At 41.4% G+C, this 101,515-nt stretch overlaps 2 protein-coding genes and 1 long non-coding RNA gene across 6 annotated transcripts; 2 read left to right on the top strand and 1 right to left on the bottom strand.

The window, feature by feature from the left end:
* The first annotated feature begins 11,784 nt into the window (after positions 1–11,784).
* TMEM150B (transmembrane protein 150B) lies at positions 11,785–24,590 on the top strand. The gene is made up of 6 exons (XM_087713873.1): positions 11,785–11,849; positions 14,092–14,151; positions 16,064–16,131; positions 18,453–18,580; positions 21,389–21,566; positions 24,021–24,590. Exons 1-6 carry the CDS (start codon positions 11,785–11,787, stop codon positions 24,218–24,220), a joined length of 699 nt encoding a protein of 232 aa, XP_087569999.1. The 3' UTR covers positions 24,221–24,590.
* BRSK1 (BR serine/threonine kinase 1) lies at positions 22,537–89,821 on the bottom strand. Of its 4 annotated transcripts, XR_015696483.1 has the most exons (20): positions 89,358–89,821; positions 66,544–66,638; positions 59,364–59,449; positions 55,405–55,545; positions 52,886–53,002; positions 51,250–51,283; positions 49,709–49,777; positions 46,599–46,745; positions 45,968–45,999; positions 44,831–44,995; positions 44,001–44,098; positions 41,822–41,972; positions 39,148–39,208; positions 34,776–35,199; positions 33,696–33,744; positions 33,241–33,364; positions 32,866–33,046; positions 31,446–31,535; positions 29,671–30,268; positions 22,537–24,277 (listed from the first exon to the last, which is right to left on the bottom strand). XR_015696483.1 is itself a non-coding variant. In XM_087713869.1 (19 exons), exons 1-19 carry the CDS (start codon positions 89,473–89,475, stop codon positions 30,084–30,086), a joined length of 2,367 nt encoding a protein of 788 aa, XP_087569995.1. In that variant the 5' UTR covers positions 89,476–89,821; the 3' UTR covers positions 25,104–30,083. The 4 variants fall into 4 exon arrangements, 3 of the variants coding, with proteins under 3 accessions (XP_087569995.1, XP_087569996.1, XP_087569997.1); XM_087713869.1 differs by lacking the exon at positions 22,537–24,277 and having other exon boundaries at positions 25,104–30,268; XM_087713870.1 differs by lacking the exon at positions 22,537–24,277 and having other exon boundaries at positions 25,104–30,268; positions 34,776–34,983.
* Positions 89,822–90,005: 184 nt separating this feature from the next.
* LOC148046307 (uncharacterized) lies at positions 90,006–94,599 on the top strand. The gene is made up of 4 exons (XR_015696271.1): positions 90,006–90,073; positions 91,166–91,246; positions 92,522–92,594; positions 94,349–94,599. It is a non-coding gene; the product is annotated as an uncharacterized LOC148046307 (long non-coding RNA).
* Positions 94,600–101,515: the final 6,916 nt, after the last annotated feature.

The raw sequence follows: 101,515 nt of genomic DNA, 5'->3' as shown, positions 1-101,515 counted from the left end.
GCTAACAATTTAGAGCAGGTAGCTTCTCTACGCAGGAAGGACAACTTAGAATAGCAACGGGTGGTCACCAAGGAGAATGATCCAATTTTCTTGTATGCTCTAAGCCACAGGAAGGTCATTTTTATATCCAAGGGGCAGGCACTAGATTTAGGAGTAGGCACTAAATTTAGATTATTACAGTCAAAACAGAGGAGGGGTCATGAGCCTCCAGGGTACTGCTTCCTAATTTCACTGATCAATTTTGGGGAGGAATTTCAAGTACTGGTTTGATTTTTCTGTATTCTTTTTCAAATTATGTCATTGATTACAGTATTATTATTTTTAACTTCAGAACACTGCAGAAAATGAATGTTCAATGTGGGTTGATCAGATAATCTCCAAGTGCTGCAAAAAACCTGGGAGGCATCATGGGCACAGAATCTCAGATCTCCAATCCTGCCCTACACAGTCAGAATACAATGGGAAGTGGACTTCTTGTTTGTCAGGCATACACGAACAATCAGATCTCCACCCAAAGAGTCCAATTAGCTTTTTTATAACACAGGAATCTTCTCAAACTGGCAGTTAGCACCTGGGCCAAACTAGATAAGGCTCAATGGCATTGGGAGGAGGGGGGGTTCAGAATTTGCTCTCTTGTGTCCACATAGAGATTACAGACTAAGTCCCTGCTTGACTCTTCCCCCTGGCTCCTCCCGATAGTTATGCAGGTTCGCAGATGAAGCAAACTTCCTCCTTACCTTTTTATATAGAGTTGTGGAGAAAATAGGACAAGATAGGAATGTTGAATATGTTTTCCACTTTGAGTTATTTGCAAAAATAATAAAGGTGGGATGCGGATAATTAAAAAACTAAATAACTAAAAGATAAAATAAAAATGGATGGGGATTCTGAACATAGCTATTGTAATACATCTAAAGGACAGGACATTTGGGAAGCAGGCTGCTTGTATCAAAATATTTCCAATGTCCCATATTTTGCAACATGATTTAAGCATCAGCTGGTTACAATGAGTAAGCCACTGATTTCAAATCAAAATTCAGTTCATGTATTAAAACATGCCATTGTAAATTTTGAAGCAAGATTTGAGTTAAAAAATGAAAAAAAAATATTACTAGAGGAGTCTTTAATTATTTTTCTCTTTTTAAATTTCAAGTACCGATCTAATTAGGATCAGAGAGCAGACTTTTAATGGGGGAAGTTCTTTTTTTTTTTTCATTAAGCGATGACTGAAAATTGAGAAGTTAATGGAAGCATTGAGGTTGCCATCTGGTGATAATAGGTGAAATCCCAATTTTTAAAAAAAGGAATAGTTTTATTTTGTTCAGCTTTTATTTCTGCATTTTTTTTGCAAAAGACCCTCAGGTGTTTTAGCTCCTGCTCTGCCAAACTACACCTATCTCTCCCAACCAGGCTGACCATGTAGCCCCCTAAAGGAGTCGTTAAAGTAAATGCATCAACTTCTTTCAGGCTTCCATAAAATCCTGAAATAACACAGCTGCTTGAATGAAAAGCAAAGAGGCACTGGTGTGCTCATGCAGACTCCAAAGCACCCTTTTGAATCATTTTGAAAGCGTACATGGGGCTATAGAAAATGCCAGAGAACTTGCTGCAAATGCATTCATGTTGTTCAAAGAGGCAGCTTTCTGGGACCGGATTTTTCCAACAGAAATGTGTAAGGGGGCAGAGGAATCCCCAGGAATCCTGCTTCAGCCCCATCCCCCATCACCACGATGGACAATGATGAGCACATTCAAAGGATTCTCCATTGAGCCCACTTCCCCATTCATTTTTTTTTTTATTTCTGCTTCCTAAAACCGCACCGGTTATATGGGGAAGTTTGGTAGGGCAGCCTACAGGCAGATGTTCCTCCACCCCAATAATGACTTTTAATCAATGGTAACATTTACCATCTCATATATTATGGAGGAAGAACTGGAGAGGTTTGTTAATGTAATTTAACTAGCTGAAAACAGAATTAAATCACGGTCCTTTTTTATTTCACCTTTATTATTTTTATAAATAACTCAAGGCAGAGAAAATATATAATACTCATATTTTCCACACAGCAGCAATAATCCTGTGAGATGTGTTGCACTGAGAGAGAATGGCTGGCCCAACGTCACCTAACTGGCTTTCAAACCTAAGGCGGGACTAGAACTCACAGACTTCTGGTGATTGGCCCAAAGTCTCCCAGCTGGATTTCAAATGTAAGGCGGGACTAGAACTCACAGACTTCTGGTGATTGGCCCAAAGTCTCCCAGCTGGATTTCAAACTTAAGGCGGGACTAGAATAAGGTGACCAGATTTTCAGATTGGAAAAGAGGGACGCCTTTGACCGGGAAGGGGGGGGGGGGGCTTGATTAAAAAAAAATTTTTTGTCCAAAGGTCACCCCAGGACACTGAAACCAGCATAAATGCAAATCTGTTGCCAAACAAAATTTTGATCACGTGACCATGAGGATGCTGCAACGGTCGCTAAGTGTGAAAAATGGTTGCAACGGTCGCTAAGTGTGAAAAATGGTCATCAGTCACTTTTTTCAATGCCATTGTAACTTTGGTCACTAAATGTTTTCCCCCTCCTCGAGACTCCTCACTTCTTCCTTCATTCCTCTTGCTTATCTACCTTCACCTTATCTGTCTTCTGCTCTTTCCCTCTCTTCCTTCCTTTCTCCTTCCATCCTCTCTTCTTTCCTCACTCACTCCGTTCCTCCTTTTTTCTCTTCCTTCCTCCTTCCATTCTTTCAGCTTCATTTCTTTTGCCTATCTACCTTCTCTGTCTTTCTGCTCTTTCCATTTCTCTCTTCCTCTTTGCTTCTGTTCCTTCCTCCTTCCCTCCTTTCCTATTTCTTCCTTCTTCCTTCTTTCTGCCTATCTACCTTCACCTTCTCTGTCTTTCTGCTCTTTCTCTGTCTTCCCCTTTCCTCCCTCCCTCCCTTCTTTCCTTTCTAGTTCCATCTTTTGTTCTTTCCTCTCTCCCTCTTTTTCTTTTTTCCTTCCTTCCTCCTTCCTCTTGCCTATCAACTTTTTTTTATTTTTTTTGTTACATAGACGACACATACCCACAACAATAAAAACAAAACAAAACAAAAAGAAAAAAACCCATCATCACATATAGCATGTCATTTGGTTGCAAGTGTTTTAACATTTATCATTCTTATACAGTTATTATTTCATTTAATAGGTTATAATATACAGTTTGGGTTGCTTTGTTTACCATCCCTTCCTCCTGTTATAACACCACCTTATTTTCCCTTTCTTTTCTCCCTTCCTCCCTTCTCTACTTTCTTCCTTCCTGCTCTCCTTTCCCTTCCTTCTTCCTGTACCTTTCTCCTACTCCTGCTCTTCCTCTTCCCCTTTCTACCCTCTCTCACCCTCTTTCTCTCCTTTCCATCCTCCTCTCCTTACCTCTTTCTTCTTTCCCCCATCTTCCTTTCATTCTCTCCTCCTTTCTCCCTTTCTCCCAACTCCCTTTCTGGGAGTTGAAGTCCACACACTTTCAAGTCTCCAAGGTGGAGAAAGACTGATCTATCTAATTAATATAATTATTTCTCCCTCTCTTTTTCACTCTCTCTCCAGCGCACACACGCAAATGCATAGGGCAGCCCACCTCACACAGGTAACTCCGGGCGGCTTACGGGAAGAGGACAGCCGACCACTCACCCACGCGGGGGGGGGGGCAGGATTTCGCCAAGAAAAGTTAATTTTCCTGCGAAAGGGGCCGGCAGCCTCTCAGCTGTTCCCGGCCGGGGAGACCTCCCCCCACTTCCACTCCTGCGACCCTCCTCCCGCCTCCTCGGAGCTTCAAGCAAGCTAACTGGGAAGGCCGGGGAAGAAGAAGAAGCGGTGGCACGAGTTCTAAACTGCCAGCATGACTTTGAAAGGGCTGGATTGCCTTCCGCGCGGGCCGACGTGGAAGGCAAGCAGCAAGCCAGCCCTTCAAACTCATGCCGGCACTTTAGCATGCCCCTCGGCCACCATTCAGCGAAAGATGTTTCGCTGAATGGCGGGCGAGTTCTAAACTGCCAGCATGACTTTGAAAGGGCTGGATTGCCTTCCGCGCGGGCCGACGTGGAAGGCAAGCGGCAAGCCAGCCCTTCAAACTCATGCCGGCACTTTAGCATGCCCCTCGGCCACCATTCAGCGAAAGATGTTTCGCTGAATGGCGGGCGAGTTCTAAACTGCCAGCATGACTTTGAAAGGGCTGTATTGCCTTCCGCGCAGGCCGATGTGGAAGGCAAGCGGCAAGCCAGCCCTTCAAACTCATGCCGGCACTAGCGTGCCCCTCGGCCGCCATTCAGCGAAAGATGTTTCGCTGAATGGCAGGCGAGTTCTAAACTGCCGGCATGACTTTGAAAGGGCTGGATTGCCTTCCGCGCGGGCCGACGTGGAAGGCAAGCGGCAAGCCAACACTTCAAAGTCGTGCCGGCAGGCAGGGCTGGAGCGAGCGAGCGAGCGTGCTCCGTCCCGGTGGGTGCATGAGCGGAGCACTTTTCCAGCGCTCCTGTGCCTGGAGAGCTCCCTCTGCATATGAGCCCAGGATCCGCCATTTGCGCTCCCTTGCTCTGCCTCGCCACCCGCCTTCCCTATCTAGGGACTCCTCCAGCAGAAATAGCAGAGTCGCGTTGAGCGCCGCTCTGCCTTTCTCTGCGCTCTTCCCGCCCGGACGCCCAGATCCTCCCAGCCCGCCCGGTCCGGGGTGAGTCAACTGCAGTGCAGCGGGCGGCGATCCTGCCATCCCCTCCCCGCTCACTCGCCCCGCCCGTCACTTACTCTGAGTTCGGAGAAGAAGTGGCGGCCCCAGGTGGCACTTTTCGCAGAGGTTTTCCCACAGCTTGTCCGGAAGTGGAGCTGGAAAGGCGAGCTCGCTCCCCGCTCACTCGCTACGCTACCCCGCCCATGCGAGCGGCAACGGATGGGCGGGGGACTCATGCGGCATGCTAAGCGGACTCCAGCCAATCAGTGAGCTGGCTGGGATGGAAAACTTTAAGCACGCCGCGTTTTCCATCCCAGCCAGCTCACTGATTGGCTGGAGTCCAGGCCAATCCAATCAGTGAGCGGCAGCCTGGGCTGGCTTAAATTTGTAGGTAGGTAGAATAGAGAACATAACGATGAGCCAGCCCAGCAAGCTAGCAGCTCATGGGCGGGAGCTGCGAGCGCCAAAAAATGTGTGCTTTTTAAAAAAGCGTGCGGGACGCAGGAAAATGCATTAAAAAGCGGGGGTGTCCTGCCAAAAGCGGGACGTCTGGTCACCTTAGACTAGAACTCACAGACATCTGGTGATTGGCCCAAAGTCACCCAGCTGGCTTTCATGTGTAAGGCAGGACTAGAATTCACTGTCTCCTGGTTTCTAAGCCAGCAACCTTAAACACTAGACCAAACTGTATATTACTTCAGTTTCTTAGCCACTCCCTATCATCCCTGTTGGCATCTCTCAGTGACTAACATAGGATATTTCTTCACTAAAAGAAAAACATTTATGGTCTTTCTCCATGAATGAATCAAAGTGCTCTTCAACCATCCAGGAGTTGGCAGAACCTGGACTGCCATCAAATTTGCTATTCCCAATGCTGCCCTCTTTCCAGCATCTGTTCCTACCCACCACCACTTCCCTCCCAAGATGATGGGCAGCAAAGCTTAATGAAATTTGTACACTTTGAAGCTGACCTTGGATTGTCACAATAAGGGGGAAATAGTGCTTTAACACAGTGGTGAAATTCTTTTTTTTTTTTACTGCCGGTTCTGTGGGCGTGGCTTGGTGGGCGTGGCAGGGGAAGGATTCTGCAAAATCCCCATTCCCTCCCCACTCCTGGGGGAAGGATATTGCAAAAACTCCATTCCCACCCCACTCTGGGGCCATCCAGAGGTGGTATTTACCGGTTCTCCGAACTACTCAAAATTTCCACTACCGGAACCTGCTGAATTTCAGAACCTGTTGAATTTCACCCCTGCTTTAACATCAATATAACTAAAAGTAGCAAGCTTCTTTCACTCACAGGCCTGGGATTAAAAAAGGTTGCCAAGCATGTATGGTCTATAATTTGGACCAAAAGGAGAAAAGCCTATATATATATATCCTTCAGGCACTATAAAGCCTGTCCCTGTTCTTGTTATGCGTAGCAGTGGTAGTTGTGTGATCGTAACAGCGCTTATCTTTCTCAGGCATTTTAAGATGGGTGGACTTCAACTCCCAGGATTCCCCAGTGAGCTTGAAGCTCTAAATCATAATTAGGGAGTACTATCCCAGAGACATTCAGCTCATCCCATAACTAAAGAGGACATAACTTTGTTGTCATTAGCATTTCTCCAGTCTTCTCCCTTTCTAATTGTTGCACTGGCAGAAAAGAAACAAAAAATACTGGATAATTTAAAAATGCCTGTTCTTTTTAAATCTCCAGTTCTGCTTTTGCAAACATAGTTCTTTATAAAGCACATGAAAGCTGGGCTTTTCTCTTATTTTTCCAAATTCTCCCCTTATATTTGCACAAGATACACCTGAGAACACTGACCTGGCTATATTCCTATGTATGAATTTTAATTTGTTTTCCCTCCAACAATATAATACCCTTACCCTAAATGTTCCCTTGACTTTGACACACAATAGGATTATTTATTTTATATATATAAAATGGACTCTTGTGACGAGCTGATTGACAGATGATGGAAGCAGTTAGCTTCCTCCCATAATTGGGACTTACCAGGGGTTGTAAAAATCTAATAGATACCTTTCACCCTGGCTTCGCTGATAACGAATAAGAGCCTGTGGCCTAATGGCTAAGAACTCTGCCTAGTATGCAATTTAGCCCAGGTTCAAATCACTTTCAGTGATTCCGGGTGGCTTATACAATCCTTGTGGGGGAAGAAATATACAAATAGTTCTTGACTTACAAGCACAATTGAGCCCAAAATTTCTGTTTGTAAGCGAGACAGTTGTTAAGTGAGTTTTCTCCATTTAATGGCCTTTCTTGCCCCCCTGTTGTTAAGTGAATCACTGCAGTTATCAAGTTAGTAGCATGGTTGTTAAGTGAATCTGACTTCCCTGTTGGCTTTGCTTTTCAGAAGGTCACAAAAGGTGATCGATCGCACAACCCCAGGACACTGAAACCATCCCAAATATGAGTGGGTTGTCAAGCTTCTGAAGTTTGATCACATGACCCTGCTGATGCTGCAACAGACATAAGTGTGAAAAAAGTCATAAGTCACTTTTTTCAGTACTGTTGTAATTTCAAATGGTTACTAAATGAATTGTTGTAAGTGGAGGACCAGCTGTACTTCCTACTTTTTTTCCAGTTGTTCCTTTTAACCATGCAGAACATTCTAAGGCAGACCTCAGAGCGTGACTGTTTTTTTTTGGGGGGGGGAAGGTGGGTATACCTTAACTGAGAAAGACTTTGCTGAGGTCATACATCAAAAAGTCTCAGGTGGTTTATGAAGGTCTCAACAAACCTATTGGGTTTTTAACATGACAATCATTAATTTCACATCAGTTTAGCCACTCTGAGTACCTAATGAAGTGAGTTGCAACTCATAAAAGCTTAGACCTTTTTATAAAATATGTTAGTTGGAAAAGGTGCTATCAGACTCCTAACATTTTGCCTGCTAAACATAGTGGATCTTATCCTTAGTGTACTGTTTTCTTGATTGCTATCCAGCAAAAGGGGGGGGGGGGCATTTTTATGCAGTATTTTTTTTTCCTTAACTCAGTTGCAGAAATATTGTGCGAAATTCTTGCTTCTCCAGAACTATTCCATCTAAGGACAGTCTTGCAATCTGCAAGCTAGAGAGTCTAGGCATTATCCAGCAGAATTAGCACATTCCAAAACAGTTTATTAAATGAAGCTGGTGGTAAGTCTCTCCTTGAAGGTTTGTTTGTTTTATTCAGATATGCAAATTGTTTTGCACACCTTCCCTTTGTTTAACTTCTCTGTCTGTACAACTTCTTTACTTTGATAACTGTAGTCTCATAACCAAAGTTAAATGACGATTCAAGTCCTCAGTTTGTTGGCTAACTAGAATAAGCCCCGATTTCCCACATTTAAGGAAATTTGGTTTAGCCAAACTCCCCAAAAACTCACATTCCCCCTCCTTGCTTCCCAAGTAATAGCAATAGCACTTAGACCTATATACCACTTCATAGTGCTTTTACAGCCTTCTCTAAACCGTTTACAGAGTCAGCATATATTGCCCCCAACAATCCGGGTCCTCATTTTACCCACCTCAGAAAGATGAGTCAATCTTGAGCCGGTGAGATTATTATAATTCCGAACTGCAGCTAGCAATCAGCTGAAGTAGCCTGCAGTACTGCACTCTAACCACTGCGCCACCTTGGCTCAATGGGGAAGACGAGCACATGAAACATTTGAGACTCATCAGTAAACATTGTATATCAACACCATCCCCTCACCATCAGTATTACAATATAAAACAGCATATTGGTGGTATAATTAGCCTAAACAATATAAGCCACAGAATAATGGTTGGCAATTTGGAGTGACTAGGTTTGAAACACACTGACCCAAATCATGCTAATCACATTACAGAATAATAACATCCAGCTCTCCATTCCTTCTTTATTGAAAAGGATAGCAGAGACAAGATTTGTACACCTCCCAATGTTGCTTTTGGGGAGATTGGCAAGTACACAAATGTAATTAATAAAGACCAATATGATTAGTTCTGGTGGTATTTAGTTAGTATTAGCCATGGCTTTTCATCTCTATGGCCAGATTTATAGAATAACCCACAATTGGCTGAGTTTATGCATATGTGTGTGTATGTATATGCATGCACACGCACACACACACACACAGAGTTGGGCTTCAAAAATTTCAGCAATGGGTTGTCTACTTGGTTGCTGGGTGGGTGTGGCCATGGTGGGCGTGGCCTAGTCGTCCTCCTGCACCGTGGTCGTTTTTGCCTTCCCCAGGCTTTGGAGCAGAGGTGCTGCCAGTTCAGCACAGATTGGGGGAACCAGTTTGGGAGGGGGGAGGGCTCCTCCCACCTGCCCAGATGCTTCTGCACGTGCGCATGAGCAAACCGGTAGTAAAAAAAATGGAAACACACCACTGCTCCAGAGGCTTTCCTCGAGTCTCTGTGAGGGCAAAAACTGCCTCCCCCAGGCTGTGGAGGCCTTCCGGGAGACCCGTTTTTCGCCTCCCCAAGCTGCCGCACAGGCCCTGTGGTGGGTGGGGCCAGCCAGGGGTAGGATTTGGAGGTTCTCCGAACTGGCCATAATATTAGCTACAGGTTCTCTTGAATCCAGGCAAACCCTTAGCAGCCCACCCATGTGTGTGTGTGTGTACGTACGTACGTACATACATACTGTATATAGTATTAATACTTGATTTCAGCTTAATATACTGTATAAATTCAGCTACTGATTTTTTCCCCCCAGAAAAATGCATTGCATGAATTTAGCTGCCATGACACATCCTAAAAATCAGATTATTTGGCTACCCAGACATTCACTTTTTGGGTCCTAAAGTCACTGTCTTTTGATTCGTAGGTGGCAAAATGTGTCCCACTATCTTTTTACCTGGATCAGCCTTCCATGTGTTGCTGCAAATCCAGTTTCTTACATTCAAGATTGCTACTGGCTTCACGTAAGCTGCAGATTACATTGGTGCCAGCACCAAGTAATTGTAACATCATATTGCACGAAGGACAGTGAGTGGCATTCCTTGAGCAAAATCCCTCAAACCCCCCCCCCCATAACTTTAACCTTAAACTGCCTACTGTTGACCTCACCCCATTCCTAAGAGGTCTGTAAGGGTCGTGCATAAGCGCACCAGCGTGCCTAACTCTCCTGTCCTACTGTCCCCATTTATTTGTACCCATTTCCTGTGTTCTTATTCATGTTTATTCTTATTCCTGTTAGCTTGTACATGAGTGACAAACATAAATAAATAAATAAATAATCAGTTAGCCCCCAGAACATAATTTTACCACTATGGAAAGGGAGTAGTGTGGCTAAGTCAAAGATCTCTTTGGGTATTGGTCAGAAGGGGTTGGACTAAAAGCAGCCTTCTCCGTTTTGGTGCATTCTTGCCTCCATTGATTTAAGTACTATGCCCATCATCTTCAATCCACAGGCTGTCCATTCTGCTACCAAGGACAATGAGAATTGTGATCCAAGGCACTTACTAAGAACCAGGTTAGGGAAGCTGTAGATGGAATTGGGATTCGGTGACTTAGAGACCAATCCTTCCCTTCCTGTTTATTTGAATGCATTTCACCTTTCACCTCTTCAAAATATAAATAATAGTCATTTGTCAGGAATAGTGGAAAAACCCAGAGTTTTAGCAATAGTGGAAAAACCCAGAGTTTTAGCAAACTTCCTCCCAAAGAGGCAGATTCCCAGGCTTTGGGAGGGCTACACAACGAAAAAGTAGATTACACACAGTGAAGTAAATGCAAATGAATCGTGGCTGGTTTTCATCTCTGCTGCCCTTTAAGGTTGCATTGTGGGACCATGATTGCTTAAGTCCTCTAGTATAGTTCCCAGATTCTAAACACCTGTGCTAGAAGCTCAACAGTTGCAAGGAATGAGGATGTTAAATCTATTAAGTTACACAACTTCTTCCCTGTGAAATTATGTAGGGCTTGTTTTTTAATCTATATTTTTACTTCATTTCTCTTGATTTTGTCTGGTTGACTGCTGAAATGCCTTCATGCAAAATTAATTTATTCTACAAGAATCTGGGAATTCCCCAAGCCCTGAGGGCCCATAGCCAATGACCGTATTGACTGAGGACTGTAGGGATTGCTCCATCTTATCTAGAATCTATCAGTACAGAGAAGGTCCCTCCTGAAAAAATAAATGAAGCTATTCTTAAAGGAGCCTCAGGGCTAGATATAGTATATATACATTTCGCTTTTGCTGTCAGTTACATACATAATGAAGTTTTCGCTGGGACAAAAGTCTCAGATTGATAGCACTTGTTAGTGCCCTTTGCCCCAACTGAGTAGCCCAGAGTTGGGTGTGTGATTAGAAAACACCCTAGCATACTTTCATTCCTTCTGTGAGATATTTGTGATCCTGAACAGGGAGAAAAAAAAAACTTTGAACACTACAGCAAGCAGATAATTCCAGGGTAAGGAAATTCTCCATACTCCTTAAGTCCAAAGTTTCAGACAAGAAATCAAGCCCAGAATCTCTTGATTCCTTCTGCATTTTTTGGCTAATCAAGTATAGTATCCAATTTTCCCATTATCTGTTCCAAAGCCCCTAATGGGACACCTTTGCATGTTGTCTAACAGCATAGTAAACAGAACTGTGCCAGTTCCCAGTTAGTATACCTAGATTTCAGCTCAATTTTTCATGGTCCCTAGCTATGAGTGGGGAAAAAAAAAATTGTTTTCATTCTTGGCAGGAGCCTGACCTTGCTGGTTGGCTGTTGAGCCAGAGGAATGGCCTTAAACCTTTACCCATATACTTGCAACCAGAGATTTAAACCTCCCTGCTTTCCCTCTTTAAATCTCGTGGTATCCACTTGCAAGTCAGAAGGCTTTTGCAGAGGGCTGAGGACGTGGAAGGCTCAGGAAACCATCTTCTCCATGAACTCAATTAGGAATCGGAGGAAAACTGGCTTGTAATTATTTTATCTAATGTTTATTATCCAGGTCCATAGAATTGAGGGATATGGTCTTCGGTCCCAGGCTCTCGTCTGGTTGATCCCATTTTGTTCCCCCCTCAAATCGTGATTCCTGGAACTTGAGGCCACAGTTAATGGTCTTCTCCTGTTTGTTTGTTTGTTTTTTGGTTTTTTTTATGCTTTCAGATACACCATGTTGCTTTGGCCTTTGCTTCCCGTGTTCCTGGCTGCAGTGGGCATTTGTGGCTTCTGGGTTGTGTGAGTAATAAATGCATGTTGGGGCAAATAGGTTGAGGCTCAGGCACCTACCTGGAAGGGAAGCACAAACTAGGTTTTGTGTTTGGGAGTGGGGATGGGAAGCTCAGAGGTAGCAGAAAAGTCCAGCTGACTTCCTGGACTCATGAGGGAAATTGTGGGGAGCTGCATGAAGACATGCTGCCAAGCATGGTTAGGAAGGAGACAGCATAGCCCACAGTTCAGAGGTGGGTTGCTCCCAGTTCAGCCCAGGTCGGGGGAACCGGTAGTAGCAATGGTGGGAGCCTCCGCCCAGGTGCTTCTGTGCGTGTGCAAAAGCATTGTGTGCGAGCGCAGGTGCCTGAATCGGTAGTAAAAAAAAATTGGCAACCCACCACTGCCACAGTTGAAGAGTAGGTGAGGCAAGAGCTGGAAAGAGACCCTCCCTAGTTTCTTGGGCTCTAATAAAGGGGAGAATTGTATTTTTAGACTTGCAAGATTCCGTCAAAGTCGCTGTAGAATAAAATGGGATTAGCTCACCTGGTTTGGTTTACCAAGACAGACACACTTCGGCAGAAAGGTTTTTATAACAATGGGTGGGAATCTTTGTTCTTTCTCTGGGCTCTAGGAAAATGGATTCTTATAAAAGATCTGACATATTATTACAGGAGAGACCTTTTGCCTCTCTGAAATAAGGTATATCTAACATATAATTAAATCTGCTACCTCCCGTTCTTTTGTAACTATTACAATAGTTTGATCCGCGGCCATTCTAAGTAGGTTTCCTGTTAATTTCCTTTGTTGAAGGAACAATATGATGCTTAATATGTTGCTTAATAAGATGTACGTGTTAACAAAGAAAAGCAAGCAGAGGCTCACCTTAGCCTATTCAGTTGTAATGTTTTAATGGTACAAAATAGGGCTTACCTTTAATCTTTAATTAGGCAGTTTGGTCATCTTTCCACAAAGAATCTTTCTGTTAAAATGCTCTATATAAGTGGAGTAAATTGGCTTACTTGTGCAATTCAGTGGGAATTGTTGCATTTGTTTGGCAGTACAGTTCCTCTAGTGCTTAAAAAATGGCAAAGTTTTAAATAGGGTGAATGGGCTTCAATTGTTAAGGAGTCACTGGAAGAACTACAGCTTGAACCCCAAATTGTGCTGCCTTTAATAATCAGGGATATTTGAAGTAACAAGATTTGCAAATCATGCTGAGTCAAAATGTCTTCCGTATAATGTTGGCTATGTGACAAGTTCTTGTCCTTCTCCTTGGTAGCTCATCTGGTAGATTAACATTAACATATGGACTCCAGATATTTATCTCCATTCTTAGAATTCCCATCAAACCTTGATTTTTGGAGGGCTTCAAATTAGAAAAAGCTGGTTTATATTAAAAATAAATATATTTGAGAAACCATTGCTGGGGGGAAATGCTGGATGATCTGTATTATATACAAGTAATATTTGACCACAATTGAGCCCAACATATCTGTTGCTAAGCAAGATAGTTTTAAAGTGAAATATACCCCGGTTGTTAATCACTGCAGTTGTTAAGTTAGTAATACAGTTGCCAAGTGAATTTGGCTTCTTCATGGACTTTGCTTGTCAGAAGGTCACAAAAGATTATCACATGACCCGGGGACACTGAAACCGTCATAAATATGAACCAGTTGCCAAAAGCGTCCAAATTTTGATCATGTGACCATGAGAATGCTGCAACAGTCGTAAGTGTGAAAAACTGTCATACGTCACTTTTTTCAGTGCTGTTATAAATTCAAACAGTCACTAAACAAATAGTTGGAAGTTGGGGACCAGCTGTAGCTGAAGAAAAGCTGAAGAAATGTATTTGGATTTCATTCAGATAGAACATTTCTCTACTACAGTATTCATCATTACCTGGGTTGTTTTTTTTCCCATGAGTGTGGAAAACATGGTAACTTTAATGATGGGGCAAAGCTCCATGTGGAACAAGCTGCTCTGTTCACACACAGTCCAAAACACACCACTAAGGTGTGCACAGCTGTAATGTGCATTATGAACCAGAAACATGTAGTGGGAAAAAGGACAGGAAGATGGCATCACAAAAAAAAACCTGCCTACTTTAATAAGTGCATGTTAAGGATAATGGGCCTTCCATGGGGATGTCACGCCCATCCCTTGCCTATTTTTACCCACCCAAATGTGCCTGCAATATATTGTCTAGGAATTACAAGATAGGTTTTGATAAGATTGTTCTAGTTGTCTCATCAAGTTTCCATTTCTTCAGATTTGCCATGGCAGTTACAAATGGCTCCGTCAACGTCACAGAAGTGTTTCCATATATCAGGTAAGGGGGAGGGGGAATCCATATTCAGGTATTTTTTATGGGGCAGGTGGGGGAGGTTATGTCACCAATCCACAATTTTCCAGAGAATCTTCTTCTGTTCTGATCCTGTTCTTCTCCAATTCATAAAGCCCAAGTTATCCCTGGTAGAGATGAAGGCTTTTTTGGGGGGGATAGTTGACCCTGTTTTATAGAACAGCCTCTCCAAGTTGTTCCCCTCTTATATTTTTGTCACTTATGATTTAAGATAGTGTTTCCCCGTGACCCGTCAAAACCGCGGAGGACAAAATCGCGCTCGACGAAAGCGCGCATTTGACGTCATCACAGCGCAACGAAAAAAATTAAAAATTGAAATAAAATTAAAATTAAAGCAAGCCGATTCACATAAAGGTAAGGGTTAGGGTTAGGGTTAGGGTTAGAGTTAGGGTTACGTTTAGCGTTAAGTTAAGGGTTAGCGTTAGGTTTAGCATTAGGTTAAGGGTTACGTTTAGGGTTAGATTTAGGGTTAGGTTAAGGGTTAGGTTTAGGGTTAGGTTTAGGGTTAGGTTTAGGGTTAGGTTTAGGGTTAGGTTTGGGGGGGTTAGGGTAAGGTTTTCGCTTTATTTTTACATTTTTCGATCACAGCGCGATGTTTTCGTCGCGCTGTGATGACGTCAAATGCGCGCTTTCGTCGAGCGCGATTTTGTCCTCCGCGGTTTTGTGGTGGAACCGTGTTTCCCAATCTTAGGAATTTCTGGTAGGAATTTCAGCTCCCAGAATTCTCCTTAGTGCCCATGCTTGGCTGTGGAATTCTGGGAGTTGAAGTCCACATACTTGGAAGTTGCCATGACTCGGGATGTAAAAATGTAAGCAAGCAAAAAACTGAGGATTTAAAATGGACAGATGGGTAAGAAAGGGTTTTGGGTAGGTGGAAGAAGGGTTTTGCCTCTAAATAGAAAACAATACAGATCGTCCTCAACTTATGGCCATGCTGGGGATCAAAATTTCCATCTGGCTTCCCCTATTGCATTGCTTGTCCAGATGTCTGACAAGGTGGCAAATGGTGATTACATGAGCCTAAGATTTTACAACCCTTATTGATGTATGGCAGTTGCCAAGTGCCTGAATTTTGATCACATGACCATGGGGATTCTGTGATGGTAATAAGTTGAGAACTTATAAATCCCTTTTTTTCAGTGCTGTTGTAACTTCAAACAGTCACTGAACAAATGTTTTTTTGGGAGGCTGAGGGCTACCTGTACTTTATTGGTAATGTGTGTCAATAAATCACATGCCAGTTGAGAGAAGGCATCTGTGTTAATCACCTTGCTCATCCAAGTTTGCTTAAGAATCTGGCAAAGCTAGTCTAAATGTAATTGACTTTTACGTTTGATCTTGGGAAAATTGCAAAGATGGAGTAGAAACTGTCTACCCTTCAAAAGATGCAGGAGAGAGGAAGGGCAAACAGGGCCATCAGATAAAAGAGGGCATTTATCTGCCTAGCCTAAGCCAGGGGCTCCAAAATTGCAATGTTAAGACTTGTGGACTTCAACTCTCAGAATTTCTTAGCCAGTGTGACTGGCTGGGGAATTCTGAGAGTTGAAGTCCACACGTCTTAAAGTTGCCAAGTTTTGAGATCCCTGACCCAAGCTATAGACTGTGTCAACTTTCTTTTGCACAGAAAACATTCCTTAAAACAAATATATATTAGAAAAATCAAGTATTGGGATTTTTTTTTAAATAAAGCTTTACCGCGGGAGTAAATAATAAAATTAATTAGAATTATAATCTAATACAACCTAAGCGCAAGCCTGGGGAAGACAATCTTTGGCCTCTTTGAATCTTGGGATGGGACTTCTGAAGCAACGAGGGAAACAGCCGCAGATTCTAAAATTGCACCTAGTTATGTGAAATTTCCTAATTTCTCGTTTCTCAGCACATGCGGTGCTTATCCACCCCAGAGTTGCGTGTTTGGACAAATTCTTAATCTAGGAGCCTTTTTAGGTAAGGTATTTTTCTTACCTTTAGGTAAGGTATTCTATTCCTCGTACTGTAAACTGCTACAAGACCATGTAGTTAATAGCTTAATACAACAATTAATTAAGCAGGCTTAATCTGCCCTCTCTTGCAATGGATACTCCTGAATATGGGAATCTTGATCACCTCTCTCACCTCTTTCGGAAAAAGCCGGGTGATTTGTTAAAACTGTTTTGTTTTTCTCCAGATCTATTTCTTCTGTAGAGCTCCTTTTTTAAAGAAACAATCAATGATTTTAGAATACCGGATTCTACACAATCCTCAAGCTTTACACAAAGTTAGGGCTTATGTTGGGTGAATCCAGAGCTATGGTTGATTAATGTGTTCTTTGGCTCAGTTAATTGTAGCATTTTAGTTGGGCCAATGTTTCCAGTGAAGTGTTAATACCAGTTAGAATGTACTGGTATGTCTTTAATGAAAGGCAGCAAATTCAAATGGCTCTTTCCTTATCTTTCCTCTTTCTGCAGTTAAGTACAAGGTCAACTTGTTAGAATAACAATCAGTCTTGGCATTTTTCTTATATCGAAGCTACATTATTGCATTTCGAAGAAAATTACTGTAGCCCCTTCACACTGTGACTAGTTCTCCAGTCTCTTTTCTTATCTTGCAATTGTAAAATAATTCTCCCCTAGAATCTCTGTAGATATAAAGATAAAGATTCTCCAAGGTAAAGATTCTCCTTGCACATATGTGCTGGTTGTTCCCGACTCTAGGGGACAGTGGTCATCTCTGTTTCAAAGCCAAAGAGCCAGCGCTGTCCAAAGATGTCTCCGTGATCATGTGGCCAGCATGACTAAACGCTGAAGGCACAGAGAATGCTGTTACCTTCCCACCAAAAGTGGTTCCTATTTTTTCTACGTGCATTTTCTACGTGCTTTCCAATTGCTAGGTTGGCAGAAGCTGGGGCAAGTAATGGGAGCTCACTCCGTTACGTGGCACTAGGGATTTGAAACGCTGAACTGCCGACCTTTCTGATCGACAAGCTCAGCGTCTAGGCCACTGAGCCATCACGTAGATGTAGGCATATGTAAATTGTCCTTGATGAACACTTTAGATAAGATCTACGTAACTTTGGGATTCTTGGTCTTGGATACAACCAGAGACTTAACATAACTTAATGGGTGGGAAGGTAACAGCGTTCCATACACTTTTGGCGTTTTAGTCATGCTGGCCACATGAGCACGGGGATGTCTTCAGACAGCTCTGGCTCTTCGGCTTTGAAATGGAGATGAGCACCGCCCCCTAGAGTCAGGAATGACTAGCACATATATGTGAGAGGAACTTTTACCTTTAATGAGTTGCCACAAAAAAGAGGGTGGGGTCAAATTATTCTACAAAACACCAGAGGGCAGGAAACTAATCAAAGAGAGAAGCAATCTGGAATTAAGGAGAAACTTCCTAACAGTGAGAACAATTTACTAGTGGAATAGCTTGCCTTCAGACAACGTGGGCGCTCCATCACTGGAGGTTTTTAAGAAGAGATAGACAGTCACTTATCTGAAATGGTATATGTTCTCCTGCTTGAATAGGGGGCTGGACTAGAAGACCTCCAAGGTCCCTCTATCTCCTGCTCCTGCTCCTGCTCTGCTCTGCTCTGCTCTGCTCTGCTCTGCTCTGCTCTACTCTACCTTACCTTACCTTACCTTACCTTACCTTACTAGCTTTGAAATAATAAAATGCTCAGCAAATTATTTCCATGTTAAAAAAAAATCAAAAGTTTGGCATCACCTTTTCTGAATAACAAATGTAATCAAAAGGCATTAGCTAAACTTCAGCTCTTGCAGGTTTATGCCTTTTAACACAAATTGTTACTCAGAAAAGATGCTCTCTGACTCCTGCATTTCTGCTATGATAAACTACGCACAGTTCTACTATATTGTCTACAAGAGGCACTATTTCCACTTGTTGGTGTTTCTTGAGTGAGTTTTTCACAATGCTTAAGTATTGAACAAACCAACCAAAGGTGATTTTTTTTTTCAATGAATGAAAGAAACTATGGCTTGGCATAATGTCTGAACCAATCAGCATGATCTGTTCGATCACCATTGCAATTACTTCTTCTCTGCTGTCTTTCAAGGAGTGTGGGTCATTCACCATTGTGGAAGGAAGGAAGGAAGGAAGGAAGGAAGGAAGGAAGGAAGGAAGGAAGGAAGGGGTTTATGCTGACCTATGTAAAGAGCAGCAGATTCTTTTGGGGATGTGTCTAACAACAGTGGATCAGAATATTAAGCTATAAATGTGTCTGACAAACAAAAATGATAGAAATCTTATCCCATTGTTATTTTCAGGTATGGTGATCTGCTTTCTAAAGTACAGACAAGTCCGCGATTATGGCTATCACTCCCGTCTGAATCTTCTTGGGCTTATTTTGGGCTTACTTTGTGTCTTTGGTGCTTCGTTAGTGGGGAATTTTCAGGTAAGCTGCCACTGAGATGTAAAAAGACCAGAGTAGAGTGAAGAGAAAGTCAAGGAATGTCCATAGATAGAAATCTAGGCAGATATCATAGACAGAATCTCCATATACAGAAAGTCAGGGTTCTTCAACACTATCGCATAAACCTAAAAAAATCCCTCCACCTTTTGAAGCTGATCTATATTGAATCTCAGTACCCCACAGCTTAATTCAAGGCCCTGGTGGTTAGAATGCAGTATTGCAGGCTGCCTCTGTCCACTGCCCGGAGTGCAATCTTGACCAGCTAAAGGTTGATTCAGCCTTTGAAGATTAGTAAAATGAGGACCCAAATTTGGGGGGGGGCAATATGCTAACTCGAAACCACTTAGAGAGGACTGTAAAGCACTGTGAAGCAGGATATAAGTCTAAGTTCTATTGCTATTGTTCTGGAAAATACCCAACTGGTTGCAGAGCATAACAAGTAGCATCAACTAGCATCCCTCCGCCATTCACATGGTTGTTTTCCACTTGGACTCACCACGATACTTGGGATAGGGGCTGACAAGCTATAGGCAGTCCTCAACTTACGACCACAGTTGTGACCAGAATTTCCATTGCTAAGCAAGTTAAGTGAGTTGTGGTTGATTTCATGATCTTTTTTTGCCATGGCTGTTAAGTGAATCACTGCAGTTGTTAAGTGAATCATAGGGATCCAGCTTGCCCCATTGATTTTGCATATCGGAAGCAATAGAGATTGTGTGACCAGGGGACACTGTAACTGTGGTAAATACACGCCAGTTGCCAAATGCCCAAAATTGTGATCACGTGACTGTGGAGATGCTGCAGTGGTTGTAAATTTGAAGATTAGTTGTAACTCACTTTTTGCAACAGTGCTGTTGTAATTTAAAACAGTCACTAAATGAATGGTTATAATTCACAGTTTATGGATTGTAATTTTAGTATAGTTAGATCATGTGTAATTGACAGACTGGATTTTATCATAGACTAGCTGATACTGCGTTGCCCAGGTATTTATTTATAGGGAGAAAATGTCCAGAACCAAACATAATTTCTGATGTTGGATTTTCCCACTTACCAGAGGGAGTCCCCTTGTGTAGTACTGTGAAGCCATTACCATGGCAACTCCACTGTGCTGTATAGTAGAAGCCATTTTACAGCAGTACAGTAGAAGCCATTTTAAGGCACAACAGTCTGTATCATAACAGAACACAGGGTATTAGGGTGTCTTACCCCCAGAGTATTTTTTCCAGAGAGTAAGTCATCTGTGTACCAAGTCTGGTTGAAATTGCTTGAGGTGTTCTAGAGGTATGCTGGATAATATATATATATATATATATATATATATATATATATATATATATATATATATATATATATATATATATATATATATATATATATATATATATATATATATATATATATATATATATATATATATATATATATATATATATATATTATCTGTTATTTTATTCTAGAATTTTTAATTGGATGTTCACTGAGTATTTTTACTTTTTCTGATTTCTGGTCTATGACAGTAAAAAAACCTGAATTGGTTGATTAATTGATTGGATGGTTGTAACTCAAGGAATGCCTGCACAAGAGCACCATTCTCCTGCCCAGTGCAACAGTCACTACTGAGAAGAGAATAAAATATTTTTATTTAAGAGATTAGATGAGATAAGATAACCTTATTGTCATTTTTTTCTCTGAACACACTGGCACACAAAAAAAAGGAAAGGATGTGTTCACCTTTTTATCCCACCTTTATTTTATCTACGTCAAGGTGGATTCCTTGTCCTATACTCCCCATGATCATTATGCCATGGGGGTGTGGCTTGGGCTGAGAGAGTGTGATTGGCCCAAAGTTACTCAGCCAACTTTCCTACCTAAGAAGGACTCACAATCTCCCCGTTTCTAACCCAGCTCTTTAACCACTGCACCAAATGGGTTCTCATTACTGAGATCATTTCATTTAAATTAGCACTAAAAGCTATTAAGAGTTTTTTCCCCCTCTGGGGCAATTCTAGCATCTGAAGCTGGGAAGCAGCACGATTCTAATGTATACTACAGGTAGTCCTCGAGTTACAACAGATCCCTTAGTGACTGTTCAAAGTTGCAACAGCACTGAAAAAAGTGACTCATGACCACTTTTCACACAACTGTGGCAGCATCCCCATGGTCGTGTGAACAAAATCCAGAATAGCAATAGCAATAGCAGTTAGACCTATATACCGCTTCATAGGGCTTTCAGCCCTCTCTAAGTGGTTTACAGAGTCAGCATATCGCCCCCACAGTCTGGGTCCTCATTTCACCCACCTCGGAAGGATGGAAGGCTGAGTTAACCTTGAGCCGGTGAGATTAGAACCACTGAACTGCAGATAACAGTCAGCTGTAGTGGCCTTCAGTACTGCACCCTAATCACTGCGTCACCTCGGCTCTAATGCTTAGAATGCTTAGCAACTGACTTATATTTAATACCGTTGCAGTGTCCCGGGGTCATGTGACCACATTTTGAGACATTTCTGCAAGCAAAGTCAGTGATGAAGCCAGATTCACTTAATAACCGTGTTACTAGCTTAACAACTGCAGCAATTCGGTTAACAACTGTGGGGAAAAAGTTCATAGAATGGGGCAAAATTCACTTAATAGATGTCTCACTTAATAAGAGAAGTTTTAAGCTCCATTGTAAGTCCTGGACTAGCTGTTATTTGTTTGCACAATCTATATAATTATGTTCTACCTATTATGTTATTTCTCACCATCTAAAGACACGATGTTACCCTTCTGTGTTTCCCTCTGTTGCAGCAGTATAACCAACTGGAAGTCCATGTGACAGGCGCCTTCTTGGCTTTTGTGATTGGCAACCTTTACTTCTGGATCCAGACCTTTCTGACCCACAAAGTGAAACCAAGACATGGAGGATCATGGATTCTACCACTCCGGTTCTTTCTTAGCTTATGTGGTTCCATCTTGTTTATTTCCAGTATCCTGAATAAGAGATCGGTACAGCTGGAGCAAAGCGGTGGGTCGGTGGGTGGGGGGGGGGAAGGAACTACAGTTCTGGAATAGGAGTGTCAGGGAAGAGATGGTGGAGCTGGAGCTAGCATTCTTCAGGGTTGAAGGATCAGGAGAGGTAAAATCCTTATTACTATTGCCCTAAGATTGGTTTGGATACAGGGGTGGGCTGCTAAAGGTTCGCCCGAGTTCAGGAGAACCCGTAGCTAACGTTATGGCCAGTTCAGAGAACCTCCAAATCCCACCCCTGGCTGGCCCTGCCCACCCTGCCCCTCCCCTCCCCAGAGTCTCCACGCGGCCTGTTTTGGATGCGAGGTAAGTGCAGGTCCCACACGGAGGATCAGGGGAGGGGGGCAAATGGGCTTCCCGGAAGTTCTGGAGCCTCTGGAGCCTGGGGGAGGCAGTTTTCACCCTCTCAGAGAAAACGCCCCCCTCCCCCACTGTGGTGCAGGATGCCGTCTAGGCCACGGCCACCCAGAAACCAGGCAGAAAACCCATTGCTGAAATTTTTGAAGCCCACCGCTGGTTTGGAAGAGAGGCCAGCCTCATGAGATTTTCTCCAAACATGTTTCAGGGAGAATTGCAAGATCAGAGAAGTCTTCAGATCCTTAGGGAACGACCCAAAGGTGCTTTTTTTTCAAAAGGGAGCTGGACTTCCTTTGTTTTTCCTTGAAGTCATTCTGCGTCTCGTCTGACAAGTTTCTTCAGATTGAAGAAGCTTCCCAGATGAGAAGCAAAATGAAACACTTTCCCCAGGGCTGGTGTAAGAAAGTAACCCTGTCAGGACCCTGATATGTCCCTTAAACCCATAGTCTTGTACATTTGTTTTCCCATTTAGCCAGATGACCTGTTCCTCCGGCCGCAAGAAGGCCGTGAGCAAAATCATTTCTGTTCTAGCTAGGAGAACGCAGGCGGACAAAACGGAGGCGAGCCACGACTTCAAAAGGCTAACAGTTTAATGCTAACAGGTTGCCAAACACGGCACTTCACAATTCGCGCGTCTCAGCTAACTGGCAACAGCTGAGCCCTGTTTGATAGCTCTTTATATATGCCGGCTGTCAAATAGGTAACCAATCAAGAGCGAGGACAGCGCCCCCTAGTCAAGGGACCAGAGGGAAAACTATAGAACATAGCAATTTCTGCCTTGAACAAGCAGATATATCCTTGGGAAGCTGGAAAAGGGCGAGTCTTGCTCATTTGACTAGACTACCTAAATGCAATTGAGTTTATTTATTTTTTTAAGGAATAGATAGGTTCTCACTGTAATCTGGCCTTGCTTTAGTACTAACCAATCCACATTATGCAGAGGTGGGTTGCTCCCGGTTCGGCCCAGATCGGGAGAACCAGGAGTTGCAGCAGTGGGAGGCTCCACCAACCCACCCAGATGCTTCTGCGCATGTGGGAGCGCGCCTGAACCGGTAGTAAAAAAATTGGCAACCCAACACTGACATTATGGTTTACTTTTTAATCATGAACTCCAGGTCTTGTAGATTGTAGTAGGGGTAGTTTACAGAAGTGTTAACTGAATCCAGCCATTTCTGGCTTGCTTAAGATAGTTTTCCACAGACACAAACAAACGTATAGCTGTGAAAAGAACACTTTAACATTTTGAAATTTTTTCACCTTGAAGGACCTTTGAGGATAGTGATGGTTGACATCTTTGTAAGGGCTGCGATCCAAATTTGGGGGCCCTGATTTTCAGAGAGGAGGAGGAGGATGAATCTGGTTAAAAATATTTTTACTCTTTTTTTTTTTAATGCGTGGACATTTCCTCAGAAAGTGCTAAGAACCGGGTTGCTGAAATTTGCTGTCGGTTTTGGTGGTACAGGTAGTCCTCGAGCTACAACATTTATTTAGTGACCGTTCAAAGTTACAACGGCACTGAAAAAAGGGACTTAAGAATGTTTTTCACAATTATGACCATTGTGCACCCCTAGGTTCACATGATCAACATTCAGTGCTTGGCAACTGATTCATATTTATGATGGTTGCAGTGTCCCGGGATCACGTGATCACCTTTTGCAACCTTCTGACGAGCAAAATCAATGGGAAAGCCAGATTCACTTAACAACCGTGTTACTAATTTAATTCAATTAACAACCATGGCAAGAAAGGTTTTAAAATGGAGCAAAACTTTCAAATTTCTCACTTGGCAACAGAAATTTTGGGCTCAGTTTTGGTCCTACGTCGAGGACTACCTGTATAATCTTGGAGCCCAAAAGAGGGCCTGAGGGTTATAGGCAACCTATGCGTTACCTATCCATGGCTTAGCTAGACAGTTGTGAAAACCGTTTGTGTTTTCCCCCAAAAGACCATCCTCCTCCATTTCCCATCAAGCTATTCCTGGAATATACCTCTCCGTCTCCAACTCTATGGTAAATTTAACTCTACTAGTTATGATGCCTTGACTCTTCAACTTCAGCTGTTGCTCTGTTTTTCCTGCAACTGCATTCTGAGGCGGCCTACTGCGAATGGGCCCTGGCCATGGACCTCTTCCTGCTGTTTGGACTTTTTGCGGTGGATTTCCAGCACATCGGCGGATGCTCGATCCATTTACAGCCCCGGTATCCAGAGGAGAATTTCCCGAGTGTGCAGATATCGGTACAAACTCTTTCGCTCTGATTCATCTCGTTCCTCAGAAGAAGGTGGCGTCTTGATGAAATTGTCTATGCACCAAGCCTGCTTTTTTTTGGTGGAAAAACACTGCATCAGGTCCTTAACATTTGGCTGTGAGGGAAAGAGAACCCAAAACATTGCCTGACCTATTATTATTTTTATTTGAAAAGTCTTCTTATCTGGCCATCCTTTGGATCCATATAATTCTGTGGTAGAGGAGATGTATCCTAGGTGTCCTTTATAAGGATTTAGCCTTTTTTTTTTCCTGACAGGGAAGTTAGCCCCAGTGCCTTTCATTGGAAGATCTATTTGTCATCTCCTGCATTTGTTCTTTTGTTTTTTAAATAGATTTTTTTTAAAAAAAAAATCTATTTAATTTTCTGCTAGTAAGTTCTCAACTGGCCAACTCAGCTGCCCAAACCAGCTTGATGGAAGAATTTGTTACAAACTGAAAAGTGAGGAAGCCTTGTTTTTTCCTTTCCTAGTAGGATTATTGATTCCTTAGTATAGATAAAAATGAATATTTTTCCTCCTCTTCCATCACTGCCAGCAGAGCCATGGATGAGAACAAATGAAGAAAGCAGCCACAATGCTGCACAACCATTTTGCAGAGTAGATCTTGTTACTAAACTAAATGCACTTATCTTCTAAAACCGGTTTAAATAGTTAAAACCTACAGGATAGTTATACCTACATATGCATGAATTGTTTCTTTCAGACATGCAAGATAATGATACTATCCAGTTTCTTAAAATATCCAACTTCTTAAAATGTGTATATCTACACTAGATTTATATTGGTCAGAGGAATCCAGTTTCTTTATATCTCCTAGAAGTTAACAACTTCCAGTGTCCTTCCTCTGATAAAAAAGGAACTTGCTTTCCTAATATTTAATGAAGTTGAATTATCCCATTAGAAGGGCAGATCTGAGAATCCAAAGCTTCCCTCTTCCTTTTTTTTTTTTTAAACTTTGCCTAAATTATACTTTACTACAAAGGGGGCAAACGTTTCTATCTTCCTCCCTGACAATTTTTATTTTAATTGCTGTATTTACAGCATAATAATCTTTCCTGGCCCAATTTCAGTTTTTTTGTGATGGAAAATTAATAAATGTAAAATTTTTGGTTCCTATTTTGTTCACAGAAGAATCTTTCCTCTTTTTTTTCTCTCTCAGATCATAGCAGGTCTGGTGCATTTGTATGCAGCGTTAATATTATATTGAGTATATTTAACTATGTAGAAAATAGAAAGGCTGTGTCTTCCAGAAAGATTTGGAGATAAAACCTCTAAAACCAACTGAAGATTGACAAATGTTTGAAGATAACAATACATTTTTAGTGAAGCGGGAAAGCATCCCAGACGGATTTCTCAAGTGTGAAAATGAATTCTGGCAATCAAAGGATATTAAATAGTTCCATGATTTTTTTGAGAGGGACAGTAAAAAGAATTAACCATTCCTAAATCAAAGCATGCTTGGTATCTTTTAAAAAAGATGGTGGACTCTAAATGGACTGTTTCCCAAACAATGTCATCTCTTCAGACATATTCTAACACAGAGGTGCACAACTCCTGTTATAGCAATCTTACAACCTATGGATTTCAATTCCCAGAATCCAGGAACCAGCCTTTCCTTGTTAATACTGGAAATTTTCTTGTTAATGGATTCATAAATATAATGAATTATTTTGCAGGTAAACTGTCTGTTTTGTCTCATTTTTTCATTGTATATGCCACTTTCTGCAGTCCCTTTCACGGCTGTAACCTTTGCACAAATCATTGTATTGTCCTTAACCCTGCTTATGCAGAAATTTATATACCATCTACTACTTTTCAACACAGATTCTAAGGGTGCCATCCTTCACAACACACCAATCTGGGCTCATAGTTCAATCATACAGCCTTGCTTTTCATTGCCCACTTTTATACCCTTACCCCATCTTTCCTCATTCCTGGCAAACACTTAAATCTATCCTTAAATTCCTAAAGATAAGGTCATTAATTTCATCCATACAGGTAGTCCTCCATTTACAATAATTCATTTAGTGACTGTTCAAAGTTACAATGGCACTGAAAAAAGTGTCTTAGGGTCTTTTTTCACACTTAGATTGTTGCAGGATCCCCATGCTCATGTGATCAGAATTTGGATGTTTGGCGACTGGCTCATATTTATGATGGTTGCAGTGTCCTGGGGGTGTGTGTGTGTGTCATGTGATCACTTTCTGTGACCTGACAAGCAAAGTCAATGGGGAAGCCAGATTCACTTTACAATCTTGTTACTATCTAGGCCAGTGATGGTTAACCCTTTTGGTGTCAAGGGCCAAAAGTGGCCGTGCACACCCATAATGCAATGCATGCATGCGCCCCCCATGCATGTGCACCCTGCCCCTGCACATGTGCGTGCAACACCCCCCCCGTGATCCACCCACCCCGTGCTTACGCACATGCATGCCCTCCGCACATGCGCGGCAGAGATCCAAAATCAAGTTGGCCGGTGGGAGGCGCACATGCGTGGCAGAACTGAGCTGGGGCGATGGCTCGTGTGCCCTCAGTGAGGGCTCCGTGAGCCACCTGTGGCACGCGTGCCATAAACTTGCCATCACGATTCTAGGCAATTGCAGGGATTCAGTTAACAACTGTGGCAAGACGGTTCATAACATTGGACAAAACTCACTTAATAATCATCTCACTTAACAACTGAAATGTTGGGCTCAATTGTGGTCATAAGTTGAGAACTACCTCCATAGGCAGTCCTCATTTTATGACAAGTCACTTAATGACCATTTGATGTTACAACGGACCACCCACAAAGTTACTTACAACCCATCCTTAAATTACAACTAATGTACATAGACCCGCCTCCCTATGGACATGTGATCACATTTCTTGGCAGCTTGGCAACTGATTCGCATTTATGACTGGTTGCAATGTCCCACAGTCATATGACCCCAATTTGCTAACTTTTTCCTACATCCTGGCAAAAAAAAAAAATTCACCTAGGATTTGCTTAATGACCACATAATTTGCTTGTAAAAACAGTCGTAAAAAATCCAGTCGCACAGTGACCCACTTAACAACTGCAACAACTTAAGTAGAAATTCTGGGCTCAGTTATGATCATTAAGCAAGGACTACCTGTACATTTAATATCCTGGCTTGGACTACGTGTCTAAAACTCAACTCAGATGCCTCTGATTTGGATAGCTCCATCTCCTGATGACCGTAGTCTGAAAACCTGAAATAATTGCAGGTTCTCTTACAACGATGGATGTGTGAGCTTTTCCTTAGCAAAATGATTACAGAATGTATCCGTATTTATAGCATAGAAATGGTATCACCGATTGTACCCCAAGGTAGCCAAAGTCACTTTTCTTGATAAGACCTTGTCGATGATTTTATCCATACTTAAGACACTACCACTCAGCTCTCGGCAGCAAAAGAATTTGAGTGATCATCTATACATGAGGAAAGAGATTACCAGGATTTATGCATGTGTGTGTGTGTGTGTGTGTGTGTGTGTGTGTGTATTTTTTTATGTGTATATTTACAAACAATAAGAACGGGTTCACAAAAGAGATGGGAAGACCCAGCTAGGAAACGGGGCAGAAGGGATGTGCATCACATCTAATTCTCTCTAGTTCGTGTGCACACTGGCATATGCCTCTCTTTACAACCTGTGCTTCCCCTCCCAGAGAAAGAATCTGCTGGAACAGGATGGGAAGGAAGAAAAAGAAACAGGATTGATTTTGGAGACTTCCCACAACTTACCCTACCTCAAGGCTCCAAGCTGTAGGATCAAGGATGAATATCTTGCTGCCCATTGAGTTATGAAAACTTAAGGTGTTTTTTTTTCTCTCCATCCCATTTACTAATATTTGTGAAGTTTATCTCTCATTCTAATGTTGAGGCAGCAAGTCCTAATGTCATTCAATGCCCCATTGTTCAAATGTTGACAATGTTGAGGCAGCAGGTTCTAACCCTGGTGTCCTCACACTCCTTTGCCTTCCAGGGACATCCTGGGCAAGGAGAGGGTTGCCCAAAAAAATATTAAAAAGTCAAGATGGCAATTGCAACCATATAATCCAAATTGTGTCTCTTTTATGAGACATCCCCCCACTTCCTGCTATCTTCAATCAATAACACAGTACGCTCTACTCATCATTATTTCCTTCTCAACCCTCCCCCCCCCTCTCTCTCTCACATACACACAAACACACGACAGCCTTGGTCGGGAGGGGACCAGGCCCTTTGCAAAAAGAACAGAGGCCATGGGAAAGGAGCTGGATTGTATATAGCCCATTTAGGAGTTAAAGTGTTCTGTCAGGACCGCTAAAATTACATGAGACAGAGCCAATGAGAAGCTGAGATCAGTGGATATATTCAATTGTTGAGATATTGTCAGCCAGCAGAAATGCTTTTTAAAAAAACCTAACTTTGGCAGTAAAAGGACACAGGCAAAAACGGAATAGGATGGGACGTTATGAAATATATTCATCTTTCTTTTATAAATTGAGAGACAGCTGGAAAAAAAAGAATTCCTCTCTTAAATAGCTATTTTGCCCTTAATACAGACACAATTTAAAATCTGCCAATGACCTCCTTAAGGAGCTGTGATATAAAGCAGGAGAAGTGCACAATAAAAACCAAATCTGAAAGTTCCCCAAATCCATTTAATTGGAATAAAGAGCATTCACATTAGTTCAGAACCTAAGTTGGAGTAAGAATGGAGAATATAACTACACTGTGCTACAATTGTTTTGCAAACTCAGATGGCTCGTTTTTAATGCTATTGACTATTCCTGGCCATGCACAGGTTATATTTGCTGATTTTCCAAAAATTGCGATTTGAAACTGTACTGTATTTATTATTGAAGCTTTAGGTAATTCTTGGCATTCGGCATTTTTATTTCTTTATTTACTTACTTTTCCCATTTCTCTTTTGAGCAAATGTCCAAAATGCCAGCTGCCAGTAAATAAACTATAGTATAAGCACAACGTAGTGTGGATTTCTGGATCCTGAATTTCTAATTTGATTCCACATTTCACATTTAGATTTGGCTCGTGTTTTTTTTTTTAAATACAGATTTAGGGGAGAATTTTTCAAAAGTTTGTCTTGTAACAAAATGTTTATTAGAATTCTGGTAAATATTTTCACCCCAACTCATGAAAATGTTTTTAAAACATTGACCGGTTACATAAAATGGGAAAAAAATCAAAAAGAAGAAAAAGAAACGGGAATGGAAACTTTTAATTTCTTTCCTACACAGGACATCTTCCTACTAGCTCTGTCTCATAATTTTAGCTTAATGCCACCATGATACTGTAAATACTACAGAAGAAAAAGCAGGGGGGGGGAGAAAAATAAGTCTCAAGGCAAGAAAGTGAGGAGGGGATCTGAAAGGATTTGAGAAAATAAAGACCCCCACCATCCCACTAAAGGAATCAGATTAAGTCGCTCACCCCCACCGGCTCCTGCCCGGTTACTCTCTTCATGTGTGTTTTCCTTTTTTCCCCCTTCAGTCCATTGTCTTTGTTTTCGGTTCCATGTTGTGTTTTCCCGCCCACCTCTTGTTCTTTTGTGGATTTGTTCTGTTTTCTGTTCTTCGTTAGCTATTTACAAGTTCACAGTATGGGCCTCTCCCAACATGGCCACTCTTTGCCCCAGGGTGAGTTGGGGTCATTAAATCTGGACCAATCTCCATCTTCCCACCCTGTCCCTTGCGTCCCTGGTGGGCCTTGACCCATCCATGGGGCTGGTTGGCTCCTCCTGTCCATTAGGGGTGGCTTTAGCTATTTCCAGGGGGCTGGAGGTGGCTTCTTTCAGCTGCTTTTTCCCCCCCAGCCACCCACGTGCTGCTCTCCTGCTCCATATGTCATGGCTGCTGTGGGGACGGAGTTTGTGGTTGCTGGACCTGAGTCCCGTTAGAGGAGACAAGCTTCTTGTCCTTGGAGCCATGTCGATGTTGTTCGGTTGGGATGTCTGATTCAGAGCGGCGAGATGGCTGGCAGCTGCGGGTTGGGGTGCCTGGGAAACGGAGCTGCTGCCCATTCTTTTCGTCTAAATGTTGGAAGAAGATCAAAGATTAGGTTAACTTCACCACCAAGCATCCCCTCCCCACACCAAATGTCCAGAAATGGGCCCCATCTTCTTTGTGTCCTCTACTGACATCCCAAGACATCTGATTTCAAAGTGATACCTAGGTCCATTTATTAAAGGAAACACACACTTGCAGAGTTCATATCCAACTCCTTTCTCAAGGCCTCTGTCCTTTTTCAAAAGGGCCTGGTCCCCTCCCCACACAAGGCTGTCGTGTGTGTGTGTGTGTGTGTGTGTGTGTGTGTGTGTGTGTGTGTGAGAGAGAGAGAGAGAGAGAGGGGGGGGGGTGGTGGTGGGGGGTGGTGTTGAGGATGAATCATTCCAGGACCTGAGAGTAGAGGGAGAAGATGCTGGATCAGAAAAAGATCAATTCAGCAACCCTGTAGCCAAAAAAATCAACTGAAAATCTCTTGTTCTTTCCACAGGCAGATTCTTAAGACAACCAGTCTTCCCTATTTTGCTTCGCCACCACGGGAATCCCAAAGTCCTTTGGTTCTGGAGGTTTCACTTAGCTATCATAAATACATTATGCTATGGTATATATTATGAAATATATATAACATCCACTGGTAAATTCTCACAGTATGTTCCTTTTAAAGATGGATGGATGGATGGATGGATGGGTGGGTGGATGGATGGATGATACCATCAATTTGGTGCTCTTAGTAACTACATAGACAGCTGTTCTTCAAGACGGTAAGTGATCCTGGATAATATATTTTAAGGCAAAGAATTCAAAAGGCATTTTGTAAACATCTTGAGAAAGTTGCATCTTTAAACTTCAATAATTTTCCCAGGTTGTCCCAAAGGCATGGAAATGCTCAGAGTCAACATGCCCAACACAATGCCATTGAAGTGAAGTGAAGCAATAATGTATGGACGCCCATGCACATACATACAAGTAAACACAAAGATAGCCAAGGAAAGCTATTAAAGCAGCTGCAGTGAGCTTTCCAGATAATGCAGTTGCCTCAACATCTCAGAGAGGAGTACTCCATTTGCTCCAACACGCTTTGCAAATTGTCCTTTTGAATCCTCTGCACGCAGCCTTAGAAATTCACCTAACTCTTGTCAAAAACAAGCAGGAACAGTCAGTTGTTTGTATGAATACAAAACAACGGCATACAGGAAAACCTACCTGCAAGGGCTTGCACAGAAGGCTGGTCATGTGTGCTGAGTAGTTGTGCCTGAATCGTTTCCACAACCCGCTTAAACCGACGGCTGGGACCTAGAGAGGCAGAAGTAGTTACAGAAATGGAACAGATTCCAGAGATCCCAGAAAACAGGCTCTAAAAGTAGGAGGCCACTCAAGTCCAATGGTCAGAAGAGACAGTTATCTCTGCTGCATGTAAGTGTGCAGTATGTATAGTCCCTTCGGGATTATGGGTTGCACTACTTTCAGGACAGGTAGGAAAAATGAGTCTTTTCAGAACATAACAGAACAGAATAACAGAGTTGGAAGGGGTCTTAGAGGTTTTCGAGTCCAACCCCTTGCTTAAGCAGGATACCCTACACCAGGGGTGTCAAACTTAAGGCCCAGGGGCCGGATTTGGCCTGCAGGGTGCTTAAATCTACCCCACGGGGCTGCCCTGGAAACAGCAAAGGACTGGCCTGTGGTGCCTCTACCAGCGAAAACGGAGCTCGAGAGGGCCACCCGAGCTCTGTTTTCATTGACAGCGGGTTGCAGGAGGCCATTGCAAGCAAAAAACGAGCTTGAGAACCCATTTTTGCTGGCAGAGCGCTTGGCGCTCCACTACAGGCGTCCCCGACATGAGTGACATTGAGCTGGCTATACCCACCCCAGCCACACCCACGCTGCCCCCCTGAGGTCAAACACAATCCTGATGTAGCCCTCAATGAAATCGAGTTTGACACCTGTGCCCTACACCATTCCAGATAAATGGCTGTCCAATCTCTCCTTAGAAACTTCCATTGATGGAGAACCCACAAGTTCTGGAGGAAAGCCATTTCCCCCAATTTCTCTTTAGTTCTAGCTTGGATCTTTCTTTGATAAGTTTGTCCACTTCTTGTCCTACCTTCAAGGGCTTTGGCGAATAAGTCAACCCTCAAATATTGAAAGACTGCTATCAAGTCAATCTTCGTCCTTATCTTTGTTAAACTAGACATACTCAGTTCCTCCAAACATTTGACGTAGATGTTGGCCTCCAATCCCTTAATCATCTTTGTTGCACTTCCTTGTACTCTTTCTAGACTTTCAACATAATTTTTGTATCATGATAATTAAAATCTGGACAAATGGTTCTTCTTAAAAACCTCTGGATGTTAGAGAAGATGCAATATTGCCTCTGGAGTTACTGCTCCCTTCACATTACTTAGTCTCTTCTGGAGTGGTTAGAAAACTGTGAACTTAAAGCCAAAAGGCACAATGTACATCACACACACACACACACACACACACACACACACACACCTGGAACATGCTTCTTTTGTATGCTTTTAATCAGAACTGCAAAATTTGAATGTTTGTAAATTTTCCAAAAATCATTATGACTCCTAAAGATGACTCAAAGAGGGAGGGAGGATTTCCAGCTACCCACCTGAGATGAGGGTGAAGGTGACTGAGTAGATCCCACTGTCCTTGTGTGCCTCTCCCCCCTCGGAGTAGCTGATGTCAACTTGGAACTTAACAGGTTTTTGGAAGACGGAGGGCCCCCCCGATGATTTATATTCGGCCCGAAAGCTTGTTTGGGATATAACGCTGTGACTCAGGCTGGGGATCTGTAGATTAAATGAAGACATGCGATGTCAAGCTATAGACATCAAATGGAAAACATCTTCCTTTTAGTGTCCCGTTCACTCTAGCCTTCACCCTTCTGCCCTCGGTGTCAACAGGACCTCATCCTACCAACCGCTCCATTTAATTTTTCAGAATCAATCCCAGCCCTCTCCTTTTCTCCCAGTTGAGTCCTTACTGAGAGGAAGGCGTGTACAATATCAGCCTTGATGGAACTCAGGGGTTTGTCTTTGATGACCACAAAAATTTGTTCTTCTTTGTCTAAGTTGATAAAATTTCCAAACCAGGATTTCTTGGCAAGCCTGCAAAGGAAGGAAAGCAGAACAAGGAAAGCAAGGCAGTTTGGAAATAAATCTTGGAAGGACGCTTTGCTTGACTCCATTGAAGGTGGTTCAAGGTATTTCTCCTACCATACATTGTAGAGTTCTAAGGACACGCATTCTTCTGATGTATTGTTGGTACTGTACGTTCATGAGAAAGAGGGAGAAATCTAAACTTCCCGTATTAGTGCACATTAAGCACATTAATTCTGGGATAATATAAACATTTGGAAAAGCATTTGGAAGAACCATGAATGGAAGGTGGGGGGAGGCTGAATTCTCCTTCCTTCTCTTGGTCTCTTCTAATACTCACTCTGGGGATGATTCTGGTGTAAGACTAGACATTTCTTCTGGTGTGGGAACTGCAAGGAGAAAAGGAGTAGATGTTAAATGGAAAGAAGCTGTTCTCATTTCCTACCAATTGCAACTTTTCAAAGCAATTCATTTGCTACCAGATGCCAAGTATAAAAACAGGAAATTGCTTTTAATTTTCCATTCTTTTTTGAGGAATGATCAACTGAATAACAGACTTGGAAGGGACCTTGGAGGTCTTCTAGTCCAACCCACTGCTCACGCCTGAAAGTCTATACCATTTCAGACAAATGATAGTCCAACCTCTTCTTAAAAATCTCCAGTATTGGAGCATTCAAAACTTCTGGAGGCAAGTCGTTCCATTGATTAATGGTTCTCTCCTTCATTAGTTTCCAAGCATCCAGACAATCCAGACATAAAAAGGTCTGAGGTTCTTTTAAAATCATTTATAGGTAGCCCTCGGAAGGCTCCCAGAATAATACAAAATTAGATATTGTTATATTACAATTCTCTGAAACCCATCCCGATAGCCAGGACATCTGAGAACTTAGTTCAGCAACATCTGGAGGCCACCAAAGTTTTTCATCTCTTCCTTAAATAGTACTTGAGCAGGATGGTACCTGAGCAAAATAAATTATTATCTATTTTGGCAAAAGACAGTATCAAGGTACCACTTCCTAACTTTAAAGATTGTGTTCCTTCATTTAACACATTCTATATATGAACATTTTATGCATTCCTCATTCAAATTCTATTTCTGTGTTCTTCCCCACACTTGTGGCTTTCTTCTTGACTATCTACAGCAGTGTTTCTAAACCTTGGGCATTTTAAGATATGTGGATGTCAGCTCCCAGAGTTCCCCAGCCAGCATGAAATCCACACATCTTAAAATGCCCAAGACTGAGAAACACTGGTCTTCAGTCATGTTCAATTCTGATGTGTCTCTTCCTCCTTATCCTCCAGCACCTTCCCAGATAGAATGCACCATTTGGGCGTGTCTTTTGCAAGTGGAGAAGTTGTGGTCCTACAATGAAAAATCCATCGCATGCCCATCATCTCAGGGAAAGTATAACACACTCACCTTGCAGTTTCCGACGATGGAAGCGTGGGGAACCAAGGAAGCTGTTCTTGATAGAGTTCAAGCGGGTTTTCCATGCCACGCCGGCCACACCAGGACTGCTCGGGGGCGTCCCGCACGGAGTGCCGCTGGGGCTCTCTTTAGGCGTGTGCACAGGAGTGCCGAGCGGAGTGGGGAGGGGGCTTCCCCGAGGGGAGGGGTGGGGAGTAACCTGCAGCACAGATTTGGGTGGGGGTTTAGTAGAAGGGAAAAAGCAATGGGGAGAGGAGGGTGGGTGAGGGGGTGGAGAGTTGGGAGGCAGAGGGAAGGGGGTGGAACATCGACTCTGGAGGGCCCCCTCCCTCGCTGGGCTGCCCTTGGCAGGAAGCGTCTGAGTCTTCACAGGGGCAGGGGGAGGTGATGGGAGAGAGAAGCTGAAGATGGGGCTCTGGGTGTGGGGAGAAATGGGAGGGGAGAAAGGTGAGGAGGGGAGAGCCGTGAGATGGGAGTGAGCAATGGCAGGTGACAATCTCATAGTCTACTCCCAAACAGGGTTTCACAACGTGGCCCAGATTTTTGAGTGGCTTGGACATGCCACTCATTTTTTAAGGAATTATCTTGCTTCAAGCTCTTAGGTGAATATCTTTGTTCACCTACCCCATCCTGTCTATATATCTTCATCCATGCTGTGGCAAAGACAACATCTCTGACTCTACCACAAAACTATATGTGGTTGTCCCCCTGATGTAGGTCCAGACTTTGCCACTTAATCTTTTCTGTATTACTTGTTTCACAAACTGAATTTGCCTTTCAACAAGACCAACATTTTTCAATCTCTCCCAATTGGCCATTTTTCATACAGAATGCCTACTGTCAGCTCTAAACCTTTTCCCAGATAAATCTCAAAAGTCAAACTGTTGTAAAGAGACACTACCAACCCTAGGAGTTTCTCTACTCCACCCTTTTCTGTGTGGTTTTGTTATGTGACACACAGAAATTTGCTGGTATCACAACTGCCAGAGGTATATTATGCTGGTAATAAAAATGCACCTTTCTAACATTTAAGCACAGGATGAATACTTGACATTTTATGGCACAATTGTCTGCTTTAAAAAAGCTGTGTTTCCTACTGCAGAGATAATCATGGTTCATTGCAGAATTTCAGCTAGTAATAAAACTAACACTTCAAGAACTACAAGAGATAACACAAACGCATGGTTGACTGCTGTACAGGTAGTCCTCGACTTATAGCCGTTTGTTTAGCCACTGTACAATGTTCCAATGGCACTGAAAAAAGTGACCTTCAACCAATACCCTTGCACTTACACTCAGCACCCCCAAGGTCATATGATCAAAATGGGCAACTAGCATGTATTTACAATAGTTGCAGCGTCCCAAGGTTCTAGAACCGCCATTTGTAACCTTCCCAGATGGCTTCCGACAAGCAAAGTCAATGGGGGCAACTGGATTCACTTAACAACTGCAATGATTCACTTAACAGTAATGGAAAGTCATAAGATTGGGTGCAACTCATGTAACAACCACCTTACTTAGCAACAGAAGTTTTGGTCCCAATTGTGGTTATAAGGTGAGGACTATCTGTATGCATGAACTTGGCTTCTGAATAGCAGATATCTGTATGTATAAAGAAAGTATTCTATATAAAGGAGAATATTTGTAGCTCAGGGTTGACATGAGGGGTCTTTGGTGCTCTCTGAGCTTGCTTGTTTTCTTGCAGACGTTTCATTAACCATGCGAGGTAATATCATCAGTGCTAGTAAGGAGTGCAGTTTGCTGTCAGCTTACATTCTATAGAATTATATCCTATAGCACTGATGGCTAACCTTTTTGGCACTCAGTGCCAAAACTGGAGCACCAGAACCCGCAAAAGAGCAGATGGCCAGTGCGCATGCGTAAGGCATCTAGCTGCTTTCCAGTTTTTGTTGCACGGATGCACGCCAGACAGCTGCTCTCTTCTGGGTTCCGTCGTGTGCCTGTGTGACGACCATCTGGCCATCGCAAATGCGTGCGAGGGAACCCTGAAGAGCAGCCCGTGACAGCGCATGCCCAGAGAAAGGGCCCTGTGTGCCACCTCTGGCAGGCATGCCATAGGTTCGCCATCATGGTTCTATAGAATTAGAATATAAACTGACAGCAAACTGCACTCCATACTAGCACTGATGATGTTACCTAGTTTGGGTAATGAAACATCTGCAAGAAAGCAAGCAAGCTCAGAGAGCACCAAGGGCCCCTTATATATAGAAGGAATTATCCCAGTTAAAACAACAGGAACATTGCCATTTGTACATCAGTAACAACAAGGGTGATCTGGATCAGGATATATAATAAATCTGAGTGGGAAAGAATCAGGTGAAGGTGAAGAGGTTTGGGATGTATAACGATCTCAGGAACAACTGTGGATAAGAAAAGAGATTCCAGCTCTGTCTGGAAAGGGCCTGGCTCAAAAGAGAAATAATCTGTGATACCTCTAAATCGACAACAGTGAAGACACAGGGACACAGAGAGTCAAACAGAGATTCAGAATCCATTGCAGGGCATGGGATGTGGGGGGGAAAGAGGAAAGATTCTGAACTTTTTGTAATGTGACTCCAGTGGAACAGAAGAGCGTCAGCATTAATTGACATTAAGCAACAAGTATTTCTGGGAGAATCAGATTGACTCGATGGTATAAATCATTGTTGATTTTCCCTTATAACATTCTGCTATTTGATTTCCTTGGTACATGGAATCTTGGGCTGATCTATGGCCAACAACCCTAATTTATGTCTTGGCAATGTTCATGACATTTACCAGTTTGAGTTCCATCAGTTTACAAATGGCTTGTCTGCTGATTCTGCTGACTCCGCTATGTGACTGCAACCTTTAGTTTAGAAGGACAATCTGCCTTCTGTAGTTTCTGCCAATGCTCCAGGTCTCATTGTTCAAACAGTGCCATCTGATAGGACCCAGGAAGCAGGGCCTTCGGGAACAGAGTCTTCCCAGAGAACCATAAATCCCCTACCTCAATCTCATCTAAGCAAACATTAGAAACCTCTGTTGCTTCCTCTAGGCCAGGGAGTTGAGTGTGTGGTGGGCCTTTTCTGGGGGAAGTTTTGTACCCAGTTCATGAGTTTTGTTGTTGTTGTTTCCAGACATGTATTGTTCTCGTGGCTTATATCATTCCAATATTCCTTTTATTATTGTACACCACCAGAGCTGTTATGGGAGGCCTTAGAAATTTGATGAATAAATGAAAAAATTATGGGCAGGAAAAAACTGTGATATGGAAGAAAAAGTGAATTCCCTTCTCCTTTACATGATAGTCTTCATCTGGATCTCCCAACACTGCAACTATTGCTAACAAGCCAAAAACAAGCATTCGGGGGAGCCAGCTATTTGTTCACAAAGTGTCTGCAGGCTATGGCTTTAAAAAGTCAAGATAGTACAATCGAAGCTCTACCTGCTTTTATATGTAATGCGCATTAAAACACAGGTGACGTTTGATCACACAATTATAGTCACTCACTACCATTTTTTGACTACATCCTGCAGACATCCTTGGTTGCTCAGATTTGAGTCTATTTTCCCCAGCCTAATCCTTTCCAACAGTGGTGGGTTGCTCCCAGTTTGGCTGAACCGGTAGTAGCAATGGCGGGAGGCCCTGCCCACCCACCTGGACACTTCTGAGCATGCACAGAAGCGTTGCGCACATGAGGGAGTGCGCCCAAACCGGTACTAAAAATATTTGTAACCCACTGCTTTCCAGGCATATGGAACTATAACTCCCAAGATCTAATTCTAGTGTAGTTCAATACCAGAAAGACTGTTATAATCTGTTCTCTTGCCAGCCAAACTAATTATATTCTTATCCACTGGCAAATCAACCATGTACTGATTGCTTAGATGAATAACTAAATCCAAATCTGTCAGCAATGTCCTGCCCTTTAATCCTACCCCCTGCTTAAATATGTATCTTCGACTTTCCCCATCAAAGATCTACATATACCTCATCTTTCCTTCCCTATTCTGTACCTTCCCCCTATACGAGCAGACAGGTGTGGCTTTTCCCTAACATGGAAATGTAGTCATGGAAATGGGGTGGGAAGTGAGTTGTTCCAGATGCATCTTCTGGCTATCATTCATGCACTTTACAGAACACGCCTGCCAGGAAAACTAATGCAACGTCCTCAGCACCTGAGCATTTGGCACTAAGTGCAGGATGGAATATCAACAAGACTGCTGAATCTAGGAATCATTTTTCCCACCTTCCACCCTCCCAAAATCTAATATTTACTTTGTTCACCATTGTCTTTATCATCTTCTGCTGCAAACGTTCTGCTGAATCCTTTAGCCAACATACCATTTTTAAAAAAAATTGCCTAGCTGATATACTCACCCTGGGGCTACTGAGGGGACTAGAAGATAAGCCAGTGGAAGCACCACTTACAGATCGAGACCTGTGAGGGGCAAAGACACAGGAAGATTAGTCCTATCTTGGAAAGGAAGAAGGTGGGGAAACACAGAGAAGAGGATAGGGTACATGTAAACATCACTATAAAACGCCTTCAGCCCCGCCCCCCCACTCCCAGTCAAAGGTACCCTAAAGAATCGTTCCTATCAACCATCTCCTACCACTTATAACTGCATGACTATAATTTTGTGCTTGTATCCTTACGATTTATATTGATTGTTTCCTAATATGATTTGATTGCATATTTGTATCCTATGACTATCATTAAGTGTTGTATCTTATGATTCTTTTATGTACTGAGAGCATATACACCAAAGACAAATTCATTGTGTGTCCAATCACACTTGGCCAATGAAGAGTTCTGTTCTGTTCTATTCTATTCTATTCTATTCTATTCTATTCTATTCAAGTGAATAAGCCTAAGAAGCTTTGGATATCACCTGCGAAGAACAGCAAAGAATTTGGGAATATATATTGTATATCCTGAAATTCTTTGCTGTTCTCTACTAGTAATCTTTGCTGTTCTGATAGTCCTTGATTTATGATCAAAATTGAGCCCAGCATTTATGTTGCTAAGTGAGACATTTGATAAGCGACCATTTTACAACCTTTCTTGCCATAGCTGTTAAGTGAATCACTGCAGTTATCAAGTTAGTAACACAGATACAAAGTGTACCTGGCTTCCACATTGACTTTGCCTATCAGAGGGTCGCAAAAGGGGGTCATATGAGCCGGGACACTGAAACCCTTATAATATAAGTCAGTTGCACAAGTGCCTGAATTTTGATCACGTGACCATGAGAGCTAAATAGCTTGAAATAGATCTATACTAGTCTCCCTTTATTTATTTATCAGCACAAATGCAACATATACACTTAACACACAAAATTTCATTTTATATAGTGTAGGTCTACATTTGGAAACATTATGCAAATATCTAGTTCTCTGAAGAAGCTGTTGATGCTAGGAAAGAAGGAAAAAAAGAGAAAAAAAGAAGACAACCAGCAGGAATGGACTCAGTAACAGTGGTGATGGGTGCACAATTGGAAGATTTGAAGGTTGGGACAGATTGTCCTGGAGAAAATCAGTCTCTGAGAGAGAAATATCTGCCTCTAACTGGGATCTGCCTCTACCTAGGATTGAACTCACAGCCTTCTGATTGTGAGGTGAAAGAACACACCCCACACATGCATGTACATGTCCTTCATGCACCACACACCCCTGCACATGTGCAGCTGAGACCCAAAAATCAGCTGGCTGCACGCCCCTGCGCAGTGGACCTGAGCTGGGGCGATGGCTCGCGTGCCCGCAGAGGTGGCTCTGTGTGCCATAGGTTCGCTATCATGGGTCTATGTGATTATTACATGTAAAAAAATGACTTGATGGGACGTAATCAAGCAATCAAAATCTGCACAGTAAGAGACTATCAAAATATGCCAGTGATTTAAACTAGATGAGGAATCAAAAAAGTATTGAAAGAAAGCAGTAACAAGCTACAGATAGTCCTCAACGTACGGTACATAGTTACCCAGCACTGAAAAAGGGGACTTATGACCGTTTTTCACATTTACCACCGTTGCAACATCGTTATGTGATCAAAATTCAGGCGCTTGGCAACCGACTCATATTTATGATGGTTGCAGTGGCCCTTTGCATCCTTCCGACAAGCAGAGTTAATGGGGAAGCCAGATTCACTTAACAACCGTGCCACTAACTTAACAACTGCAGCGTTTCACTTAACAGCTCTTGCAAGAAAGGTTGTAAAGTGGGACAGCGTTCACTTAATTAAAACGTTATCCACAGAAATCTGGGGCTGAACCGTGGAATCTTAAATGCTCTCTGAGGTTGATTGTTCGCAGATGTTTCATAACTTGACTAAGTGGCACCGTCAAGCAAACAACTATGCTTACAGGGCACCAAAGACTGCATACTTCCACATTGTTGCCATGGAAGCAACATAAATAAAACCAGGAAGCAACCAGGTATGGAACTTCATTATTTTTAAGAGATGCATGGGTGCAACTAAAGGCAGTATCCAGCAGGTACCTCAAAGCTAAGTAGAATCGAACCTGATTAGGACTTAGATGGAAGACACCAGAAAATCCTAAAGCTGCAAAGTAATCTGAAAAGCTGGAGAAGACGATGGTAGAAGGTTTCCATACTGTTGCCAAAAATGCTATATGGATGTGTCCCTATAGTTAGCAAGAACTGACTTTGGGTAATCTTTACCTTAAAGGTGCATTGCCATTCCCAGAACAGCCTTAGAGATTAGCCAACCCTTAAAATGTTTGCAAATTCCATTTCCAGTGGCCAGGAAGCACATTGGAAAGACAGCACAATATAGCAATAGCAATAGTAGTTAGACTTATATACCGCTTCATAGGGCTTTCAGCCCTCTCTAAGCGGTTTACAGAGTCAGCATATTGCCCCCAACAACAATCCGGGTCCTCATTTCACCCACCTCAGAAGGATGGAAGGCTGAGTCAACCCTGAGCCGGTGAGATTTGAACCACTGAACTGCTGATCTCCAAAGGCCAGCTTTGAAGGTCCTTCCCCATCTTTCACACACACACACACCCGTAGTTGGACACAAACTCACCTCTGACTGTGTTGTGCCATCTCTATGGCCCGTCGGGCTGGGACTGGAGACCCACCATCTGTGACACTCAAGACTTCCATGGACTTCCGCTCAGGTCGGCGTTTGCCATGTCGGTTCAGCATAGGGGAGTCAACTCGCTTTCGAGGAGGGTCTGAAATATGGAAAGGAGATGGATGCAACACAGCCTTCCCTTTTGGGTGAACTTTGGAGGCTGGTGTTTATATAAGAAACATTCCATACTCAGAATAATAAATCCTTCAAATCCAGCACCCATCCACCATTCATTCATCCATCCATCCTATGGGGGTGTAACGTTAGCCAGGAGAGTACAATGCTAATGTAGAGTAGTACAGGTAATCCTCAAGACAATTCATTTAGTGCCTGAAGTTATAACGGCACTGAAAAAAGTGACTTATGACCATTTTTCACACTCTTGACTGTTGGAGTATTACCACGGTCACATGATTTACATTCGGATGCTTGACAACTGACTCACATTTATGACAGTTGCAGTGTCCTGGGTTCATGGGATTATCTTTTGTGACCTTCTGACAAGCAACAACAATGGGGAAGCTAGATTCACTTAACAACTTCGTTACTAATTTAACAACTGCAGTATTTCACATAACAAAAGTGGCAAGAAAAGTCGTAAAATGGAGCAAAAAAAAAAAACAGACCAAAGTCCAGTTGCCTTTTGAAAAAAAAACATATTTGGGATATCAACACACTTAGGAACATAAATTCTGGGCTCAATTGCAGTCGTAAGTCAAGAACTATCTGTAGTTTGGCTGCCTGTTCACTATAGAAAACCCTATATGTGTTTTATTTTATGTTGTACGCCGCCCTCAGTCCTTGGGAGAAGGGCGGCATATAAATCCAATAAACCTAGTAAACCTAACCTAGTTCTGTTTGATCCACGCTTGTGCACTTCCCATGGTGTGCCATAGGAGAGGGGGCTACCTCCAAACGAACCACCCATTTATCCACCCATAGATGCTCTGCCATTGTTTTGAAAGAGCAAGAGAAGAGAATTTGGGAATGAAGATGAGATACTAGAACTCTGGAAATTTTGAGTTTGGAGACTGAGTTCAAGGTGGTTTTATCTGTAGATCAAATCAACTCCCTTGAACCCACCTAGGTTCTGTTGTACAGGCACAGAGTGACCTTCTCCTAATTGACTAAAAAAATCTAAGTTAAATCTACCCATTTTAAATATCCTAACTGGATCCATATTCACAAATGGTAACTGCCCAAGACACTGCTAACTGTTGGAAATGGACACAGGTTGCCAAGTGTCTGAATTTTGATCACATGACTGTGGGGATGTTGCAATGATTTTAAGTTGAAGGACAGATTATGAGTCACTTTTTTCAGTGCGGTTGTAGCTCCAGACAGTCACTAAACGAATGGTTGTAAATTGAAGACTACCTGTATATGGGCAGAAGATGTCTACAAACACTAGAGCTTTAAACCAAAGGTATGTTGACATGAATTTACCTGCTGGTATCATAATTCTTGTTTCCTCCATATCAGTCAGATGAAATATTTTTATTTTGTAAAAGGATTTTTTTTTATTTTGTAGTCTCATACACACATTTACAAGTATACATTCTCACAGTTATTATTCTTGTCACATTTTAACACTTTTAAGCATTCATTTTTCCATATAAAAAATTAAAATTTATGATAGGGATTGCTTTGCTTACCATCCCATACACCTATGTTATTTTGCAGCCACCCTACTTTCCTTTCCTTTCCTTTTCTCCCTCCCTCCCTTCTCTACTTTCTTTTTTCCTTCCTCTCCCCTACTCTTTTCTACCTCTTCCCCTTCATGCCCTTTCTCCTCCTCTTCCTATCTCTCCCAATCTTCCTCTCCTTTCCTCTTTCTTCTTTCCCTCTCCTTCCCTCTCGTCTCTCTTCATACAGATGAAATATTGAGGGAAGAATAAAACTTGGAAATGCTTATCATCCCTTGAGTCAGTGTTTCTCAACACTTGGTCACTTGAAGACAGGTAGACCTTAACGCCCAGAATTCTGGGAGTTGAAGTCCATCTAAGGCCCACCTGTCTTCAAGCCCACCTGCCTTCAAGTAGCCAAGGTGCCTTAAATCATAAGCACCATTGCTCTGTTTTTGTGGTCCTGATGAAGTGCTTAGAAAAAAATTCCCCCAAAATCTCACCAACATCATTGCGTGGAGGCAGGTCCTCATCCTCACAGCTGGGGTATCTCTCTTTGCGGTCAAGCAGAAGGTAATAAATCATTTTCTCCTGATTTTCTCTGACATGGAGAAAGGAAAAATGAGGGCTTACGCTTAGAATAAAAATGGGTTTATTGCCTGACTATAAAAAAGACAACAGTCCATTTTTTCTCTCCAACTATTTGCATATGTTTCCTAACTAGCCTCTTCTCCCATCTTTCCTGCCTTCTGTCTACATATCCATCACAAATGAAACAGCAGTTCTATTTCCTCCTTCATAAGACACCTTCTCTTATAATGCATCCATCCTAACTGCACTGCAAGTTTTTTTTTCAATCATGGGAACTAAAATGGTGAGACGATTATCCAGCTTCTCTACAGAATCACAGTTCCTTCAATATCCCAAACATGCTTTTTTTTCAAAAGGCAACTGGACTTTTTTTTAAAAAAAAACTGAACTGAACCAAAGAAGCTTCTTGGATGAGAAGCGAAACATCTTCAAGGAAAAACAACGGCCAGTTGTCCTTTGAAAAAAAAAAATCCTTGGGACAACCATGACCTGGATGATTGAGAATCCCCATAGACAGTTCCTCCAATAAGACTACAAATCATCTTTTTAAAATATCATGGAAAGGATTTGGAACACTGCATCTCCTCAGAAAACAGTAACAGAGTTGGAAGGGACTTTGGAGATCATCTAGTCCAACCCTCTGCTCACACAGGAGACCTGTACTCGGGATTCAAAGATATAAGAAGCAAAGCTTAAGGAAGTTTCTTATGGCCCCATTCAACCATGCACTCCAGTTCCTCACCCTTCATTTTGCAGTTCCTGCTTTAGCTTGTTCTTATCACGGAAACATCCCAACGAGTGCATGCTATCCAACACATCAGGGTCCAGCTCACTGACTGACTGAATCCGCCGGATTGCTACCTTCCGAGGGATTGGTTGTTCTGGTTCTGGTTCATTCTTTCCTCCCCTGGAAGAAGAAATAGTGTGTAAATCCGATTTTAAAAAAAAGACATCACCCTGTTAAAATCTTGAGGAGTGGGATAAAAGAGTCAAGACCACTGACAAAAACCATTAGAAAGAGAGAGTTGGAAGGGATCTTGGACTTGTTCTAGTCCAACCCCCTGCTTAGGCATGAAACCCTACACCACTTCAGACAAATGGTTGTCCAATCTCTTCTTAAAAACTTCCAGTGTTGGAGCATTCGCAACTTCTGGAGGTAAGTTGTTCCACTGATTAATTGTTCTAACATTGTCAAAAACGTTCCCTCATTTTCAGGGAAGTGAAAACAGTTGGTAGATTTCTCAACACCAAGTTCATAAAGATTTGGAAATAGGATATATCCTTCTTGCCATTTACCCAGTTTTACAACTATCCAGCCCACCAAAGGAGAAAGGCAGAACATGTTATGGATCCCAACTATTAAGGAATTACACCTGATAGGACTTAAGAAAAGGGCCTTCTCTGTGGTGGCTCCCTCCCTCTGGAACATTATTTCCCTAGAGATAGGATTGGCTCGCAACCTGTTTCATTTCTGCAAGGCCTTGAAGGCATAGTTCTGTCATTTGGAGGCAATCAAGTAACTTGTTTGATTCTAATTTTGCCACAGAGTGGGGGGGGTAGGGTTAAATAGTTTTTTTTTAAAAAAAAACTGTGGTTTTTAATGCTGAACAATGCCCAAATTCTCCATGTGTGAATGCTGGGAGCTGAAGTCCACAAGTCTTAAAGTTGCCAATGTTGGAGACCCCTGATCTAGACAACAATGGCAGTGGTAGAGTGGGATGTTGGGATTTCTGCTCGTATCTTTGTTTCTCTAAGAGACTTTCCATCACCTCTGGTAAGTGAAGGCCAAAAATACTGAGATCTTGTTCTATATTGAGATCTTGACAAACAAGGGAAAAGAGGATCAGCTGGAAATCAAAGACAGTCTGGAAATACTCACAAGAACCATGGGTGTTTCTGAATCTGTTCCAGCTGAAACCACCACATGGAGAAAAATAAACCAACATTAGACTCTTTTTGCAAAGATTAAATGTAAAGTTACAAACCACGACTGCTGTATCCATCACTATCACTCACCATTAAAACATGTGTTAATAATAAGATGCCCTTATCTCCAGATATTCAGTATATTAAAATAAACATAAAACATTAACTGAGTCTCAAAATAGAACAATACTACCTACGTTCAACTGTTTCAATCAGATCCTAATTAAATTTCCATCCAAATAGATCATATAAAAATCGACCATATCAGGGAAGAATTCTAACTCAAACCTTCTCAAATTCCTTGTGTGTCTAGTCACACTTGGCCAATAAAGAACTATTCTATTCTGTTGTATTCTGCTCTGCTCTATTCTATTCTATTCCCATTATTTCATAGAAATTTATGACAACTGCTATCCTATTTAAATATAAATTCAAGAGTAGCCTATCTCCGGGTGGTGGTGTTGGGGACTCCTGCTTGCAATCTGATCGGTGCTACCCAGAGCCCTCCATCCTGCTCCACTTCACCATCCAAGCCTGCTCCTCCCTCCATTCCTCCCAGTCTTGGGAACGACAGGATGACTCACACTGAGACGTTTCTCTGGCTCCACCTCAATCATGCCCCGCAGGAGATTCTGACAGTCTGGCGGAATGAAATGGGGCATGTGAAAAATCCCACGTTTCACTTTTTCCAAAAGCTGCCGTAGATTGTCATCATCAAAGGGTAGCGCCCCCTGCAAGAGAAAAGAGTGAAAGAAATTAAGACACCCCAGAAGGTCCTTCAGATTTCAGGTTTTGCAGGGATTACTTGGCTTAACGTTATAGGTAATCCTTGAGTTACAACTATTTGTTTGAAGTTACAACCATGGTCATGTAGTCAGAATTCAGGCATTTGGCAATCATCATGTATTTACATTGGATGCAGATCCCAAAGTCATGGGGTCACCATTTGTGACCTCCCCAGATGGTTTCTACAAGCAAAGAAGGAGCCGAGGTGGCACAGTGATTAGGGTGCAGTACTGCAGGCCACTTCAGCTGACTGTAATCTGCAGTTCAGAGGTTCAAATCTCACCGGCTCAAGGTTGACTCAGCCTTCCATCCTTCTGAGGTGGGTGAAATGAGGACCCAGACTGTGGGGGCAATTTGCTAAAAATCTGTAAACTGCTTAGAGAGGGCTGAAAGCTCTATGAAGCAGTATATAAGTCAAATGAATGAATGAATGAATGAATGAATGAATGAATGAATGAAGCCAATGGGGGAAGCTGAATTAGAATCAGAATCGAGCTAGAAGGGACCTTAGAGGTCTTCTAGTCCAGGTCCTCTAGTCCAGAAGACCTCCAAGGTCTCTTCCAGCTCAATTCCGATTCTGATTCAAATTCAGCTTCCTCATTGGCTTTTCTTGTAGAAGCCATCTGGATCTGCTCGAGCAGGAGCCTTTACAACCATGATGGGGAACCAATGGCACACGTGCCAGAGGTGACATGCAGAGTCCTCTCTGTGGGCACACATGCTGTCACTAGCTGCTCTTCTGGTTTCCGGTATACGCATGCACCAATGGTGGGTTCCAGATCCTGGTGCAACCTGTACGGTGCAACGGGTCCGGGCGCCCACCACGTGCATGCGCACAGCACCCACATGCGTACCCACTGCCCGTGACACTCCAGCTGCTTGGCATGCGCAAATGCCCCGATTGGCTGAAATAGCGGTAAGGAGAGTGGGTGGGCAGGTGGGCCCTCCGGAGCACCGTACAGGAATGATACATGGTGCTCCCAGCAGGCACCGGTATGCCTCTACTGGGGGGTTCTGGTTGTATCACACCACTGGCATGCACACTGGCCAGCTGGTCTTCGGGTTTAGGTGCTTCGGCGTGCATATGCACTCATGTGTGCGCTCGCACATTCCCATTTGGGCACTCAGTGCTGAAAAGGTTTGCCATCACTGCCCTATACTATATCAGACAAGTGACTGTCCAGTCCCTTCTTAAAAACCTCCAGCGACGAAGCATCCACAACTTCTGAAGGCAAGCCATTCTACAGGTTAATTGTCTTAACTGTTAGGAAGTTTCTTCTTAATTCCAGGTTGCCTCTCTCCTTGATTAGTTTCCACTCATTTTTTTCTTGTCCTGCCCTCAGGTGCTTTGGAAAATAGGTTGTCGTCCCCCCCTCCTCTTTATGGCAGCCTTTCAAATATTGAAATATTGCTATCATGTCACCCCTAAAAGTCCTTCTTTTCTCTACAGTTCAACAGTTCTTCATATGATTTTAGTCCCCATGCCTTTAATCATCTTAGTTACTCTTCTTTGCACTTTTTCCAAAGTCCCAACATCCTTTTTTGTAACGTGGTGACCAAAGTTAATGACCACATGATGCACTTAACTGCAGTGATTCACTTAACAACCATGGCCAAAAAAGGTCAATAAAATTAGGCACAGCTCACTTAACAAATGCCTTGCTAAGCAATGGAGATTCTGATCCCAATTGTAGTTGTAAGTCAAGGACTAGATGTAAATGTCAAAACACTGTTTAAATATGAAGGTCTGTAATATTGGTTCTTTTGCCCTCATCTCCTTTATTAATCTTCCTTTCATTTCCAGCCACCCCCCACCCCAGGTCAACATTATCAGGACAACAATTGGAATCACTGGGAATTGGCCAGTACAGGTAGTCCTTACTGTTGATTTACAACAGTTCATTTAGTGACATTCAAAGTTACAACAGCACTGAAAAAAAGTAAGTTATGACTGTTTTTAATACTTACAACTGCTGTAGCACCCCCATCAGGGGTGAAATGCTACCAGTTCGGACCATTTCACCCAAACTGGCAGTAAGAAATGCTACCGGTTTGGGCAAACCAGTATTTCCGACGATCAGCTGGGTGACGATCAGCTGTGACGCGCAATTTATGTTAGCTAGTCTAAATCACGTGGCACAGTGGATTACCCCACCCACCCGCTACTGACCTTTGCAGACTCTGATAGCTTCAAAATGTTCCTTTTTTAGCGCTGCAGGGGCATGCCTCAGGGGTGCATGCGCTCACTCAGTAGCGGACTCACTGAGCTGGTAGCAGACTTCAGATGATTTCATTGCTGATCCCCATGGTCATGTGATCAAAATGTGGATGCTTGGCAACTAACTCATATTTATGACCATTGCAGTCCCTGGGTCATGTGATCATCTTTTGCGATCTTCTGACAATCAAAGTCAGTGGGGGAAGCCAGATTCCTTTAACAACCATGTTGCTAACTTACTAACTGCAGCGATTCACTTCACAAATGTAGCAAGAAAGAACATAAAACAGGGCAAACTTTACTTAACAAACCTTTTCCTTAGCATAGAAATTTTGGGCTCAATTGTGGTAATAAATCAAGGACTACCTGTATATAAATTTAATAAATAATAATAAAAGTTGTAACAATTGCAAGTAGTCCTCGAATTACGAACACAATTGAGCCCCAAATTTCTGTTGGTTAGTGAGACATTTCTTAAGTTAATCTTGCCCCATTTTACACTCTTTCTTGCCATGATTGTTAAGTGAATCTGCAGTTGGTAAGTTGGTCATTCTTTGAGTTGATGTCCTCAAGTCATAAAAGGGCCGTAGTTCACCACCCCTGATTTAAATGGACAGAAGACAGTAGAACTAAATGAGGGATTAAATGCTCTCTGCCAGGAGTGATCAAACATTTTTGGGACAAACTTACCACCAGGAGGGCGAAGAGGATGACACCACAACTCCACATGTCCGCGCGACGTCCATCGTACTTCTCCCCCTAAGGAGCAAGAAGCAGAGATTGGGGGCTTGATGATTAGTTTCGGGAAGGGGGAGAGAAGATTTCAGGAATCAATGAAAAATATAAATTTGAAATGAGGGTGGGAGGCTTTTCCAAGCATTAAGAGCAACTGCAAAGGGGGAATAACCATTACTGACATATAATATGAAATAATCATTTTTAAAAACTCACTAAAATGGTAGCTGTTGTTCACTCTGTCCCATTTGGGAAGAGAGATAAGGGGAAGAGACCTGCAAATACTGAGGGGAAAGTTTACTTTTTGATTAAGGAGAGTTTGCAAAATCTTATCACCATATATTAGGTTGATATTTCTTGGAAATCCATGTGGACATGGAGATTTTTTTTCCCCTTTGTTTTCCTGTGATTGGCTTTTCCAGTATTTTTTTTTAAAATTAGAATAGTGCCCAGCAGAATCTAAGTTTCGGTGCACACATAGTCACACAAAAACAGAAAATTGAGATCCCCAGCAATGTTCTTGAGAATGCAGAGAGATTATTTCCTCTAACTTCAAAATATTCTTACTAGCTGGGAGAAGAAAATCAGTATAAACCTTCTGGATTAGATTTTTGATGATACTGGAATCGTATATATGGTGCATGAAAGTGCATATGGTGCATGAAAGTGCGTGCATATAGGTACAAGTTCATTATAATAACTAAAATAATTCAATCACAGGTAGTCCATGATTTATGACAGGTTAAATTTTTGATGGATATAAAGTTCTGACAGAAACACACAAACACACACACACACACACACCTTCCTGCAGTCATGTGGTTACATTGTGGGCACTTGGCAACTGGCCTCCGTTTACAGCCTTTGCAGTGTCCCACAGTCACATAACAGAAATTTACCAATGGTTTTTGACAGGAAGTGGTGTTTACTTCTGATCTGAACAAAAAAGGCCCATTGTGTGCCTTTAACAACCACTGCAAAAAAAAAGGCTGTAAAATCATGCCTGTCTACATGGTGACCTGCTTAATGACTGCTATGATTTATGACCATAATTCCAGACTCAATTATGGTCACAAGCCAAAGACTACCTGCATATGCTTTAAAAGATTTAGTTTCTACCTTCTATGTTTGTTCTGGAGTGCAATTTCGACTCAATCCAATATATGTTATTTAAATTATTAAAAATATATGTTTGAATTGTTTGAAATATTGTGTCATGCTGTGAAGCTTAGGTGTGTTCATCTTTACAATCTGGGATGACTCTCTGGATCTTTTTAACTTACAACTCCCAGCGGTCCTAATGGCGAAGGATGAATGCTGGAAGTTGTCATTCTAAATGGCCACAAGTATATAATATATAATTGTTCCAATTGAAGAGCCAATTGAAGCAGGATAAAGCATATTTTGTGGAGCTCCTGATCCTTATCTATTGGATGGGATGGGGGAAATCAGATACCAACAGAGATAAGGGGAGGGCACTAGGCCTGAATCCTTACCTTAATCACCTCTGGACATGCATAGTGAGGAGAACTGCAGCCCAGCATTGGGGGCAGAAAAGAAAGAGAAAGACAGAGAGATAGGAAGAGTGAAATGCCGAAGAAAGCTAACCCATAGGGCCATGGGTTCAACAAGCATGTGAGAAGCCTGTGAAATATACCACCCCTCCCCAGTCTAAGATGGTTGTGGAAACCCTTGCTTTTAGATGTTTGGTGGGTTTTGGGTGCCAGGACAAACCTTCTTTGGCATCCTTGAGTTAATTCTGGAGTGGCCAATTATCCCGCTAGAAGGGAATTGCTCAGAACACCATTCTAGGCCATTCCACATCTAACACATGTGGCTTCTTCAACAACTTCCAGGAGGAGGGGAATTCAGCAGGTTCTGAGTACCCAGTAGCGGAAATTTCGAGTAGTTCTGAGAACCAGCAAATATCTCTGACTGGCCCCAGAGAGGGGAGGGAATGGGGATTTTGCAGTATCCTTCCCCTGCCATGCCTACCAAGCCACACCCACAGAACTGGTAGTACAAAAGTTTGAATTTTACCACTGGCAACTTCCCCACATCTCTAGAAGTGGTAGAATCTTTTCTTCCTTCCCACTAGAGACAAATATGTCCCTTCTTTGAGGACAACCATCAAATGAAATCCTTATCTCCAAGCCTAGAAATCTGAAGCTAAACTTGACATTTACACAATTAGGAATTGTGGGGATGACTTTTTTTAAAAAGGAATTTATAGCTGTGAGGAAGGAAAAATCTTGGTAGGGATTCTGGCACTACGGAATCAATTTCCTTAACAGATGTCATTCATTTTAAGAAAAAAGCACCATCATTGCACAAAGGAGTCAAGGTTGGTGCGGTAACTTTGGTTGGCTACATCTGTTGGCTACATCTCATCCCATGTGTATGTTCTAAGACCATACATTTGGGGTTTAATGCAGGGGTGGGTTTCAGGCGGTTCGCGGCGGTCCCCGCGAACTGGTTGGTCGGCGAACCCGGAAGTAAGTAACTTCTGGGAACGCCGAAGGATCCACCCGCCCGCCCGCGTTTTGACGAGTTCTGCGCTTCCACGCATGCGCAAAACGCATACAGCACCTGCGCGATCCTCCAGGAGCAGCTGGAGCATCGCACAGGCGCTAGTACGCATGCGTGCACTGCGCACGTGCACGAGGACGCCGCCGGCCCCGTTCCAACCGAACCGGTTGGAATGGGGCAAGAAACCCATCCCTGGTTTAATGGGAGGATATTTCACAAAGAGTTTCCACTTCCAAGAATATATGATTTATATTTTCATTGATGGAAAACTTTTGCTGTCCTACATATGGCAAATCTTTGATCTGCTTGCAAGTAATTCACATTTCAAATGTTAAGTAAGAGCAGATATTTCTGATTCACTTATAGTTCAATGACTATAGTAATGTGTTACAGCATTTCCATCTAAAGACAAGGAACAGCTTACCTAGGTTCCCAAGCATATATTTCCTTCCCATTTCACTTTTTACATGTCCACTACATTGGACACATTGGTATTCCTGCAATAATGTGTGGATCCACCCATGCAAGGAGCCATGTGGCTGACTTCCTCCCACTTCCCTCAGCATCACAGGCCAGCAGGACTCCATTCTGAGGATGCCTCACCCACAACTTGTTTCCAGCAGGCTATCTCCGACCTGCAGGGAGGCCATGCCGAAATCTGCAATCCGAATGTTGTTCTTCTCATCCAGCAATAAATTCTCAGGTTTCAAGTCTCGGTGGCTGAAGGGGTCCAAAGAAAACCCATGGAGATTGATCAGCGGCAGAGCTCATGGGCATGCACATACACAAACATGTGTGAGCTTCTACCACTAAATCCCTTGAAGTTATTACATGAATGGCTCTCAACCCAGTGGGAGGTATTAGATCAGTATCAAGTACTTTCCCCCCTCCCCGCTTTAAGCAGTGCTGAAGTACAGATTAAGGGTTATTTTGTTTGCTTAAGTGATACGCGAGTGCTCTACTGAATATTGTATGACTTGCGGCTCCACAATTATGAAATCTATTGCGACTCAAGGACCCCAACCATTCTCAAGATTTTTAGCATTATTTGAGCCCAGAGGAATAAGACATTGTTTGCATAATAAGGCTGACAACTAATGAACTCAGTTTTTCCTAATGCATCTTGCGAATCTGTATTATAATTTATGTTAATGGTTTATTATGCTGCATGATCCAATAAAATGTGATAAATTTAGAAAACCATGCGGAAGAAAACCATGAGTTTGGGTTAGGCTACCAGATTTAGCCTATATTACAATATTAAACAATATTAAAATAGTAGAAGGTCTGGTTGTCAAGAGTTTTGCAACTCAGATTTGGTAGTCTTAAATTAGAATGTCATATGAACACAGTCAAAGGCTGTTAGCTTGACACCCGTGATACATCAGATATTTCACTAGTTTCCCTTACTTTTGGAGGGAGCATTAAAAGTCAACAGGTTTCTCTATGTGCTGTGTAGAACAAGCAGTGTAGCCTGATGTATTTGGATTAACAATTTCTGAAAGTATTAATCCCAAAAGTGCCAAGTTAGCACCTTTCAATCTTGTCTATTCTTCCTCCTCAATGAAGCTGCAAACTAGAACTGTGACTTTACAAAATTTATTGGTTTGGAAAATATTTTTTTCTCAGATGGGCTGTATGCTAATATTCCTTCCAACTATTTATTCATAAATTCAAAACAATAACCCATGGTTCAGAAATGTGCTTTTACAATGCGACAGGAGTCAACATAAATTATTAAAAAAAACAAGGTTAAACTATACATATCCTGAGTTAAATGAAGCCAGGAATAGAGGCGGCTTCAAAGTTTAAATAAAGGCCTACACCAAACAAGTACAGTAAGATCGAATTCAGTCAGGAGGGAATATAGAACCGTGGGACCATTAAGAAGACCAATTTCATGTTCTCCATGATTTGACTGATAGCCTAAGAACAACAAACAGCAAAAGAGGATGGGTGGCTGAACTTGAACGATATTACGGCAACCGAGGAGCTCCCATCAACTCTCCCTCAAAAGCAAAGTAATTGCAGAAGGGAGGAGTAAGGTTAGTGAACTTTTAAGATTACTTGTAAGGTAAGTGATCCCTGAGCGGCAGGATGGGAGGGGGAAGCAGTTGTAGGGAACGGGGAAGGGGGAATAGGGGGAATGTTGCAGACCTGCAGTCATTCATAAGGGCGAACAACTGTTGTGGCACTGCAACATTTATAATTTTGGGACTTGCTCATAAACACCAGGGGGCGCTTATCTCGTAACTTTGAATGGGTGCTAAATGAAAACTCGGAACCTAGAGATTAGCTGTATATCTACAGTGATGCAACTAGTTGCTTTAGTTTGGCAAGACTTCTGGCTATGGGTGAGGAACAATAAAGGAAAATACTCAGAAGTAACTCAATGTGTCTTTCTTGGTTCCCGGGAGCCTGGCAAGAAGTGATAAATGGGATGTAGGATAAGTTATTGAAATGTTAATGAAATCTTTAGAACTTTGACTGGATGGGATTTAGAAACCACTGCATTTATTAGATATTACATTTCGCCAGAAAAAGCACCTACTCCCAATATTTACATATCATGCTGGATCAAAAGATGAGGAAACCAGTGATCATCTAGCGACCTATCATGTTTCCCCAAAAATAAGACACGGTCTTATTTTCTTTTGACCCCCAAAATAAGGGCTTGGTCTTATTTTTGGGGAGGTATTATTTTTGAGGTGCAGGAGATGGCGAGCGTGGTCACCTCATGGCTGCTGCTGTGTTGCAATATTTTCAGGGAGGGCTTATTTTGGGGGGAGGGTTTTATTTTTGGGGAAACAGGGTAGGAAAACATGTACTTCAAAAAGAGTAAATTGGCATTTCAATCATCAATAGGATCCAAGGATGGGAGAAGGAACAATAATTACTATAATAAGTATTGATTTTCTTTATCAATGATAATTCAAAGTGGCCGGTAGCATAAAAACTAGAGACACAATAAAAAAAAATCAATAGAACACAAATAACAAAAGGGTGGGAACCACAAGACAATTGAGAAAAATAAACCCAAAAGAAAAATGTTTTTCTTTCTTTTCCTGCAGGAACAAAACAAGATATTGTAACAGCTCATAATAACACAACAGTCAGCTCACCATATAGAATAGCTGTGACAGAAATCCAAAGCTGAGACAATTTGTCGGAAAAACTTCCTGGCTTCCTTGGGGGTCAGACGGCCTTTCTTCACCAAGTAATCGAAAAGTTCACCTCCTGAGACATGTTCCAAGACGAGGTACCTAACACATTAGAAGTCCAGAGACAGCATGACCAAGAAGCAAGGACAAGAATTAAAAAGAAATTGAAAATCTATCAGACCACCATGGGAGCAAACTCAGAATCCATTCAAACCAAGGCAAAACCATTTTCTTTGCAAAGAAAATGGAAAAGAGAAAGAGAGATGTAACACTTTGATCCCGAGAGTTAAAAAGAGAAAGAAGAAGTGGGTGGAGAGAGAGAGATGAAGAATTCAAAATATTTTATATTGCTTCATCATTATTGAATCGCCAACTGCTACATAACCTCAAATGGAGAACGAGCAGAGCTCCTTCAAGCCAGGACTACCTTTTTTTTATATAGGAAAGACCTGTGTTTAATAAATATTGTGTACAGTTAGCTGGGTGGCGGCTGGTTGTGCTCTGATTGAAGGGGGATCTGCCTTGGCTGCCTAAAAGGTTTCTTGCATGGGCAGCCAAATACAGGTAGTCCTCGACTTATCGCTGTAATTGAGCCCACAATAATTTCAGTTGTAAGTCACAAGGGACATAAAGCAGATCAACACACGAGTGGACCTGATTTTGCAACCTCTTTTGCAGCAGTCGTTAAGCAAACACCACAGCCGTTAAGCAAACCCATTGTAAAGTATGTCTGTGAAGATTTTCAGTCATCCAGTTGCTCTTTCAAAAAGCACCTGCATTGTTTTTTTCCTTGAGGAAGAGGAACAAAATGTTTTGTTTCTCATTTATTTATTTGTTTGTTTGTCAAACATGTACAAGATAACAAGTATGGGTATGAACATAAGCATGAACAAAGGAAGAAAATACAGATAAATGGGGACAGTAAGACAGGGACGGTAGGCACCCTAGTGCGCTTATACACGCCCCCTTTACAGACCTCTTAAGAATGGGGTGAGGTCTACGGTGGACAGTTTGAGGTTGAAGCTGTGAGGGAAATGACATCCAAGAAATGGCATCAGTTGTGATTGGGCAGGGTGGGAGAGGCAGGATAGAATGGAATGAGAATAAGAAACCAAACATTTTGTTCTTCTTCCTCAAGAAAAAAACAGTCCAGTTGCTTTAAAAAAAACCCACCACATTTGAGATCACTATGAAACCAGAAGGCTTCTGGTAAAAAAAAAATGTCGTAAAACTCAGTCACGTGACCATAAGGTGGTGCAAACATTTCTAAACGCAGCCATTTTACTGTAGGGGAGGGGAGGAGGTGTGTGTGTGTGGACATCAGAACTTCAAAACAAGACCACACTTCCATTTTTGGAATCCGCTGTAACTCTGAATGGTTATTAAACGATTGAGCATAAGTCAAGGATTACCTGTGCATGGACACGACTCTCACACTTGACATACAGTTATATGCTGGTTTTGATAAGAAATAGCTTTCCATGGGGACAGTAGTCTGTTCCCTCAGGAGAAACACTGTAATTTTGGGCATGTTTAATTTTAAAGTTAATTTGAAATTCTGCAGGGTTGATGGGATTGAATTCCAGTGACTGACACACCAGTATACCAGTATCTACAAGGGAATCACTCCCATTAAACTCTTTTAATATTTTAAAACTGTTTTTATGTAAGCCGCCCGGAATCCTTCGGGATTGGGCGGCATACAAATCCATTAAAATTGAAATTTAAATTGAATTAAAGTCAATTAAACTTCCAGTGGAGTAAATAAGTAGGGAAGATTATGATTAAGAGAGAATTCTCAAGGATCAAAGTTAGAAACGTATCAAAGTTGAGCCTGAAATATGGCATTTTCAATGTCATTTGGCTGAATTTTTATGAATAAAACAAATAAATGTTTATTTCAATATTAATATATATATAAAAAAAGCTCTAACATAGCTTGGAAAACCATTGGCTGTGATAAACTGCACTTTATATTATCTCCAACCAGTGCACCCACCAGTCAGACTGGGCAAAGATAAGCTACATGACTGAAAATGAAAGCTAGTTGAATAATACCTCTCCCCAATTTTAGCCCTAATACATATACATATTTTTATTTCACGCACTCTCTTTATCCCATGGCTTTGTCTCTCTCTTTATATCTCCTCCCATCGACTCAGAAGAGAATGACAAAGAAAGCTTATAAGTAGAGAATGCCACTGGTCTGGCACCGCCTGGTATGTTGGACAGCTATCCTGCAATTTCTCTCCTTCCCTCCCTCCCTCCCCTCCTCCCTCCCCCCTCCCTCACACACAGTGGCTCTGCCATTCTGGCAGCATTCACACCCAAGAGAAATACAAGTATCTTCCACCTAGGAAACCGTTGCTTTGTGCCAGGAATTTCAGAAGCAGATGGGAACACAACTCCTTTCTTTTTATTGGTCCTGCACCTTTCCAGAAACCAAGCTTTTGAATTTCAATTACTTTAGCAAAATTGGAGGAAGTGGCTATTTCCTGTCTTCCGCTATCCTCCCTCCCTCCCCATTCAGAGAATGCCACATATAAATTCGAGCATGAGGGTGGAGGGTAGCCACAATCTGTTGGGAGTAAAGTGTGTAATTAGATTGGGATGAATTGGGGGGGGGGGGCGGCGCTTAAGAATCCACTTCAGAACAGCTCCATAAAGCCACATGTCTTTGGCTCTTGTTTATCACATTTTAACTTGGTCTGCCTTCAAGAAGAAGTATCAAAGCTGGCCCTATCTTTGGATAGATGAGGTCATTGCCTCAGACAACAGACGTTAAGCAGGTGGCCAGCTGTGATGGGAGCCTTCTGTCTGTTCTTTTTGAATGTCAAGCTGTTCCTTTTTGTTCGTAGTGCCATGGATGCTTCACCCTTTTCTTCTGAGCCAGCTAAACTATTCTGTCGCAAGTGTGGAAATGATACTATCCCATGGCAAATGTTGAAGCAATCCTCAATGGCCAATCCTGCTCTTCTTTATATGTCATAAGAACATCAAGAAAAAGGTTTTGGGAAGGTATAGAATAACACCTGAGTGGTATCTCATGTAGGTTTGTTGCAGACAACATGTGGTTAAGAACATGCAAGGGGCATTGAACCATGGTGATTGGGGAAGATGGGTGGTTTAATGACTTTACACATTGTGCTAATCCAGGGCTGTTTCATCACATTAATTAGTAGCCTTTGGCAATTATTTGCAATAATTTTAAACTCAACCTACAATTTTCACATTGCCCTTGCTACGTATCAGTAGATTTCAGTCTCTGTGTTATTGCATTTATGCACTTATGTATCAATTCATATTTTTATAAGTCTGGAGTTGTGATTCCTATAGCTATATGTATGACTGGAAAGAAGGCCCCGTATTTCTCCTGAATGTAGAATCCTTAGCAAGTAAATCCATGGAAAGAGATGATAATATTCCAGGTGGATATGTGCTAATTTGTAGAAAGAACTACAGGTAGTCTTTGACTTTGATCACAATTGAACCTAAAATATTTGTTGCTGAGTGGGAAAGTTGCTAAATGGGTTTTGCCCTATTTTACAACCTCTCTTGTCATAGTTGCTAAGTGAATAACTGCAGTTGTTAAGTTAGTATCAGGGTTGTTAAGTGAATCCGGCTTCCCCGTGGACTTTACTTGTCAGAAGGTTGCAAAAGATGATCACATGACCTCAGAACACTGCAACGGTCATAAATATGAGCCAGTGCTAAGTGTCTGATTTTGATCATACGAGCATGGGGATGCTGCAATGATCATGTGAAAAACAGTCAGATGCCCCTTTTTTCAGTGCCATTGGAACTTCGAATGGTCGCTAAATGCACTGTTGTAAGTCAAAGACTACCTGTATTTCCCTTTGGCAGGTATGTATCCAGGGCCCCATTTGCAAGTGGGAGGCCATCTGCCAATAAATACCTACAAGTATTTTTTGTTCTCGTAGACATCATGAAGTTTGAGTACGTGAGGGTGTTCAATCAGCTTCAGAATAGCAATTTCCCGTTCCACCTGCAATGGGGAAAAAGAGAGAGAAAGTATTTATGGGTCTATGACAATTTGCCGTGGCCAACTAGCCACGAACAACTAGCCACAGCCAGATCACCACGCCCAACTAGTCACAGCCAACTAGCCACGGCCAACTCACCATGACCAACTAGCCACATCCAGATCACCACCACCAACTAGTCACAGCCAATTAGCCATGGCCAGCTCACCACAACCAACCAGCTACGGCGAAGTAACCATGGTTAACTCACCACAACTAACCAGCCACAGCAAAGTAGCCATTGCCAGCTCATCATGACCAACTAGCCACAGCCAGTTCACCACCACCAACTAGTCACAGCCAATTAGCCATGGCCAACTCACCACTACCAACCAGCTACAGCGAAGTAGCCATTGCCAGCTCACCATGACCAACAGGCCACAGCCAACTAGTCGTGGCCAACTCAGCATGACCAACTAGCCACAGCCAACTAGCTACAGTCAGCTCTTCACGACCAACTAATCATGGCCAACTAGTCATGGCAAGCTCACCATGACCAATTAGCCACAGCCAACTAGCCACAGCCAGGTCACCACAACCAACTAGTCATGGCCAACTAATCATGGGACAATTTGCCATGACCAACTTGCCATGGGACAACTTGCCATGACCAACTTGCCATGGGACAACTCGCTGAAGGACAAGAGTTGCACTAATATCAAAGAAATGGTAGAATAGAATCATTAATGAAGGGATGCAAAATTAGGGACAAAATGAAATGTGAATGACAAACATTAAAAAGTTTTTTTTAATTTATTTTAAGTAATCAAATTGAATTGTTAAATTCCCCCACCATGGCAAGTTGTCCTGCAATGAATTGGCAATGGTGACAGAGATGGGTTGCTAATCTTTTTACTACCAGTTTCGGGGCGCTCCTGCACCCGCTTGCGAGCACATCTCCCACCACCGCTATTACTGGTTTGGCTGATCTGGGCCAAACCAGCAGCAACCCACCTCTTCATGATGAGTTGGCCACTGTGAATTGTCCCATTCTGAGTGTTTATATGTCACAGTGATATAGGTGGCATATAAATTTAATATATAAATCAATAAAATAAAATATTAATTCTGTTTGTGTCCTAGGATGCAGAGCTGGGGCAGATGGAGATAAGGGTTTTCCCATCAATTCATATTCATATCTCTTACTTCCTAGTACACTATTTTGCTATTTTGTTCATATACCGGTTCTTCTCCCCCCATCCCTTTTACTGGTCTTATGATAATTCTTTGACTCATGAGTGGCTGTGTTATCCCACCAGGTGATGCATTCATGAAATCTGTGAAATCACAATCCCTTGAAGGAATGGTTGCAGACACCTATCTCAGAAGATGTCCCCTAAAGTTTGTCATTGCATAAAGACACCCACCCACCGGTGAATTATGTTAACACTTACCGAGCACCAATTTCCCTTGACCATTAATAGACCAGATTCTTGTATATAGATGGCATGTAATGAACTGTTAGTACTTTGAACTCAAGTCCCGTTCCTAGTTACTTGTGCCTGATAGGCTATAAAGTTTGATGAAAGAAATAGAAATAAATAGGAATAGGGAAAGGGGTAGGGGTAGGGGTAGGGGTAGGGGTAGGGGTAGGGGTAGGGATAGGATAGGATAGGATAGGATAGGATAGGATAGAATAGAATAGAATAGAATAGTTGGAAGGGAACTTGGAGGTCTTCTAATCCAACTCCCTGCTCAGGTTAAAACAAAAACCTAGACCATTTCAGACAAATGATTGTCCGATCTCTACTTAAAAACCTCCAGTGTTGGAGCACTCACAACTTTTGGAGTCAAGCCATTTCACTGATTAATTGTTCTAACTGTCAACAACTGAGAAATTTCTTCTCAGTTCTAGGCTGCTTCCAGTGGTGTATTAGCCATTAAACAGACTAAGCATATGCTCAGTGCACCAGGTCCAAGGGGGCACCACAAAGTTGAGAAAAGGAAAAAAAAATTGAAGATTTGTACAGTATGTACAAAGAGGGGGGGCACCAAGATTTGTCAGTGCTTAGGGCACCAGTGAGCCTTAATCCACCACTGGTTGCTTCTCTTCTTGATTAGTTTCCATCCATTGCTTCTTGTCCTGCCTTCAGGTGCTTTGGAGAATAGGTTGACCCGCTCTTCTTTGTGGCAGCCCCTGAGATATTGGAACACAGTACTCCTTCTTTTCATAGAGAAGAGAAGATTCTTTATTGGCCAAGTGTGATTGGATACACAAGGAATTCGTCTCTGGTGCATAAACTCTCAATAAACATATAAGCAACAAATTGATAAATTATAAGATACAACCATAAATCATAAGATACAACCAACAAAGTGATAGTCATAAGATGCCAGTAGAAGTAGGTAATAGGAAATATGAGAAGGATTAATAGTAATGCGTTAGATACTACATGGTTAGATATTCTTAGGCATAAGACAGTGCTGTGGGCATTAGGTGTTTAGCAGAGTGATGGCCTGGGGGTGGGGGTGAAGTGTAGACTCTTTGTGTCTAGTTGTATTGGCATGCAATGCCCTATAGTGTCTTTCTGAGGAGAGAAGTTGAAACAGTTTATGTCCAGGATGTGATAGATCAGGGGTGTCAAACTTGATTTCACTGAGGGCCACATCAGGCTTGTGTTTGATCTGGGGGAGGAAAGGGCAAGGCGGGTAGGCATGGCTCAGGACGGCAACCCTCCCGAGTTCCGCTTTCACTGGCAAAGGGTTGCAGGAGGCCCTGGCAACTGAAAACGGAGCTTGAGAGCCCGTTTTCGCTGGCAGAAGCACCGTGGGTTGGTCCTTTGCTGGCAGGGCGACCCAGATCTAAGAACCCCATGGGTGCCCTCCAGGCCTTGAGTTTGACAATCCTGTGAGAGGTGATAGATAGATGATAGATAGATAATAAACAAATTCACTGTTTTTATATGTTCATATTTTTTTTAATTTTCCCGTGTCACCCAGAGTCATATTGGATAAGACGAGTAGCTGTATAAATTTGATAAATAAATAAATAATTTTGAGCTTTTTTGATGTTTTTAGTAATTTTTACAATGATGATAGTCTGATATTTCTTAATAAACTTTTTAGATTTGTTGTACACCAGAAGTGGGATTTGTTTACCTTCCCTACCAGTTTGCAAATGTGAGCGTGCTCGCTTCGCTTGCACGCACCTCATTTGTGCTTCTGCGCATGAACCCCTCACACCAGGGGTGGGTTTCAACTGGTTCGCGGCGGTCCTTGCGAACCGGTTGGTCGGCAAACCTGGAAGTAAGTAACTTCTGGGAATGGCGAAGGGCACGCCTGCCCGCCCGCGGTTCTTACCCGGTTTTGACGAGTTCTGCGCTTCTACGCATGCGCAGGATGCATACAGCACCTATGCGATCCTCCAGGAGCAGCTGGAGCATCGCACAGACGCTAATACACATGCGTGCACCGCGTGAACCGGTTGGAACGGGGCGAGAAACCCACCCCTGCCCCACACACATTATGTCGGGGTCAGTAGGCGGAGCCTTCCGCAGCCGTCACTACCAGTTCGCCCGAATCAGAGAGAACCGGCTGAATACCACTTCAGTTGTACACTCCTCAGAGTCACTTTTGTGGGAAGTGTGGCTGTATAAACTTGATAAATAAACAAACAGGAAAGAAAAGGAAGCAATTTATGCATGCAAATTGCCTATTCCCTTGAGGGGTCTTTTAATCAAGCAGGGATATTGTAGCGTGCTGGATTAGGTAGTGGTCTTGATTACATCATTTAGGATTAGAAAATCATCTGGAAGTCAATCTAAACCCCATCACCGGGAGGGGGAAATTCTAGTGTAATCAAGAGCAGGCTACTAACATTTTCTGTATGAATAGTGAATAGCTGTGACACAGGTAATCATGAATGTCTCACAAACAGTTACTCTAACAAAGAAACTGGGTGTTGAGTTATGTAGTCTTAGCGTATTTAATCTTATTCAAATGTATGAGATATTGAGATTTATCCATAGGCTCCAGAATAGAGCACCATGCCACAAACACACCATTGGAAAAGGGAAAGGGGAAGGGGAAGGGAATTGCACCCAATCATTTCAAAATATGAGGACCACACAGAAATATTTTATGTTTATTATTTTCAAGGATGCTAACCCTATACTCACCTATCATGTGATCTGATATCTTCGCCAGGTTGTGCACAAAACTTTTAATTAGCTACTGTATGTTGCTCTGTTGCCTTATTATTTTTCCCCTTTCCCAATAACAAATTGTTGTGCTAAACTACTTCTCTTTTTTACTGTACCTTTTTTAAAAAAATTGTAAAAGCTGGTTGAAGACTGAGTTGTACGAAGAGAAATATTTAGGGACTCCTATATTAAGGAGTCACTAAGAACACCTGGAATTTTTTTTAAAATTTATTTTTGGCAGTGGTTTGCTCTCCAAGCTTGTTTCCATTTAGTTTCTGAACGTTTCGTTACCAGGCTAGGTAACGTCATCAGCAGCAATGAGGAATAGGACAAGACAATCTTGCTGCTGATGTTACCTAGTCTGGTAACGAAACATTCAGAAACTAAATGGAAACAAGCTTGGAGAGCAAACCACTGCCAAAATCTAAAACCCGAGCTACAAATGTTTTCTTTTATTTATTTATATTTCATATTTGGTTTGGTTCTGCAACCCAACAGGACAGACACAGACTTCAGAGGATAATTAAAACTGCAGGGGAAAAAAACCTATTACTACCAACCTGCCTTCCATTAAAGACCTGTACACTGCACGAGTCAAAAAGAGGGCTCTGAAAATATTTACAGACCCCACACATCCTAGATATAAATTGTTTCAACTCCTACCCTCAAAACGACGCTATAGAGCACTGCACACCAGAACAACTAGAAACAAGGACAGTTTTTTTCCCCCAAATGCCATCACTCTTCTAAAGAAATAATTCCCTCACCACTGCCAAACTATTCATTAATGCTGCATTACTATTACTATAGTCTTCTCATCATCATTCCATTCACCCATCTCCTCCCACTTTGGACAGCATGACTATAACTTTGTTGCTTGTATACTTACAATTGATATTGATACTGATTGCTTATTTGTACCCTATGGCTATCACTGTGTTGTACCTTATGATTCTTGACGAATGTATCTTTTTATGTACACTGAGAGCATATGCACCAAAGACAAATTCCTTGTTGTTCAATCACACTTGGCCAATAAAGAATTCTATTCTACTCCATTATTTTTAAACCACCCATCTCTGAGTTGAAAAAAGTGACTTATGACTAAGATGAAGCTGGAAGGACATGCAAATCAGGGGTGGGTTGCTGCCGGTGTTACTGCTGGTTCGCAACCTGCGTGCAACCCATGTACTGTGTACAATGTACAATTTACACTGAACTGTGCGCAGTTCAGTGTAAATTGTTCTGCATGCTTGCACAGAATAATTAACAGTGAATTGCGCACATCACTAAAATCCAAAATGGCGACGGCCAAGCGTTAGCAAGGGAACGAGTTCCAGGGCGTGGGAGGCCTGGGTTGTTGCTGGTTCTGCGACCCAAGTCTGAATTCCACTACTGGTTCTGCCAAACCGGGCCGAACTGGCAGCAATCCACCACTGACGCAAATGCTCTACAGGTGAAAATAAAGATTCATTCCTTTGAGTCTATCACTATGCTACAGAGTGTGAGCATCTAGTCTTTGCTTGGGGCCTACAGGCAAGATCTTTATCTGTCACCCACTTGTGTTTTATCAGCTAGTCAGCTTGTCCTCAAAGTACTTGCCAGGACATTAACTGGCAAACACAAGGCACTCAATTTGATATAAACCCCTTATATATAAATATATTTCTATGGTTTGTTTTGCTTTCCTGTGCTGGCTATTTGATCAGGTCTTACCAAACGCTAACTAAAAGCATGCAAAGATTTAGTATGCTTCTCCTCTGCTACACGTGACAGTTTCAGGTGCTCTTTTCCTCCAAAAGACTTAAAAACGGATGCAGCTGCCCCAATTAAAACTAATAATAATAATAAATTACCATTTGCTTTATGTTATGGCTAAAGTTATCTGGTATTTGGAGGGTCTTTTCAATGGTTTTTTTTTCACATTAGCACAGACTTCAGAAAGGGGAAAACTGTACTACTGTACAGAAAAATACTTCAGCTGAACCAGTCACATGAAATTACTGCACTTTGCAAAACAAATCAAAGACAAGGAAAAAGATTTGCTCTGGTGATACAAACTGAGATGGTCTGGACAAACAGGCCAGGATAAGGATATTAGAGCCCCCAATAAGAGTGTTATCTAACCTTGATTCTGTTCTGGGTTGTGCCATTCTCACATAGAGATCATATATATTTTAAAGAATCTGCCTACGTTTTGCACATCCTTTGTTAGGCAGCAAAATTCCCACTGCTCCTTCTCCACTAACAACTTAACAAACTTAACAAACCCTTAAGGATTCCAAAAGGACGTAAGTGTCATGAGTTTTTGCACAAATGACATTAGTATGCGCTTGAGTCATAAGGTAGGATGCAAACACCTAAAAGTCATGGCTTCTGCATGATGCTTATATCATCATTAACTCCCAAATCCTATCAATTACTTAGAACGCTTTCTATAGTCATCCCTCCATTGCTGTGCCGAATTGATGGGATTGCAATAATGAGGATAGGATGAATATAACTTCAATGACAGCTAGGGGTTGCTATGAAGTTGCTCTAAGTACTTAGTGGAGGAGCCACCTCAGTAACATCACTCTGTGCTGCCTCTCTTACACTTGACAACCTGGTGAGAGATTGCATTAATTTTGCAAATTTCCCAGTGGCTAGAAATTGACTGGCAACTTCCTTCAGGGCTCTAATACAGACAATGAATCAATTAGATATCTCTGCTAAGGGTTCCACTTTTATCAGACTTTGACCTTCCCACGGGAAGGAAGGTGAGAGGCAGAGATGAGATGCGTAGAAAGCATAGTATGCCATTTATTTCTCTGTGGATTCAGTGCCTCGCTCTTTTGGTCTTCTCCATCCTCTCCAATCTCCCTCACCCACCCCTCAACCCCCTGCTGTAACACCTAGAAATACGACTTGCTTACCTTCATCAGTACAGACTCAGAAAGCTTTTCCCGGTTCACTATCTTAATGGCAACTTTCTGCCCTGTGATGCAGTGTACGCCCAGCTTCACCAGACCTATGGAAACAAAAAGGCACTAGAGTTCTACCGTAATGCAATGTACCAAAGCTTTGTGAAATCAATTCATTCTAATCTCTGCCACAGCACTTCCTTCAAATGTGCCTGTTTACTAGCACATGTTTGGTCGCCTTCAGAGATGAGGAGCTGCATGCATTGGCAGAGAAAGGATAGAGCAGAAGAAGGCTGTGGATGAACTGGAACTGCCAATTATAGGTAGTCCTCAGCTTACAACAGTTCAATTAGTGACCATTCAAAGTTGAATCTCTTTGAGCCTTTCTTTATTTCTGAGCTCTCCATCAATTCTTGAGTTGACAGCAAACTACCCTGATGTAGTTTCCCCCTCTGCCCCCTCTCTTTCCAGCCACAGACTTATCTCCAGAATTTAGGTATTCCTCGAATTATTTAGTGACTGTTCAAAATTACAACGGTTCTGAAAAAAAGTGACTTATGACCGTTCTTCATACTTATGACATTGCAACATCCCCATGGTCACATGATCAAAATTCAGATGTTTGGCATCTGATTCATATTTATGATAGTTGCAGTGTCCTGGGGTCACTTGATCACCTTTGCAACATTCTGACAAACAAAATCAATGGGGAAGCCAGATTCACTTAACAACCGTGTGACTAACTTAACGATTGCAGTGATTCACTTAATCACTTTGGCCAGAAAAGTTGGAAAATGAGGCAAAATTCACTTAATAACTAACTTAACAACATAAATTTTGGGCTCAACTGTGGTTGTAGGTCAAGGATTACCTGTAGTCTTCCTTTTTTTTTTCCTGTCCAAACTAGCATACATGGGATTGATTTCTATGACTGAAATAATCCTTGGGTATCTACATTTACTGATTCCCACAACTTCCCACAAAAACCCATGAATGGTCTCAGAGCATGTGAGAAATTGAAAGAAGTGCCATGCACAGCCACCTGGTGTCCTTGGGTCACTGCTTTGAAATTTGATAAGTCTAACCAAATCCTGCATTTTACTTAAGGTCCCTTCAAAGTTTAGTGCTTGGCAGAGAGGCTTGAGACATAGAAATAATGTCTATGGAAGAGAACGAAACAGAAGCAGAGTTAGCTGAGAAGTTAGAGGGATAATGCAGAAAATACAAGAATGGTGGAAGGATCGCTTCTCAAACCTTCTATTTAGACAGGTCCCAAAAGTGCTTTTCCAGGAGGGAGCTGGACTTTCTTGTTTTCACTTCTCATCCAAGAAGCTTCTTCAGCTCTGACTGGATGATGGGGAATGGAAGGATTTATATTCTTTGCAGACAGCTGGTCATTTGCATTCTTTTAGAGGGTCATTGAGCCACTTGGAGGTTTGTCTGTGTCCTCAGGGTCACCTGAGTAGTGCAAATGTGGTAAACCTCCAAACACAGATAAACCTCCAAGTGGCCTTAACTACTGTCTAAAAGAATGCTAATGACCATATCTGCAAATAATATAAATCCTTCCATTCCCCACCATCCAGTCAGAGCTGAAAAAGCTTCTTGGATGAGAAATAAAACATTTTCAACAAAAAACAAGAAAGTCAACTTGTCTCCTGAAAAAGCACCTTTGGGACAACCAATGATGTGACTAAGAATCTCCACAGATATTTAGATAGGGTTCATCTCTTCATTCCTATATATATATAAATTGTGCATCAATGAAAGATGTTATAAACAGCAATAATACTATACTTACAAAGCAAATCTGTGTGTGTTCCATGGGGAAAGGGTGGTGTATATATTTCCAAGTACGTGTATAAGTACTTCAGTGCGGTTCCACCACAAAAGCGCGGAGGACAAAATCGCGCTCGACGAAAGCGCGCATTTGACGTCATCACAGCGTGACGAAAACATCGCGCTGTGATCGAAAAATGTAAAAATAAAGCGAAAACCTTATCCTAACCCCCCCAAACCTAACCCTAAACCTAACCCTAAACCTAACCCTTAACCTAACCCTAAATCTAACCCTAAACCTAACCGTTAACGTAACGCTAAACCTAACGCTAACCCTTAACCTAACGCTAAACGTAACCCTAACGCTCTAAACCTAACCCTAACCCTTAACCTAACCCTAACCCTAACCCTAACCCTTACCTTTATGTGAATCGGCTTGCTTTAATTTTAATTTTATTTCAATTTTTAATTTTTTTCGTCGCGCTGTGATGACATCACATGCGCGCTTTCGTCGAGCGCGATTTTGTCCTCCGCGGTTTTGACGGGTCATGCTTCAGTGCTATCTCATCCAGGGGGCATAAAACCCATGTAGTACTGCTTGGGAAATTAGGAAGTCATTCACAACACTATCAGCTTGCAAGGAAAATGCTTATACTATGGAATTAATCCAGAGTATAGGGATACTTAGAGATAGGGCCAGAGGTGGGATTGAAAAATTTCAGCAACCGGTTCTCTGCCTGGTTGCTGGCCATGGGACCGTGGCCTATTCAGCCATCTGTACCACAGCAGGAGGGCGTTTTTGCCCTCCCCATGCTCCAGAGGCTTTCCTTGAGCCTCCGGGAGGGTGGAAACCGCCTCACCTGGACTCCGGAGACTCTCTGGAGGCCGGAAACAGGCCTGTTTCCTGACTTCTGGAACTTCCAGGAGGCAAGTTTTTTGCCCTCCCCAAGTTCTGGAGGCTTTTCTTGAGGCTCTGGGAGGGCAAAAACAGCCTCCCCCGGACTCCTGAGGCCCTCTGGAGGCTGGAAACAAGCCTGTTTCTGGATTTCCAGAACTTCCGGGAGGCCCGTTTTTCACTCTCCCAGAGCCTCCTTGCGGGCTCTGCACTTACCTGGCATAATGAACAGGCCACATGGAGACTCCTGGGAGGGGAGTGGAAGAGTGGGCAGGGCCAGCCAGTTCTTCCAACTACCAGTTCAGCAAAATTAGCATCCGGTTGATTTGAACCTGTCCAAACCAGCTGAATCCCACCCTTCGATGGGAAAGACACTTCCAATTCTCATTGAAATACAGTATCTTTTCATCATTGGCCCCTTTTTTCCAAATTCCCTACTTCTCTACAAGATGCAGAATTAGAATTGCAACTTTATCTATCTTGAGCAATCCTCATGGCAAGGATGACCATTACATGTTTTTTAAAAAACCCTTCTTTCCTGTTTGCATCTAAACCTGGCACAAGATTGCCTTGGTAACAACTTCTGTTCTGTCGCCGTTATGCTGACTTCATCTCAACTCCAGCTCAGACATAAGACATCTTAGTTGATGTGATGCAAAATTGCTTCCCACTTATTCCAACATTGTCCAAGATGAATATTACTAAATCTATTAGGTCAGTATTTTTTGTTGACTGGGGAATTCTGCGAGTTGAAGTCCACAACATTTTAAAGTTGTCAATTTTGCATAATATTGTGTTAAGTTTTATAACCCTATAAACAGAAGTGGGTTGCTCCCGGTTAAGCCCGGATCGGGTGAACCAGTAGTAGCGGGGGCGGATGCTCCACCCACTCGCCTGGACACATGTGCAGAAGCATCACACACGCACACAAACCAATAGTAAAAAAATTGGCAACCCACCACTGCCTATAAAGGTAGTCCTCGACTTGTGACCAAAATTGAGTCCAAAATTTCTATTGCTTAGAGAGGCAGTTGTTAAGTGGCTTTTGCCTCATTTTATGACCTGTCTTGGTATAGTTGTTCAATGAATTACTGAAGTTGATAAGTTAGTCAGACGGTTGTTAAGTGAATCTGGCTTCCCCATTGACTTTGCTTGTCAGAAGTTTGCAAAGGCTGATCACATGACCCTGGGACACTGCAACTGTCATACATATGAGTCAGTTTCCAAGCACATGAAGTTTGATCATGTGATCATGGGGGGGATGCTGCAATGGTCATAAGTGTGAAAAACTGTCATAAGTCACTTTTTTCAGAGCCATTGTTATTTCGAATGGTCACTAAATGAATTGTTGTAAGTTGACGACTACTTGTATTCTGGAGAGAAGTCAGATAATTACCAGTGGCTGGGAACAGAGCGGGCAGAGGGGACAACTATATATTAGTATAGTTTGCTGCCAGCTCAAGGATGGATGGGAGCACTTAAATTCAGAAATAAGGAAAGGCTCAAGGAGGCTCAAAGTATTGAATCTGAAAGAATGCTGATTAAATCTATGGAAAGACATTTACAGAGAAAGCTGCCTTCATGTTTATCAACTTGCTCTTAAGAGCTCTATAAAAGGAGAAAAATATATTGTTGTTTACATATTTTGATAATGGGATAGAGCTGTTGCCCTTACATTTGACAGCTTGGTACTTTACGTCTCTAATGGAGATAAAAGAGGTGATTAAAAGTGAAAAACCTTGGTCATTAAAAAAAAAAAAGTTGCAACAGAATCATGAAGGTGGAAAAAAACAGGTTCTAAACTCCAGTTCAGCCTTATGTCTTTTTTTCATCTTCGACTGAACTCAATTCCTATGGTTGAAATTTACTTATGTAAATGTCACAGTATGAAGGATAATAATAATGCAAGTTTTTCTTTATATATGGATTTCATCTCCCAGAGGCCATACATCTGAAGAACCAGTAGAATGAGGGAGGCTGGTGAGGAATACAAAAAACAAACATACTGAGCATTTCAACTTATTTCCCTGACACCCTCTGTGACAATTACAGACATACAGGAAGTCCTCAACTTATGACCACAATTGAGCCTGAAATTTCTGTTGTTAAGTGAGACAGTTCTGTGACTTTTGCCCCATTTTACGACCTTTCTTGCCACAGTTGTTCAGTGAATCACTGCAGTTCTAAACTTAGTAACACAGTTGCTAAATGAATCTGGCTTCCCCCTTTACTTTGCTGGTCATATGGTTGTAAAGGGGGATCACATGACCTTGGGACACAGCAACTGTCATAAATATGAACCAATTTGCCCAGTATCTGGATTTTGATCACTTGATCTTGGAGATGCTGCAACAAGTATTAAAGTGGTCATAAGTCACTTTTTCCAGTTCTGTTGTAAATTCGAGTGGTCACTAAATGAACTGTTATAAGTCAAGGATTACCTGTTATTACAAAGATTAGCATACATATAAATGGCACAAATGTTTAATCAACTTGATGAAATATTGACAATAAGCCACTATTATTCCCTTAGTATAAAGAAAATGGTGAAGTAGAAAACTTGTGGAAAACCTTCCCACTCCCTTATTTTATGCATGTATTTCTCTGTGTTTGACAAGAGTGTTCAGTATAGGCAATAATGACCTGACACGGATAAAGAAATCTTTATCTATATAGCATGATAGTTACCATAGATCAGGGGTAGCCACTACTGCCGGTTCACTCATGAGTGCGCCCCACACGCGCTTGCACTTGATGCACAGTGCAGAAAAAAATTGTTCTGCCCATGCACAGAAGTGGAAAACAAAATGGCGGCGCCTATGGTGCCAACCGGAGAACCAATTCAGGGGCTTGGCAGGCTTGGGTCGCTGTTGGTTCCAGCGACCCAGGCCACCAAACACTACCGGTTCAGCCGAACCGGTCCAAACCGGTAGGAACCCACCACTGCCAGATATCCTTCAGACATTAACTGATGTTGCAGGACCAGAGTAGCAAAATAAACATGTGAATATCATGATCACATTGACCGGGAGCAGAAATTCATTCTACTCAAAAGCATGATCTCTACGTCTGGATTGTACTGCAAAAAAAAAACAAAAAACACCACCCTTATTTTGATGATCAGGAGGATTTCTATCATTCTTACTTTTATTTAAAGCTGGCCACAGCATGATGGCAGTTAGAGATAAGTGCCTCAACATTCACAAAAGAGAGATGAAATGCTGTCAGATTTCTTACGTTCTCAAAGGTTATGAATGGATTCTCAATCGATTTAAATTTCCTGCCTCTTGCTTCTCTTTTCAAAGATTGCAATGCTGTAAACACTTAAAGACTAAAAACATCAAACGGATTCTGTGAAGTAAAGGCAGTTGTTTCCTGAAATTACCATAAATCAGACCATAAATCCTCCCGCTTTGAAATATAATGAAATTGGCTTCTGATATAATATCAAAATCATATTGTAAAATTGGACTGGATCCAACTCAATAGATCCTCAACTATCCCTAAACTAGTTGTTCCCGTGCTTTAGTATTTAGGTATCAACTCTGCAAATAAACCCACCAGGCACCAGCTATTAGTTTACAATATTTTGAGCAAATCCATAAAATTAGTAGTTCTTTTTTTTAAATAAATGAGATACATTTCATTTCTCCCCACCCTATCTCTAAGGAAATCAAGGTGGTATATATGGCTCTATTCTTGTCTTCCCATCATTTTACCTCATAACAGTCCTGTGAGGTAGATTAGGCTGAGAGACATCATGGCTTCCAGAAAAATCATCATCAAGGCTCAGTGGAGAATTTAAAGCCAAAATTGCTCCTAAGCTTGTGGTTGTTTTTAATTAAATGGATGACAATGAATTTATAGAGCCCTCAGCTTAAAATATTTGACTTGTATACCACATATTTTAAACTAATAAAGAAAAGGAAGTCCATTGCATCTAACCAAGGATGATACTGTCATCATGGAATCCTTCTTGGCAATATTCTCTTTTCCTACAGAAGAAAACATGATATTTGAGGACAAAAAGTGATAATTCATGTCTCTGGTCTATGACATAGTTTGCAGTTAGCTACAATCTGGCACTAGCTGCATGTTTAGCCGGTATACTAAGAGAGACAGGAATCAACAATTTGTATAGGCTGCGTTCCTAGTTATACAACATGAACAGAGCTGGGAGGAAAAGCTTGTTGTTTCTTTTTATTTTGTATTGGTTAAACCAGTGAGGGCTAACCTTTTTGTTGCTGCATCCCTCTAGTGCACGATGCATTGCCCGACCGTCCCGTGCATGCACATGTGTTTCCCCCGCACTCCCTCATGCATGTGACACTCCCCCACGCCCCGTTTTGGGTCTAGTAGGCCTCCCTGCAGCCTATTGGGAGCAAAAACGTGCTGCAGGGAAAGCCTGTACTGCCCCCCCTGCTCCCAGTACATGTGCACCCCCACGCACATCTCCTACATGCGCCCCAGCTGCCGCACATGCATGACAGAGACCCAAAAATCAGCTGGCCAGCAGGAAGCGCATGTGCATGCGTGGTGAAGCTAAGCTGGGACGATGGTTCTTGTGCCCGCAGATACGGCTCTGTGTGCCCCTTATGGCACATGTGCCTTAGGTTCACCATCATGGGGTTAAACCATACCTAAACCATACCTAAGAGCCAAGGTGGCGCAGTGGTTAAATGCAGCACTGCAGGCTACTGCTAGATCAGCAGGTCAGCGGTTCAAATCTCACCGGCTCAGGGTTGACTCAGCCTTCCATCCTTCCGAGGTGGGTAAAATGAGGACCCAGATTGTTGGGGGCAATATGCTGACTCTCTGTAAACCGCTTAGAGAGGCCTGAAAGGCCTATGAAGCGGTATATAAGTCTACTGCTATTGCTATTGCTATTGCTATTAAAATATTGTGTGCAGCTCTGGACACTATATTTTAGGACGAACAGTGACAAACTGGAGCAAGCCAGATAAAAAGAAGGCTATAAGAAGAAAAAAATGTATGAGATATAGTAGGAGACACAGGAAATGTTTCACTTGGGTATAATTGGGGGAAGACATCAGTGTTGCCTTCAAGTATCGGAAGAATTGTTACTGTAGAAACCAGACAAAGAATTCTGACAAAACTCTTAGAGATGTCCCATAAGACAGGACAAGAAAGAGGACAATGAGTCTAAGCTATAAAGTAGTACATTTCAAGTGGACATCAAGAAAAATATCCTGCTGGTAAGTTCTGTTCAAGAATGAATTAGATTGTCTTGGGAGGTGATGATACTCTTTGATGGGGGTATCTGAAAGGCTGGGCAGCCATGTGTTGATACTGATTACTGCATATAAGGGCTTGGACTGGATCAGTGCTCCCTGACCATGGAAAATTCTAGAAATGTTGATTTCAACTCTCAGAATTCTCAGCAATAGCCATGCTGGCTAGGAAATTCTGGGTACTGAATGCCATTCCTCAGGAAGTTACCAAGGCCGGGAAATTTTGGACTATATTATCCCCAGCTCTTATTTTATGATTCTATGATTGTGAGTCAATGAAAATGCTTAACTGAGCTACACTTTACCAAATTAATTTCATTGCCTGAGCTGGAATAACATACAAGGAGCCACAGGACTGGCTGAATTATGTCCATCTCCTGGCTCAGTGTGGGGACCCAAATTAAAGCCTTGTTGATAGATGGCTATTAGCCTCTTCTTAAATACATCCACTATATTAAATACATTGTGGGACATGGTGTCTCAGTGGCTAAGACAGTGAGCTTGTCAGAAAGGTTGGCAGTTCAGCTGTTCAAATCCCTAGCGCTGCATAATGGAGTGAGCTCCTGTTATTTGTCCCAGCTTCTGCCAACCTAGCAGTTCGAAAGCATGTAAAAATGCAAGTAGAAAAATAGGAACCATCTTTGGTGGGAAGGTAACAGTGTTCCGTGCGCCTTCGGCATTTAGTCATGCCGACCACATGATCACAGAGATGTCTTCGGACAGCGCTGGCTCTTCAGCTTTGAAACAGAGATGAGCACCGCCCCCTAGAGTCGGGAACGACTAGCATATATACATCCAGGAAAGAGGATCCAAAAATCTCTTTATCACTGATACTTCTATCAAACTACATTTAGTGTTAGGAACGTTTTCCTGATGGTTTACTAGAATTTATTTTTCTGAAATTTAGAGCCATTGTTCTGTGCTGAATTCTGGAACAAGAGAAAACAGATCTCGATTTTAAACAATATTTTGCCTCAGTCATGTTTTCACAGTTTTTCCCTGAACTAGCTATCCCTATTTTTGTCACTGTGTTTAGCTACCATGCCCATTGTAGAATCTATAAATTCCAAAATACAGGCCAACAGAGTACTCTAGCGTAACAAAATCATGGCTGTGGAAATTGGATTTCACTGGGTTTCCAACCCTGAAAGCAGGAGTGGTAGCCTACCAATTCACAAATATTAGTGCACATGCCACCTCCACAGATTCTTCAAAAGCATATGCGCTTTTGGCAAAAAAAAAAAAAAGAAGACCTAAATGGGATGCCATAGAGCCAGGTACGGGTCGGGGAAGTTACCTGCAATTTCCACTACTGGTTGGGCTATCCAGTCCAAACCGGTAGAATACCACCTCTGCTTGAAAGTAACTGAACCCGTTGAACACAGTCACGTTCACATAATTTTTTTTGCATTTTACAAATGCAAGAGAGAGAAATATTAGTCAAGTCAGACCAGACGTTTCCTGTTTATTGGCCCTGCTCCTTCCTGGATCTCTGCCAGAGACCTTGTGGTTAAACTAGATGTTTGTGATACAGCCATTTGCAGTATGAACATATGCTTGCACCATTTACATAGGGTGCATTCACACAGCATGCTAAACTAAAATCTGGTTGGCTGATTTATGGTTCAGGGTGAATATTGTCATTGCGTAATGCCTTGGGGTTAGTCTGGAGAGGGAGTACTTCTCATTTCTTCCTCTTTTGCTCCTTTTTGTGCAGAATCAGCCCATGGATCTAGCTTGTCCCTCAACACAGTGGCATCTATAGTATGTGCTCACATTGCATTTTTCCTGGGTCATGACAGATGTTCACTTCCAGGTTGTTTTGTGCACCAAGTCCCGATTTGCAAACTATGCATTCACTCCCTGGCATCACACAGCTCAGAGGCCTTGGATACATCCTCTATGAGTATATGTTGGCAGGGACCCAGATCCTTCTGGAATTGAAACAGTGTAAATCCCTGCAAGCAGAATTAGACAGTCCAGTGGACTCTAGACGTTTGAACTAAAATTTCCCTAATCCTTGATCCTTCACCTTGGTAGATGCAGCTAATGAGAGTTGGTCCAAAACTAATGTAGGGCACTTGCTTGTCCGCATCTGCCCTGGTAAAAGCCTTCTTTACAGATTCTCTCCTTCCAAATTGGAGAAGGAGGAATGCTAGGGAGTAGAAGAAGCAGGGAACGCAAGCAGGGAAAATCACTTAGTCTCTTCAAATCTTTTTGACAGATAAGCAATGAGATAACTCCAACTTGGCAAATTTACAGAAGGCAAGCTGATACTGTATACGTTTTCTAGATCTTTTGGCTCCACTAATGGACCCTGTGGTCCACAATACTTAAATGGCACTAGGTTGACTATTCCTTAGCAATACTGAATGTTTTCACAGATCTGTATAAATAATTCCCAACCATGTTATTCCCCATTATATGTCCAACTTTTATTTCCATAATCCTTGGCCACTATTGATGTTGATGTCTATCTGAAAGGGAAATTGGAAATACCTTGATTGACCAACTGGGTTTCCTTTCTTGCCGTTACATGTAGCGTCTTGAGAGGATAGCATTTACACCTGCACGTTCCATTTTTAAATATGTTTTACTTATGTTGATATTGCTCAGTTTTTTTCTTCAACTGTTAAAAAAGTTCTGCCAGCTACTCACAGGGCCATCAAACTTTTTTCTTCTTGCTAGACTGCTAACTGTGGCTTTGATATCACTACGGACAAAAATAAATTATCTGCTAAAAGCTGCAATATAATTATGCCCCAATACATACTCACTTACTGGGAAAAGGATAAGTGGAAGTCTTAATGCAGTGGCCCCTAACCTTTTGGGCACCAGCAACCTATTTTGTGGAGAGAGGTTTTTCCACCGACTAGAGGGGGAATGGTTTCGCGTACTGCCTGCATCCCGTGGATGGGGCTTCCCTTGTTTGCACACCCTAGTTTTTGGCATGCTTTGGCCCGGTGCCAGCCGAGAGACCAGGGGTTGGGCACCCCTGCCTTAATTTGAGCTGAAGACATATTTAATACCTAACAGAGCTTCATACACTGACTTCTGAAGCTCTGAAGATATATTCCTCTTTATGGCTTTGTTTACCAACTTAATGAAAAGAAAAACAATCTCATGTTGAAAATGAATTAATATAGTTTGCCAAAAGGCAATTAGAAAACATTCCATAAGTTTTATTGGTGGTAAAACTGAATCAGTTGAAGGACACAGAATTTTATAGTAAGCCCATAAAAAGAACTTTTTTCAATATTAGGTAAATTATAGCCAGTGGTCGTGACCCGGTTTGGCCCAGTTCAGCCGAACCGGTAGTGGTAATCCGGTCTTGGTCACAGCTTTTAATGGTCTTCGCACATGCGCAGGACCATTTACAGTGAACATGTGCATGCATGAGCAACATGTGGCCAACGTGCACATGAGTGAAGCAAACTGCTATCAGTTCACATAGGAACCCACTCCTGATTATAGCCCTTCTTTGACCTTGATGTTCAAATTCACATTATTGGGATATAAAGAAATGGGAATGGTGAATTTCCACATTAACTATTTTTTTTCCAGTCTCTAAATACATACTCTCTAGAGCACCTCACGGCGACATAGCTGACAAATAAATGTAACAAATAAATAAATGGTTAGACAAACAGACTGGCAATTGTCTAACATAACTGGTATATGAGAAAGGAAGATAGCCAATCATTAAGGAGGTTTTAATTTGTGTTTCTGTGCTGAGCAGGGGATTGCACTCAATATATTAAATACCCTCTTCCAGTTGTATGATTTTATTATTCTTAGTGTATCACATCTATATATCAAACCAGTACTATCAAATTAGTCAGATTGGGTCTTAGACTGTGATGATGGTACCTAAAATAAACAGCCCTGATAAATCACAGGAAAAATAAAAGAAGGGCAATTGCACTTGATCTAGAGCAATGTTTCTCAACCTTAGCAACCTTAAGGTGTGTGAATTTCAACTCCCAGAATTCCCCAGCTAGCAGTGCAAGTTTAGTTATTTAATATTATTTTATTGAAGAGAATGTATATGGCACTCATTCACTCTCAATGACTTTGGGAGGCTTTCAAAAAATAAAAACCCAATATACAAACAGTAAAAACAATAATACTCTCCCCCCCCCACATCCACTAAGTTTAAGAAGTATTGATCTGGAAACAGAGGAATAACAGAATAACAGAGTTGGAAGGGACCTTGGAGATCTTCTGGTCCAATCCTCTGCTCAAGCAGGAAACCCTATACCATTTCAGACAAATGGTTGTCTAATCTCTTCTTAAAAACATCTAGTGTTGGAGTACCCACAATTTCTGGAGGCAAGCTCTTCCACTCATTAATTGTTCTCATTGTCAGGAAATTTCTCCTTAGTTCTAAGTTGGTTCTCTCCCTGATTAGTTTCCAATCATTGCTTTTGTCCTAACTTCAGGGGCTTTGAAGAACAGGTTGACTCTCCCTTCTTTGTGGGAGCCCCTCAGATATTGGAACACTGTTGTCATGTCACCCATAGTCCTTCCTTTCATTAAACTAGACATTCCCAATTCCTGCAACCATTCATTGTATGTTTTCTTCTCCAGTCCCCTAATCATCTCTGTTGCTCTTCTCTGCACTCTTTCTAGAGTTTCCACATCTTTTTTATATTATCGCAACCTAAATTGGATGCAATATTCCAAATGTGGTCTTACATTTGCGCACTTAGTTGTCATATGAAATCCAGCAGCCATGCTTTGCAATTTGCCAAGATATTAGTGTCTGCCCTTTTACCACCATCCCATCCCTGGCCCATAGTTGGAAACTTTGCAACATGGAAGGTGAAGGACAGGAGGAACCATTGCAGAACAGTCAGAACAGAAAAACACATGGTTACACTCAAAAGTAACCTATGGGTACTTAAAAAAAAGTTTACTCCTCAGAGTGTACTGCAGGTGGCAAGTGTTAGCCCAAAAATGGATGATCCTAAGATATTAAGCAGAGTAAGATCCACTGGGAACTCCAGGGCTGTGGACCATAAAAGGAAGAATTTTAAAAATCCTTGAATATAGCAGTGTTAATCCACTTCCATGCCAAAAAAATAAAGCAAAAATCCTACATGTCATTTGAGCTTAAATAAAGGGAAGGCTTAATTTTTAATGCTTGACAATGATCCTATTTACTTTGTAGGCACTAGTCATAGCATCAAATATCAGGACAGAGGATTACTACTACTACTACTACTACTACTACTACTACTACTACTACTACTACTACTACTATTATTATTATACAATTGTATCACAGCGGCCAGTTGTTTCGCCGGATTTGGCATTGGTTACTAGTCGGGCCCCGTCCAGGGGCCTAGGACGTCGTAACGTATTTTCGTAATATGCGTGCAGATCCAAGCAGTGCGGCTTTTTGCATTTGACTGATGGTGATTTTGTCAATTTTTAACTGTTTTAAATGTAATTCCAGTGCTTTTGGAATAGCACCCAGTGTGCCAATTACCACTGGAATTACCACTGCTGGTTTGTGCCATAGTCGTTGAATTTCGATTTTTAAGTCCTGGTATTTTGCGATTTTTTCATGTTCCTTCTCAGCGACCCTGCTATCACCTGGTATTGCGATGTCTATGATTGTGACCTTATTTTTCTCAACTAGTGTGATGTCTGGTGTATTATGCACCAGTATTTTGTCTGTTTGTATGAGAAAATCCCACAAGATCTTGACCATCTGATTTTCGGTGACTTTTTCAGGCTGATGTTCCTACCAGTTTGTTGCTGTTTTAATATTATAATTTTTGCACAAATTCCAATGGATCATTTGTGCTACTGAATTGTGCGCAATTTATAATCAGTCTGCGCAATTTTTTTACAGCAGCTGAGTATGTGATCAACAGTTTCATCAGCTTCTTTGCAAAGTCTGCATTTGGCATCATCAGAGGATTTTTCGATTTTGGCCTTAATGGCATTTGTGCGGATAGCTTGTTCTTGCGCAGCCAGGATTAGTGACTCTGTTTCTTTTTTTAATGTACCTGTTGTTAACCATAACCAAGTTTGTTCACTGTCCACTTTATCTTTTATTTTTTCCAGAAATTGGCCATGCAGTGCTTTGTTCTGCCAACTCTCCATTCTTGATTTTATCACATCTTTTCTGTATTCTTGTTTCGTCTGTTGGGCCTTCAATAGTTGTTTGTTCTTTACTTCAATTAATAGATGTTCTTGACTTTCTTTTAAATAATCAGCCAGTGCATGTTTTTCTTCTTCAACTGTTTGCTTCACTTGTAATAATCCTCTGCCACCTGATTTTCGGGGCAGATATAGTCTATCAGTATCACCACATGGATGTAAACTGTAGTGCATTGTCATTAGTTTCCTGGTTTTTCGGTCCAAAAGGTCCAAATCAGCTTGTGTCCAGTTAACTATACCAGCTGTGTATCTTATAACTGGTATTGCCCAGGTATTTATGGCCTTGATTGTATTTCAGAGGATTACTACTACTACTACTACTACTACTACTACTACTACTACTACTACTACTACTACTATTTGCTAAATATTATTTTGGTGCCTTTTGCTATCTTCATAAGTAAACACATTAAAACAGCCTCTCCTCCAACTGGTCATTTCCAAATAAATTTTGGATTACAATGCCCAGATCTCCCAGGCATTGGTATAGGGGTAGTCACATCCATGAGGTTGGGATGTGAGGCTGGATTAAATATTTATCTTTTTATTAGACTATGCAGTCTTCATCAGCCTAACATATTTGCAGTTTGGTTTTGGCAGGGTTGTGTTTAGAGGATGCGGCCGGATGAGTTTTTGTGAATTTTTCTGCATGTTTAAAAAAGGGCGAAATTTCCCTGCCTGTAGGGTGTTTTTTCAAAGTCTCATGATCTATCGCTTCATGTTCTGTGTTTGTTAGGCTGGAGCAGAGCCCCCACAAATAATGAGGGCCACCTATATTATTAATGAAACCTGAAAAGAAAGGAAAGGGGTCAAGATCCCATTAACGTAGTTTTCAATATTTAATCAATTTAAACAAGCTCATCTTTGTAACTCCCTTATCTTTCTTGCTAAGGATCCCTTTGCAAATTCTGATGCATGGATCTGTATTGCATTTTCTTTTATTGCTTGTTACAGAACTGTGTTAATTAAAAAAGATGTTAGCTGTTTGGTTCAAAGACCCTAGAAAAACCTATTTATCTTTCAATATATTATTAATAGATTAAAATATATCAGATTTCTTTAAAACTGTACTCACTTAGGCACTGCTGTCATCATCCCCAAACTACCAGGAGCAGCCCCAGACCCCTAAGACCTGCAGAAATGCAGTGGTCCCCTGCTTGCCCAACAGTGCAGCATTAGCAGCAACTATGCTTGCATGCATCAAGCTCAGTCAACAAGCACTAAGGGAGTTCCAAAGAATTTCTCTAATTGTTATGATTTTATTGGTGTGGTTTTATTTATTTATATCCCACTTTATTGTTTTTACAAATAACTCTAGACAGCGAACATACTTAATACTCCTTCTTCCTCCTAATGCTCTCAACAGGGAAATTGACACCACTGCCAAATTTATTTGTGTGGGTGTTTGATAGGAGGCGGGGCTGTTTTGGCGGTGGTATTGAACGTGTCTTTAGGAATCTAGGGGTGGCAAGGTGGCTCAGCAATTAAGATGCTGGCTGGAAATCTGGCAACCCAGGTTTTGAGACCTGAGTGCCACGCAGCAGGGTGAGTTCCCATCTTTGTCCCAGCTCCTATCAACCTAGCAGTTCGAAAGCATGCAAATGCAAGTAGATAAATAGGTACCACTTTGGTAACAGTGGTAACAATGCTCCATGACATCCTTCTAGTCACATGACTGTGGGGACCTTTTCAGCCAGCACTGGCTCAATGGTCTTGAAATGGAAATGAGCAATGACTGGTGGAGTAAAAATCTGCAAGGACTCCTTTACTGTTTTTTAACCTTAGAAATCTATTCATCAATTATGCCAGGCATCCTTCTCTGAAACAGCAGATGCTATTGTGGGAGTTGCCCTGTCTGAAGCGATGGCTCTCTTCTCCCTCATGGTTGTATTATTAATTCTATTTGCCATATGAAAAGACAAGATTCAAATATAGGCACCAATGAGCTACAATAATTCTGGGAACTTGAGTTTGAAAAATGTTTATCATGGAAATGTATGCTACTTCCAAAGCAATTTCATTAAAGATGGTAACAGGTTTTTTAAAAAATAGTTTACAGGTAGTCTTGGACTTACAACAGTTCATTTAGTGACTATTCAAAGTTACAACGGCAATGAAAAAAGTGACTTATGGCCATTTTTCACACTTAAAACCTTTGTAACATCCCCACGATCATGTGATCAAAATTCAGATGCTTAGCAACTGGTTCATACTTATGACCATTGCTGTGTCCCAAGGTCAAGTGATCCCCTTTTACGACCTTCTGACAAGCATTAGTCAATGTGGAAGCCAGATTCACTAAAGAGCAGGGTTACTAAATTAACAACTGCAGTAATTCACTTAACAGGCAAAAAAGATCGTAAAATGGGGCAAAATTCATTTAACAAATGTCTCACTTAACATGGGGAAATTTGGGGTTCAATTGTGGTTGTAAGTCCAGGACTACCTGTACATCTTATGGGAGGAGTGGGGAGAGGATCAGCTTCTTGTTGGAGAATTAATTTCGCTCTACTAAATTATATGTGCATTTGTATTTGTGTGGGAAATTTTCTCAGGATTTCTCAAACCAAACCAAACCAAACCAAACCAAACCAAACCAAACCAAACCAAACCAAACCAAACCAAACCAAACCAAACCAAACCAAATGAAAATGAAAATGAAAATGAAAATGAAAAGCAAATGCATACTTTACATTTGCCTTTTCTTGTCTTGCAGTGTAAGAAATAAAGGGGCTTCTATATGATGCCTTAGCATTCATGCCTATGTATTTATATAGATAATTTTTTCCCCAAATGTTTGATAACATCTGTTAGTTTTACTTCCTGTTACAGATTTATTATTGTTTGGATTCTTGTTAATCATCATGGGTTGGCTTTGCCCACAGATTTCATTTCTAGGGAACCTGAGAAAGTTTACTAACATCTCATACAAAGGTAATCAAAAGATAAGAAGCCATAATATTAACTCTAATAAATGACTTTTATTTATAATAATTCAATATATTATGTGTTTCTCCCACCTACTTTACATAAAGGGTTAGAAGCAATTCTCTTGGGGTGGGATATATAGTTTCCATCTGTTCTTTGTTTTTGAAACAGTCTGATATAGTGTTAGACCCTGTAGTTTACATTTGATTGTGTGAGAATTAACTTTCACTGATTTTATCAAATTTCACTTTCACTTAACAGATGGAATTGATCCCTTGGAAAACAAAATGTACCACCATTTTCTAGATTTGTCTTCTCAGCAAGTTTGATAAGAGTCCTTAGCACAGTCTAAACTTAGGTATCTGTAGGATTTCCATCACTCTGTGTAGCCTATATTTAGTAATATAGTGGCTTCCAAAATCTGCCACAAATGAACTGAAGCACTTGAAGATCAAACATTTTCTAGGGATTTTATGCAACTTCTTTTTATACAACTTTTGTTGGCCCTATAAAGATCCTGTCCCTGTAGAAGCCCCTGGATTTAAGCAGGCTTGGAATTAGTTAGTATTTGGATGGGAAATTATGGGAATTATCAGAAATATATACATTTGGAAGTAAAAACAATCATAACAAAACAATCAATGATTAACCTGTCCCATAACAAGATAGTCTTCATGAAGTCACCAAAGTTTGGCTTGTGGACATCTTTATAATTTTAGCTTTCCCCTTCCTGGGTGTATTGGAGTATTTCCTGGGGTGGTGGGAATTGAACTTCATTATATAATTGAGCTATGGGGGGGGGGTTGTTCTGGGTGCTCTCAGAGCATGGTTGTTTCCTAACTACTTTGGGTAATGAAACGTCTGCAAGAAAACAATCAAGCTCAGAGAGTACCAAGGATCCCTCATTTCAACCCTGAGCTATAAATATTCTCTTTTATTGATAACAAGCTATGTTTGCCTGCAGGAAGTGTTCACGCACCACCCCCACCCCCACAAACATATTATCCACTATACTTTTCATAGTTTCCTTTGAGAGCAACAGTACGTGAAGTGTCATTGCCCAATTCCGCACCATTCCAGCCTGTAGAATTTACACTCTTGCGCCCATGTAAAATAAGCACATCTGTTCTGCTTTGCGAGATTTTGGTTGAAGTTTGCAGTTGAAACCTGAAGGATAACATACATGCAGTTGACTCAAAGTTCCCAAACGCATCCTCTCCAAGAGGCAATCAGAGGAAAAGAGAAGAAAAAAGGGTTGCCATTTGCCGGAAGGAGATACAATGAAGAAAATGACTATTCCTAACACATCGAAACAGCAGTACTCCATGACTTGATATATTTTGTGACATAATATTGGTGGGATTATTTGCAAGGCTGGTTACACAGAGGACCAGACTTTTGACTAGTATAAGAGGATTAGACTGGGAGCATGGAAGTTCAGTCTGAAATCCCCCATCACCCAGTGAAAACAGTGGGCAATTGGGAACTTCAGCACTCACTTTTTCTTAGCACAATCTACTTTATACAGTTGTCGCTGTGAGGAAAAGAATAAAGGATGACCTTATAAATGCCACCTTGAAGGTCTTATTGCTGAAAAGCAGGATGCAAATCAAAAATGGTGGAACAGGATTCATAGGGCTTAGAGGTCAACTCCCCACTCAGGCTGAAGTTCATTGCTGACTCAAGCCAGGTATCATCCTAAGTCTAAGATATCTTGACAGTGTTGTAGAGAAGGTAAAAAGAAAGAGGTAAAGGAGGACCATGTGTGCCACCTTGAGCTCCTATAGGAAATATGGGATTAACAAATAAATATACCAATAGAAAAAACTCACATCTTATGGTGAGTCAAACAATATATTTCCCACAAACACTGGTGGGAGGAAAGACTAATTTTATTGAGGGGGTTTTGTTTATTCTTTGTTCGATATTATTTTATATAATGATCATGAGTCCTCCTGGGATCTGGTTTCATGATGAGTGAACACATAAATATTTTAAATAAATAAATAATAAGAGTTAAGAGACTAAAACTATTTAGATGTATGTGCCAAACGTGCTTTTTAAAAGGCAACTGAACATTTAGTTTTTTTCTTTCTTTCTTTTTATAAAAATATTTTTATTTTTCAACATATAACCATTTAATCTTTCCTTAAACAGTGTGTCATCTGGGTACATATATCTCTGTGCAACAGCTTCCAGCATTTGCAACAATATTCACATTAATATTAGTTTTTTCTTGAAAAAAGTTTCACTTCCCATCCAAGAAGCTTCTTCAGTTCAGGAAGCTTCTTGGATGAGGTGCAATGTATCCAGTTGCCTTTTGAAAAGCCTTTCAACCATGGAACAACCATGACCTGGATGATTGAGAATCTCCATAGATATTTAGCTTACTAGGTACAGAATATATATCAGAAAAAATCACTGAGCTAATTTGGCCATTTCCTCATATGATAGATTCCCTTTAAATATCTTTAAGTATCCTTATCAAATTTAAAGAAGAGTTTGAGGGAGGTAGAGAAATCTCCATGTTCTATTTTTAGGGGAGGGGGAGATTTCCTAACATGAAGACTTAAAGCTCATTTTTAGTTTTATTAGTGTCTTTCCAACCTAAATAAGAAGAGCCTAAGTTGGTCATTATTATTTTTTCCCAAAACACATGAACATACATACATAGCTTAAAATATCCATGGGAAATAATCATAGCTGGGAAGCATATTCTGAGCAAGAAAGAAGTTTTGTTTCTGGGTTGGAGTGAGGAACAAAGAATTTCAAAACCACATCTAGCAAATATCCCTAAGACCACCAGATTTTCCAGGTATGCATCTGTTTGTTTTGTTCCAGTATCATCATTCATGCTTTAGTTCTGGTGAAATACAAAACTGACAACATTTTGCATGTTGTCAGCATCCCCAAGTGTCTGTTGTCAGTCCATGCTTATGGACATGGAAATATGTTGGCTTGCAAAGTAATGTTTTAATTAAAGATCCTAGCTTACACAGAGTAACATAAACATGCTCAGGATAAGTTTAATTTAAGATTTGTTGCACTTGTGATAGATCAGCAAGTATGGGCCCAAACTCTGTAATCCTTATAATTGCTAAGGAATGCTGTTTGTGACATGGGTATGACAAAGGGTAGCAACCTGGACTATACCTTCTCTAAAGTACTATACCTTCTCTGAAGTACTAAAAAGTGTTAATAAAAAATAACTATTAACATGGGCTCCCACTGATTTCAATAGGACTGAAGTATGACTGACTTCCATAGAATCTCATCTACTATGGTTTCCTATCTGATAGATTTCCTAAATCCAAGATAAGCAAGCTACCAGCTGCATCCCTGCCCAGACAGCATGCAACAAACCTACTTAAGGGATTCTAATTGCAAAAAAAAAGTGAGGTTTCTCGTTACTATTGGAATATTTCCATAATTTTAGAACAACTTTTTCAGCGCAGCCATGCTTACCACACATATCATACACAGACTCTTTTGCAAAGTTTGCAAAACGGTTTTCTCCATACCTGAATGATTCTTCATTGCACGGGCAGACAGGCCATTCATCATACACCCCAAGTCCAGCTGGACCATCCCAGCTTAGTTTGGGATTGAAAAACAAAACTAAACAGGGTTATCACAGAGACACCGAAATATCTACCACTGTTTATTTGCATCTCTACTGCCAATAGTTTCTTGATGACCTTGGGCATGTCTCTTGTCTGTGAGCTTCACTTATTGCCTATCCATCTCCTTCCCTACCAAACATTCAACTCCTTAAGACAAGGAAATAAATGGATGGGAATCCATGCCAATATCATCAGAGTAAAATGAATCTAAGTTCTCTGTTCTCTGGATGAGGCATCCATTTGCCCTACTATGTTACCCAATTGCTTCCCAGTTTCTGGGCTATTAGAAACAGCCTGGACTCTAACCCTGCCACCCCCACCCCCAATCTCCACCTCCAGGCCAAGAACAACATCCATCCATCTGCCCATTCATAGGGATATTCTTTAATCATCTTTGTATAAACTGTCTGCCGCCACAGTCAAGAAATGATTATTCAGCAAAATTGGCCCTTCCTTATTCCCTGCTGCCTCTTCTGTTTCTTTTATCCACCTGCTCCAGATCTTTATTATAACGATTCGGGGGGGGGGGATAACAACTCCCAAACATGCACAAACACATATACGCTGGCAAATATGCAAACGTATCCTGGCCCCTTATACAGACAGGATGTCTTCTTCTTTCTTTCTTTCTTTCTTTCTTTCTTTTTTTTTTGGCCACTGCAGAAATCCACCTCCCCTCCCCCCCCCTTTGAAGCCTCAACGCTCTTTCTACCCACAGGCACACAGAAATTAAAGGACCCGGGAGAGAGGCCTGTGGTCTGAGTTTCCCTGCATCATTGCAGAGAGATGGATAGATTCCCCCCCCCCCCCCAAGCTCCAATCTTCCCTCCAAGAAAGAAGGCAAGGAGCTACAGAAGACAGATTTCCACAAAACCCATTCTCAGGCATTTATTTAAGCAGTCGCTCTCGTAACCAAGCCCATCTTATAAACCCGCACAGTCGAATCAGCATCCCTGCAGAGAGGGCTTTTTTTTTTTTTAAATCCCTGTTCCATTCATACGGAGTGCTGCAGCAGGAGAAGAGGTGGTGGTGGAGGAGAGAGATGTATAGGCCTTCCCACAACAGTCTTCACCACCCCGAGTTTCAGCCCTCAGATCCAGAGTCCCCACAGGACAGAGACGGAGAGCAATCAGGATGTCCAGGTCCCCATCCATTATTTTCCTAGCCTAGATCTTTGTGATGGGTTCTCCCTCCCTGTTTTGGGTTTTCCTTCCTCCCCAACCAAGCCTGGTCATTGCAGCAGTTTTTTTTTTTTTTTAAGCATCAGCTGCACCTCTGACACCTTCTCCTTCAGGCCCCAATTGCCTGGCAAAGCAGACTGGAAAGCAGCCTTAAAAGTGACCCAACCATGAAATCCATGGCTTACCTTCCCCTCTCTGTTTAAGTGGTTGTGCTACACACACACACACACACAACACACACACACACACCTCTTACAAAGACACAGAACATACATCTCTCTGTGACCATGTACACATTGTGTCTTCGAGGAATCTAACGACACTTCCAGCTAAGTAGTAATATAGTTGTAGCCTTTTAAAAACCTATGCTTTTTTACTATTACAATATTATTTCTTGCAGATTGCGAGCATGCCAAATATACCTGAACAGGGGAAACATTTGATGCTCTCCTCTAACTATACTCCAGCAAAGATAAGATTAACATGATCTCTCTTCTAAGATTCACTACCACTACGCACCTTCAACATCTCCAATGATATCTCCCAAACCTCACCCCATGCCTACCTATCTACCAAAAAGCTGTTTACCTAAGCAGGGCACACATTTACTTCCCTCCCCCCCCCCCGTCCCCAAACCTCTAGGAAAGTAGAATACAACCTTCTCTTAACACCTTCACCCAACAAACCTCAAATGAATTTCCAGAGAAGCCCTATGCTCCCCCACCCTCTCAATCCCACCTTTAGCCTGTCTTAGGATCAACAGTTCCACTCACCTACCACCTCATCACATTTTATTCCTCCCAGCGGGCCAAATTAACCTGGACCGTTTGGTCAAATCACCCCAGATGTTCCTTCATTATCCTCTGTCTTTAAATACATCCGAAGCCAAGATGAAGGCAATTTTCTCAGCTGCTGAGCCACTCATACCATACCCACCCTGTGGAACTGGTGCTCTCTTTCGAGACCCCCCCTTCCAAATCTGCCAGAGACTCACCAGTCTGCCCTTTCCCCAGAGTCTTCTCCAGCCGATAGGGCCCCACATACTGAGCATGTTGCTGGCTCTGTTGCGACTGGTAAGGGTGGACCCCACCTGCTTCTTTGCCACCGGACATGGCTTTTGTCTGTCGCCCTTCTGAGCAACAATCAGAAACAGGGGGTGGTGGGATGGGAAGGGGTACAGCAAGGCGAGGCAAGGCCCCCCCAGTGCCCCCCTATAGGGACAATACCGAGGCCGGCATCCTGATGGGTTTAGCAGGAGGGGGATGCTCTCAGCATCAGGAAAGGGAGGGTAGAGAAGGAGGAAGAATGCTACAGCCCGGGTACCAGCATCATTCAGCTGGTCCAGACGATGCTGTGGATGAAGGATGTTCCTGGCGAGGCTCTTCTCCCGGGCTGGTCTTTCGCCTCCTCTCACTGCAATCTGAAGGGATCTCTCGAGCTCTCCCCTTACATCAGCATCCGGGCAACTGGGTGACAGACACAATCCAGGTTAACCCTTGGCGGAACAAAGGCAGCGCCTCCTCCCCAGGCAGGGGGGAAGGGGTGGGGATGAAGGGGCGGGGTTGGGATGGGGAAAGGGAGTGGGGAAAGGTTTCTGACGGGATAGGTGGGGCTGCAGGGTGGGAGGGCTTAGCGAAGGTTGGGAGCACTGGATGAGGAGCATGGGAAGGAAGCAGGGTACTCAGCTGCAGATTGCAGGTTCCTGTTCTGGTAAGGGAATATTGTATGCATGTAAGCTTTTATATACGGGTATGGGCACAAATGCCTACAAATATGTAATGAGTTTTTTGCAAGGAAGAGATGGATGCTGATTTGTAAGGGGGTGGCAGTGCTTGTGTGTTTGTGTCCTTGTGTTTGGACATAAGTCTGTGCTCACAGATGGAAGGGAGGAGGGAGAAGGAGGGAGGGAAGAAGGGAGAGAAAATGTGTGTGAGAGAAAACTGCAAGATCTCTTATCTTTCTTATGCCATGTAATCTCTTCTATATAAACAAATTGAGATCCAGCATGGTCTAGTGTTAGGATGCTGAGATAAGAATGGGAAGACCCAGGGTCCAGTCTTCCTTTAGGCATAAAAGCTTGATCCAGTCACTTTGTCTTGGTCTGGAATGGGAAATAAAAACACTGTCTTTCTGCCAACCTGCATTGGATCAGAAGGATAGATTACAGTCCATGTCCTTCAATGAAAAGGCCTTCATAGAGGATCAATTATTTGATGATAATAATAATAATAAAATGAAAGCATGCCTTTTCCTGGTGTATCTGGCTTCTAAGTGGGTTGTAGTTGGTGTTTAGATCAATACTTTTATAAACTGCACGCTCAGCTACGGTAGGAGAATGATTGCAGTTAACTTTAGCTGACCATGAAAGGCTAAGCCGTTAATGCTTGGAGAGAACACCATGAGGAAATTTTAGCTTGAGAATTAAAAAAAAAAAATCCAAAGGATTTAAGCAATGATGTATTACAGTATTTCTACATGGTTGCCAAAAACAACAACAAAAACACGAAAGCATGGTTTAATGGTTTATCAGACATCAAACATGACTTGTTGGAAACTTATTTAAGAAAAAGACATTTGAAGCCTTGAGCTCTCAGACAATTGCAGCAGAATAGCTTGAAAAGGCCTTATTGCCCCAGAATGGGGTTCTATTCTTAATCAGAAAAACAGGAAGGGGGCAACAGTTTTGCAGTAATAACTCCCTTTGGTTTTACCTTGCAACCCAACTGAAAAGCACTGCTAGCTCAGCTGAGACTAATTATGCTTTTCTTTGCTTTTCCTTCTTGCTGTTTTGGTTTTGGGCAGAGTTCCGAGATCACACAGTTCTTCCTTACAATTGCAATGTTGGACGAGGAATGCAAACCACAGATCTTCATGGGTATACAGGTACTTATGATCACAATTGAGCCCAGAATTTATGTTGCTAAGTGAGAAATTTGTTAAGTGAATTTTGCCCCATTTTACAGCTTTTCTTCACATGTTTATTAAGAGAATCACTGCAGTTGTTAAATTAGTAACATAGTTGTTAAGTGAATCTGGCTTCTCTATTGACTTTGCTTATCAAAAAGGCATCATATGACTCCAGAATGCTGCAACCGTCATAAATATGAATCAATTGCCAAGCATCTGAATGTAACTCTAGTGACCCTAAGGATGCTGCAATGATTGTGGAAACTAATCAAGGAGAGAAGCAACTTAGAACTGAGGAGAAATTTCCTGACAGTTAGAACAATTAATCAGTGGAACAGCTTGCCTCCAGAAATTGTGTGAATGTCCCAACACTGGAAGTCTTTAAGATGATGTTGGATAGCCATTTGTCTGAAATGGTAGGGGGTTGGACTAGAAGACCTCCAAGGTCCCTTCCTACTCTGCTATTGTATTGTATTGTATTGTATTGCATTGCATTGCATTGCATTGCATTGTATTGTATTGTATTGTATTGTAAGTGTGAAAAATGGTCATGCCACCTTTTTCAGTGCTGTTGCAACTTCAATTGATCTGTTGTAAGTCGAGGACTACCTGTTAGAACAAAACAGTCTTTCTCAGACTGATGCCCTCTGTTTTTACTGAGTTGATAACTCTAAAAGTTCCCTGAAAAGGACAGAGAAAACAGAACACAATTGGAACAGAAACAAATGTAATTCCTGGGAAACGTAGCCAGTTTAGGGTTATCATCAAAAATCACAACTTTTTAAAGAAATGCAACAAATGGATTTCTAAGAAGCTTCCAAACAAAGCTTTTTATTCATGGAAGGAACAGGAGTGGAAAAAGAAGTGGGGATGAACAGGGAAAATAAATTAGACAAACAAAAAAAAAGTCCTTACTAAAAATAACATTAAAAACATGGGACAGAGAAGATAAAATGCATTCCTAACAAGCAATTGATTTTTAGAATCGTGACTTTAAAATCAAAGGTGATGTTGGGACAGATGGGCAGGGAAGTTAAATTAACAAATTGCTCTGAGTGTCAACAGAGGTATCATTTCTGCATATCATTTTGATGCATATTTCTGCATCAATGTAAAAGAAAGATTTGTAATTGTTCCACACATGCATATAACTCTGCATATTTTGCCTGAGATCAGTCCCACAAATCCTTGGTGATGCTGAGCCAACATATCTTCTCTTCATCTGTAATGGGTGACAAAATTTTTATTCAGGAAGAAGTGAGGCTCTCGGAGATGCGGTACCAAAATGCAAATTGGCCGTGAAGCCTTTTCCACACTGCAAAATGTAGGTGAATCTTTTGGGCTTGGTGTGTCAAAAATTCACAAATGCCTAATTTGAGTCTGCTGGTGTCTCTTTCTCACTCACAAATACACACACACAGACACACAAACAAAATGCACAGGTACAGTATAGGTGGTATCTTGCTCAATAGTAGTAACTGTGAGAGGGATCTTGGAGTCCTAGTGGACAACCATTTAAATATGAGCCAGCAGTGTGCAGCAGCTGCCAAAAAAGCCAACACAGTTCTAGGCTGCATAAACAGAGGGATAGAATCAAGATCACGTGAAGTGTTAATACAACTTTACAATACCTTGGTAAGGCCACACTTGGAATACTGCATTCACTTTTGGTCACCATGATGTAGAAAAGGTGTGGAGACTCTAGAAAGAGTGCAGAGAAGAGCAACAAATATGATTAGGGGACTGGAGGCTAAAACATACGAAGAACAGTTGCAGGAACTGGGTATGTCTAGTTTAAGAGAAAGAAGGACTAGGGGAGACATGATAGCAGTGTTCCAATATCTCAGGGGTTGCCACAACAAAGAGGGAGTTAAACTATTCTCCAAGACACCTGAGGGTAGAACAAGAAGCAATGGGTGGAAACTAATCAAGGAGAGAAGTAACCTAGAACTGAGGAGAAATTTCTTGACAGAACAATTAATCCGTGGAAGAGCTTGCCTCCAGAAGTTGTGAATGCCCCAACACTGGAAGTCTTTAAGAAGATGTTGGATAGCCATTTGTCTGAAATGGTATAGGGTTTCCTCCTAGGCAGGGGGTTGGACTACAAGACCTCCAAGGTCCCTTCCAACTCTGCTATTGTATTGTAAAAGAGAAACAATTGTCTATCTCCCTCACCTCTAGATTATCCTGAATAGTGGCACTTGGCAATAGCACTGAGGCTGGGCCTGAAGTTGAGGCCTAGGCCTCGACTTCAGCCCTAGCGCCACTGCTACCCAATAAAAAGGCTGCTTTGTGCTGCTCCACAAAGCACATACACAATTGCCCCCACAGCCTGTTGTTCCCAAAACGGGTCCTAGCCTGGCGCTGAAACCAATAAAGACCAGACACGAGGAATGGCGTTTTCAGCTTCTTTTAATGCAGTACTCCAGCAAAAGGGTCTTTGCAGCTAAAGGAGCCAAGGCCCAAAACAATGTACAAATATAAATTTATACAGCTATGATAAGCAAGTTAACACCCTAAGAAAGAGTTAATGGTACCTTGACACATATCTTTTGGTTGCCTTACCCTCCTTCACACATTGCATCTTTATGCTAATAAGCTTTCTTATCAAAACATGATTTACTATTATAATGAGGTTACCAAAGGTAATATATCTACGTGTTTCTTAGCTAGCATCCTTCTAAGGTGTCCTTCTAACTTATAAATTTCTTGTAACTTTCTTGTTGTTGGACAGTAGTGATGGGCTGTCTGCTAAAAGGAAACCCAGAGAATATGCATGTGTAACACTTCAATTCTAGGTGGCTAGAGGACTGTTACAGATAACTGTAACAAAGAGTTAGACATCTTGCAGACCTCAACTAGAAGTTAGGAATAGGGATGATCTGGAGCAAATACAATGTGTATTAGATAACTCATGGAGCACTCATTAGCAAGGTTTAAGGACAGGGACAGCTAGAGACCAATAGGACAATTGTTAGATTATTAGATGATTTGTTTTATATATCCTGCCTTTTGCTTTACTGAAAATGTATAAAGCTTTCTTAATTCTATTGTTCGGGGTTCCTTGGCATTTTCTAGCCAGGACCCCTTTTCTTGGAGCGCTTCAATAAAAGGAAAGAAAACCTGCTCTTCGTGTCTGGTGTTCTCCATTGGATTCAGCACCAGGCTCAGACCTGAATTGAGGACAACAGTATGTCCCATCATTCATTACTGGCCTCACAGCTGCAACTTTCTGCCTCAGCCATTTCTTTAACAACTTTCCTAATTCCAACTTGAGATCTTCAAGCCCAGCGCTCCCCAGGCTCTGCTACATGTCGCTTACCTTCAGGTGGTGTCCTCTTTCCGACAGGCCCCCTGCGATCTACTTGAGATGGCTCCGAGTTGAACAAGGCTTTGGTTCTTCAAGCAGCTTCAGAGAATGCTCTTCCATGGCTTCCACTGTCTCCACACACCACGGAAGAGCACACACTGTTCTTGCACAGGCTCTGCAGTGAGGGCCACACAACACAGACTTCGTATTATTGTTATGTTTGCTAATAAGAGTTATTTTGCATTTTAATTTGACATATTTTTTTTCTTTTTTTAAATAATAAAACCATTTTCAGGCTGAGATGTAGAAAACTGTTTATGGATTAACATTCCTAAACTGATAGGAAAGGATGTCTGGAGTTTTGTCTTTTGATAAGAGAAAGTCTGTTAGTGTTAACTGGCATAGGTAATCCTCAATTTAGGACCACAGTTGAGCACCAAAATTTATGTTGCTAAGTGAGAAATTTCTTAAGTGCGTTTTGTCCCATTTTAGGCCTTTTTAAACCACATTTGTTAAGTAAATCACTGCAGTTGTTAAGTTAGTAACACAGCCGTTAAGTGAATCTGGCTTCCCCTTTGATTTTGCTTGTTAGAAAGCTGCAAAAGTTAATCACATGGCCTTGGGACATTGCAGCCGTCATAAATATGAACCAGTTGTCAAGCATCCGAATATAAATCAAGTGACCATGGGGATGCTGAAACAGTGTTAAGTGTGAAAAACTATCATAAGTTACTTTTTTCAGTGCCGCTGTAACTTCGAATGGTCACTAAATGAACTGGTATAAGGACTACCTGTAATTGGTAACTCTGGTTCAGGGGTCTCCAACCTCGGCAATTTTATGACTTATGGACTTCAACTCCCAGAATTCCTCAGCCAAATTGCTCTAGTTCATTCACAGCCTTCTTCTGCTCCATTCTTTCTCTGCCAGTTGTCAAGCATCCAAATGTAAATTATATGACCATAGAGATGCCGCAACGGTCGTAAGTGTGAAAAATGTCCATAAGTCCCTTTTTTCACCGCCATTTCAAACAGTCACTACATGAACTGTTGTAAGTCGAGGATTATCTGTATCTGGTTTGTCTCTCTCTATGAACTCCAAACAATCTTATGACTTTTTTTTCCTCATTAACATCTTAAATGTAATGCTCTTGCTTTCATCAGACCTCATTTAAATAGACTTACATGTAACATGTTTGACTACATGTAACTGATTTCCTATGCAAAAGGGAAGTTACTTTTGTCCTGTCCAATCAGCTTTTCTCTTGCATTTTCTATAACGTGTTAACTATAAAGCAGAATGTAAGCTGAGAATCAAGAGGCTGTCTTTGAATGAGAGGAATACTTTTTAATCAGAGTGCTTTGAACAAATTGTAATGAAATGATCTTCTTGTCTCAGTCTGTTTCATTGGAAAATATCCATGCCAAGGCTTGAGGATAGGAAGCCATATTCAGCAGCCTCCAAATATCACATGAAAATAGGATTGGGTGTTGGTGAACACTGATTTGTCACCCAAAATGTTGCACACACACACACGTCATAGGTTCGTCATTACGGGCATAGGTCTATGAGAATTGAAACAAACATGACTGAAGCAAAGGAAAAATATAGAACAGATTGACTTTTAAATACAATAGATGCATATCTAATATGCAGTATGTATGTATGTATGTATGTATGTATGTATGTATGTATGTATGTATGTATGTATGTATGTATTGGTATATAACAATTGTATACTGGTAGTTTCTTTCTCCCTTTGAAAATAAAATCAGTTTTATTCTGTATGATTTCTTATTAACGTATCATAAATATAAACATTGAGACTAAAAGATAACAATAAAGATTGAATCCATCCTGCACTGTAACAAAGTCACCTGGATTTAATTAGACTTTTCCTAAATTCCTACTCGGTTAATGAGAGTAACATAGGATAACTATAAGTTCCTGAACATCCAGCAAAAGGAGAATATGTCTTCCATTTTGTCTTCATGTCCTCCATTCAGCAGACATAAATTTAAAATCAAAAGTTAATTTTTTTAGTCTTGCTTTTTTTTTAAAAAAAAATCAAGCTTTCATATTTAATGTCCTTGTAAATTATTTACTTCTTTCTTTCTGTCATCCATTGATAGATTTGGCAGCCTAGATTTAAAGATAGTTCCTGACTTACAACCAGTCTCTTGAGAGAATTCAAAATCCTCTCTCCCTCTCTCTCTGTCCCCCCCTCTCCACCAACTAACTCTATCTATCTATCTATCTATCTATCTATCTATCTATCTATCTATCTATCTATCTATCTATCTATCATCTATCTATCTATCTATCTATCTATCTATCTATCTATCATCTATCTATCTATCTATCTATCTATCTATCTATCTATCTATCTATCTATCTATCTATCTGACATTAATAGGAAAGACAACAGCAATTTGTATCTGCCAAAGAGTGTAGCTATATGGTATGTTAAGTTTTTAGTTTTAGGTATCTTGAAATTGCCCTTTCATGGAACGTTCATTTTTTCCTTTCACCCCACTCCCACCCCAATTTTCCATTTCCTCTTTTTACCAATATTCTAGGTCTAGAGAGCCTACTGAATTATCAGTGGACCTCTGCTAACCCAGGGCTTATTCGAGCCTGTTAATACCAAACTATCTTTCTGCATCTGGATGGTACCATTCTGTGATAGGTTACGCACCACAAATTAGATGTTAGAGATAGTGATTTTATATATGTACATTGTCTTTTTACAGTTAGCCATAACATAATAAAATAAAACACTAAAATAACATAAATAAAATACTAAAGGTAAAGCCAAGAACATTTATTAAAGAAAGTCTAGAATAATGCACAATAAAATAGAATAAATATATTTGAAGGTTTTTTCCTTCTTTTTAAATTCTGGTAGCCAAAACTGTTACAGTGAAAAGGGCAAGGCAAAATAAAAACAGAATGAAATTAAGAAATAAAAATGCTTCTCGGAGGGCAGGTTTTGACGTCACAACGATACGACATGCAATCTTGGGGCTCCAGGATTGCTGTCGATATCTCTGTTGCTGGACGATCCTTTTGGATCTAAACAATTCTGAAGGAATGGTGATAGAGAAGAGCAGGTCCTGCTGATCTCAAGGACATCGCAAAGTCCCTGATCGATCCAGGAGAAAGCTCTTTTTGCCGGCTATAAGAGAAGCAGTCAAAATGGCTGCAGAAGGTTGGGACAGTCAGAAGCAGAACAGGAGAGACAGTGTGTTGAAATGGTGAGAAAAATCCTTATTATTAGAGAAGAGAAAACCCAAAAGACTTAGTTAAAATAAAATTGAAGACAGAAGGAAGTAAGCAACGAATTAACACTGGTTTAAAACCATAGTATTATCTTTTTCACTTTAATTTTGTTTGTTTTCTATGGATGGATTTTTTTATAAATGCCTTACACCAGACTGGTCTTTTTTTCCTTCTTCTTCTATACTTCTTCCATTTTTTGTATTTGTGGATTAAAAGTTTTTTTACTCGCAAGGCTTGATCGGATCATAATCTTTAAACATTTTTTTTCTTCTGTTCCAGAGTTTGGAGTTTAGAAAGAGAGGCAAAAACAGAGGGAAAGAATGTAACACTGCTGTCTAGAGGCTAAAGGCTTGGTAACATCTGATAATACAAAGCTATTGGCTTTGTTTACTGAAAGGGTCAGTGGCTATACAGGTGTTTCTTTGAAGGAAAGAGAAAGCTTTGACCTGAAAAACTTTACTGAATTTGTTTGAAACTTAGCACCAGCCTTGGATGTTTTAATGGCAGTGTCAATAACCGGGAAAATCACCCAATATGAAGAAGAAAAGGGACTAACATTGCAAAGAATGCTAGAAATTCAAAAAGTCTTAATAATTACAGAGAGAATTGAAAAGAGATTTGAAATTATAGATCAAAATACAGAAATTGCAGAGGGAAGAGTTGAGAATATTTATAAAATAACGATGAAATTTGAGGACAGAGTTCAAAAAACCACAGAGACATATGAAAGTGATAAAAAAATTGTTGACACTGACAGCAAATCGAGAATGGAGGGAAATGATGTGTGAAATACGGAAAGGAGAGATCAATGAACTGGAACTCTATCTCAGATGTCAAAATATAGATGAAGGGGAAAAATTTGGCAGAAACAATGAGAGTAATTTCGGCAGAAGCACCAGCGATAACAAAGGTCACGCTGATGAAAGGTACAGATAGAGGGTTTCAAATCTTTATAAGATATGCAATGAATAACAAGTTGTCAAGAGAAGTCCACATAAGACTTATCAAGAAAACACTTAGAATACAGATTCTACAAATGGCAAGAGATATTGGACTGCACTATTTCTGAAAGGATACAGAATGATGAAATGAAATGTCACAATAAAATTTAGTTAAATGTATTTAAATTTTAAGTACTATTTATAAGACAAAGTAATAATAGCTATAGCCAAATAAATGATTAATAATGATAATAAAGCATTTACATATACTAGATTGATAATATGAAATTTTATACAACCTGCAAGTGAGGATGATGGAGATGATGTTGAAAAGCCTTTTTATAAAAGATAAATAATTCTATATAGAATAGAATATAAAGATGTAATATCATTGGATGATTTCAGGATGATGTAATGAAATCCCATAATTTACTTAAAATTTAACATATTTCATATAAAAAGGATGTAATAATAGCTATGCTTAATAGATGTTTAACAATTATAACAATTTGTATACATGTATATTGAATTGATGATACTAATAATGGAAAAACATGGAATTGAAAATTATTAGAGAATGTTATCAATCCTAAAATAACAGAATGATTTAGAATAGGATATAAAAAATTCTTTCTTATTGGATATATTGAAGATGATATAATGAATCATTACAATATAAATGGATATATTTAGAATACCTTGTTTAAAATGGAGAAACAATAGTGATAAGCAAACAAATGAAGTATAATAATAATGTATATATATTTGATTGACAATATGTGAATTTTGGATAAAGCTCAAGTGATGTCTATGGAAAGGACGCAGAAAGACCTTGTAACCAATCGACACACTGTATTGCTGTTGAAGAGGTTTTTGTGTTATATGTCTTGCGTGTTTGTGTTTGTTTGAAAATAAAAATTTTATTTTAAAAAAAGAAATAAAAATGCTTCTCAAAGGAGAAACCTTTTTTTTGTGGGGGGGGGAGGCAGGAACTCTCCCTTGCATCCTATATTACATACATATGAGCATTAAGACACATGCTTTTGCAACTACGAATAAAGTAATAAAGGAAGGATCTGGGAAATTGGAAAAACAGCAGCTGACATTTGAAAAGATACAATGAACTTTCAAGATGACTGCAAGGCAGAAATACCCCTTATTTTCTTTTCATTTTTCTTTCATCTTTGCTTGATTGTTTGATTCAATTCAACCTAAAAATCTAGGCCACTATTTTTACTAAAGTTGCTGGAAGGAAGAACCTCTCTTTTCTTCTTAATGTATGAACATATGTAAACCCAAATACACATGTAATGCAAAACCTAAGAATAAGAACAAGTTTCTGAAATTTAGAGTTTGAGTACTTGGCATTAGATGCAAAGCTAGATGTATGTAGCAAGAAACCTATATGAGATAGTTAGTTTGGTCTAGTGGTTAAAGCACCAGCTAGAAACCAGGAGGCTGTAAATGCTAGTCCTGCCTTAAACTTGAAAAACCAGGTGGGTGACTTTGGACCAGTCACTCTCTCTCAGCCCAACTCACCTCACAGGGTTGTTGTGGGGAAGGAAACAGGAGGAGGAAGGAGTATTATGTATGTTTTCCACCTTGAGTTATTTGTAAAAATAATAAAGGCAGTATAACAAAAACTAAGAAATAAAATACAGTACAAATCCACCATCTTCAAGATGAGTTATTTACTAATCCAGCTAAATAACATTTCTCAAAGTTGATGCTTTATAAGTATACATTAGCTGGAGGCTAATACACATTAAGAATGGTTGTAAGAACTGGCTATGTCTAGACTAGTGAAAAGAAGGACTAGGGTTGACACAATAATAATGTTCCAATATTTGCCAGGCTGCCACAAAGAAGAGGGGGTCAAGCTATTCTCCAAAGCACCAGAAGGCAGGACACAAGAAGCAATGGTTAGAAACTAAACAAGGAGAGAAGCTACCTAGAACTAAGAAAATTCTTTGACAGTGAGAACACTAAATCAGAGGATTGGCTTGCCTTGAGAAGTTGTGGGTGTTCCAACACTGAAGGGTTTTAATGAAGAAATTGGACGTTTGTCTGAAATGGTATAGGGTCTCCTGCTTGAGCAGGGAGTTGGACTAGAAAACCTTCAAGATCCCTTCCAACTGTGTTACAGGTAGTCCTCAACCTAATTTATGTTGCTTTCTTAATTGAGTTTTGCCCCATTTTATAGCTTTTCTTGCCATCTTTGTTAGGTGAATCACTGCAGTTGTTAAATTAATAACAGGTGTGTTAAGTAAATCTGATTTTCCCATTGAGTTTGCTTGTCAGAAGGTTGCAAAAGGGGATCACGTGATCCCAGAACGCTGCAACTGTCATAATTGTGAGTCAGTTGCCAAGCATCCGAGTGTAAATCGCGTGACCACAAGGATGCTGCAATAGTCCTAAGTGTGAAAAATGATCATAAGTAACTTTTTCAGTGCTGTTGTAACCTTGGTCACTAAGTAAACTGTTGCAAGTTGCGGACTTCCAACAGGGCACATAAGGCCGCAATATTATCTGTGAAGCTCCACATCCTCTTCACGACCTGTTTTCCTTGTTAACTTCTGGGAGCGGACTTTGTGGTATCTGAAGCAGACCATCCAGATTCAGTCACAGTTTTGTTCCTTATAGCATCAGTTTTGTGAACACTCAAGCTTGCTCTTCCAGCCTTGTATTCAGTGGACTGTGATTAATACATACAT

This window comes from Thamnophis sirtalis, unplaced genomic scaffold (genome assembly GCF_051295495.1).
Source record: "Thamnophis sirtalis isolate CommonGarterSnake01/CBP01778 unplaced genomic scaffold, rThaSir2_p1.2 scaffold_4, whole genome shotgun sequence".
Lineage (NCBI taxonomy): Eukaryota > Metazoa > Chordata > Lepidosauria > Squamata > Natricidae > Thamnophis > Thamnophis sirtalis.
Note: the sequence above shows the minus strand (reverse complement) of the source record. Positions and strands in the feature narration are given on the sequence as shown.

Excerpts from the sequence above, each read along its gene's own strand:
- TMEM150B (XM_087713873.1), top strand. The coding sequence starts at position 11,785 with ATGTTGCTTTGGCCTTTGCTTCCCGTGTTCCTGGCTGCAGTGGGCATT. Across the intron at positions 14,152-16,063 it reads GAAGTGTTTCCATATATCAG|CACATGCGGTGCTTATCCAC; the intron begins GTAAGGGGGAGG and ends CTCGTTTCTCAG. Across the intron at positions 16,132-18,452 it reads TAATCTAGGAGCCTTTTTAG|GTATGGTGATCTGCTTTCTA; the intron begins GTAAGGTATTTT and ends TGTTATTTTCAG.
- BRSK1 (XM_087713869.1), bottom strand. The coding sequence starts at position 89,475 with ATGTCCGGTGGCAAAGAAGCAGGTGGGGTCCACCCTTACCAGTCGCAA. Across the intron at positions 46,746-49,708 it reads TCCTCTTCGCCCTCCTGGTG|GGGGCGCTACCCTTTGATGA; the intron begins GTAAGTTTGTCC and ends TTTCTCTTGCAG. Across the intron at positions 44,996-45,967 it reads CAGAAACACCCATGGTTCTT|GGGAGGAAAGAATGAACCAG; the intron begins GTGAGTATTTCC and ends TTCTTCTTCCAG.